The 144,179-nt window shown below is 32.2% G+C and overlaps 12 protein-coding genes across 14 annotated transcripts; 4 read left to right on the top strand and 8 right to left on the bottom strand.

Moving 5' to 3' along the window:
- Nucleotides 1–6,741: 6,741 nt before the first annotated feature.
- Nucleotides 6,742–8,244, bottom strand: LOC124937771 (1-aminocyclopropane-1-carboxylate synthase 7-like). Its single transcript, XM_047478090.1, has 3 exons — nt 8,065–8,244; nt 7,854–7,982; nt 6,742–7,773 (listed from the first exon to the last, which is right to left on the bottom strand). Exons 1-3 carry the CDS (start codon nt 8,242–8,244, stop codon nt 6,742–6,744), a joined length of 1,341 nt encoding a protein of 446 aa, XP_047334046.1.
- Nucleotides 8,245–25,061: 16,817 nt separating this feature from the next.
- Nucleotides 25,062–33,958, bottom strand: LOC124937418 (E3 ubiquitin-protein ligase RNF170-like). Of its 3 annotated transcripts, none has more exons than XM_047477682.1 (6): nt 33,695–33,958; nt 32,278–32,465; nt 30,935–31,033; nt 28,404–28,452; nt 25,671–25,712; nt 25,445–25,578 (listed from the first exon to the last, which is right to left on the bottom strand). In XM_047477682.1, exons 1-5 carry the CDS (start codon nt 33,894–33,896, stop codon nt 25,705–25,707), a joined length of 546 nt encoding a protein of 181 aa, XP_047333638.1. In that variant the 5' UTR covers nt 33,897–33,958; the 3' UTR covers nt 25,445–25,578; nt 25,671–25,704. The 3 variants fall into 3 exon arrangements, with proteins under 3 accessions (XP_047333637.1, XP_047333638.1, XP_047333639.1); XM_047477683.1 differs by having other exon boundaries at nt 25,450–25,578; nt 25,679–25,712; XM_047477681.1 differs by lacking the exon at nt 25,671–25,712 and having other exon boundaries at nt 25,062–25,578.
- Nucleotides 33,959–40,844: 6,886 nt separating this feature from the next.
- LOC124937493 (probable protein arginine N-methyltransferase 1.2) lies at nt 40,845–43,161 on the top strand. Its single transcript, XM_047477760.1, has 9 exons — nt 40,845–41,205; nt 41,463–41,473; nt 41,572–41,727; nt 41,819–41,882; nt 41,975–42,117; nt 42,205–42,292; nt 42,385–42,500; nt 42,581–42,731; nt 42,816–43,161. Exons 1-9 carry the CDS (start codon nt 40,947–40,949, stop codon nt 43,019–43,021), a joined length of 1,194 nt encoding a protein of 397 aa, XP_047333716.1. The 5' UTR covers nt 40,845–40,946; the 3' UTR covers nt 43,022–43,161.
- A 1,809-nt stretch (nt 43,162–44,970) lies between these two features.
- On the top strand, nt 44,971–46,966 carry LOC124937494 (mitochondrial carrier protein CoAc2). The gene is made up of 7 exons (XM_047477761.1): nt 44,971–45,290; nt 45,467–45,552; nt 45,645–45,852; nt 45,933–46,023; nt 46,106–46,290; nt 46,374–46,502; nt 46,585–46,966. Exons 1-7 carry the CDS (start codon nt 45,129–45,131, stop codon nt 46,723–46,725), a joined length of 1,002 nt encoding a protein of 333 aa, XP_047333717.1. The 5' UTR covers nt 44,971–45,128; the 3' UTR covers nt 46,726–46,966.
- LOC124937491 (pentatricopeptide repeat-containing protein At2g15690, mitochondrial-like) lies at nt 46,803–48,412 on the bottom strand. The gene has a single exon (XM_047477759.1). The coding sequence runs from the start codon at nt 48,366–48,368 to the stop codon at nt 47,016–47,018; it is 1,353 nt and encodes a 450-aa protein (XP_047333715.1). The 5' UTR covers nt 48,369–48,412; the 3' UTR covers nt 46,803–47,015.
- Nucleotides 48,413–51,972: 3,560 nt separating this feature from the next.
- Nucleotides 51,973–54,487, bottom strand: LOC124938455 (protein EFFECTOR OF TRANSCRIPTION 2-like). The gene is made up of 3 exons (XM_047478898.1): nt 54,357–54,487; nt 53,800–54,159; nt 51,973–52,866 (listed from the first exon to the last, which is right to left on the bottom strand). Exons 1-3 carry the CDS (start codon nt 54,459–54,461, stop codon nt 52,138–52,140), a joined length of 1,194 nt encoding a protein of 397 aa, XP_047334854.1. The 5' UTR covers nt 54,462–54,487; the 3' UTR covers nt 51,973–52,137.
- A 2,581-nt stretch (nt 54,488–57,068) lies between these two features.
- On the top strand, nt 57,069–58,397 carry LOC124940155 (transcription factor MYBS3-like). The gene is made up of 3 exons (XM_047480638.1): nt 57,069–57,491; nt 57,568–57,767; nt 57,865–58,397. The coding sequence occupies exons 1-3, from the start codon at nt 57,167–57,169 to the stop codon at nt 58,108–58,110; spliced, it is 771 nt and encodes a 256-aa protein (XP_047336594.1). The 5' UTR covers nt 57,069–57,166; the 3' UTR covers nt 58,111–58,397.
- Nucleotides 58,398–72,990: 14,593 nt separating this feature from the next.
- Nucleotides 72,991–74,792, bottom strand: LOC124938377. The gene is made up of 8 exons (XM_047478803.1): nt 74,433–74,792; nt 74,271–74,338; nt 74,040–74,187; nt 73,880–73,960; nt 73,711–73,797; nt 73,554–73,639; nt 73,360–73,480; nt 72,991–73,256 (listed from the first exon to the last, which is right to left on the bottom strand). Exons 1-8 carry the CDS (start codon nt 74,712–74,714, stop codon nt 73,179–73,181), a joined length of 951 nt encoding a protein of 316 aa, XP_047334759.1. The 5' UTR covers nt 74,715–74,792; the 3' UTR covers nt 72,991–73,178.
- Nucleotides 74,793–84,868: 10,076 nt separating this feature from the next.
- On the top strand, nt 84,869–88,804 carry LOC124937824 (beta-galactosidase-like). Its single transcript, XM_047478154.1, has 18 exons — nt 84,869–85,134; nt 85,194–85,289; nt 85,360–85,472; nt 85,555–85,621; nt 85,695–85,787; nt 85,864–86,007; nt 86,097–86,185; nt 86,261–86,366; nt 86,431–86,518; nt 86,590–86,708; nt 86,780–86,941; nt 87,017–87,195; nt 87,270–87,489; nt 87,559–87,669; nt 87,755–87,865; nt 87,948–88,153; nt 88,406–88,504; nt 88,600–88,804. The coding sequence occupies exons 1-18, from the start codon at nt 84,961–84,963 to the stop codon at nt 88,652–88,654; spliced, it is 2,232 nt and encodes a 743-aa protein (XP_047334110.1). The 5' UTR covers nt 84,869–84,960; the 3' UTR covers nt 88,655–88,804.
- Nucleotides 88,805–99,555: 10,751 nt separating this feature from the next.
- On the bottom strand, nt 99,556–101,349 carry LOC124939881 (probable polyamine oxidase 5). Its single transcript, XM_047480338.1, has one exon. The coding sequence runs from the start codon at nt 101,187–101,189 to the stop codon at nt 99,630–99,632; it is 1,560 nt and encodes a 519-aa protein (XP_047336294.1). The 5' UTR covers nt 101,190–101,349; the 3' UTR covers nt 99,556–99,629.
- Nucleotides 101,350–112,011: 10,662 nt separating this feature from the next.
- On the bottom strand, nt 112,012–115,115 carry LOC124938333 (transmembrane 9 superfamily member 7-like). Its single transcript, XM_047478755.1, has 7 exons — nt 114,718–115,115; nt 114,381–114,545; nt 114,113–114,222; nt 113,924–114,035; nt 113,721–113,839; nt 113,484–113,637; nt 112,012–113,292 (listed from the first exon to the last, which is right to left on the bottom strand). The coding sequence occupies exons 1-7, from the start codon at nt 114,820–114,822 to the stop codon at nt 112,132–112,134; spliced, it is 1,926 nt and encodes a 641-aa protein (XP_047334711.1). The 5' UTR covers nt 114,823–115,115; the 3' UTR covers nt 112,012–112,131.
- Nucleotides 115,116–142,254: 27,139 nt separating this feature from the next.
- Nucleotides 142,255–143,804, bottom strand: LOC124940142 (transmembrane protein 258-like). The gene is made up of 4 exons (XM_047480625.1): nt 143,635–143,804; nt 143,444–143,547; nt 142,629–142,707; nt 142,255–142,533 (listed from the first exon to the last, which is right to left on the bottom strand). Exons 1-4 carry the CDS (start codon nt 143,635–143,637, stop codon nt 142,486–142,488), a joined length of 234 nt encoding a protein of 77 aa, XP_047336581.1. The 5' UTR covers nt 143,638–143,804; the 3' UTR covers nt 142,255–142,485.
- Nucleotides 143,805–144,179: the final 375 nt, after the last annotated feature.

The raw sequence follows: 144,179 nt of genomic DNA, 5'->3' as shown, positions 1-144,179 counted from the left end.
AGGAACCTAACCACTAACCTATATGTATCTCAGTTTATGAATTTTTAACCAAGAGTATGCTATGCTGGATACGGTTCGATTTTGGGCACCTTAATTAATTACCTTGTTTCGATGAATTTGAAGGTTTTATTTCAAAATCAGGCTGAGAGGTATTATAGAGTACTCTCTTAGCTTTCCAAACATCTTGAATCATTCCAATCCATCAAGAATTGAGGTCTAGACAATTTTTCAAAGTACGTTGGTGGCATGAACCAATCTTCCTTCAACTTCTTTTACCCAAAATGAAGAACACAAAATGGGGTTTCTTCACATAGGTTTTGATTGAAGATGATGATAATGTGACTCCACCCCGATGGTTGGTACTGGCATGGTTGACCATAATTTGACTCGCGTTGACTAGACTTCGACTGATCTGAGTTGACTCGGGTTTGAATTTTTTCGAAAATATTTATACTAAAAATTCATGATTTTCCGAACCGGTCAATCTAAATGTATCAGTTCATCCAAATTTTGAGTATTTTCATAAATTGGCGTTTGGACAAAGTTTAAAAGGGCGAGTTGGCCCGATTTTAGAAATGGTTTTCATGTTTTCGGTCTTCCGATCTAGTAATCAATTGCGGTCATCATACTAGACCTGGATGTATATTTTTTTTTTAAGAGTGTAAAAATTGGGTGTATACACATGTTTGTATTATTATCAAATTATCTCTAAAAGATCTAAATTACATTATTATCCTTTGTAAGAGATACACATCAATCCATTAAGTACAACAACTCTAGACTATTGATCCATTTTAATATAAGTCCTGAGACATTATAATTGATTGTTTAAGTCCTTGTAAGTTATTCAAACATTAGAAATTAATAGTACTCCTCTTTTGCTAAGAAAAGTCATGATTCTAATAGTTTTTATTGAATAGACGGGATTCATTATTAAAATGGACTCGCCCACATACCCTCTCTCGTAATTAAAATTTAAGATATTTTAATGATGATAACTTATTTAAATAAAGGATACAAGTGATAACGTTTATTTAATTTAAGAAATGGCAAGTGAGATTTTAGATATTGTAGCAGAAAAGGGCTTAAAATAATAGTGTTAACAGTTGGGAAGTTGGTATATATGTTTGATTGGTCCAAAGAGCACTCCACATGGGGGTATATGCATGGTGTACTTCTAAATCTTTGACTTGTGATTTGTTAGAGATTGCAATTTGCATCCATCCATTTTATCTAATGCAAACTAATAAATAATGTACTTATTTTATAGTCTCAATTAATTTCATTTTATTTTCTTAAATAATGTACGCGTTCATTTGTTATGCCAACTATTTCATTTTAAAAAATCTACACGGCTCATAATCATCCAAATTTATTTTTGCGTTAACCATAAAAAAATAACTAAAGAGAATTAATGATGAGTGGTCTAACAAAATACATCCAAAAAAATATTTTTTTACATTTAAGTCTTTAAATTTATTTATTTTTAAATCACAATTTATTTGAAATCATTAATAAAAAAAACGTTTAGATTGATCTCTTACTTTAACATAAAACGATTTTAGTGAAAATCAAACTTGAGATATTAAACCATTTAGCTAGTGAAAAGGCAATCAACAATTTCTTTTCCCGCAAACTAATCTTTTGTCAAACTCCATTAATTGAGACTCTTATATATTTTTCTACCAAACAAACTAATAAGGTCTTTTAGAAGGATATAAAACAAAATAATTAATACACATGGCCAAGAAAACCTTGCAATAATGGAGACCAAATAAAGTTGCTCGTGCAGCATCAGAAGAACTAATAAAAGCAACCCTTTGTACATAATCAAGTTTGGGATCTTATTATATATATATAGTTGTTTATTTTACCAAGGCTTGGTTTGATTATGATTTAAGTGCTTCAACTTAAACGTTTTTTTTCATCATTTAGGGTTTGGCTCGATAGAGTTTAAACTCTACACCCTTTAAAAATTTAGGTTCGTTTTATATGTGTTATTGTTGAATGTTGATAGGATTCTACAAAATTGTATTGTTAGAAATCAAACAAAGCCCATAAAAAACTTTTTGAATTTCTTGCTTTTTGGGGGCCACATTGTTTTAAATTATTACACTTGTATCAACCATTGACCTATGTTTTGATCTCACATGGTCACGTCTCATTTTTGGTGATAATAATAATGAAGCTTTCATTTCAATTTTTTAATATTTTTTCTAAGCATTTATAGACTTAGAAGTTTTTATTCTGTCCACACATTGCAATCTTTTGTTAATCAATTTACAACCAAATTTATCTAAGAAATTTCAATAATTTGTTCTTGTCATGTGATTGATTGGTGTACTATTAGTTGTTGTTGAATATATATATATAGTAATATATATATATATATATATATAATATCTTAAAATTAATTTTTATTATTTGAATAAGTAATTTAATTAGCACATTTACATGTAACTATTTGTTCATTTTTATAATTTATTCATAAGTTTATCTAATGTAATTAAATTTAGGCTCTCAAATATAAGTTAATGCTATGAGTTTCTTATTTATAACAACATTTAGAGTTGGACATCATGCATAAACGGTCGTATTCGACTCGGAAAAGTCGTGATAGACTCTAAGTTGTGTCGTGTTGTGTCGTGTTTTAATCTTATGTGTGTAGTATCCTGTCTTAACCCACTCAAAATATTATGATACATGAACTCTTTCGTGTCGTGTTAATTCGTATACACGAGTTTATTTGTGTCGTGTTAAATCGTGTTTTGTGTTATTCTGATTAGAGTTTCGACCCAATAGTATCGTGTCGATGTCCTTTTTCATGTGTATCATGTCTTGTCTTGACACATTCATGTTAATTATTTATTTATATATTAAATTATATTGTTAATAAAAATTATAAAATATGATTATTAATTTATCTATTTATTTTAATTTATAAAATTTAAATTAATTTAATAGGTTAAATGTGTTATTTAAAAAACTAATTAATATGTTAAATATGTAAGACGTGTAGATATAAATTTTAACATATAGTTTCATTGAATGTCAATTATTGAAAATATGTTTTAAAATTTATAAATGATTATTCAAATAAAATTAGTAAATAATTTATTAATTGAATAAAATGTAATATATTTAGTTTGAGAATGTTAATGTAATATGAGTAGTTTATGGAAGGAAATGAGAAAAGTGTGTAGTTTGAGAAAAAAAATGAGAAAGAAAGATAGAAATTTAATAAATTTTAGTTGACATTTTTATAAATATATATTATTATATTTTAATTTAATGAAAATGTGTGTACAAATTATAAATATATATTGTTATATTATAAAAATTAAATTATTATAATATATTTATTATATATTTATTATATAATGTATTATTAATAATTGAAATTATAAATTAATTTTAAATTTTAAAAATTAATTAATTATTAATAAAAGTAATATAGATAAAATTATTTGGAGAAACACATTTTTATTCATATAATTTATTTGTTTTTTTAATTAATATTATTTAAGTTGATATTTTATTTTAATATTTTAATTTAGTATTTTAGTTTTAATTATATGTATTATATTTATAAAATTAAATAACTTATTAATTGAATGAGATTGTAAATAAGTTTAGAGAAAATGTTAATGTTAAGTTGAGTAGCTTAGTTATGTGACTAATTGTATTTATGTTATTTCGTGTGTATACTCATGCTCGTGTCGTGTCTATACTCGTGTTGTGTCTGTATCAACTCGTGATCATGTTACGATCGTATAAACTCATAATCATGTTGTGATCGTATCGTCTCGTACTTGTGCAGAGCCGACCCCGAGTTTTGGGCTGCCCTAGCCTAAAACTCGACATTCTCCTAGTAGTCGTCACTACTTTATCATTATACGAATAAATCTTATCGACTCTAAAACCGGGGAGGCCTAGATCCTTCGAAAGGCTATAAATAATATGAACCATTTCTTTCTCTTTATAATTCCTTTCCGATGAAAAAATAGAACTCGAATATATCTCGTTGGATATCAAGTGAATGTTAAGTTGAGTAGCTTAAGTTATGTGATTAATTGTTTTTATGTCGTTTCGTGTGTATAGTCGTGCTCATGTCGTGTTTATACTTGTGTTGTGTTTGTGTCGACTCGTGATCGTGTTACAATTATATAAACTCATAATTATGTTGTGATCGTGTCGTCTCGTGCTTGTACAGAGTCGACCCCGAGTTTTGGGTTGTTCCAGCCTAAAAAACGTGGATTTTGACAGCTAAAAAAATGATAAAAAAATAAGTTTTGGAAAGATTAAAACTCATTGCCAAATAATAAACTTATTTTTCATTATAAACTACTATACTAGATCTTTTTATGTTTAAAAAATATTAAAAATGTCTTCTTTATTTTATTAAATGGGTTACCTAAGAGAGTGTGTTGCCCTAGCCCGGAGCTTACCCTAGGGTCGGTTATGCTTGTGTCGTGTCCAACCCACGACCCGAATGAGATAATATTGTATCGTGTCGTTCTGTACTAATATGTTTTGTATTGTGTCGGTTCATGTTGATCCAACTCATTGCCCAACTCTAGGTTAGAAAATAAGTTTCCTAACCAGTTTCAATTTATATAAAAAAAAAAGTTAAAACTCTCCTCATAGTTTTCAATATATATCACCATTGATTTCTCAGGACATTCAGGTAATGCTTCAAGCGCCCTTGAGTTGTCGCACCTGAATAGTACCAGGAAAATTGTTAAGGCTTTTCTTGTCCAAATATCTATTTATCTAGTAATTGTGCTGATAAATTTAGGGTGGTTTGCATCAGCTTTTAGTGTCTAAAAAATGACATGAAGAAAAGACAAAGACAATGGTCGAAAGATGGTTGGGTCCAATTCGGATTCTAGTGACATTGTTTGTGGTGTTCGGGTTCTTAGTGTTAAATGGAATAACAATAAGATGTGTTAATGCATGTGAGCAGCGCAAAAGACAATATGCATTTGCACACGCAATATTACCTCCAATTGAGCTACAAGTTCAATAAGAGTGACTTATATCATTATGAGTTTCTATTTTATTAATTAAATGAGAATATAAATAGATTAGTTTAGGTCATGTGACTAATTGTGTTTATGTTGTTTCATGTGTATACTCGTGTTCATGTCTTGTCTATACTCGTACGTGTTGTGTTCGTGTCAACTCGTGATCGTGTTACGTTAGTTTAAACTCATAATCGTGTCGTCTCATACTTGTGTCTAACCCACGACCCGAGTGAGATAATATTGTATCGTATCGTTTCGTACTAATATTGTGTCGGTTCGTGTTAATCCAACCCATTGAGGGTAATAATAGGCCCTATATTAATTAAATCAAATAAGTGAGGGTAATAATAGGCCATATAGTAAAGTGAGCTTGAACTTATCTTCTTGGCAATACTTCTAGAAGAAGCTATTGCGGCATATTATGAGGAGTCTATTTGAACTTGGGTAATAGATTTATAAAAGTAGAATTGTTTATATTAAATAGAATAGTCTTGTATGTATGTTAGAAACAGTAACAAATTAAACAGAATTAATATAAATAGTCCAATAACTTAATTAATATTATTGCTGCAAGAGATTGTCTTTTATCTTAATTAAGACTTGTCTTAAAACATTTTATCACAACAAACATGTCCATTTTGGATCGAAATTTAACAATGAAAACAAAATGTTTCTTAATTATATTAAATTTTCAAAGGATGAACTTTGTAGAGGTGAATTCATTGCAAACCATCGACATGTTGTACCGTGAAATAAAAAGAAATGCTGAAAAACTGTCACAAACATTAGATAAATAAGCCGTCACAATATATTTGAAATAAATAAGTCAAATAGTTAGCAAATAGTGAAACAACGCCATCAAATACCGATGAAATTTTCGTGAGGATGGATTTAACAACAAAATATTTAGTCCAAGTCAGACTTGTCTGAATATAGCTAGGTTCGGTCATCGTGTGATAATTTTTCATTTTTTGTTTTGATACTCAAATAAACTTTTATAATTAATAATTAATCCAACTATTAATCCAACTGGTAAACCAAACCAAAAACCGAACATTAAACACCGTTCAAATTTAGTGTAGGATTATAACACGCATTAAATTGTGAGAAAATAGATCAATACAGCTCTGAAATTGTGTGCTCAGTTAGTATTAGATCAAGTAGGTAAAATAGCTTGTAACTAAAAAGAGAAAACTAATTATATATCTATTAATAAAAACACGCGTTGAATTAGTTGTTGGTGAGAAAATGAAAAAAGAAAGCAAGAGAAATAATAGAATAATATTTGGAAATATACTTAGATTAGTCATTACAAATTTCTTCAGTAATTTTCATTTTTGGTAACATATGAACGTACACAAAATCATAAGATTAATTAATAACAAAAATAATTTATTACATGTAATATAAATTTTCATAATCAATAATACAGTATTTATAAATATCTCTTATGGAAATATCCAAAGAAGAAAAAAAATGAAATCCATGCTCGGGAGAAAAAGACCGTTAATAGCTAAGACAAAATGAAATAACCGAAAACATCCCGAAGGTCATTCTAGTCATTCCATAAAAAAAACTGCTTCCTCGTCGTCGTGATCTCCCGCAACCGACAGCCTGGCAACCAAGTGGGTCCACTAACCCCATAAAAATATAGATATACATATATATATATACTTTATTTTCTTAATAAAAGTATGATTTTTTTATTGTTTTTTTAATAATGGTTGTTGTGCTTCTTTACCCTTTTAGCCATGAAATCACATATCCTCTTCAATGCAACTTCAAGGGTGTTTTCAGTCATATTAGCAAAACAAACCCTAAACCAGCCTGGTTCAGAACAATGGCATGAAGAACCTGGAGAAATATTCAACTTAACTTCACTTACAATCGATTTCCATATCTCCAATTCACATTCCTTAGTTGGTTCATTCAAATACGGACCCAAATTCATCCAACAAAACAAACCCGCGTTTCCTTCCAAACATTCGATCCCCGCTTTCCTCAAACCGTCGATAATCATATCATACCTTTTCCTTAACCTATCCCGATTCGTCTTTATATAATTCTCAGTAAATTCCTTGTCCGATAACATACAAGCCAAAAGATGCTGCGTTTGAGATGAAATCAACGTGAAACTCGACATTCTTCTAGCGGTCGTCACCACTTTATCATTGTACGAATAAATCGTACCGACTCGAAAACCGGGGAGGCCTAGATCTTTTGAAAGGCTATAAACGATATGAACCCTTTCCTTCTCTTTATAATTCCTTTCCTTCAGGATTTCAGCCACGCTAATGAACTCAGACGATGAAAAAACAGAACCGGAATATATCTCGTCGGATATCAAGTGAATGTTCTTTTTAGTGACGAAGTCGAGTATTTCGTTTAGAACTGTTTTTTCAATAGCGACGCCTAACGGGTTAGAAGGGTTCGTTATTAGAACTCCGCGGACTGTGAAGTTTGAGGCGGCGGCGGAATCATAGGCGGATTGTAGAGCTTCGGGTGTAATGGTAAAGTTGTTTGAACTGTCGGTTTTTATTGGTACGATGTTTATTCCCGTTCTCCACCTTAAATCTCTGTCGAAACCGGGATAATAAGGGGTTGGTACTAGTAAGGCGTCACCGGGGTTGGCTAATATGAAAGTGAGAAGCTCGTTGGCAGCGGTTGCTCCGGCGGTAAGGACGATTCTGGCCGGATCGAATTCGACTCTTCCACCTCTTATTTGTTGCATGAAAGTTGCCATTGCCTAAATAATGAATAAAAAATTAACCACTAAATTACTTAAATGGGTAAGAGAATCTATGTAAAAGAATAAAAAGTTGATACCTTTCTGAAAGAAAGGAGACCGTGGTAGTCTTGAAACAAGGCGTTTTCTCTAAATCCGGAAGCTTTATTTCCAAAGAGAGCTGTATCTGAGTTTTTCTCCAAGTAGTCTTCGACTAAGTCGAAGGAAACCTAGTGTAAATTGATAATGGTATCAGAAAATGTGCTCTTTTATAAAATATATATATATAAAATAATAATAGTTTATAATTACTTGATTTTCAGCCAATCCCATTTGTATGACTCCAGATGGGTTAAGAAATTGATCATATGGATTTTCATCATATGCTTTCCAACCAGCAAAATATGGAGAGTCTTCCCCATGTGAAGACGAAACTGCAATTCTTGACAGCTCAACTACAGGTTCAACTTGATCAAGCTCTAATATATCCATGGGGATCTTCTAGCTAGCTACAGAGATCTAGAGAGATCTACAGAAAGAGTATTCTCTTGATCTTGATTTTGATTGATCAGAGCAGAGCTAGCTAGAGAAGAAGAAGAAGAAGAAGGTGTTTGGTGTTTGGTGTTTGAATGAAAGTTTTGTGAAATGAAAGGGAGTATATATATATGCAAAAATATAGGGAGGTGGGGGCTCACAAGTTATTATATATATTTATATATATAACAATTAATGAAATATGAAATTCTTCTAGAAATATCAATGATTGAGCCAATGGGAGGAAGAGGATGGATGGGCTATAACTACAAATTAATATCAAATTTAATTTAATTTAATTAAAGATATTATACAAAAATTTAAAGTTTTTATTCACTGGTGACAACTGTAAGCTTTCATCATCTTCCCCAATTTGGCTGTAATTTTAAAAAGAGAAATGATAAAGCCAACGAATGGCTAGCGAAAGCAAGGCCACGAATCCTACGTGGCCTTGCCAGCTAGGAGAGAGAAAGAAAAAAAAAAAAAAAAAAAAAAATTAAAACGTTTCTGCTCCTCTTTCTTCTTTCTTCTTCCCTCTCTTTCTTCTTTTAATTTATCACATCCGGCATCCCGACTTATCTGGCGATTTATCACTCCGGCATCCCGACTTCTCTGGCGATTTATCACTCCGGCATCCCGACTTCTACTTTCTTCTTTCGCTCGTTCGAAAATGGTAAGACACTTCTCATTCTTTAATATTTCAGTTTCAGATTCGTCCGCCTTCGTGTTCATTTCGAAATATTTTCTTTTCAGGCTGGTGTTTCAGGTAAATCTCCATGCAAGGCCCCAAGATCTCCAAGGACAAGGTAAATAAGACATCTTCTATTTTAGAATCGTAGGGTTAGCGTTTTGCGGTTAGGGTCAGGGTTTTGCAGTTAGGGTTAGGGTTTCAGAGTTTAGGGTTAGGGTATTGCTGCATTATGGTTCTCGAAACAAAGTTTTCTTTACCCGAAAGTCTGATTTAATTGTGTATGGTTGTATTATGGTTAGCCAAAACTAAATTTTTTGGGTATTTGCTGAATTTAGGGACCCGAAATAGGCTGTTATGGGTCCCGAAAGTGGGATAACTTCATGTTTGGCTGAATTTAGGGTCCCGAAAGTGTGATTTCGGGACCCGAAATAGGCTGTTATGGGTCCCGAAATTGGGATAACTTCATGTTTGGCTGAATTTAGGGTCCCGAAAGTGTGGTTTCGGGACCCGAAATAGGCTGTTTCTGGACCTGAAAGTTGGATTACTTAAAGTTTGGCTGAATTTAGGGTCCCGAAAGTGTGTTTCGGGACCCGAAATGGATGGTTTCGGGACCCGAAAGTAGGATTACTTAATGTTTGGCTGAATTTAGGGTCCCGAAAGTGTGTTTCGGGACCCGAAATGGATGGTTTCGGGACCCGAAAGTAGGATTAATTAATGTTTGGCTGAATTTAGGGTCCCGAAAGTGTGTTTCGGGACCCGAAACGGATGGTTTCGGGACCCGAAAGTAGGATTAATTAATGTTTGGCTGAATTTAGGGTCCCGAAAGTGTGTTTCGGGACCCGAAACGGATGGTTTCGGGACCCGAAAGGTGGTTTCGGGACCCGAAACGGGTGGTTTCGGGACCCGAAACGGGTGGTTTCGGGACCCGAAAGGTGGTTTCGGGACCCGAAAGGTGGTTTCGGGACCCGAAACGGGTGGTTTCGGGACCCGAAACGGGTGGTTTCGGGACCCGAATTGCTTCATTTAAGTGATTATTTGCTTCATGGCTTTTAAATGTTTATCATTTGTTGTTGTAGGGCAAATAAACGTAAAAGTATTGTCCAAGAATCAGCTCCCAATCCAGCTCCCAAAGCAGCTTCCAAACCAGTTCCCAAATCCCCTAGAGCAACAGCTCCCAATGCAGCTCCCAAACCAGTTCCCAAATCCCCTAGAGCAACAGCTCCCAATGCAGCTCCCAAATCAGTTCCAAAATCCCGAAACGGGTGGTTTCGGGACCCGAAAGGTGGTTTCGGGACCCGAAACGGGTGGTTTCGGGACCCGAAACGGGTGGTTTCGGGACCCGAAACGGGAGGTTTCGGGACCCGAAAGGTGGTTTCGGGACCAGAAACGGGTGGTTTCGGGACCCGAAACGGGTGGTTTCGGGACCCAAATTGGTTTTTTTTTAACTTCATTTCTTCTTTATGTGGTTTCAGCAAGGAAGTAGTGTATGTATCCGAGAATACCAATATCAACATAGAGCAATTTCAATCGATGAAAAGTAGATGCCATGTTGAAAGTGGTATTATTGATGCTTGGGCAAACGTTATGACACTGCACTGCAAAATGGGCTCCGAAGCGAAAATCGTTTTTTCAACAGTCCTTACGGTAAGTCTCTATATCTTTCATTATTGTATAAACCAATTGTCTTATTGTCATGTTGACTTAATTTGCAGGACTTTTGGAGAACGAAAGAGCTTTTTATTGAAAGACTGATTGAAGAAATGAGAATTTTCCAAATAACACCCGAAGACATGAAAACTACTAATCTGGTAAGTTCAATATGCTTATATTAAATACTTATTCTTGCTCATATATGTCATCTGATTCATGGTCATAATTTTGCAGATATTTTTCCCAATTTTATACGAAAGTCATTATTATGTTGTTGTCATCAACATTGCGAAGAAAGTAATTGAAGTCCTCGACAATCTACCACTGGACCCAGATATAGAATGGGAACATAAATATGTTACAGTTCGGAAACTGGTATTGTTGAAGTGTTTTTTACACATAATGTATGTTAAAGTGTTTATGTTTATTAACTTCTTTTGTAAAACAGGTTGAAAACGTTGTGGAGTACTTCAATACTATCGACCAAGAGATCTCAACCCAAATTGCCCAATTCCCGGTCAATGTTTTAAATTTACATTGGCAAGACAGTTCAAATAAAACGGATTGCGGAATATACTGCATGAGACATATTCATACTTACATTGGCAATGCAGATTGGGAATGTGCTATAAGCCAAAAAAATGTAAGTTAAATATTTTCACATTTTATTTGTTTCACAAATCTTTAATAAATAACCGGTGAATTATCATTTTCTTAGGCAAAGGGAATCATTGAAGCTTTGCGAGCCAAATACACCGCAATGATCATCCGTTCAAGTTTGAACCGAAATCTGAGGAACCTCTTCATGAAGTATGTGGAAATTTTAAAAGAAGATTGTCCTGATACATATAGGTTGTTTCAACCAATTATAAGCCAAGTATAAATTTTTTGTCTTCAATTATTTTCTAGTCTTCAATTATTTTCTAGTCTTCAATTATAGTCTTCAATTATAGTCTTCAATTATAGTCTTCAATTATAGTATGAGTTAAAAAACAAGAAACAAGTATAATATGAGTTGAAAATGCCATTTCGGGACAAAAGTAGTATAATATGAGTTGAAAATGTCATTTCGTGACAATAAAACAAGTATAATATGAGTTGAAAATGCCATTTCGGGACAAAAGTAGTATAATATGAGTTGAAAATGTCATTTCGTGACAATAAAACAAGTATAATATGAGTTGAAAATGTCATTTCGTGACAATAAAACAAGTATAATATGAGTTGAAAATGCCATTTCGGGACAAAAATAGTATAAATGGATGGTTTCGGGACCCGAAATGGATGGTTTCGGGACCCGAAATGGATGGTTTCGGGACCCGAAAGGTGGTTTCGGGACCCGAAAGGTGGTTTCGGGACCAGAAAGGTGGTTTCGGGACCCGAAATGGATGGTTTCGGGACCCGAAATGGATGGTTTCGGGACCAGAAAGGTGGTTTCGGGACCCGAAAGGTGGTTTCGGGACCAGAAAGGTGGTTTCGGGACCCGAAATGGAAGGTTTCGGGACCAGAAAGGTGGTTTCGGGACCCGAAAGGTGGTTTCGGGACCCGAAATGGATGGTTTCGGGACCCGAAATGGATGGTTTCGGGACCCGAAAAGTTGTTTCGGGACCCGAAATGGAAGGTTTCGGGACCCGAAATGGATGATTTCGGGACCCGAAAAGTTGTTTCGGGACAAGAAACGTGTGGTTTCGGGATAAAAACATTATCAAATAAGTACTATCTTCGTTAAAGATATGATTAAAAAGTAAAAATATTCAAAGTGACAACAACATTATCAAATAAGTACTCTCTTCATTATCAAATAAATACTATCTTCGTTGAATGTTATCCCCACACGCATTATCTTCGACATATATTTGAGAGGACAAAAGTGATGTAAAGGATAATTGAGTTGAAAGTGGATCATTCCATTGCTGTTGTTGTTGTGTTGAATCCAAAACTGTAGATGTTGTGGCCGTATTTCTCTTCTTTTTTGATCTCGAAGTCTTGGGGATTTTTTCAATTAAGGATTGTTTCCTCTTTGTTGGTGGTCGTCCTCGACTTCTAACTTTGTTAGGAGAGTGTATCAAAATGGATGTAGCGGGAGATTGAAATGGAGATGGAGATGGAGATGCTTCTGTGCTTTGGTCTTTAGATGCTTCAGTATGGCTTCCATGATTAAGTGACAGAAACTGTTCCATCAAGCCTTTTATTCCGTTCATCCAAAAAGAACAGCTGACTTCAGATTTTACTCCAACTTGTTGAACCTCTTGCATCAATCGAGTTAGACTATTGTGACGTTTTTTTTCTTCAACAGACATATCTGAATCATAAATGTTGGTGATATTTTGATACCCACGCTTAATATCTTTACGCCACCGGTCCATTATATAATGCATTGGTACCTCATTCACCCTCATTTTTTTCAATACAGCCATGATATGCCTACACAAAACACCTCTGAACTCAAACAATCGACATTGACATTTCACATTGCAATCATTTTCTGTGTAATGTACTTTGTAAGAAACATCTCTTACATGTTCTCCATTAACCCCCAGAATGATTTCCTCAACTCTAAATATACTAACTGACCCTTCCTCTTCAATGACTGAGATGTCGCACAACATCAAACCTCTAACTTCTTCTTGAACCAATCTAAATATATCAGGAGTGTAGAAGGTTTGGTATTGTCTTTCAAAGGCAAATCCACTTACAGTTGGTATCAAAGAATTAAAAGATTTGAAATCCAATTTCTTTTCTCTCTCGATATTTCGCAACAGAGCCCTATCATATTGCTCGACGAATTGTTTGAGAGATGTTTTGGACTGCACGTAGTCATCAAAGAATGCGTTCATACTTTCACTCCGTTGAGATGTTGACATGCCGGCCCAAAATTGTCCTTTGACATAAACAGGTATCCATTTAGATCTTTCCAAATACAAAGATTTCAACCAAACATTATCTTCCAACTGATAATCTTCAATTAATCTATTCCAATCCTCTTCACATTGTTGAATATTTATGGAATTGTATACTATGTTTTTCAGCCTCTTCTTTATTAGATGATATTCAGTATGGCTTCCAAGTTTTATAGGAAGTTTCTTCATTATATGCCACAAACAAAATCGATGATGAGTTTTAGGAAATACCTTCTCAATTGCAATCGCCATGGATCGACATTGGTCTGTGATTATGGCATTTGGAGGTCTATCATGCATACATTCCAACCAAGTTCTAAACAACCAAGTGAAAGAATTTGAATCCTCACTTGACAATAATCCACATCCAAGCAAAATGGATTGACCATGATGATTAACACCAACAAACGGAGCGAAAGGCATGTCATAGCGATTTGTCAAATAGGTTGTATCGAAAGAGATAACGTCATGAAAATCTTCAAAGGCAGCCCTGCACCTACCATCTGCCCAAAACACGTTTTTAATTCGGGATTCCTCGTCCAAATCAATAAGGTAGAAGAAGTTTGAGTTCCTGGTTTGCATTCTTAAGAAATAATTAGTGAGTGCTTCAGCATCCCCAATCCCTAACCTCAACCGTCGTGCTTCTGTAACGTAATTTCTACATGTCCTCTCATCGAAAGACATGTTTTCATACCCTCCAGCTTCAACTACAAGTGATTGAAATGTTTTGGCCACAGTTATTCCAGCTTCATCGTTTGTATCCAATCTTCTTTTTACATTTCCGTCAATCACTTTGTAGGATCTAACATGACGTATTCTCTTTGGGCTTAATGTATGGTTGTGCTCAAGAGAAATACTTGTTATCACATATTCCCCTTCATTTCGAACAACAACATTAATCTTTGCTTTACAATCTGTCTTCGTTATTGGTCTAGGCTGATGAAACTTATTTTTTGCCTTCGATTCTTTCATAAAACTCTTGGCACAACCAACGCTGAAATATTTCCTCTTACCACCTACATTTTTGCTCCCTAATTTGGTAATGCCGAATCCCGTTAAGTGGGCATATGATGTGTAGAATTCAAGAAGTTGTTCTTCGGAGGAAAATGTCATTCCAACACTAGGAATGTGACTGCAAAAATTATGTGAAACCGTAAGAAAAAGTCCATAAAACACCCATTTCGGGTCCCGAAACAACTCGTTTCGGGTCCCGAAACCACCTTTCGGGTCCCGAAACCACCTTTCGGGTCCCGAAACAACCAGTTTCGGGTCCCGAAACCACCCGTTTAGGGTCCCGAAACCACCCGTTTAGGGTCCCGAAACCACCCGTTTCGGGTCCCGAAACCACCTTTCGGGTCCCGAAACCACCTTTCGGGTCCCGAAACCACCTTTCGGGTCCCGAAACGACCTATTTCGGGTCCCGAAACAAAACAATGTTTGTCCCGAAATGGTTGGTTTTGACCCTTTCTTGTCCCGAAACGACTCATTTCGGGTCCCGAAACACAAAATTTTTTTACCAAAAACACAGCATTTTCTTACAAGACACCACACATTTCGGGACAAGGAAGGACCCTTTCTTGTCCCGAAACCAACCATTTCGGGACAAGGGAGGACCCTTTCTTGTCCCGAAACCACTAGATCTGTTCAGGGTACCTTTGGGGTTCAACGGGGGTGGATCTGTTCAGGTTAAGTTCTTCATCTACTGGGTTGTGCAAGTTTGGTGCTTCTGTATCCTGAAAATTCAAACCGTTTAAATCCATATATACATCTGTAAAATGTAAAACCCTAGATCTGTAAAATCTAAACCCTAGATCTATAAAATCTAAACTCTGGATCTATTAAAAAAATAATAAAGATCCTTAAAAAGGATACCATTGAGAAGTAAATGCAGCCGTGGAAAAGAAATAAATGCAGCCGGAGAAGAGAAATAAATGCTGCCGGAGCTGGAGAAGAGAAATAAATGAAGCGTTTCAGAGAGAGAAAGAAATGCAGAAATATGAAACCCTATTGGGTGAAAGAGGATATGCAGAAACGTTTTAATTTTTTTTTTTTTTTTTTTTTTTTTTTCTTTCTCTCTCCTAGCTGGCAAGGCCACGTAGGATTCGTGGCCTTGCTTTCGCTAGCCATTCGTTGGCTTTATCATTTCTCTTTTAAAAAATTAAATTCACACAAAAACTATTTATCAACTACAAAGCTAAAAAAATTACAAGGTTACTTCCTAGAAAAATAATAAATAGCGGTTTACACTCGTATAACAGTTAATGTTTGATTGTTTGAAAATCCATTGATTTGTAGTTATATAATAATAGAATTTATTTTCAAATTAAAATAAATTATATTATTAAATTATCACACTATATTTAATTTCTTGTTTAGTTATGTTCTTGGATAAATTAAAATAAAATAGTTTACAATGTTGTTAATCTCTTTTAATAGAAAAATAGCTATGATTTTAGACAGATACATATATCATTTGTCATTTTTTTTTAAAAAAATTGTATAATTAAAAACTAACACAAAATCAAACTTCTATGTTGCTATTTTTTATTATTATTATTATTGTTATTATTATCATTATGTTTTCTAATATGTGTTTCCTGTTCGAGAGTTTATCGTCATGTTTAATGTTTAATGATAATTGTTATTGTTAATATCTTAGCTTTAATGGATTTTATTTTTTTTTCCTGATGTAATGCATATATAGTTTCATTAGGTTTAAACAACTTTTCTTTATATAATAATCAACCATTTTAAAAATATACTATATATATATTGTTAACTACAAAAGAACACTAATTGATAATCACTTATAAGTTATAACTCACTGCTACACGATTTAAATTCCCACAAAAATAACTAAGTCGAAGTTGGAGTAATGATTTTAGAGTTATGTTAATGTTTCAAAAAGAAATCTAGTATAGTTCAATAAAATAAAATATATTTAAAAGATTAAATGTCTCAACTTCTTTTAGTTGAGAATCTCAATTATTGTTTCACATGACTTTAAAATGAAAAAATATCTCATATATAGCAACTAGCCATCCATTCTTAATGATACCCTAGCTAACAATCGGAATGTTAAATATATATAATAATTAATGTTCAAATGAAAAAAGAAAATATAATGTTCACAAAGAAATCTTAACGATTACAATTCTGGATCGGTTCTAACATTTCAAAGAATGATGTTTAATTTAGTTAATATTTGATGATTAGAATAATTATGAATGTTTTTAAACGCATAATTCATATTGTTGATGATGATATCAAATGTGAACATATGGAGATAGCAATGAGAATTATTTAAGGAAATGTAAAGAGTGGTTAAGTTTCTTATGCTTAATAAAGATACCACTTTACAGAAAAAGATTAGGATTCTGATTTTGCCTAGAGAAAAATGACAAAACAATTAAAGATACGATGGACCCACATCTTTAGATGCCTTTTTTTTTTTCAATTGATTAGATTTCTAATCAAGTTTCTATAATCATGATAATTTGGACGTTGATCAGGTGCTAATTGCATCTCAATCAGTTTCCCAATCATATATCACATGTTAATTAATTTGTTCATTACTAAGACCAATTCTAATCATTTGCTAATCCATTATAGGATCATAATTAAGATGCATATATATCTCAAGTTTTGGTATTGAAACGATGATTAACATCATTTTGGACGCAATATTATCGTGATAAATTTTCAAATTGAATTATTCTGATTTAAGCGAGATTAATTAAGCACAAGGATATATAAATTAGGTGAAAATTAGGAGAATATGCTTTTTGAAATATAAAAAAAAGGCCCAAGATCATGAAGAATCATCAATAGATTTTGCATCAAGATTTGCCTGAAAATTTAATGATATTCTTGGTCCGATTAAACATTCATTGTTACCCTAAATGAAATGCATGAACATTGAACACAATCAATAATAATTATAGCTAATTTGGAGCTTGTTTGGATTGAGCAGGTATTGCAGATCTAATTTGTTACCTTATCTTCTCCATTTCTTTATTCCTTAAACCATTATACTGTGTCATGACCAAATTTTATATACATTTTTTTTTATCAATAACCATTCCAAGTATATGGTTGGGAAATAAACATTGATATTCTGATTAAATATTTAAAGCTACTTGTTCATGAAACACGTCGTCAAATCATTAAAAACAATCCAATATATATATATTGATTAGATCTAGAGACAAAGAGAATATATATATATATTAACTAGAAAAAAAAAACATTTAAGGTTGTCTAAGTAGAGAGAAATGGTGGATTACAACTCTAATAATGATTATGAGAAGCAATTACCAAGAAAGAAATATGATCAGTATTTTGAAAACGTCATAGGAATTTTGACCGAATAATTAATTGAAGTCCTAATTTAGGAACTTGATTAGAAGAGAGAGAAATAGGATGAAATGTTAATAAAACAGGATTAATTAGTAGCTAACAGCTCAGTAATGTCCCCTTCATTATCTATTGAAAGGGACAAAGTCTATAGCTTAATTAGTTCCAGCAATGTTTGATTAAGACTAGCTACTTAGTTACAACTGTTTATTTTTTACTTATGATGATGGTTCTTAAACAACAATTTTAGCAATTAATTAGTCAACACTTAAGTTGCGTTCACCGGCATAAAACCCAAACAAAAACAAATACAATACAAGCCGCACTAGGGCAGAGTTATTTGATTTGACTCAAACTCTTCACAATTAGAGATGGAGCATTCAAACGAGCTAAGATCCGATTTAAGCTTAGGTCTCGTTCAAATTGGAATTATTTAAGTCGTTTGATGAAATTTTTTATTGATAATTTGATTATTGTAATCTATGTTATTTAAATAACTCAAATCGTATACTACCTTAGTTTGATTCCAAGAAATATAGTGGTTTTAAGATGACAAGAGCATCACTAAATTTCAAAGTTTGAACCTTTAACAAGGTAGACTGCATTTTGTAAGATCATTTGGATTTGAAATCTTTTTTTTTTTTAAGTATTACTTATATAAATTGGGTTATGAGATTCTGTGTTGGGAAACGTGGATTGGACAACTTGCAGGAGTTAGACAATGAGACTATATCTTATTATTATTTAGTGGATAATTTGGTTTAAGAGTAATCTTACAATCTTCCGTTGCAAATATTTCACAATATTATCATCTTGACATTATATGATGTTTGATATGAGAAACGACAAATTCGATCGGATAGTGCCCTTTTGGAGGGTATTTTTTTTTATGTTTCTCTATCATTATTATTCTTTTTACGTTATACCATTGCATAAATCATTCAAAAGAAAACAAAAAACAAGTTTCTGATTAAACGGGGAGGTTAGGGACTCAGGAGTTATATGTGTTAAGTATTGTATTAAGATTAAGTCGATTTAAAAATATATTATTATCTTTGATGTATTCAAATATTTTTAAAAAAAAAATTAATAGATTAGTAGTTCAAACTTTCTTATTTTTTTTTTGGGTATAAGCTTATAACTCTAATTTTTTTTTTGTTCCGTACTTATTCTACAATACTATGGCCAATCTACATTTAAATTTAGATTGATCTTTAACATTAATTGAAACTTAAAGATAATTGGTTCTTTAAGTTATATCTACTTAATTGCCACACAATCATAAAATTATTTAAATATAAATTAGTTAATATATATATATATATATATATATATATATATATATATATATATATATATATATATTTATAACATGATTTTGTTAATAAAATATATTAAGCATATAATCTTTATTTGGTATATATATGATCTAACCAAGCTATAGAAGTTTGAATTCATGAATCGTGATTTGATTATCATGACTAGTTATTAAATCATTAGAGGAATTGATTCTAGTAATTAGGTTAGGAGGTGTATTAATTAGGGTGATTAAGACCTTAATTACTATGACATAATGGAGTAATTAATTAGAATATATATAATATAAACAAGGTATTGTTGTCTTCAGTGTAGGGGAATGAGATCTGAATACGTAAAGTTGCAGCACTTTGAGAGAGCACGAATCTTCACAGGAAGATACATGACCAACTAAAGTATGCCACATGGATTATTATTTTAATCAATAATTAAATATTTGAGTTGTTTGTTGGGATATTAATCTTAACTTTTCCATACATTAAAATATAAATATATACTTGCATATATATATAGTACAATTAATTAATGATTCCTAGAAGGATTTTGACCCATCTCTTCTACTTCACTAATTAAATTCATCTTTTTTATTATTATAACTAACTAAGCATACTTTTATATTTCTAATGACTTGTGATTAATGATATATAATCAATGTAGGAATACCAATAATTTTTTTTTAATGAAATATTAATGTACGTATTTTACTTCACTAATTTATTTTGTGCATACCACTTTATTTAGTTGAGCTTAATGTTCATTTATATCACTAATTAACAAAAATATCTAAATTCATTAAGTTTTTCGTTAAAAGATGACACATATCATTTTTTATAAATTAATATATATATATATATATATATTTTTTTTTTTTTATTCATAATTTTAAATAATAAAACTTTTACATTTTTAGAGACATTAACCAAACAACGTATACATTTTGAGAGGCATTAACAATAATTCATATATAATATATATTAATTTAAAATTATTGTTAAGTGAATCATTGTTAATGTCTCTCAAAATGTATACTAGATTGTTTGGGTAGTGACTCTTAAAATGTAAAGGTTTTGTTATTTAGAATTTTAAATAAAAATATAATATATATTAATTTTAAAATAAAATGACGTGTCAATCATAAATGTCATCATTTAACGGAAAATTTAACAGATTTGGATGTTTTTGTTAACTAGTGATATATATGAACATTAAACTCAACTACAGAACAAAAATTAGTTCAGTTATATACGTGAATATTCCGTTATAGTTCGATGATAAAATTGACATTCTTCCCCAATTTTTTTTTTACCCTACGTACTTTATTCATTACTCCAATAATTGCTTTAATATTTAATGACATTGTATTTTTTTTCTGAATATTTTTTTGAAAATTCTAAGCCTTTACTTTTTGTTGCACAATTTATGAGGGTGGATTTCCCTCAACTCAAGTTAAGGTCAAAGTTGCTAACAAGAGGTTTCCATCCGTTTTGGGGTTAGAGATTCCTTCTTATGTTTTCACAACTTTGGAGAAGGGGAAGTTTTTCTTTTGGAAAATGATTTAACATCATTTCATTAAAATGCCCAAAAGTGGAAGGGGTCAATAATCAAAACTAGACAAACCCTAGTTTTGATTGTAAGATAACAAACAAAAGACTTAAAAGTTTCTGAATGGTGACCGTCAAATTATATTACAAAACTAAGATTAAAATAAAAAAAATATACTACAATTTAGTTATCCCAACCTATGTTGTCTCCATATCCTCCTTTTAACCATATTGCCTTCTTCCACGTCACAATCTTCTCACGTTTTTTATGAAGGGAGATTGAATTGAAACAGATGATGATGTCTGTCTGCTCTTATTGTTTAACCTCCTCTATATGAACTCGTACTAACATAATAAAATGTATTATTTTTTAGGATTTCAGGGGTTTTGTCATTATTTTTCTCTACTTCAGTTTTCATGTTTGAGGATCAACAACCTTAGTTTCCTCTTTATTTTTCTCCTCTGTTGTATCTTTGCTTTCATCTTCTGCCTCTTCCTCTTCCTTGCCTTTAGGTTTATCTTCTTCAGAATCCACCATTTCATCAATTTCAATTATTTTTTCATTATCTGATTCTACCTTGCTTTCTTCCTCTACATCATTACTTTCTTCCTTCTCTAATATTTCCTTGACTTCTTTTTCTGTATTTTTTCTTTGTTGATTTTCTTTAACTTCCCCAATATGCTCTTTGATCCTTGATTCTTCCGTTTTATTTTTCTGTTTTCTTTATGTTGGCTTTTAAGATTTTATGCTCTCCCTCAATTGCTTTTGTACATTTAGTACTACTAACATGTTGAAAAGTATTACAGAAAACACACATGTCTGCCTCCATTCATATGAGATTTCCATTACTGTAGATTTTCTTTTCCTGTCAACTACTGTCATGTTCTTTGGCAGCGTACTTCGAGGATGCACTCCAATGTTTATTCTAGGAAAGGTAAGTTATTCTCCTCATTCTGTAATTGGGTCCATGTATAATGGTTTCCCCAATAAACTTGTAAAGTGACTTAGAGCTTCTGTATTGTACATGTGTGTTGAGATGTTCCAAAGCTTAAACTATATTTTGCTAGTCTTTTGGTTTGCTTAGCATGTTCAATTCTTCAGATTATCTCTTTAGCTTCATACAGTTGGATCCAATATAAGTATGTCAATGTTTCAGAATATCATCCAAGTTTGATTCCTTCTTGAAAGATATTAACTCTTTTAACTGCAGAAAATATAGAGAATAGAGATCATGTATATTTGCAGAAATTTTCTATAGTCCCTTCTGTTCTCATTGTGTTAGGAAATGAGTCAACAATAGCAGGGAGTTTACCAAGTATTGTTAACCGCGAAAACCTTTGTTTTATATTAACTCTTTTAGAAGTTAATATATGTTTCTAACAAGTCTTCACAAACTCTTGAACGAAGTCAAGTGCGGAACTGTTTATTTAGACTTGAATCGGCAGATAAAGAGTGGAAAGATTTGGAAAGTAAAGAACACAAGACACAAAGTTTGTTTATGGATGTTCGTAGAAAACTCTCTTACGTCACTCATTCTTCTCAATCTTGAGAAGGATATTCATTAGAAGATTTGGTTTGAGTACAACGCTTACACAAACTCAGTCGGACAACTAGGACTAAGGCTATGCCTATTTACGAATTCCTAGCAGACAATACTCTGTTGAAAAGAACAGATTCTGTCAACTTACAATACTGAAATCTCACACAGAATGAATAATATGTAATACAACTTAATGATCTAGCAAAATTGTAGATCTTTAGAACTTGAAAACTTGAGAACTTAATTACAGAAAAGCTCAAGATTCGTGAAAGCTATATTAAAAACGGGCAACTACAAATTGTCTTCCAACTTCCTCTTAAATAGATATATTCTCATCGGACAAATTTGCTTCAGAGGACACATGTCCTATTTCAGTTAGATGTGTGCTAAGATAGTACACTAGAGAATATGCTTTTGATCGTGGATGTACTGGATGAAGATAGTGCGACGAATATCCTTTAGGAGATAGTGGTGTACTTGAAACGTACATCACGTGAGATTTGAATTAGTTTGGCACGTGACAGTATTCTATAGGTTTATCTTCGTTGTTGTGTCAGACTGCCAATAACGAATGCTAGATCAAAAACCGAATTTGATTAAATACCGAATTTAATAAAATACCAGAAGACCTTGTATAAAACTGAACTGGTTAATTACCGGAAGGCCTTGTATAAAACCGAACTGGTTAATTACCGGAAGACCTTGTATAAAACCGAACTGGTTTTAATCTTCTTAAAATTAAATTAGTGACAAATCAGTTCTGAAATCGTCTATGACGAACAAAAAATTTAGCAAAACTAAAATAACACAAAATAATATACGTGGTTCGGTCAAAATCGACATACGTCCACGGGAGGGATAAATTTCACTAAATCAAATAAATGTTAATATTATAAACTTGCATACTCTTCTCTCAAATGAAAGAAGTGATTACCTTAAGATTGATTGAGATACTCCACAATTAAAAGCTCTCTTAACCCCTCTCTCTCTAGATCAGCCAAAGAATGAGAATAAACCCAAAAAATCCTAGATATGTTCACTCTTTCTCTTCACCTTACCGTGTCTTTCTGCAAAAGTTTGTTTCTAATAATTTTATAATAATTCTCTTATATGTTGATGACATGTTGATTGTAGGGAAAGACAAGTTCAAGATTGCCAAGTTGAAAAATGATTTAGCTAAGTCTTTTGAGATGAAAGATTTGGTCAAGTAAGACAAATTCTTGGAATGCAATTCATTCGTGATCGGGTGAAGAAAAGGCTATGGCTGTCTTAAGAGAGAAAGAGATTTGAGAGGATTCTAAAAAGATTTTGTATGGACAAGGAAAAGTCAGTTTTTTGTCCATTGGCTATACACTTGAAAATAAACAAGACAATGTCTCCCAAAGATGAAGAGGGAAAGATAATAAACGTGCAAGGTTCCATATGCTTCAGCAATAGACAATCTCAAATATGCAATGGTCTATACAAGACTGGATATATCTCATGCAAATTGAGTAATTAGTCGTTTCCTTTCAAATCTAGGTAAGGCACATAGGGAAGCGGTTAAGTGGCTAATGAGATGTCTTCGAGGGACATTCAAGTATGTTTTGTGTTATGGTACTAGAAAGTCGCATGTTGAAGGGTTTCTGATTCAGATATGAGTGGTGATATCGACACAATGAGATCAACTTCAGGATATCTATTTATCTTTGGAGGAGGAGTTGTATCATTGACAGTCTCGTCTATAGAAATGTGTTGTTTTGTCTACTACAAAAGTTGAATATATTGTCATTACGGAATGTTGTAAGGAAATGAGATGGATGAAAAAATTATTGAAAGAAACAGGTATAGCACAAGACAGGTTTGTGCTATTTAGTGACTCACAAAGTGCTATACATGTGAGCAAAAATTCAAATTTTCATTCACGTTCAAAACACATAAAAAAATGTACAATTGTATATGTGAAGTGCTCGAGAAGAAAGAGTTATATTTGGAGAAAGTGCATACGGATGAGAACGGGCCAGATATGATGACAAAGGCTTATCAAGGGGTAAGCATGAGATATGTTGTGTCAAAGCCGAAATGGTACTAGCAGGGGCGTCACGATGATGAATGTTTATAGCAATATTCTCCCATGGCTCAGAATGGAGAGAATTGTTGAGGTGTTATTTGCCATTGCGGTTGGGTTTTAACTTTCGGGTAAGTAAACGGGTCAAGATTTTCTATTATGAAAATGGGTTAGATGTATAAATACAATTTTTGATATTTTTCTTTTAAGACAGTAAGGTGGAGAGAGTGAACAAATCTCTTGTTCTTTGGTTGATCTAGAAAGAGAGAGAGGTTAGAGAGCTTTTAATTGTGGAGTATCTCGATCAATCCTAGGATAATCACTTTTTTCATTTGAGAACAGGATATGAAAATTTCTACTATTAACATTATTTGATTTAGTAAATGTTATCCCTCCCGTTGACATAAGTCAATTTTGATCCAACCACTTATATTATGTTGTTATTGTTCTGCACTATTTCGGTTTTGGTAAATTTGTTGTTCGTCGTTTATAATTTTAGAACTAATTTATCAACAATTTAATTGTAAGAAGATATGTTGTTTTGCTGGTCAACAATACTATATCCATTTGGAGCACTGAAAATGATCACCAAAATCTTTTTAACACTCCCCCTCTTCCTCGCATATTCCATGAACAAACTCCATAGCTTGCTTTTATCTTTGAATTATTGTGAAGACCACAAGAATTATTCAAATTATTAATGTATTTATAATAATATTATACAAGTACATGTATTGATAACTTATTAGCTGACAAAATAAAAAAGAATATACATGGATAGACAACAGACAGACATCCCTCAAGTTGAACCATATGAGTGGATAGAAAAATTAACAAAAGCAAGTTACTAGAAAAAGAAATATAACCCTGTACAAGATTTACATCTTTTAACAACCCGAGTTTCATTTTGCTAATAACTATACACAGTTATACAATAGGACAATACGCGACCTTTAAGGTGTACACTCAATCCCCCTAAAGGGGTTGTTGACAACAGATTTAAGAGTATCGTTATTACCTTAAACAGAGCTTGATTTAGGAGTTCAATGAAACACCCACTCGTGATATCATCAGGTCGTAGCTGCCTAAGGGTCTGAATCATCATCATCATCATCGCCTTGTGGTGGAGAAATAGTCAGTTGCCTCACGCGCCGAAGTTGTTGCCTTCTCCGAAAAAGGCCAAACAGGTATAGGATAAAGACCACAGCCATAGCTATGTTATCAAGCAGGTCTATGGCATGCACACGGCCTGCAAATGAAAATGTAGATGAAGCATACAAGGACATAACTTTAACCTAGAAGTTGATCCATCTTGTACATAGAAGAAGAATTTATTCCTACTTCTTTACCCATAAAGGCATCCTTCTTTTCTTTTTTATTTGCCTGAGAGAGAGAAGGAACGTCAAAACAGAAGTTGGACTGATTTAAATATAAACACAAGCTGCTAACATTCCATTCTCCTTGAAACTTTCTATTCCCATTTTCCAAAACCATCTTTCTTCATTTCCTAAAAACTATTATTCAAACAACTCTAACCCAAAAAAGGAACCAAAACCAAATAAACTGGACTGGACAACCATCTTTTTCTAACATCAAACTTAAATGGTCAAGATTGTACATGTGAAAGAATTTGACCTCCCTACAACGGTATCCACAAGTTGAACCCATTTTCCCAAAAGAGGACAGAGTTAGACATCGAATTTCATTGCTAATACAAAAGAAAAATATATATTATTCTCATTCTCGTGGAGGATGCATTACATATCATCTTGGATTTTTCTAAATGCTCATAGTGAACCCTACGGTTTTGAAAAAAAAAAGATATAAAGTTTTAGCTACACCCAATTTCACTACTTTAAGCTTTTAAGTGATCTAAAGATTTCAGTATTAACTAAAGAAAATAAACTTTGGGGAGAGAAAGGATTAAAGATTTTCTTATTTTTAATTCAAATAAATCTCATTAAATTTAATTATTTTAATTAGTGTTTTTCTCGGCATTTTGGCTCAAACTCCATGTGGAATTTGAGTTGGTAAAGAATGTGCATTATTGTTAGAGTCATACATTTATAGAAATGAATTACAGTGTAATATAATTATTGGATATTATAGGTAAAAATTCTATCCTAGAATTAAGGGATCTATTAGGATAATTATCTACTAATTTATAGACAATTATTAATTAGAAAATTATCCTTTTACAATCAAATATGAGGCCAAACTTATTACTTAATTATAGGCTAAAATAATGCATTAACGGAAACAGAAGTGTTTCCAAAACTCAGTGTGAAGAGAGACCTTAACGAATTGTATTAAACTATGTGGCCATATCAACAAAACGCAAGCTGGTAGTGTGTGACTCATCTTTTTGTTTGTAAGAAGGTGTTAAACACAACCACGTCAACATCACATCAATACCCCACCCAAAAATCAACCAATTCTACAAAACTTCTATCCCAGAAATCTCACCTTATGTGTGATCCCTCAGCTCTCGGTCTTCCCTAATTAAAGTCACCCAAGTAACATGTACCGTAGGTAATGTTTGTTGAAAATAAAAGATGAATGTGCATTTCTATATGCAAGCAAACATGAATGCAAAAATTCAAAAGAACTGCAAGATTGTGGATCTTGAGTAGTTCCATAGCCAAGAAACTTCAGATTTTAGAACCCACCTAATATTGGATAAGTTGAGAAACATAGTACCAACAAAGAAAATTGATCACACCCTCTGTAATAATCGAGGCACAAAAACTAAATGATCATTTATGCTCTCTTGTTTTGGAAAAGTTATTGGTTACTTATTAGTTAGTTTTCTATGTGTTTTGTTAAAACTAAAGTGTGGTGTCTTTTTTTTACAATTAATAGTAACAATGGGTTTCATTGAATTTCTCTAAGTAACCAAAGCAAATTGACCAACACATCAAGATTTTAGGTGAACTTTCTCAGCATTATGGTTTTTAGTTATATACATTATAGACCACTCAAGTAGATAAAACGTCCCTTATCCTCGAAATAAAGCTCTAACTCTTTAAATTACTCATCTAGTATCCTTAATGGAAGCAAACTAAAAAAGTGTTGCACATAGAGTGCTTATTTCCTTTCTACAAATATCATGCGCACCTCTACCCAAAACAACCAAAAGAAGCAGTATAGACACTCAGAGGAAATCACGACCTCACCTTACCAAATATCACAACGCATGAAAATTATTGAGATTTCTAGCAGTCATATTATATAAATGGTTTATACTAGTAAAAAAGATAGAAAGATGCATAGTTGCTTCCAATCGCTCAATGGGATTTGCATTAAGTGTAGAATTATCTCTATCTCGTCCTTGGTATTGGTGCAAATTATTTGCACTCAATATGATACTTTGTATATACTCAACACATTGTTTATTATCATTTCTTTATTTTTATGATACTTAATGTTTTTATATACCACACATCTCTTATGTAAATCATAAGTCATATCTGAATAATATTATCACTCTTTACTCTCAATCTTCACTCTCAAGAGCTCAATATTCTACATTAAGCATTGGATCTAAATCTCATTTATAAAGATGTGAACACCTCTTTTCGATGGTCATCACCAAACAAGTTAAAAATAACAGAGCCCAAAAACAAGAACAATCAGTTTCAATGCTAACTGTCTTAAATTCCCTACTTGCACGGAATCTTGAAGAGCCTAACAATAATATCAAGCTATTTCTCTCCCTCGCATTCAACCCCCACTTGCAGAAAGAAATGATAGAAAATTAAGTCTGTTAAGAACAATTGAGACTGAGAATACCACTACTGAGAATACTACTGCAAACCAGCTTGGCATGGACATGTGAAAGCTTTATGTCAAATTAGACAGTCATAGTTCAAAGTGACAATTGCAACTTTGAAAATAGGTTTGCATTACATCAAAATAAACGAAATGAGTGATCAACAGAATACTATCTCAAGAACTGAGCTCTTATACCATGTTATGTTGTCATTTCGACTAAATGATTCAGCTATTAAAAGAGAGTCTAACAATAATAATAAGCTAGTGTTCACAATTATGAGAAATGTTAGGAGAAAATACCTGGAAGAAAGTCCAATGGGCTTAAAGTGTATAGAGCACCAAGTAATGTCTGCAATAGGGCCAAAAAAAGAGGAGTCTGACTAAGAATCAAGGGTGATGATACTGTAAATAGTACTATATATCTGACAAATATAAGGAAGGGTTTAACAAAACTAAAGCTAAATCAAAAGCATTTACAAGCATTTTAATTAGTTACATTGAAATTATCCTTTTAATTGTGTTCAAATGTTAAGGAATATAATTATCTCTAATTAGTTAGATATATTGATATATATACATGTAGATCTACATGTAGATTTACGTATTAATATCTCTCTCATAATTATGACATGTCCTCTCTCCAAGATTATGTTTGGTATCTCAATGTACATCCACACGTTGTGCACCTCGGAACTCTTCACTTCCCTTTCCTCTCCTTGTATTTATGTAGCTCTCTTGTATTAAATAAATTAATCAACAGATTTGCTTCTTCACTTTTTCTCCTTGTATGCATGTAGCTCTTTTGTATCAAAACAATTGTATTTAACAGATCTGCTCTCTTGTATTTATGTACATTTGTATTTAATGACTACTGTCCCATTGAATAAAATACTCTATTATTCTTCAAATTCTGCACTTAAAAAAACTCTGAAATATATCCCTCTCAAAGGTGTCTTCTTTACACCCGAAAGCATCTCAAATACCTAAGGGTGGAGCAGTACTTGAAGGATCATCCTCAGAAGTTACATCATACATAGTTATCAACTTGTGTAATACTCCTACTTTTCTCCCATGTCGATCACATCCTACAAGATGAAAGGAAACAACTATCTACAATGGTCCCAATCGTCCACATGTTTGTGTCTACCAAAGGAAAAGATGATTTCATTGAGGAGTAACAATCTCACCTAAGGAAGATACATCCTACAAGGAATAGAGAATTAATAAATATACAATATGTCATGGTTGATCAACTCAATGACGCACGAATAGGGGAAAAGTTCCTTTTATATGGGACTACAAAAGAGATCTAGGGTGCATCCAAACAAGCTCACTACAAATCAGATAATACATCACAGTTCAGGTGGAAGCAGCTAGCTCTTCATATTCTGAGATAGGAAAATCCATGTGATTCAATAACTATTTTGAATAGGCATTGGTAGCAATTGAATTTGTTTAGATCCATAGAATGGAAAAACGTTGAAGATGCGGTTGCCTATAGGAAGAAAAATGAGTAAAAGGATCTTCAAGTTTTTGTTCGTCTTAAACAAAGAACTAGATGTGGTAAATGGAAAAGTTATGGCAATAAACCCCTTCCAAATATTATAGAGGTGTTCTAGTTGGTCAGAAAGAAACAAGAAGATGGTAGTTAGAAACCCAAGAACTATTCAGACTGAGGGATCTGTGTCTCAAGATTTTGCTCAACCATCTCAAGGTTCTAAGCATGATACCACTGGTTGTGGTGTGAACACTACCGCAAGACACGGCATGAGGTGACTAGTGCTCAATTTGAGAAACATTAACTTAAACCGGAAACAATACTGTTCACCAATAGCATCAAAAACATATTATATTGTAACCACCTATAGAATATATAAATGAAGTAGAGTCAAGAAACAAATGGTTATCGAAGCATATCAAACATTAAACACCTAGATCAATAAGGAAGGAACAAATAAATGCTGAAACTATAGCATGTGAGACAAGATTTTAAAGTTGTACATGCTACTAGTTTGGCCTGTACTCAGACTTTGAACTGGCCATATTTCACAAAACAAAACAAAAAACTTAGTAATATATATCCCAGCCTGAATATCTTATTGTCATTCTCAATGCACTGTGATCTTTTGTTGTCATCATGTAAAATCTATAAGATATCACTAGTAAGACCCAAAGCTAGAAGATGATGAAATCTTTATTTCTACCCACTCTCAATAATTTAAAATGCAATTATAATACAAGGAAGAAAAGTGGCTCTAAAGTTCTAGTAATTAAAACCTGGGGACACAAAATCTACTTTCAACTTTGTAATCATGTTAGGCACCATTCTAGAGCATGGGAGCATGTCCAATGAGGCAGAATAACTGATAGAGACACCGTCTCTTCTACTAACATGCTAAGTTTAGCATCTAAGGTTAACACATTGCCCCAAATGCCTCAACCAAACATTTTATAGTTCTTAGCTAACAACATTCATATGGTGTCATATTTGGACTTGTCATTCTCAATGCTATGTGATTTTGTCAACATGTGAAATCTGTAAGATATCACTACTAAGACCCAGAGCTAGAAGCTGTTGAACTCTTTATTTCTATCCACTCTCGATAATTTAAAATACAATTATACAAGGAAGAAAAGTGGATTTATTCTAGTAATCATGTTAGGCACCATTCTAGAGCATTGGAGCATGTTCAATGAGGCAGAGTAACTGATGGAGACACCGTCTCATCTACTAAAATGCTAAGCAAGTAGGATCAACTCCATTGCCCCAAATGCCTCATCCAAACATTTTAACAACATTCATATGGTGTCCTAATCGGATCAAACTTAACTGCAAAAATGCGTGCTTTAAGGAGATTGTTATCTGCTGCATCAGGATTCACCATCTCTCGGAAAAACCATTTGAGAAGTAATGGTGACTTGCGCACTTTCTGCAGGGAGAAAATAGAAAAGAAAAGGATAAGCGATCAAAATTCTTTCTTGATGTACTTTCAGAGTGATAGTAGGCAATGAAAGAAGAAACGCAAAGAATAAAAGATAAACATTTAAGTTGAAAGAATACTCTGTTAGCAAAGTTGTAAGCTACATAAATAAACCATTTTGCATGTATAATCTCTATCGAATTTGAAATTATACTGAACACTCAATTTTCTCTTAGAAACTCCTTTCCTAAATTAAGCCTATCCAACAAAAAGAAAATTATCTATCAACACAAATATCCAACCCCATTTTCCCAATTTTCTCTTAGAACCCTCCGTGCTTTGATGATGATAACAGTTGTTGATGTTAACCCGGTTGAACGATAGTTTATTACTTTGGAGTTCAGGACTACAAAATTTTAATTGTGGAAAACAAGTGTAACTAGTTTTAGTTTGGTTTAGGAGTTAAATGTTCCAAGTTCCAACCGGATTTATGTTTTGACACATAGTAGGAGAAAACTCATATATTTCCCTCAATACTTAGTCAAATATAATGAGACTTGGATCTTTAGGTTCTATAAATAGAGGATTAGGTGCTCCATAGGCTGCACTTAGCTAGAATTCACCAAAGTATTCGCACTCAGGAGAGAGAAAACAGAGAGATTGTTTCATGTCATCCCGAAGTTTTCATTTCTTGAGATTATGATTGTAAAACTTGTAAACATTTGATTCTAATAGACAAGTCAAAGCCCAGCCTTGGCAAGTACCAAGTGGATATAGGCACATTGCCAAACCACTATAAATCTTTTTGTTTTCATCTTTCATTTCTACACTTATTTCTTCAAAGTTGTTCTCGGGTGGAGTTCTTTAAATTTTATTCTCCACAAAAGAACTTTGGGCTTGGGGATTCCATTTCCACATCATATTTCTCCAACAATTAATGTAAGACTATGGCCCTTGCCAGCTCCTTTGGACTCTTGTGTAGTGTCCTATAATATTAAGGACTTGTACCATTTAATGAATTTATTTTTTTTATTTTCTGAAATGGATTATCTACCTCTTATCCCTAAATTCTGTTAACCATCATCTATCCTCTTCTATTTCTGACTTAGCCGCCATTGTTTTGCCTTAGCTGCAACACATTATCCGCCCATCCACATTGTGACAGGTAAGATATTCAAATTAATTTTCCAGAGTAACAACATATTAAAGCTAGTTATGAACAAAATTATGAACACATTGATGTGACTACATACCAGAATGAGACCATTAATGCCCCCAACAAAAAGACTATTATAATCTTGAACACTCGTTAGGACCTCAGAATACCGGGACCTATCTATTGTTGGCTCTGGCATGAGACAAGTAACTTTCTGAGAACACAAGGGACATTTGCAAGGCTTAAGCTCTGCACCATAGTTCCAATAACGCAGAATACAAGCACCTGAATGCAAGAACAACTTGATGAGCTCATAGGTGCGATCATGACAGATGTCAAGGAAATATTCATACAATAATTTATCAAAACTAATATTCCCATTCTGGTTATATGTTAAAAAAATCATTTTTCTTTTTCTTGAAAAGTTAAAATTAGTGTAAATAAAGTTGTCATGAATTGCGTGTTCCAAAAGTCACTTCTTGCAATACAAACATTGTGTTAACGTAAGGGGAAAAAAATCAAACAATAGGTGAAATGGACAAATGCCTCCACCTCGAGACATATAACCTTTCAAGGATGAAGATTATAATCACTAAAACTATTTCATGAAAATAACAGCCCAAACAAGATCTTTACATCTCCTCCACAGAAGTGGGGCACCTTTGATTAAACCATTGAAAATCCAAAAATCAAGAAAAACTCATTGCAGCATGGATCAATGTATCCATTGCTCATACAATACTTTACATATGTACAAATGACATAGAAGACTGGAAAAACTTAAACCAAAATCCTATAGTTTCACTGCCTAACTTTCTAAGCACCATTGAAATCCCTAAACATTGAATAGCAATTCACTCATCTATTTTATGTGCTTAAGAAAGAAACTGAGTTGCCTACGTTCTTCATACAAATTCTTTTTAATGTCAATAACAGTGACTTGATCCATCAACCATGGGAAGTTAAATGCAAGAAAAAGTTTTCCATCCATAGCTTTTTGGACCTCAAGATCATAATCAAACCTCAAACCTTATCAAAAAAATACATTCTGAGTAGGATTTGTCCTTTGAGGATATTATTCTTTATTCATTGCAGACACCAAACGTTATTAACAAAAAAATTAATATTCTACAATGTTTGACAAGTTCCAACAAAGAAAACTCATTATAAACACTCACAAACCAAAGAACATATAAATGTTGCTCTACTTCGCCATTTCCAGTCTAATTTTTTACAAAATAATATAAACGAGGAAGAACGTCAGAAATCTTGAAAAGAAGAAAGACAAACAAGAAACAACTACACCAGTCTTTGCAATTGTCGCTACGGGCGGACAAAAGAGCATCAATAATCCCAAACCTCGAGGGAAAGGGATGACGTAAAGACATTCAAAGATTTCAAAGGCATAAGCAAAATCCAAAATATTTATAAACCGACGCTTTAATTCTTTCCTTGTTAATGTATTCAGAGAAATTAGGAGAAGACAGGCGTATAAAAAGATAACAAAAACTCACCACAGTACCAATGACCACATGGCGCTCGGCAAGCTGCTGAATATTTGTCGAAGCATATAGGACAGCAGTCGTCGTTGGGAGGATGTTCCACCTCGGCTCTTCGCTCTGCAACGAGATCCGCCGTCTTTATACTCTCACCGTGGCCATTGACGTCGTTCCGATCAAGTCCTACTACAGAAAGAAGCAGCTTCCACCATTCCATTTTCCCTTTCTCTCTCTCTCTCTGCAAACGAAATGCGGATAATTGTGATCGTGATGAGAACTAGGGAGGAAAACTTAAATGTCGTATTTGTCCTCAAACTTGCCCAAAATATATAAAATATACCTCCAATTTACACAATTAATTCAAATATATTCTTTTTAAGCTAAAATAGTCAAAATCTTTTGGGCAAAATACTCCTCTCTAAATCTAAATCTTAATCCGTAATTGACTCCCTCTTCATAAACCTTAAACCGTAAGCGGGGATGGAGTCTTTGGTTGGAGAGATGGAGTCTTTTCCTAGATCCAGTGAGCGATGAAGTCTTTCGTTGCAGAGCTGGAGTCTTTTCCCAGATCCGGTGAGCGGAGTCTTTGGTGCCATAGGTGCCTCCATTGGAAGATAAATAGGCTTTGAGTCGCTTCTAGACTGAATTGCAGGCAAGGAAGTCATACTTTGAAACATAAATCACATAAAAATGCACGTTAAAAGGGTATCGCGTCATGCAAAAGTTGGTCGCGTCACGCGAAGCGTGAAAGGCGAAGAGGCCGCATGTGTTTCAGCATGCACCAAACTCTATTTATAAGTCCCTCTTCTCGTGACGCGTCCCTTCCTTAGGTTATTATACGTCATATTTTGTGGTCTCGTCTCTCTCTAGTTGTTCATCTTCACTACTGCCTCGACTCGACTCATCCGGCTCGTCTCGTCGTTCCTTCAAATCTCCTCTTTATTATTCAAGTGAGTTTAGGATTTTAGTTTTAGGTTTAGGATTTAGCGAAATTCGTCTCGTCACGCGAAGGTTTAGAGCCTTTCATTTATTCATTCTAACATACTTGTTGAGTTGTTGTTCTTTTTTAAGATGGCGTCCACCACCATTACTGAGTTTCCTGGTATGGTTTCTTGGAAATCCGCCCTCAGCCTCACCAAGATCTCTAACAAGTTTGATAATATCGATCTTATGGAGAGGGCTCTGAATACCCAATTTCAATATTTATTAGAGCCCTGAGTGTGTTGTTCTTAGGAACAATAGTCCATCAAATGCTACTCAAGAAATCAGCTTAAACTCGAAGCAGATGATGTTCATGGTGAACGGAGCCTTTGGCATGAAGGAGTATGCAATGGTGATAGGCTTCAACTTCGGTAGATTCCCTATGGTGAATGAAGATGAAGAATGTTGACCTTGTCCATCTTTATTAGTTAAGTATTTTGACATATTTTAATTAATATTTTGACTTTTAATGTATATAATAAACTGTTTTTGAATTTTTTGAGAGGATATTGTAGAAGCTAAAATAATTATGTACAAAAGAGAAAAAAATACAAACATATTTTTCTCAAATATTATTTTTGTCAATTTAAGATAGTGTGATAATTCATGTTAAAAAAAAGAAATAAATTAAATTAATAGAAGGAAAAAACTAAAATTCTGAATAAATGACCATATTTGTATTATATTATTTTAGTTGTATTTAAAAAAAATTTCTATAAAGAAAAATTATAATATATTTGAGATTAGATAACTTCACAAAATATTAATAAAAATGGAAATGTAAAATAATATATACACAATATTGAAATTTCTCATACTTATATATTTAATGGGAAATGCTAGAGAGTAGAAAAGTTTTGACAGGAATATGTGGGAAATGATGTATCATCCCTCTCCATTAGATTGAAATTTTAAAATTCTCTCTCCTATTATATTTTCAATCTAAAATGAGGGATGACACATCATTTCCCTACATATTTTTTTCAAAACTTTCATAATAAAATTTAAATGATTATTAATTTTTTATAATTCACATGTAAAGATGTAAATAAAAAAATGGAACTTAAATTTGTCAATTTTTATATAACAAAATTTAATTAAAATGAAAATTTATGTTTATTGTATTTGATTAAATATTTTTAAACTATTGAATATAGCAACGGTTAATATATTATACAGTGTGATTCAAATTTTTTATATAAATTTTTTAATTTTTTTATATATTTGTTTGTTTACATATTAGTATCTTTTATATATATATTGATGCTTAAAGTCAACAAATACCACACTAGGTATAATACACGTCATCATATATTTTTTCTCTCCTCTCTCATAATATCTCATTCTTAATTAAATTTTAGATTTTAAAGAATATAATATATTTTATCATATATATTTTTTTCTTTTCTAATTATTTTCTCCCTCATTAATTATATATATATATTCTCACTAATCATAAAATATATTTTTTTTATTAATAATTTATATATATATATCTATTAAATGTAATTACATTATATATATATATATATTATATTATTTTTCATTATTAATTTTATATAAATACATTTTATCTTTTATTATAATTTTTTCTCTCATATATATATATATATTATTTTCTTTATTAGCATAGATAATTTTTTTGGATTAATATAAAAATTAACTAATTAGTAATAAATATTAAATACAAAATATATATATACATACACAACAAAATAAAATTATTTCAACAAAACCCAAGTGGTCTAGTTGTTAATACTAGAGTTCGAATCCCAAAACATGCAAATTTAAATTTTCATGCATAAGTGGGATTCCAATGAAATAAAATATAATGATAATATTAAGGTTAAGATTAAACTTAATTTTTACAAATTGAAACAAATTTTAAATTAATTAAATTTAAATAATATTAATTTTGTTTAAAATATTTATAAATAAATAATATTTTAAATATATTCTTATCAATATATTTGCATGGGATTCATGCTAGTTTACTTAATTTTTAGTAATTTGTAATCACATATTTTAAACAAATAATTATTTTGTTATTTAAACATATGACTAGTGATGTTCCAAGCAAATTGAATTGTTATTTACTTACTTTTCTAAGAATTGGATTGTTATTTATGTGTAAAGTGTAAACAGTCTGATATGGATTCAGAATCATATGATATTTTTTTTGGAACACTGTTCTTTTTGCTGATAAAATGTCACATTTCTAAATAATTTGTATTAGTTTACCAACTTTAAATCTATAAAATTATAAGAGGATAACTCAAAATTATAAATATAAAAGACATTTTTAATTTTATTAAGGTTGTGTTTAAAAAAATGAATTAATAATAAGAAATATATAAATAAATTAGGACTGTGTTTGATAAAACTGAAAATTAAGTCCTCAATACGAACACTAAATTTTAAGTACTTGCTAACTTAAAAATCTAGAAATAAAAAATTGAATTAACAAACAAAAATATCTTAACTTTAAATATTCAATATTTCAATTAATTTAATAATATTTGAACAAGTATATCAAGACTATTATACCTTTATATACTAATTATATATAAACTCATATTGAAGTATAAATTTAACATATTAAATAAAAAATTATTAATATATTTTTAAATGTAATATTAAATTATAATAAGTTAACTTAATATATATATATATATATAAATTAGACTAATATATATATATATATATTATTTTATAATTAGTTTATATATATAATCGTATTTTTATTTTATGATGCTTGAAAATAAATTTTTAAATAATCAGATTAATTATGATAAAAAAAAAAATTATTTTATTTATAATGAGAAGAAAATGAAAAATAATATAATTTTATATATAGTAGTAATTTTATTAAAATTAAAAATAATGTAAATATTTAATAAAATTAATATTTTTTTAATTGGTATATTAAATTATAATTGATTAATATATATATATATATATATATATATATATATATATATATATATATATAAAAATGAGATATTGATTATATATAGATAAATGTGACTAACAAGATATAATACAATTATATACATACTTTTTTGTTTTTTGTTTTATAATTAGTTTATATATAATTATATTTTTATTTTAGGATATTTGAAAATAAAATTTTAAAAATAATTAGATTAATTGCGCGATAATGGAAAACAATACGACTTTATATATATTACTAATTTTTTCTGTTTTATATTTTATGATGTTTAAAAATAATATTTTAAAAATAATGAGATAAATTATGATAAAAGAAATAAGAAGAAGAAAAGTTAGAATTGTAATGAGAAAAAAATTGGAAAATAATATGACTATATATAATACTAATTTTCTCTATTTTATATTTTATAATGTTTGAAAATAATTTTAAAAAATAATAAGATGAATTATGATAAAATAAATAAGAAAAAAAAAAGTTATAATTGAAATGAGAAAAAAATAAAAAATAATAGAATTTTATATATACAGGAAGAATATCAATTTTACACGTTGACTTGTAAGAAAGTGTTAAATTTACTTATTAAGTATTAAAATTCTATTTATATATATTAATTTGTCAAAAAAGTGTCAATTTTGTTTAAAATAACGGAAATGTTAAACATTGTCAATTTCATCTCCATCTCTAATATGCATAGAGATTGTATAGACAAGTCACTTCCTAAAATGAAACTAATTAATGAAACTGAGGTCTTATCCTTGTAGGCAGTTCTTTCGACCTTTACCCCTCTCCACATAATATTGTATCTAATTTTATCCTTACTTTTAATTCAAATGAAAATAAAGAAACACAATATCTTTATATTATAAACCAAAAATAAATTATATTAAATTGAGTTTTTATAACTAATTAAACAGATTAACTTCAAAACAACCCAAAAAAATTATAAAATTAAGAATTGATTACAACAGGTTCAATTAATAGATTATATTAAATTGACAGTAAATTTTTGTCACACATAATTTATTTTGAATTATTTATGTCATTTTAGTTGAACTTGTTGTAGTTCAATTCTTAATTTTACAGTTTTTTTTTAAATAGTTATAAAGACTCGATTTAATATAATATATTTTTGATTTATAATATAAAGATTGTGTTTATCTTTTTCCATTTAAATTAAAAATAGGGATATAGGTTGAATGAACTGGTTACAAGGACAAGACTTCAATTTCATTTTAGGAAGGAATTTGTCTACACAATCCCTATACAATCCCTATGCATGTTAGAGAGGGAAAAGAAGAAAAATGGATAATTGTGGAATAAAGAGAGAAAGATTGAATAAGGACAATTTTTAATATTTTGTTTAAATGAAAAAATAATCAAAGTAATGACCATATAACAACAAATATAAAATATGTGGATATTACATGTGGACAATATTTTGACGGTGTTTAACATTTCCGTTATTTCAAATAAATTTGACAATTTTTTACAAGTTAATAGGTATAAATAGAAATTTAATACTTAATAAGTAATTTGATACCTTCTTATAACTTGGTGCGTAAAATTAACATTCTTCCTATATATATATAAAATTTAAAAGAATAAAGTGGTCTTTTGGTGATATTTTATTAAAGTAGCTAAGCTTCATATTTGAGCTTATTATTTTTAACGTGTTTTCACTTAAGTCTATAAAAATAAATGATTATAAATATGTGCTATCAAATCTACTTATTTTAAATAAATTCTTAATATATTAAATTAAGTGATAAGTCAAGTTTATCAAACACTGCCTAATTGAATTATCGTGCAATGCACAAGGACAAAGATAAAAAAATTTTAAAAAAATTTACAATCATCTTCAATATTATAAAAACTTTTTTTACTTCACTTTGGTCCACCATTCCCCAATCGAACTCTTATCTCGTGACTTTATTTTTATTTTGAAAAACTAACAATCTTATTAACTCTCGACTCGACAATCGAGTAAGAGATTCATAGGCATGGTACGAGAGCCCTTACAGGAAGAGACGAAGGGAGAGAGAGAGACAAATTGAGCTAGCAACAGAGAGCTAATATGATCCTCTTTAAAAAAAATTTGGAGTTTATTTGATATTTTTAAAAATGGAAGGTCCGATCTCCGAACATTTTAAAATTAATTATCATTTATATATATATATATATATATATAAGTCAGTTAAAAAAGTTTAACTTATATAAGATTTTACTTCTCATATATATATATCCAAATTAACTATATAGCTCTTGACCCGACAATCTGAACACTTTGAAATTAAAAATCATTATATATATATATGAGATACTAATTATATATATTTCTCTATATTTTTTATTTTTTATTAGTTTAAATATAATCATATTTTTATTTTATGAAGTTTAAAATTAATCTAATAAAAATAAATATGATAATTAAAAAAAATAAATTTGTTATACTTATTGTGAAAAAATATAAAAACATAATACAATTTTATATGTTAACGATAGACAGAGGAAAGTTGAGAGGAATCAACGGCGGAAATGAGATAAAGATTTGAAGAGATAAAAATAGAGAAAATTGGTTAAAGATTGCGGGGCCACGTAATTTTCTCTTAAATTTTAATAATTTTTAACATTTTTCACTTAGTTTATAAAAATAAGGGATTATGAAAAATACTTAATCATAATTTATCATAATTTTGTTAAAAAATATATAAATTGATTAAAGAATGATTACATTGGTTCTATAATATATGTTAAATTATTTTTAATCTATGTTTTTAATCTCAATTAATATATTTGAACAATGATCTTTTATCTTTTGTATAAAAAGATTTTGTATAGATCATTGTTATTCTTTTAAAAAGAAATATAGTTTTTCAAAACTATTATGTGAATAACATTACAAATTATATATATATATATATATATTAATTATTGCATTTTTTTTGAATGTGTAATTGTGAAAAGAATAATATAATTACAATTTTAAAACTACACTTTATAAATACTAATATAATTTAATTTTTATATTGTTGATATTTTACATCTGGAATGTTTTATGTTTTTATTATTAATATTAAAATAAATATATATTTTTTTATTATTAATTAGCTTATTTAGATAATTAATTTTATTTAGAAGATTAAAATATAATAAATAAATAAAATTGTCAAAAGTTAGGGTTTAAGGACGAGCATAACCATATATATATATATCTGTCTTAGCCTCTCTTTACAGTAAAACCCTAATATTTTCGAGTCTTCACTTCCTCTCTCTATCTCTCTCACTAAGAATCCCTAGCTGCTTTTTGCAAGGCGCCAACATCTTACAGAAGAAATGAGTAACAATGGCAGTCTTGGAAACCCTACGAGCAGCACGAATGATGCCATGATGAGGAGTGAAGACTCCGAGTCTCAGATGCCGAGGAAAATCAAGTTTCAGTACGATGATGAGGAGCAAGAAGCTGCGCTGGACCAAGCTGTTAGCGGAAGCTTGCACCTTGAGGACGATTCAGTCATGGCCGACCCCAACGACTCTATCATTGGCAGCGATAAAACCAGTGCTGATTATTACTTCGACTCCTACTCCCACTTTGGTACGGATTCATAACTTTGTTCCTTTCCTCTATTCTTGACTTTCACTGTCGAACGATTTTTTTGCCTCTATTCTTAAACTAATGATTACTTCATTTCATGTAACACAATCATTTGTTATCCATCCCAACTCCAGATTTACTCTATCTGTATACATATGATTCAGAAAAAAGGGGGTTTCATTTCATTCATTGTTCTTCTTGCTTAGTCATTACTCTATCTGTTCATTCATTGATCTTCTTGTTGTTGATGTTTGCAGGTATTCATGAAGTAAGTTTGCTGCATCTTCAGGCTTTTCAACTTTTTCTGCGGGTAGTCTACTGGCTTTTTGAAACAAAATGAATATTGAATTCTCTGATGATGTGCAGGAAATGTTGAAGGATGTTGTAAGGACAAAGACATATCAGAGTGTTATATATAAGAATGATTTCCTATTCAAGGACAAAATAGTCCTTGATGTGGGTGCAGGGACAGGGATTTTGTCACTTTTCTGCGCAAAAGGAGGAGCAAAACATGTTTATGCTGTAAGCATACTTAGTTTATTTGTTTGAATTCCCTGTAAAATAATCTTGTAATTTGTTGAAGTAAAACAGAGAATAAACTATCCTCGTGTAGGTTGAATGCTCCCAAATGGCTGATATGGCAAAAGAAATTGTCAAGACAAATGGCCTTTCAGATGGTGATGACATTAACTTGTGAATTCTTATACTTTGTTTGTTATCATTTTACATTGTATCTTATCTTGTCACTCTTATATTACGACTTCTGCAGTCATTACTGTATTAAAAGGCAAGATTGAGGAGATTGAACTTCCAGTTGACAAAGTAGACATTATTATCTCGGAGTGGATGGGGTATTTTTTGTTGTTTGAAAACATGCTTGATACTGTTCTCTATGCTCGTGATAAGTGGTTGGTAAGTTGCCTTTTCAAGTTCTGGATTGTAAAACTTCATTGATCTTGCTGAATTCTTTATTCATTGGTGAAATCATTTGCTTTGCAGGTTAATGATGGTGTTGTCCTTCCAGACAAAGCTTCACTGTTTTTAACTGCAATTGAGGATGCTGAGTATAAAGAGGATAAGATTGAATGTGAGTGTATTTGTTTATTTATTTTCTGCAATTGAGGATGCTGAGGATAAGAAAAGTATATATTGATAATTGAAATTGAAATTGAATTGCAGTTTGGAATAATGTGTATGGCTTTAACATGGGCTGTATCAAGAATCAAGCCATGATGGAACCCCTTGTCGACACTGTTGACCAGAAACAAATAGTTACAAACTGCCAGTTGCTTAAGGTAATTAAGCTCATCACTTTACAAAACAAAAATTTTAAATGTAAATTTATGAACAAGAATTGATATATTTTAATTTGTAGACAATGGACATCTCTAAGATGGCTTCAGGGGATGCTTCCTTCACAGCTCCATTTAAGCTTGTGGCTGAGCGCGATGACTATATTCATGCTTTTGTAGCTTATTTTGATGTCTCCTTCACTAAGTGCCATAAACTAATGGGCTTCTCTACTGGTTAGTTTTTTCTTTTCATTTTAACTTGTTTAATCTTATTAAGTTGTTCTAATTACAACATATATTTTTCTACATTGCTTTCAGGTCCGAAATCGCGATCAACCCATTGGAAACAAACTGTGTTGTATTTGGAAGATGTAATTACAATATGTGAAGGAGAGTCAATAGTTGGAAGCATGTCAGTTGCGCAGAACAAGAAGAATCCTAGAGATGTGGATATAACGGTAAATTACTCGCTGAATGGGCGTCGTACTACCGTCTCGAAAACCCAAAGTTATCGGATGCGTTAGAATTGGCCATGATGCAGCAGGAGAGGCTATGTTTTTATGGGTGATTTGATACATTTTGAAATTCTTACTAAACTGTCTTGTGTCTTATTTAATTTTTTACATTTTGTACTCTATTAAATGGGTGAGTAGTTTTACCACAATTTTGTTTCATTTCTTTTGGTTTTTTTAAACATCTTACTTTAAAAATTATAAAAAAAATATAAAAAAATCTTAATTTAATTCAACTCCCCTTATTTACTTGGTTCTTAATATCTAGGAAAGATTATTTTTAATCAATTTTCAATACAAAGATATTTATAGGAATAAAGTAATGTTATTATATATTAAATTAAAAATTATGTAAGGTTTTCTTTTCTATATTTTGCTAATCATTTGTTGGCAGAATAACAATGTAGCATATTTACAAAAAGAAATCATTTAAAAATCAACCCGCCTAAACTTTTTGTGCTTTAGGCATTTCTATAATATTAATATATAGTAAATTTATTTTTTCTTGTCAATGGCCTTATTATGATTTGGGTTTTCGACAATTGATTAAATAAGGTTTGAACTCTTCAGCAATTTGAGGCTCGAGTTACGATAATTCGACACAAAAACACGTTTAGACTTATAAATGAGGCATCAATACATTATTTTTATTTAATTCCACTTAGCGTATTACTTGGATTCAAACAAAATCCTTCTCTTCTCCACAATCTTAATCGATTTCTCCTCTTACAGACCCATATTCTTCTTCTTCTTCCGTCTCCTTCAAAGAACCACACTCCATATATATAGTTGTATCAACATTAATCAATGCAAACATTTTTAATGTTAGGAGATATTACAGCTAGCCATGCTTATCGGTTCACTCAATGGTTAGAAACAGTTAGTAAATGCTCCCCAAAGATGATACTATGCCATTAGGTTAATTCTTACTCACTGAAGAATTCATACATGATAAAGCAATCCAAGAAATTATTCATGTAGAAATGTGCTAGTTAATGCTAGTTTTTTTATACCAAGATTCATGCTAGATTGTAATACCGTTTATCCTTTATATTATAATGCATTTTTGTGTTATTTGGAATCAAAATTCAATTTTATAAGTGTATGTTGTGTAGTGTAGTATACCTAAATAATGATATAAAAGATTTTCCGCCTTCCAACTTTCAAGCAAGCTACGGAAATCAGCTTGTGGGTTAGACTAGGTAAAACTTCTATGTTGATGGTTGAGCCAAATTCGTTTTCTTGGAACAGTATATCATCCCTTCACCATAACGCAGTAGTAACAGAAGATTAAATGATTAAAGCATTAGAGAAAAGTAGATCTATATAAGTTTCTTCTGAAAAAATTATATCAATTCTTAAACTGTCGTTTTGGCATCATTGGGTTGGTTTATTGACAATCGTCTATGTTTTTCTTGAACTTCTATTTGAGGTTTTGGATTAAAGACTAAATTGTGATCAAATTTGTACTCATTGTCCTCGATGCTAGTTTTCATGTTGGGTTACATTTTATTTATTAGAGATTAAATACATTAACTTAGAAGCATGAACCATTTTTTTAATTTTCAAGAGTTAAAACTTTTAGAAAAAAGTTGAATATAATCCTATTTCTGACTAATTTGTTTATGAGTGCAATTCTTTAAAGATATTAAATTCTTTATAGGGTCAAATTATATACCATGTTTAAATTATTTATTTACATAATCTTTGCATTACTTTATATAGTTATTTTTTCTCTCTTAATAAATTAATTTTTATTTAAAAAAACAATTTTAATTCATGTGCAACCCATTAAAAAGTAAAAACAATAAAATTGAAGCTATTGATTAAATTGAATTATTTTGAAAATGTTGAGAAATGAAAATATATTTTGAATAGAAAATGAAATTTGTATATAAAGTGAGGTTAGTTTACTGATTATGAGTTTTTAAGCTTTCTTAAATCAAAGTCCGCAGGAGGAAGAACAATCAATTCTAATTCCACAACTGATCGCTATACCTTTTCCGATTTTGCTTTCCGATTCCACTAGAACAAATCAACGATTCACGCAATCAGACAACGTCAGTCAGTCAGTCGTAACAGGAAGAAGAAGACGTCCGATCCCCGTTTCCCTCTTTCAATGGCGAAGAGGGTGAGAGAAGACGGGGAGGTAGGTTTGCGTTTGGACGGGGTCATTGACGCTATGCCTTTGTACGCCAAGGAACTAATTGCAGGAGGTGTGGCTGGTGGCTTCGCAAAGACTGTCGTCGCTCCGCTTGAGCGTGTCAAGATCTTGTTTCAGGTACGATTACTTTCTTCATGGATATAGGAGAGACTGCACTTGAGGTTTTCTAGGGTTTTCAATTCTGTCAATTGCGTGTCATTTTAGGAATCTCGATCAAAATCCCCTAATTTCTTGAGAATCAAGCTAGAAAGTAAAAGTGAATTTGTCTTCTCTTTTTCACTTTTTTTCATCAGACAAGAAGATCAGAGTTTCATAGTGTTGGTTTATTGGGATCATTCAACAAAATCGCTAAAACAGAAGGAATTTTAGGTTTCTACAGGTGGAATTTCATTCATTGTGTTTTCTCTGCAATATCAGTCTTCCCCTGTTGTTCTTGTTGAAAATTGGGTTATTCATTTCATTCTATTACAGAGGGAATGGAGCAAGTGTGGCTCGAATTGTTCCGTATGCAGCTCTTCACTTTATGACATACGAGCAATATCGTCGATGGATAATTGAAAGCTTTCCGAATGTTAGAAGAGGACCGGTCCTCGATCTTGTTGCTGGATCCTTTGCAGGAGGAACTGCAGTCCTCTTCACTTACCCTCTTGACTTAGTTCGCACCAAGTTGGCTTATCAGGTAAGAACCAAAATCGATACAGAAAGACTAGTCTCAAATTGATCAATAAGTTTAGTTTAAGAAGAATCTAACTGCCACAGGTTGTGAAACCTTTAGTTTACAAAGGAATAGTGGATTGTTTTTCCAAGACATATAAAGAAGCTGGGATAAGAGGCCTATACCGAGGAGTAGGTAAATATCTTTTAATTCTTTGTTTGAAATTTTCGGAAAAATTGTTTTAGGGATGATCCTAAATTGTTTAGACTGAATTCAGCTCCTTCGCTTTATGGGATTTTCCCTTATGCTGGTTTGAAGTTTTATTTCTACGAAGTAATGAAAAGTCATGTACCTGATGACCAGAAGAAAGATTTGAAGGTGAAACTCGTATGTGGTTCGATTGCTGGTTTATTGGGGCAGACATTTACGTATCCTCTTGATGTTGTTAGACGGCAAATGCAGGTTTATTTATTTTCTGAACTGAGACATCTCTTGCTTAAATATTTCGAATAGAAATTTATGAAATGAAATGTTTTTTTTAACAGGTTGAACAGCTCTCTGCCTCCTCCTCTAACAGTGAACATTTGAAAGGGACAATGGATGGTCTTATTAAGATTGTTCAAAGACAAGGATGGAAACAGTTATTCTCTGGTCTCAGCCTCAATTATCTAAAGGTAAAACAATTCCTCTTGTTATGTCTGGTACTCAAAGATTTAGAGATAAAAATAATGTGTTTTTCTTGTTCTGAAATATTAGGTTGTGCCATCTGTGGCAATTGGGTTTACGACGTACGATGTGATGAAAGCCTACTTGCGAGTTCCATCTCGAGATGATGATGCTACGGTTATTGAAGAATCGACCAACCGAAGAAATACCCAACCATCTTCTTTGCACTAGTGAACCCCGATTCATTGGAAACCAGATAAATCTAAATAATTTTTTAGTTCAGTTAATCCTATTGACGAGCTTTAGGCGATATACCAACATTTTCCATTGATTATTATTCTCAATGAATATTCTTGTGGAAAAAAGATATAGGTGTTCCTGAGCTTCTTAAACATGATTCTTGTGTATATCTAATTGCAAACATATGATTGAATTTTGAAGCAGCAAATAAGAGATTACAGGATTTCTCATATTTTAACATATATATATATATATTATAGATTTAACATTTTCAATTCAGCTCACCAATAATCTCTGCACGAGCATTCACCATCTCTGAAGTGATGAAAACGCTTGTTATCGCGAACGATAAGCTCCCTCCCGACAATCTTCGACATGATCTTGATCGCATTATGGCAGTCTCCACAAATTCTAAGGTTCTTGATGATCCTAAGAGGTGTTCTAGCCGGAGTACTGATCAAACCATAAGCAATAGCCAGACGCTCGCTATGATACATTAGGGCCTGCTCTTTCGCCTCCTGATCAATATCGTGAAGCACATATCTCGTATCGGGTATGTATCCAGCTTCCTTCATCTGACCGTTTAATCCCTTTAGTTTATCGTTTGAATCTTTGTTGTATGGAATTGTATGCCTAAACTCGCTAACTCGGTTCTTACCTTCAAGCATGTTGGTTTCTTTCGATATGTCTCCTCCGTGGATTCTTGAGAAATAAGTTAGAGTTTCGCGAATCTGAGATGTGGGTTCAATCGGCATATTATCTGTGAACTCGATTGCTTCTGTTATGTGTCCGGCTTTGCTCAAAAGATTGACGATTTCCGAATAATGTTCAATTTCGGGTTCAATTTTGTTTACCTCTTTCATTAGTTTGAAATAGATTAATCCTTCTTCAATAGCTTCTTCAGCTGTACAAGCTGATAGAACAGCTGAAAATGTCTCTGGATTGGGTTGGATGTTTGTGGCTCTCATTCGCTCAAACAAGAGTAGCCCGTTATCTCCTTCTTCGTTATCTGCATACCCTTTTATCATTACGTTCCATGATCTTGTATCCCTCTCGCGCATTTTATCGAACACTGTTCGTGCGTCGATCATGGCTCTGCAATCAGCGTACATCTGCATCAGCTTGTTGTTCAGTTCGATGTTTTCTATGTATGGGGATTGTGTGATGCTTTCATGGATTGTTTTCCCTAGATGAAGAGAATTTGGAGATTTGCATAGACCTATGAGAAGCTCGAATTCGCGATAGTTAGGTTGAACGCCTTTTGAGATTATTGAGTCCACGGCTTCTTTGAGTTTACCTTGTTGGCACAAATCTATGAGATTGATGTCTGGCGGAGATGTATTATATTTCTCCGGGATATGACGGCGGCTGTTGGGGGTCCTACGATAAGTGACGTCACCTTGGCCATGGCGACGGTTGATGGTGGTGGGTGGTTTAGGGGTTTTGCTGCAGAGAAGACGGAAAAGGTGGTTTCTTAAAGAGATGGGATTTCTTGTGGTCGTGATTATATGAAGACTGGTGGAGTGACGGGAAGAAGAAGACGAAGGGGAGATGAGTTTAACCCTGAAATGGGAAGGTACGAGAATGGAACTTCCTGCTTGATGAACTGATGAGAGAGACAACAACGCCATCATCGGATTCGAAAGTTTAGAGATTATAATAGTTCAGCAGATAGATTTATATGAATTTCCAAGAACCAAACGGCACATTTTTAGGGTACAATAGTTTAACTAACCAACTTATCCATTTTTCAAAATAATCTACCTTAGAGATTAAACTCATTTTTTTTTTTTATCTTTTTAAACAAAAAAAAAATTGATTAATTAATTTACATTGAAACTAATTATTCAATATATATAATTAAAATGTAAATATAAATAATTAAATTTATAAAAATAATAATTTAAAAGGTCATTTCATGTCATCGACCGATATTGATGGAATGCCGAAAAATGGAGGGAACATGTTGATCATTTAGATTAAAAAATAATTGGTGAATCAATAAAGACTTTATACAGCGCGTGCAATCATGGTAGGTGAATCAGACATCGGTTGGTTCTCCGTCGAGTAACCTCTTTGTGAACTTAAGGAATCTATGTAACTTCTCAAAAATTGTTTTGTGAAAGATCGTGCTTTATTTTGTGCTAAAATCAATGACTCGTGTAATGAAATTAATGTAATTGACGGGAATGAGAAGATTCGTGAACGCTTCTCTAAGGAGGTTAGTAATCGGTTTCCCATTGTTAGCAAATTACTCAATATGTATAAGGAGGAAGAAATTGGTGCACGTCAGTGAAGTAGAGCTACATGGTTAAAAGTCGAAGATAGTAATACCATATTTTTTCCATGAGATCTCTAACGCGCAAACAAAAAATAACGTGATTAATTTGATCTCGATCTAGTGAGAAGTTCATGATAATGAGCTTGAAATCTCTACGGGTATTGTTAGTTTAGGGAGTCATTTAAGGCCAGACCTAAATTGAATGATATAACTTTGTAATCAATTAGTACAACGTAAAAAGATATGTTGTAGGCTTGTTTTACGTTGGAAGAGGTTGAGAAGGCCATTAAAGGATGTGGAAGTGACAAAGTGTCGAGATGCGACGGGTTTACTTTGACTTTTTTTAAGAAGGCGTGACATTTCCTTAAGACTGGAATTATGGAAGCAATTGATCATTTTTATCGATTTTCATCACTTGATAATATTTGGAACTCTACTTTGATATATTACGTTCGTAAAGTTCTAAAAACTATTGATGTGAAGAACTTTATGCCCATTAGTCTCGTTTTGTCATTCTATAAGATTGTCACAAAATGTTTGGCAACAAGTTACGAAGGGTGTTAATGACGGTCATATCCAGTAATCAAATAGCGTTCATCAAAGGTTGTCAAATCTATAATGTCATATTAATAGTCAATGAGTGCATTGTCAAGTACGATATCGAAAAAGTTTATAATCATATTAATTGAGAATTTTTTTATGCAATGGACAAAATGAGAATGGGTGAAATGGATTGGTTGTATTAGATTTTGACTCTCGACGATTACTTTTTTTTTTGTCATTGTTAATGATTGTTCTCAAGGAATTTTCGAGAGCTCTAGGGGATTAGATAGGGTGATCCGTTTTCTCATTTTTTGTTCATCATTGTTATGAAAACTCTATAAAAAATGATGGATTTCGCAGAAAACTTAGTACTCATATCTGAAGTGAGTTGTGAGTCAAAAATATATCATTTTGTCATATCACATTTGCTTTTCGTTGATGATACTCTATGTATGGTAATACTACCGATATGAATTTTAAACTCCTTCGAGATATTTTATGGTTAATCGGTGCATATTTCCGGTCTTCGAGTTAATCTTAATAAGTTAGACATCTTTTTTTCAAATTATGTTTTGAATAGAAGAATAATGATGATGGGAAACGTGTTGAGGTTTAGAATTGGTGGTCTTCCGTCAACATATATTGATATTCCATTAGATATTAAATTACGATCCAAGGTCTCTTGGAACTCGATTATCACTAAAATGAAATGTAAACTGTCTAGATGGAAAAATAAAATAATCTTGAAATGGTCGGTGAATCCTCATTAATAGTGTGTTGTCAACTATGCCCACATATATGATGTCGTTATTCATTCCCTCAAGAGTGTGGCGGTGAAAATGGAGAGAATAATATGTAAATTTTATGATAATCTTTTAACTAATCGTTTTGTCATATAGTTATGTGATAAGGTTACATGTTTTAAAGATTAAGGAGGTTTAAATATTCGATATCTTATTTATTTTAATAAGACTCTTCTCTCAAAATGGTGTAGTAGATTTGCAATGGAGCCGAATAGTTTTTGAGCATCGATAATCAGATATAAGTATAATCATGATTGGTCTCGTTGGTTCACCAAAATATCTAATTATCCAGTGGAGTGTAGTATTTGAAGGATAATTTATTTTATGTGGAAAAGTCTTTTTGTGAGCATTCTAGATTCATCGCGGGGATGGTTCTTCGATTAGTTTTTGGGACGATATTTGATGTAATGTCAAAAGTCTAGCTACGACGTATCTTGAGTTTACTTTCATTGCTTTATGTAGAAATGTCACAGTTAAGGACATGTTTGATCCTCAGTCTAGTGGTTTTGCTAGCCGAATTAGATATAGAAGGAGATTAAACATTATGGAGACTTCGTCCCATAATATAATTTACTTTTGGTAGGACGCAAACAAGTGTCCCCATCTGAACAAGAAGTTATACATTGGTAAGATATTGATAGTTTCCATGTGGGACATTGCTACAAGTTGTTTTCTAAGATGATTCCATACAATTTTGTTGGGAAAACTTTGGGAGTCAAAGATTCTATCCAAAATCTCGTTCTTTGGATGGAGAGTTCACGGTGGAATTTTAACGAATGATATGTGCATGAGAAAATGTTGTATTATGGTTAGTCGTATTGTCACAAAGATGTTGAATCACCAACTCACTTATTTTTGTATTGTCGAAGAGTGACTAATATTTGAAGTCTTTTGTGAAGTATTACTGAGATTTATTGGGTGATGTTAAAGTCTTTGGGTAGTTGTTGAAAAATTTGGATTGATGCGTCTGATATGATAGACCTACATATTTGGGTTACCATATCAATTATTTTTTAGTAAACTATCTAGTTGGAGATAAATCGTCAAATTTTCTATTATCGTAGTCGTTCGATGCGAATGCTAGTATTATACGATTTCTGAGATTCGTTCAAGAAAGTCAATAGACTCTGTCGGGGAGTTAATCGTTCTTCTCGGAGATTTACGAGCTCAATAATTTATTGAGTACCATTTGTTTTCTTTCATGTTATGCTTTGTTGTTATATTTAAACAATTTTTTATTATTTTTAATATATATGAACCTTTAAAATATATATATATAAATAAATAAAATAATAATAATAATTTAAAATATATATCAAATATAAATAATCAAATTTATAAAAATAATAATTTAAATATATATATATATATATCAAAATATAAATAAACAAATTTACAAAAATAATAATTTAAATATATATATCAAAATATAAATAATAAAATTTATAAAAACAATCATTTAAATATATATATCAAAATATAAATAATAAAATTTATAAAAGTAATAATTTAAATATATATATATATATATTTAATAATAATTTAAATGTAAATAAATTAAAAAATTAAAATACAAGTAGTTTGAGAAAAGTCTAACATAGAGAAATTGAATGAATGGTAAACCTGGTTACTTTATGAATTGTTTCATAATTTGACATTAAGTTTCACTTTCATTGTATATAAAATGAATATAAATGTGGTCCAAAACCTGATAGAAGATACAAACAATCTTAAAGAACAACAACAATAAAACTTAAAGGTTAATCTACTAATCAATCATTTGCAATATGCTGCTGCCTTCATCCCTTTATGTTGCTCGCATCTCTTCCTTCCATGAACCGGCACTCTGCTGCAAACTGATCCGTTCTTCATCGCAGCCGAACATGTATTAGAATCGATGTTAGATTTCTGAGCCTGAGCTCTCATTCCTTTGTGTTGATTACACCTCTTTCGACCCTTTACAGAAGGCATCATGCAGAAATTCCCATTTTCTAAGTTGAGACCACATATACTCTCTGAAGTGGGCGGTTCATTATTATTAGCTTTCTCGGGACTGGTTTCGATGCCTATCTCTTCTTCGTCTTTGATCATTTTAGAGGTGGAACCATTGATTTTCATTCCTTTGTGCTCCAAACAGCGTTTCCTTCCCTCGACTGGTTTTTGTTTACAAATGGTTCCTTCACCCAAGGCAACTCCACATATGACGGTATCAATCTCATTCGTTACAGGCAGTGACCTACCCATTCTGAGAATTCGAGAAAAGAGATCATTCTTTTCGTTGTTTGTATTCTCAAAGGGTTTGCAGGCTTCAATCTTGATACCAACTTTTTTCGGTTTGAAAAAAAATGGAAACCGGATGAAACCTGAAGTTGTAGAACTACCTTGATGAAGCTTTTGGAAGATATCAGATGGTCGACGCATAACATTTTTCTCTTTATTCCATGCGTAATCGAAATTTTCAAGCATCTGACTCTCTGTCTTTTCAGCATCCCTTTTGCTTTTCATCTGTTCATATGTAAATTCCATTAGTATGGAATGATTTTCCTAAAATGATGAACAATTTGCAATTTCTAATAAGTGTGACTGATCGAGAATCAAGTTATTTGACTAAATATCAGTCCATACCTAATAGACCGGTTTATACTATATGAAATACCCATTTATCCCTCGGATAAGATGTATATTTAGGACACATTCCACATATTTGCAAACTAACTTCAAAAATATTTAAATGAAATCAATTAAAAAGACACCAAAAAAATACCAATTTCAAATAATTTCTTCAATGGAACATGTAACTTTGTTTGTTACAAATGATACTAACTAAGTACTAGCAACTATTAACTGTTTAAAAATTAAAAGATTTTTGATTGAATAAATATGGCAATAGATGAAGAAAAACTGAAAGGAGGATAAAATCTTCAATTAAACAGCAACCACAATCTAAGGCAAATATCAATCAAGCCTAAATTTCCTTATTCATGGGTATGCTTAAAACAAACAAAAATTCAAAATATTAAACAAGCTGGTTTATATATTAACTAAAAATAGAAATGAACAAATATTATTTAATTTAATAGTTTCAAGTTGGTTTCCATCCCAGCATTAACATATATACTTGGAACACAACCAATTTTGAGTACAAATTATGGGTGATTGAAGGATGAGTTTGGTTATTTGGCTAAACCCTATATTCTATATTCAACCCTAAAAGATCAATTTATACTCTATCAAAATCCTAAAATCGGAGGAATTGATGTTTTTGGTTCGAATAGATTGGGGTGGGCTGCTCATTCCTAAGTGTGATCAATTGATTCTTTAAGAGAAACTATAGAAAAATCCATATTTGGGAACAAACCAATCTATCTGAAACATACCATGATAATAGTAAACTCAAGCAAAATTAAGAAAAGGAAATGAAATGTTGAAATCACTTACAGGAGCCCATCTGTATAGAATAGCATAGCCTCTTGCAAAAACTTCTTTGAACAAACCAAGTTTCTCTTTGGCTGGATCAATAACTGAATTCCCTTTCTCCAAATGAGATCCTTCACGTCCATAATTCTGTAGTCTGGTTCTAACGTTATCAGCTTGTCCAAGATAAACAACAATTGTATCCTCCTGCTGTTTATTCTTCTTGCTAGGAGTCTCACGCCCTGCTTTTGTGTTTGGTATAGCTATTCCCAATTCATAAACTCCTGGACATGAAGCAGAATTAGGGAGATTATGAACCCTATATCTCTCTGCTCCTTCTTTACCAACCGAATGATCATCCCAATCAGAAGGTCCAATTAAGACCTAAACATGAAAGACACAAAATCTATGCTTAATTTGATAAAGAAAAAGCATGGATTTTGATTTACCCTGTTTTCATTTGCATAATTCGCGAGTAAGATCAAACAAAATGGAAGAAATTACGAAACCCATATCAAGATATCAGTTTGCAACAAGTTACAAGATCGAATGCACGCACACAAGAGGAGAAAGAAATTAACCTTCCAATCAGAGAAAACAGAGTCATGCTTAGTGCGTTTACAGTCCTCCCTTTTCAGTCTCGTCGCCGGAAGGACGGCGATACGCTCCTTACCGGCGGCAGCCATGCATTCTAGACGGAACGAAGACTGGAGAATTGGGTTTCTTAATTATTTCCACCCCTTTCAATGTTTGAAAATAGATCCAACTTATTGTTAAAAAAAACCCCATAACTTATACATTAGAACACTTTAGCCCTTGAACTTTCAAATCTATAATTACAAAAATATTCATACAATCATGTTACACCTTTTTTTGGACCAGTTTTAAAAAAGGTTAGTATGCATAATAGATAATAATTTGAAATTAATTATTTTTTTGGAATATAATTTATATAATTACCATAATTTCCTACTAGCTGTATCCATCTCATCAGATTGTAAATATGAAAAAAGAATAGTATTAATTTTGTATATATAGAAAAAAATCTTCATTACTTTTTTAATTATTATATAAATCTTAAGAATTAAATATGCAAAAAGTGGTAGGTCAATTGTAGTAATAAAATTATTCAGATTATAAATTAATGTTAGAATTATTTGGTAAAAAATAAAAAATATTAATGTTTATTATAAAATTTAAATAGAAAATAGAGTGTATTTTAATATTTTTATTGATAAATAAATTAATTAATTTAATTGATTAATAAATAAATTAAAAATGGTGTGTTATTCAAAAATTATTTCAAACAAGGCCTAAAGGTTCATGAGTATTCTATCTGATTTCCGGTATATATAATTTATTGTTAATTAAGTTTTGTGCTAAAATATTTATGCAATGAATTAAATATTAGGGGAATTTTCATTTTTTATTAATAAATTAATTAAGTTTAATATATAAATTGACTAAAAATTAAAGGCTTTTGGGAATATCGTGTTTTGTGGGTTCGATCCGGTTATAGTCATACAGATTGTAAGAAATTGGTGAGTGCCGGTTAATTTTGTTTTGACCTCATTTGATTCAACCGAAGTTTTCCGGATTGACTAAAAATAAAGTTTGAAGTATTCAAATAAATATAATAGTCTGCAGGTGATGTTTAATATGTTCCCATTCAAGAATATTAATTTAACACTAAAATAATTCTTCCTATTCAGGGTTACAATTATTTCTCTCTTAAAAAAAAATATTTTTTTTTTTAAAAAGGTTGAAAAGTCGTCTTAATCATTATTCTTTTATAGTTTTTTTTTTTAATATCGGAGTGTCTTTGGTACGACAATCTATTTAATCGGAATAAATTTATCATCTCGAATTTTTGTAATTTGAATAATACTCAAAATCTTTGGTGGGTTGTCTACCTATCAAACAATTTTTCGAGTCCATATGCATTTTCTTCTTTGTAGCAAAGGAGATATTGTTATCGGGTATAAAGTTCTCTTTTATTTTTTTATAATGAGTTTTTGGAAGCTCATTTACATGCACTTCTAATGATTTATATGTGTTCCTCGTTATTTTGGCCATATTTATAGATTATCAATTATTATTTGACTGAATTTTTTTCGACGTTAGTTACTAACCATCGGACAAAATATAAATTTTACTGATATTCAGAATTTTTGATAAAAAAATTTCGGACACTATACTTAATTGGGTTGTTCAACTTGATCGTCTTCGTCACTCATTGTTATTTAATTCAAATAAGTTCGTTTATGGAGTTACCCAGAAGAAATTGCGTGATTGGTGAATGAGTTCCATTAAAATATTAATCTCTGCAAATCTATATTATGTAACGTCTAGATTTGATTTTTTAAATGTTATTTTTTATTATTTGTTAATTAATTATTTTTGTGTAACTTCTTATTTGATTTAATGAGAAGTAATTCTTTATAAAACCGTTATTTGATAAGTAATTCTTTATTAAAAAAAAACATGAATGAAAAAAACCCAATACATGAAAATTTGTATGTAGCATTTAACAAGGAGACAATCTCTATCTAAGATGGATGAATTACATATTTGATCTCCCATAGAATAAAAAAACTCAGATTATGCAACAACAACAAAAATAACAAAAATAAAATCCACCAAGGTAGTTTAGTGGTAAGAGTCGGTTTAAGAGACCAAAATGCCACAAGTTCGATTCCATCTGGAAATACACAAGTTCGATTCCATCTGGAAATACACAAGTTCGATTCCATCTGGAAATACTTTGAGTTTAATCGGGGTTATGACCGTAGAGGTATCATGCTAGTTTTTCTTTATTCAAAAAAAATAAAAATTGATAAGCTTCTAAGGATTTCTTTTGAGATCAGATGATTAATCGTCCTCTTTTCAAAGTTGATTTTGAAACTTCCTTTCATTATACCATAATTATTAATTGTTATTTTGATCCTTCCAATTTCAAACTAAATGAACCATCAACAAATCATAGGGGATCGTTTCCCAATGTTTTCTCAAACCCAACTCCTTCACATAACCGAGGTAGAGCAAAAAAGACTAACTAAATGACCAAAAAGTTGGGCAATTAACCAAGTAAAGTTTTAATATCTTATTGGCTATAGAAAAAAAAGCATACATTTATTTAATTAATGCATGTTGTCACTACATAGGTCTCTTTCTTTCTTTATATTTTTATTTTATATGGAGGAATCCAATATGTAATAAGTGCTTGGAAAATATTCATCCATCCATTCAAAAGGTTTGTTGTCAATATATAGCCCCCACCTCCACCCACAAACACTTTCATAAATAGCACCAAACACAACATGTAATAGAGGAATAATCATCACTCTCTTTAATTTTCTCTCTTCTAGCCAACAACAAATTATTATCCACAATGGGAAGAAAGTGTTCATATTGTGGAAAGATAGGCCATAACTCAAGGACCTGCACCACAAATCGAGTCACTAATACCCTAAGGCTCTTCGGTGTGCAACTCGACTTATCTTCTTCTTATTCCTCTAATTCCTTTAATGTCAACGTGATCAAGAAAAGCCTCAGCACGGATTGTTTTCCTTCTTCTTCCTCATCATCTTCTTTATCATCCTCGTCAAGACTTTCCATTCAAGGAAAACTAGACAAGATCACTTCTTCATGCATCGGTTACCTCTCTGCAGATAACGACAACCTTATAATAAGGCCAAACCAAGAGAGAAAGAAGGGTATATATATTTATATTCATAATCTTGATTTATGATGTATAATTAGTTATTTAATGAGAATTGATCGATGTTATAGGAGTGCCATGGAATGAGGAAGAACATCGAATGTTTCTAGCAGGGTTGGAGAAGTTGGGAAAAGGCGATTGGAGAGGAATTTCTAGGAACTTTGTGACGACAAGAACTCCCACTCAAGTTGCTAGCCATGCTCAAAAATACTTTATACGGAAAGCTGCCCACAACAAGATCAATAAGAAGCGTTCAAGCCTCTTCGATATGGTAATTACTTATTTATTACTCACATATTTACAAACGTTTTAAGTTGAAAAATAAATAAATCTCTTACCCATCAAATAACTTTTATTCTTATCGTCAGGGAGCAAACCGGACAATGACCAACAATTTGGGAATAACAATGTCACAAACTAAATGGAGCAACAAAGAAAATGGTTGTCGTCGATTAAACCATTATTCCGAACCAAAATCAATTCAACACACTTTTTCTTCTTCTACTAAATATGTTGTTGACTTAGAGCTCACACTAGCGGTTCCAATATTGACGATTGATCCAACAAACCCGTCTTCCAATCATCGCGTAATGGGACCTATCAGCGTTATCTGACCACATTCTGGTTGTGAAGCTAATTAATGATTATCACTTACTATTTATATTACTTGAGGTTTAGACTATTAATGTATTGTTCAAGAAACTAATGAAGCACTAATATGTATCCTACATATGTTTGTTTTCTAGATCCATTTTAGTAAATGATAATTATACTCTATATGTTTAATTATAAGCCATATTTTAATTCTTTACTAACCACGAAAACTGTAAAAATTATGTCATATGTGATAAAATTGAAGGGGTATAAGTTACCATTTGAATGAGTTTCATTGTCATGTTAATATCAATGGGTTTGTTTTAAAACCAAATTAAAGAACCTTTATTAAAATAAAATAAAAAGCACTATGATTAAGTGATTAACATACAATTCTTTTAGAAGTCTACTAATCAAAGCACACAAAAAAGGGAAAATAAAGTAAGAAAAGTAAAATGTAAGTCCAAATAAAAAATGAAATCTTTTTCATGATCAAACTCCTCTAATGGTGAACAAACACCCTTTTGTGTTAATAAGAATTGGACTTAATAATCACTAAATTTTTTTGAAAGATATTTACACGATACTACACTCAAAATAAAATTGTATTTTTTTAAAAGGATACTTAGAAATCATAGGTTGCAACAAGATGAATATTTTCTTAATTCATATATGCTAATATTTGTGCAAAGAAGAAAAATAACTATTTATTTTTTGTTGTGAATGTGTCAATAATCTCCTCTCCTATAATGAAACCACTTTATCTTGAAATGATACAATTTTAAAGATACATAAATAAAATAATTATATTATGAAGGTCAAAATCAAAGTTTAAATAATCCAAAACTTTTTATTGTAAGTTGTAACATCTCGAATCCGTATATTTAGATATGCGTGTGAGATTATAAACCATAAATAACTTGTGAACAAGAAAATTATATCTACTTGATAAATAATATTATTTAAAAAAAAAAAAATTAAAAGTAAAAAACAAAGTTATATATATATATATATATTTTTTTTTTATTTATTTATGAAAAGGCTCTAAAAATAGGTGCAAATAATTAAATGCATATATAATATGGACAAATATTGACACACAGAGTGGGTCCCACAATTATTTGTAAATGATAGGACCACACGTACGTACTAGATTGGAATCTCTCTCCTTTAAGTTGAAACTTAAGAAAGAACCCCTGAATTTATTAAAATAGTTAATTTGGACCCTTTAGTAATTTTATGTTCTTGTTACATGTGTTAAACTTTAGGTGTCAATCTATCACTATAATATATCTTTATAACCTATTTTGGAAAAAAAAAACTCAATTGAACACGTGTCATAATTATAACTCCAAGACCTTACACCCAACTACCTCCACTAGAATCTTACCCAATTTCAAAATTTTATTCTAAACCTTAAACTTTCAATATTAATTAAAAAAAACTTGGATTATTTATACTAAATCAAACCATATAATAGTGTCATAATATTCAGAACCACAATCATGTATGACTAAAAAAAACTGTTAAATTATACATTTATTATGTATATATCTAACTCTAGAAAATCTTAGTTTTAGGTAATTTTAAATATTTAACCCAAGTTATATTTTAAAAAATTACTTGATTAAGATTTTGATAGTTCAGAAGTATATTTAAAAAAAATATAACTAAAACTTATATGAAAACTTTTAAACAAGTTATATTCTTTATTTTGTGGAGCAATTTGGAGTCCAACGTTAAAGTTTAAGGAATTTTCTAAGTTTGTGGCTAATATTGATTAGTTTCCCTTTTCTCCTATGGACTAAGCGAAGAATTTTTTTAAAAAAGTGTAAGAATATCATCATTAGTGGTGGTGGTAATTACTAGACCGAAACGAGTCGCATCAGTTTGTTTTGTTCTTTTGTTGGGGGATATGAGGTTTCTTTTTAGCATTAATCAATCTATCTCGATTAGGCGATACCAAAGTCATTTTGTGAATTTTGAACTAATTACAAGTAAAATTGTTTTTATATTTTTGGATAAGATTTTGCATGCATGTGAGTGAAAAACATGATCCAAATTTATAAGTCTATCCATTTTTATAATTTTTGGGGCCAACCAATGCAACAATCCAAACAAATCAATATAATAATCTCCCTAAAGGTGCAATCTTTATCACATGGGAATTTTACAAGACAAAACCAACAAGATGACATTATATATATATGTATATTACCAAAACTATAATAGCCGTGTAATATAGGAGTGAAAAGTGATTATGTCTGTTTGTTTGTTGGCTTATTATTATTGATTATTAATAAAGACAAGTCAAGGCAAGCAGAAAGGACCAGTGAAGCTACTAGTAATTAGTAATATGTAGTACTCGAGCTACTTACAAATGAGTGAACGACAGTCTCACACATCTAACACTAACCTTTATTTCCAACATAAATGCGACCTAAGAAAACTGTCATTTTCAAATGATCAGAACGTTTTAGCTGTGTAGAGATAAAACGTTTATACTTACTCTACCAAGCCATACCATACCATTACCATACAAAATGAATGGTAGAGCAATCAAAGCTAAGCCTATGAATCTATTTATCTCATCTACACTCAATTGCATTTTGCATATTAGTAATAACTAATAATTAGTGATGTAAAAGTGATTATAAATTTAAATTGGAAAACGTCTCGTCTCATTATAGATATATAATTAGATATAGAGTTTTGATATAATAAAAAAATCGTTATATTGTGAAATCATGACGAGGGGGTGTGATGCTATTTCTCCTTGAATTTAAAAAATCATTATATTGTACTCAGATATAGAGTTTATTCTAATCCGCATTCGAAATATATATATATATTAAAGTTTGATGATGTATTAAAATTATTATATGTCTTTGTTTAGTAGAAGAAAATTGGTCGAAATTGGGAGGCTCGGTCCCAAGGTATGACTTCTCAGTCCTAAGACCTAGGAGTCTCGGGCCTTGGTCAGACTTCTCGTTCCTAGGTGAAAATCCTTGGTCGGATTTCTTGATCCTAACTAAAGAACACCAGTCCTAGGGCTTAGTCCTAACTCAAGAACATCGGTCCTTGGTTTCGATCCTATGTCAATTTTCTTGGTCCTTGGTCTCGGTCAAGACCGAGAATTCTCGGTCTTATCTCTTGGTCCTCAGTCCTACATGACTCAATCTAAGAACCTCAAATGTTCTTCATTTGGTCCCAAAATTGCAGGTTTGTATCTTTTGATACAGATCATGAAAACATGATCTGTAAGTTGCTATCAACTCCATTGGATATGGGGATCATAACCCATAATCCTAAACCCGATCAATCGAACCCTAAGACGATTGATTTTTCAAAATGATTTCATTGGCAAAATTTGGAAACTTTCGAATTAGGCTGAAAATCAAAATTCAAGCTTAAAAGCTCAAGAACACGAATTTTAAAATTTTCAGATTTTCAAATCAAATTTGGGTTTTTTTATTGGGATTGAATTGATGAAATCTTTTTCAACAAAAAGCTTGGATATTATCTAGGGATTTATTTCAACTATAGAAAGCACGAAATTGAACCTATAAGATCAATCTGATCGAACTTGAAAAATTCAATTTTGAATCATAACTTGAATTATAGATAGTCTGAAAGCTTACTTGTGATTGGAACACTCATATGATCATAAGAAAGCTTTCCAAAGCTCTAGATCGAAGCTTAGATCACCATAATAGTTTCTTCAAAATCAGTCGTCGGAGCTTCATTGGAAATCTTCAAGCAGGCCATGAATATTGGATTTTGTTCAATGGCTTGAAAGAATAGCACATATGAAGTATTTATACTCAAGCTAGGACGGTTTCGATGTCGAATTCATATAATTTTTCTTATGAAATTCTTCTTCTTTGTTTCTGTTTTGTCTTCGCCAGCCTACTTCTAGGATAGATTTTGACTTCAATCCTTAGGGGTAATGATGGCGAGAAAGAGACGTGCACGTTGGTGAAGTTTGGAGGAATAAGAATGAGAAATGGAGAAGATGGAGTTTCTAGAAGGTCGTCAGCGTCGAACGCGAGCCTCCAGCGTTCGTGATTTTTCAACGGAGAAGGAGAACAAAACGATGTCCTTTAGTTTAAATAAACGCGTCGTTGCAATTCGTTGGCGGTCCGTTAAGCGTTCGAGCGTTTTGACCCGAGCGCGCTTTTACTCGGCTACAACCAGCTGGGTGGCAGCCTGTGAGCGTTATGGGACCTATCAGCGTTATCTGACCACATTCTGGTTGTGAAGCTAATTAATGATTATCACTTACTATTTACTTGAGGTTTAGACTATTGTATTGTTCAAGAAACTAATGAAGCACTAATATGTATCCTACATATGTTTGTTTTCTAGATCCATTTTAGTAAATGATAATTATACTCTATGTGTTTAATTATAAGCCATATTTTAATTCTTTAGGGAGAAACTTCTGCATGAACCACAAAAACTAGAAAAATTATGTCACATGTCAATAAAATCGAAGGGGGTATAAGTTACTATTTGAATGAGTTTCATTGTCATGTTAATCAATGGGTTTGTTTTAAAACCAAATTAAAGAACCTTTATTAAAATAAAATAAAAAGCACTATGATTAAGTGATTAACATACAGCTCTTTTAGAAGTCTACTAATCAAAGCACACAAAAAAGGGAAAATAAAGTAAGAAAAGTAAAATGTAAGTCCAAATAAAAAATGAAATCTTTTTCATGATCAAACTCCTCTAATAGTAAACAAACACCCTTTTGTCCTAATAAGAATTGGAGTTAATTAATAATCACTAATTTTTTTGAAAGATATTTACACGATACTACACTCAAAATAAAATTGTATTTTTTTAAAAGGATACTTAGAAATCATAGGTTGCAACAAGATGAAAATTTTCTTAATTCATATATGCTAATATTTGTGCAAAGAAGAAAAATAACTATTTATTTTTTGTTGTGAATGTGTCAATAATCTCCTCTCCTATAATGAAACCACATTATCTTGAAATGATACAATTTTAAAGATACATAAACTCATTACTATAATTAAAATAATTATATTGTGAATGTCAAAATCAAAGTTTAAATAATCCAAAATTTTTATGGTAAGTTGTAACATCTCGAATCCGTATATTTAGATATGCATGTGAGATTATAAACCATAAATAACTTGTGAACAGAAAATTATATCTACTTGATAAATATTATTTTAAAATAAAAAAAAATTAAAAGTAAAAAACAAAGTTATATATACTTTTTTCTTTTTTTATTTATTTATGGAAAGGCTCTAAAAATAGGTGCAAATAATTAAATGCATAGATAATATAGACAAATATTGACACACAGAGTTAGAGCTGGGCAATGGGTTGGATAAATACGAACCGACACGATCCAACACGACATTTGTACGAAACGACACAACACGATATTATCTCACTCGGGTCTTGGGTTGACACGATACAAGCACGAGACGACACGATCACGATACGATTATGAGTTTATACGATCGAAACACGGTTACGAGTCGATACGGACACAACACGAGTATAAACACGACACAAGTATAGACACGACACGAATACAAGTATACACACGAAACGAATGACCTAAGCTACCCATGCACTTTAACATTCTCTAAACCTATTACATTTTTATTTAATTAAGAAATTATTTAATTTCATAAATATAATATTTATAATTAAAATTAAACACACTAAAATATAATATTAAAATAAAATATTAACTTAAATAATATAAATTAAAATAAAATATAAATAAAAAATAAATTATATGAATAAAAATGTGAGTCTATTAATAATTCTATTTGATATTATTTTATTAATTACATATTAATTTTTTAATTATTTATAATTTCAATTATTATTAATACATTAAATAATAAATATATGATAATAATTTTAATTTTAATTTTAATAATATAATAATATATATTTATAAATTTTACCCACCTTTCCCACTTTTTCTCCCATTTCTTTCTCAAAGTACCCATTTTTACATTAACATTATTAATGCCACGTCTCTCTAAATATATTTAGATTTTCATTAAATTTATAAATTATTTAATTTTATAAATATAATATATATAATTAAAATTAAATATACTAAAATATTAAAATAAAGTATTAAAATAAAATATGAATATTAAATAAATTATATGAATAGAAATTTGAGTCTTATAATAATTATCTCACATATTACTTTTATTAATTTACATATTATTTTTAAAATTTAAAATTATTTTAAAATTTTAATTATTATTAAAACATTCAAACAAAATATATGATAATAATTTAACTTTGATAATATAATAATATTTTATAAGTTTTACTAACAATATAATTTAATATATATATAAATAAATAAATAATTAATTAATATGAGTGTCAAGACACATGATTGTGTTGACACAATAACAAAATCTAGTCAGAATAACACGAAACATGTATTTAAACACGAGTTAGTACGACACGAATAAACTCGTGGACACGAATAACACAACACGAAAGAGTCTGTGAATCATAATATTTTGAGTGGGTCAAAACACGATACGACACACATAAGATTTAGACACGATACGACACAACACAATTGAGAGTCTAACACGACTTACTTGAGTCGAATACGAACGTTTATGTACGATGCTCAGCTTTCCACATAGTTGATCCCACAATTATTTGTAAATGATAGTACCACACGTACGTACTAGATTGGAATCTCTCTCCTTTAAGTTGAAACTTAAGAAAGAACCCCTAAATTTATTTAAATTGTTAATTTGGACCCTTTAGTAATTTGTATGTTCTTGTTACATGTGTTAAACTTTAGGTGTCAATCTATCACTATAATATATCTTTATAACCTATTTTGGATAAAAAAACTCAATTGAACACGTGTCATAATTGGAACTGGACAATGGGTTGGATAAATACGAACTGACACGATCCAACACGACATTTGTACGAAACGACACAACACGATATTATCTCACTCGGGTCTTGGATTGACACGATACAAGCACGAGACGACACGGTCACAATACGATTATGAGTTTATACGATCGAAACACGGTTACGAGTCGATACGAACACAACAAGAGTATAAACACGACACAAGTATAGACACGACACGAATACGAGTATACACACGACACAAAACGAATGACCTAAGCTACCCATGCACTTTAACATTCTCTAAAACATATTACATTTTTATTCAATTAAGAAATTATTTAATTTCATAAATGTAATATTTATAATTAAAATTAAACACACTAAAATATAATATTAAAATAAAATATTAACTTAAATAATATAAATTAAAATAAAATATAAATAAAAAATAAGTTATATGAATAAAAATGTGAGTCTATTAATAATTCTATTCTATATTATTTTATTAATTACATATTAATTTTTTAATTATTTATAATTTTAATATTATTAATACATTAAATAATAAATATATGATAATAATTTTAATTTTAATTTTAATAATATAATAATATATATTTATAAATTTTACCCACCTTTTCCACTTTCTCTTCCATTTCTTTCTCAAACTACCCACTTTTACATTAACATTATCAAATGCCTCGTCTCTCTAAATATATTTAGATTTTCATTAAATTTATAAATTATTTAATTTTATAAATATAATATATATAATTAAAATTAAATATACTAAAATATTAAAATAAAGTATTAAAATAAAATATAAATATTAAATAAATTATATGAATAGAAATTTGAGTCTTATAATAATTATCTCATATATTACTTTTATTAATTTACATATTATTTTTAAAATTTTAATTATTATTAAAACATTTAAACAAAATATATGGTAATAATTTAACTTTGATAATATAATAATATTTTATAAATTTTACTAACAATATAATTTAATATATATAAATAAATAATTAATTAATATGAGTGTCAAGACACATGATTGTATTGACACGATAACAAAATCTAGTCGGAATAACACGAAACATGTATTTAAACACGAGTTAGTACGACACGAATAAATTCGTGGACACGAATAACACGACACGAAAGAGTCTGTGAATCATAATATTTTGAGTGGGTCAAGACACGATACGACACACATAAGATTTAGACACGATACGACACGACACGATTGAGAGTCTAACACAACTTACCCGAGTCGAATACGAACGTTTATGTACGATGCCCAGCTCTAGTCATAATTATAACTCGAAGACCTTACACTCAACTACCTCCACTGGAATCTGACCCAATTTCAAAATTTTATTCTAAACCTTAAACTTTCAATATTAATTAAAAAAAACTTGGATTATTTATTCTAAATCAAACCATATATATTAGTGTCATAATATTCAGAACCACAATCATGTATGAATAAAAAAACTGTTAAATTATACTTTTATTATGTATATATCTAACTCTAGAAAATCTTAGTTTTATGTAATTTTAAATATTTAACCCAAGTTATGTTTTAAAAAATTACTTGATTAAGATTTTGATAATTCAGAAGCCTATTTAAAAAAATATAACTAAAATTTATATGAAAACTTTTAAACAAGTAATATTCTTTATTTTATGGAGCATTTGAAGTCCAACGTTAAAGTTTAAGGAATTTTCTAAGTTTGTGGCTAATACTGATTAGTTTCCGTTTTCTCCTAGGACTAAGCGAAGAATTTTTTAAAAAAGTGTAAGAATATCATCATTGGTGGTGGTAGCTAGACCGAAACGAGTCGCATCAGTTTGTTTTGTTCTTTTGTTGGGAGATATGAGGTTTCTTTTTAGCATTAATCAATCTATCTCGATTAGGCGATACCAAAGTCATTTTGTGAATTTTGAACTAATTACAAGTAAAATTGTTTTTATATTTTTGGATAAGATTTTGCATGCATGTGAGTGAAAAACATGATCCAAATTTATAAGTCTATCCATTTTTATAATTTTTGGGGCCAACCAATGCAACAATCCAAACAAATCAATATAATAATCTCCCTAAAGGTGCAATCTTTATCACATGGGAATTTTACAAGACAAAACCAACAAGATGACATTATATATATATGTATATTACCAAAACTATAATAGCCGTGTAATATAGGAGTGAAAAGTGATTATGTCTGTTTGTTTGTTGGCTTATTATTATTGATTATTAATAAAGACAAGTCAAGGCAAGCAGAAAGGACCAGTGAAGCTACTAGTAATTAGTAATATGTAGTACTCGAGCTACTTACAAATGAGTGAACGACAGTCTCACACATCTAACACTAACCTTTATTTCCAACATAAATGCGACCTAAGAAAACTGTCATTTTCAAATGATCAGAACGTTTTAGCTGTGTAGAGATAAAACGTTTATACTTACTCTACCAAGCCATACCATACCATTACCATACAAAATGAATGGTAGAGCAATCAAAGCTAAGCCTATGAATCTATTTATCTCATCTACACTCAATTGCATTTTGCATTGTAGTAATAACTAATAATTAGTGATGTAAAAGTGATTATAAATTTAAATTGAAAAACGTCTCGTCTCATTATAGATATATAATTAGATATAGAGTTTTGATATAATAAAAAAATCGTTATATTGTGAAATCATGACTGTGGGGGTGTGATGCTATTTCTCCTTTAATTTAAAAAATTATTATATTGTACTCAGATATAGAGTTTATTCTAATCCGCATTCGAAATATATATATATATATATTAAAGTTTGATGATGTATTAAAATTATTACATGTGTTTGTTTAGTAGAAGAAAATTGTTTGAGATTCGTAGTTGATTATTTTCTAATGAACTATGGGATGTAAAGAAATCGTTGAATCTTTAATGATCGCAGTTGTTTAATACATTTAATTCATAATGCTATTATTATGATATTTTTTAGATTTTTTTGAGAAAGTCGGTGAATTATGTCTGAAAGTTAATCGTCTTTCGTAAGGATTTACGAGTTCGACAATCTGTTGGGCGACATGAGATTAATATAGTTTTCATCAATTTGAAAGATAATGAAAATCCCTTTAGCTATTTTACGTAACAGGTCTTCAAAATATAATAGTGTGAAATTGAAATTGAAATTGAAATTGAAATTGAAATTGAAATTGAAATTAAAATTAAAATTAAAATTAAAATTAAAATTAAAGGATATAATTCAATTATTATGTTTGGTATTGTAATCCCGACAAATCTCTAGTCCGTAGCTTAGCATGTGTCAGATGACACATGGAAATACAAGAGGATCCGGAGTAACTCAAGGTTCGATGGTTTTAATCTTGGTTTGCGCGTCAGGTATTTTTTAAAAATAAAACATTATTTTTAAAGATTTTGACAGTACCTTGCAACTTTTAAAATAAATTATGTAAAAATAATTATTTTTTTTTTCAAATTTTAATAATCTGGGAATTTATTGTAACCAAATGACAATTTGATTTGAAATCCAGTTTAAATTAATCAAATATAATTAATTTAAGAAAAAAATATTTATTTGAAAACAGAGTCGCTAATTAATTTTATAAAAATCAGTAAAATGTACGTATATAAACGCACTTTATACCGGAGTTTCCATAAGGAGTTTGTTATTTGGTTACTCTCGGGAAAATGGCTTTCGATCTATGTCTTCAGTGTCCGTTGAAAACGGTTTTATTTTTTAAAAGTTTGACTATCAAAAGATTTATTTATAACATTTATTATTTTCTTTAATTAATAGTGTAGGGTAAACAAGGATAAGTTTTGATTACGTAAATATCTGTTCAAAATTATTTAAAAGTGCATACCCGCGATCGTGTTTATAACAGATTGGGTAAAAACTTGGAAAAAAATATTTGAAAAAGGAGTTAGGGTTTAGAAATAAATACCAAACGGGACCTAAATATTTGTTTGGGAAATATCCCGAAAATATTTTGTAATCATTTTCCTACCTTTCGGGATTATTTAAAAATGGATTGGGGTTCCAAAATTACAAAAATAATTTTAGATTTTAAAAAGTGGATCCAAATAGACCTTAGGACTGGAGTCCTAAGGCTTGAGTCTGTTTTTGTCGGTCGGAGACCGGAGAGACTCGATCTAGACCGATGGAGCTCTTGATCGGGGTTCGAGACACTCAGGTAGAGGACCGGAGTTCCTAGGTCAGGGTGCCAAGAACTCCCAGTCCTTTGCTAAAATTACTAGTCTAAGTGTAAAAGCCTATCGGTCCTGGACTAGCCCGAGGCTAGGTTTCTTGGTCGAGATTTGGGAGGCTCGGTCCCAAGGTATGACTTCTCGGTCTTAAGACCTAGGAGTCTCGGGCCTTGGTCAGACTTCTCGGTCCTAGGTGAAAATCCTCGGTCGGATTTCTTGATCCCAACTCAAGAACACCAGTCCCAAAGCTTAGTCCTAACTCAAGAACATCGGTCCTTAGTTTCGATCCTATGTCAATTTTCTTGGTCCTTGGTCTCGGTCAGGACCGAGAATTCTCGGTCTTATCTCTTGGTCCTCAGTCCTACATGACTTAGTCTAAGAACCTCAAATGTTCTTCATTTGGTCCGAAAATTGCAGGTTTGTATCTTTTGATACAAATCATGAAAACATGATCTGTAAGTTGCTATCAACTCCATTGGATATGGGGATCATAACCCATAATCCTAAACCCGATCAATCGAACCCTAAGACGATTGATTTTTCAAAATGATTTCAATGACAAAATTTGGAAACTTTCGAATTAGGCTATATCATGGCCTAATTCTTGTTCCAACAGTTTCGAAATGATGTTTTTAATCGAACACGACCAAAACAAGAACATCAAACAAGCTTTATAACAAACTTTGAAACTGAAATTTAAACTTTTATTTTTAAAAATTTTTGTTCGATCAAACATGATCGAGATGTATGTAATATCATTTGAAAATCAAAATTCAATCTTAAAAGCTCAAGAACACGAATTTTAAAATTTTCAGATTTTCAAATCAAATTTGGGTTTTTTTTTATTGGGATTGAATTGATGAAATCTTTTTCAACAGAAAGCTTGGATATTATCTAGGGATTTATTTCAATTATAGAAAACACGAAATTGAACCTATAAGATCAATCTGATCGAACTTGAAAAATTCAATTTTGAATCATAACTTGAATTATAGATAGTCTGAAAGCTTACTTGTGATTGGAACACTCGTATGATCATAAGAAAGCTTTCCAAAGCTCTAGATCGAAGCTTAGATCACCATAATGGTTTCTTCAAAAATCAGTCGTCGGAGCTCCATTGGAAATCTTCAAGCAGGCCATGAATATTGGATTTTGTTCAATGGCTTGAAAGAATAACACATAGGAAGTATTTATATACTCAAGCTAGGACGGTTTCACAGTCGAATTCATATAATTTTTCTTATGAAATTCTTCTTCTTTGTTTCTGTTTTGTCTTCGCCAGCCTACTTCTAGGATAGGTTTTGACTTCAATCCTTAGGGGTAATGATGGCGAGAAAGAGACGTGCACGTTGGTGAAGTTTAGAGGAATAAGAATGAGAAATGGAGAAGATAGAGTTTCTAGAAGGTCGTCAGCGTCGAACGCGAGCCTCCAGCGTTCGTGATTTTTCAACGGAGAAGGAGAACAAAACGATGTCCTTTAGTTTAAATAAACGCGTCGTTGCAATTCGTTGGCGGTCCGTTAAGCGTTCGAGCGTTTTGACCCGAGCGCGCTTTTACTCGGCCACAACCAGCTGGGTGGAAGCCTGTGAGGCGTTGGATGACAATTTAATCCTGATCCGATGGATGCGATTCCTGCTGCAATAAAGCTATTGGATTTCGGCCACACTAGATCATCACTTTTTATTCTTAATAAAAAAGTTATTTACAATCGAATTTTTAACCCTTTCTTCCATTTTTCTTCACCAAATTAATACACAAAAATATTTTTGATAATATAATAAAAATTATGTTTATTTATTTTATTTTTGGGTATTTTGGAGGTATTTATTTAATTATTTTAATCTATAAATTACACATAACTTATGTTTGAAATCATAAATAATTATTTTAACCTTTTTGAGTTTAGTTTGAATAAAATAAATACAATATTTAAATTCAAATTATTTTAATTTATTTTTGTAATTAGAGTTTAATTATCATAATAATTAATCATAATTTAGTTTTAATATTTTCTTTTAATTATTTTGAATTAAAAATTCAAAATATTATTTTAAAATTATAAATATTTTTATAAATTGGAGTAGGTGAAATTTCTATGTTTATAGATTATTTAATATTAAGAATTAAAATTTAAATAGAATTCAAATCAATTTATTTTTATAATTCTCATCTTACTTTTGTTGAAGTTCAAAATTTAATTTTAAAATTTATTTATTTTATGTTTTTAAACAAAATATTTTAATATTTTACCATTTATAACACGACTAATATGTTGAATTGATAATCATTTTTATAAATTTATGAAGTTAAAATGTACCGATATTATTATTATTTTATTAAATTAACACTTTTATATAGATATTTATTTTATTAATAAGAATAGAACCCTGACAAAAAAAATGACATTTGAACTATTAAAATAAGTTAAATTTTTTTTTTAATAAAATCAAAATATTCAAAAATAATATTTGAACAATTTGAATATATATTTTCTAAATATTTAAATTATTTTTATTATATTCTTTTAAATATTTTTTTTCTCTGGAATTGTATTTGAATACCAATTATTGCGAAATTAAAATTGAACAAACAAATTGGTGAGTTGGATAGAAATGTTTTTTTAACATTTGAGGCTGACTTTTAAATTTGAACATTTTCATTATAAAAAGTTTAAAACATTTATATTCAACTTTCCTTCTCCTTAACTTATAAAAAAAAAAAAAAAAAAAAAAATTAAGACCCAACACATTACTAGGTAGAACAGGGACGGACCTAAGATTTCGGACTGGAGTGGGCTTGAAAAAAATTTAGGGTGTACTTAAAATAATAACTAAAAATTTTTGAAAAAACAAATATATAAAAGTAAAGTTTTACCATTTTTTTAATAATTAAATAAAAAAACAATGAATTATATTAAATTTTTTTAAGAAATTAAAGATAATGTCATATTTTTACCGTAAAATTTTTTTTTTCGGGGTGGACTTCAGCCCACCCGAACCCCTGCATAGATTCGTCCCTAGCTAGGAAGCCACCTACCTCTGAATTTGTGTGAGCGAGTGAGCGAGCAAAATTAATTAAGACCAATCATAGCACAAAAGTTCTTTTAAATCGTATTATTATTATTACAATGAAGTATATTAAGTCTTTAGCTATTTAATAAAAAAAAATAGTTACCCTCTTAAACTATATATATTATTCAATTTATTATTATGTAATTTATTATAATTAAACATCATTTTATTCAATCTTTTACCATTCACATTATTTAATTTATTAACTAAAATGTCTTATATTTTTTTTTATAATTATATATTTATATTCTTTAAATTATTTAATAAAACAAAATCTCTTTCTCAAAGTCAACGTAAACCAATATTCTTTTTCAATAATTCGAGATTTATTCAAATAAACTCCAATTCAACCAGCCCTATAATGATTTGTGGACAAATTTTATCTGGTCACACACAAATTTTATTCAACACAGATTTATTTGAAGTGCTTTAATTAGCACATTATTTGTGAAGAAAATTATCCTAAACTAAACTTGGTTAATTCAAATAAAAATACTTTATATTTCCTAAAAAAGTTTCATGTATAATGTCTTGAGATGAAATGTGGTATAACTAATTTTTTTTATAAACTATTTGATTCTATATTCTTTATTTGGGGAAAATGGTTATATATTCTTGATTGACCTAAGATAAGACAAACTAATATAAGTTTTTTTTTTTTTTTTCAATTTGGAAACCAAATAATCTTCTTTTACAGAATTTAACTAGTTATTTCTTCATCATAATATCATGAGCTTTGTGGTTAAGGATTCATATATATAATCACAATTGGGTTGGTTTTCTCATAATAATAGTAGTAATCTACAACATTTAGCACTTGTGCCTGAAAAAGTCCAAAGAAACGGGAAAATATATCTTATACTCATATATTTCGTTTAGGCTGCAGCTACCTTTCGAGAGTATACAATATACATTGGATCGGAACGTCCTGGATTAGGAGATATATCAACAGCCTGCATTTAATAGTTGAAGTGTATCGGTCTTAGACAATTCATCAATCGATATGAATTATGAAATAATTATTCAAAATCTCAAGATCAGCCTATATTAGCTTACCTGGGGAGGTTCAAATCCTCCAGCATAATGGAAATACGAGCCCACAATCAAAATATGATCAGAATCGCCAGTCGATGTCCAAATAGAGATCGCCTTTGTCCAGAAACAACGATTGGAGAAGCTGTTTGTTTCATATGATTTGATTTAGAAACATTCCAGACTTGAAAAGTAAATGAAATTGCTCAGTTTCTCACCTCATTACAGCAAGACCACCTGGTTTAAGGATTCTATTCATCTCCTTGAAGATATCAAGAGGCTTTGTCAAATAATCCACGCTAACCTGCAACAGTCTTCAGATGAAAATCCAAAAAAAAAAAACAATATCAAACTAGTTCTTGATTATTCACATACCACATTGGTAATAACATCGAACGAATTGTCTTCAAATGGAAGCTTCGGGCTAACATTCAAGTCTTGGACAACATACTCAGTTAGAACCTTTCAGAAAATGCATACAATTCCCTATTAGCAAGTAATTAAAAGCTTATATAAACAGCAGAACAATTCATGATGATCTTACAGGATTTCGCTTAAGCTCTTCTTCGTTCATACCCATTCCCACAATCCGATCTTGTTTATATCTTGATGGATAATGACTAACCTAATAAAATTATGAGAATGGTGTTACATTTTTTTTTTGTACAGAATCACAAAACTCAAAATTATGATATCTTTCTTACCCAACTGCTACACATATCAAGAATAGCTATTCCAGGAGTATTTGCCGGTGGAAGAACCTCCTTATAATATCGAGTAAGAGATGCTATAGCAGCATCATCAATGTGAGTCACAAACCTTGGTGCATCATAAAACGACAAGTCTGGAGATCTGAAACACACAACTGTTTGAACTTTAAAATAGTAATGCTTGAAATGAAATGCAACATTTGTTCAGGAAAGGATCTTCCTTACTCATCAAACCGCTGAAAATCCTCGTCCTTGAATGGAAATTGGTCTGGCCATTCGAAATTCTTCAACACCTATTATAAGAATAGATGAATACCCATAATGAATTGCGGCATATAAACACTAGGGTCAAACCCAGAATTGATATTAGAGAGAAACATATATTACCTTATCAATTTCTCCCTTTTGTGCGGCGGAGGCAAGGAAAGACTTGCGGCCAAAATTGGTAGTCATACTGATGAACTGTGACCAGAATGAAGCCCCTACTACTGTGAGAACCCACCGCCGACCCGTTCGGTTGGCGCTAGAGGATTGGACGCGAGCAACTGAAGCGGATGAAAACAAAGAATGATAAACCCTAACTCTCCTCAGAATGGGTATTCCCTTCGTTAAGGAGATGTTCAAATTCAATCCTATATTGTTTGACATCTTGGGGAAGGCGACATACATATTGTTGCTCTTTGGAATAATCACCAATATTCAATCAATTCTTTATTTTTGGTTCTTTCTTTATTGTATGAATTTGGATTTTGGAGTAGAGACTAGAGAAGAGGACGAATGTGTGGTTTAAATGGATTTACCAAGTGATATTTACAAAGTATAATATCATCAATGTTAAAGAATCACATCATTCATCTCTTATAAAACTTGAGTTTCATTATCATAAATCAAAAGTCTTGATTAAATTTTATTTATTATTTTTTTATATAAATATTAATACATGTATTAATCACAAATCAATATCAATGTAGTTTAAAGAAGGAACTAATTTGTTTGACTATTTTTTTTAATTCATTTATTTGTTTTGTGTTTGGGAAATTTTCAAAAAAATAACATGAGAAGTTAATTTTTTTAAAATTGACATTTTTTCCTTGACAAAAGACCAATTTACCTCAATTAAAAATCATCTTTCCTCTCTTCTTTCCCTTCATTCGTTTTCGACCACTCTACTTTCTCTCCTACACTCCCTCAGCGCAACGAGACAACGAGGCCCCCGGTAACGAGTTGTACAAGCAAACGCCGAACTTAGCCCCGACGAGACGTCTACTTCTTTTGCTTCCCCTCCTGATGTCTGTTATCCCCCATCTACGCCGAACTATAGCCCCCGACGACTCCATCAAGCTAGATCTTCAACAAACGCCGTTGGGTAAGTTTGATATTGAAGTTATAGCTGAAAACAATTGTTATTGATTGTTATAGCTTAAAACAATTGATATTGATCGCATAGTGAATCTTGCGTCTGCGCAAATGCATTTTACGTCGGCACAATTGCGCATTTGCGTTTGCGCAGATGCGCAATTGTGCCGACGCAAAATGCATTTGCGCAAATGCAAAATGTCTTATTTGCTTTCTTATTTTCTTTCTTAAGTGTTTTCATTAGTCTAACATAATGTTTATTTGCAGATGGCACTAATCAAAACCAAAACCTTTTCATGTGAATTTCTCTCCGTCTGGCGAAACAGTTAATAATGATAAAGAGAAGCCATATTTGAATCATGAGAATTCTTTGGGAAGTTCAAGTATAGTTTCAGATTCTTCGAGTCCACATCTATATAATGATGTCTGAAGTAGAGCAACTAATCCAAGTTGCTTTGCTTTGCACACAAGGGTCGCCAATGGATAGACCAAAGATGTCTGAAGTAGTAAGAATGCTAAAGAGACGGTCTTGCAGAGAAATGGGATGAGTGGCAAAAGGTGAAAGTTCTTAGACAAGAGGTTGAAATTTCACCTCATCCTGGTTCTAACTGGATAGTAGACTCAACGAAGAATCTGCATGCCGTCGAATTATCTGGACCGCGATGACAGATGTCAAAAGAGGAATTACATGGGAACAGTCTATTTTTTTGTTGGTAATATAAGTTTTTATCAATTTGTCATTTCTCTCCATCTTTTGTTCTGTCATATGGCGCTTGCTGGTTATGGTTATTGATATTTTTACCAAAGGCTTTGTTCAAGCATTGTTGTAATGGTATTTATTTAGATTTATGTATATGAGTTTGTAAGACAACCTATTGTTACGGATCACAGGGTGAGATCAGTTGATTGTGCCGGTTTAAGCCATATGTATGCAAGAAAACTTCTATGAGGTAGCTTTGGTTGAAAACTAACATTCTAACATATGTGGCTTAGTTTGGTTCATTGGTTGTTTTCATATGCTCAAGTAATGTTATGGTTGATTGACATAATGACTTATTCATAGATATCCAATATATGTATAAGTGAAGACTGCTCAAAACTTTTAACACAAGTTGTTCAATTGCATTATTATGAGTTAATTGACCACCTCAAATGAACAAGTTTCATGATTATATAATAAGGTTCATGTATGTGTTCTTACTTACCTGCACAAAAGGGCATAAGTATTTTTCAAGCATATCTTAACTAAAATAAAATCTAGCAGTAGATTCTTTTCCTTGTACCAAATTACAAACACACAAAGTCGAGATAACATGAACGACTCTCAATGTTAATGATTGTTTGACGAGTTGTGGTGAGATGCGACATTAGGACCCGGCGACACAAACAAGTTTGGGTAAGAGAATTGTTCTCCATCAATGGAATTCACCATCTGAGGTTGCTGATGATGATGAAAAGGAGCAATATTATCAAGGCTGGAATCATTGCGTCCCAACAGCTTGTTATTCTCGTTATATAGACGTGGGATCGAAGAATTTGAAATTATACTTGAACTTCCCAAAGAATTCGCATGATCCAAATATGGCTTCTCTTTATCATTATTAATTGTTTCGCCAGACAGAGAGTTTTGTTGGGTTGAAGAGAAAAAATAAGGAAGGAAGAGGAAATGAAAATATTATTATTGTTGTGATTCTCCCATCATCCCATTACAAGGTAAATATATGATAAAAAATAAAATCTTTTCGCTATCTTAGAATTAAATATTGTAACTTATAATCTCCCAATATTATCCTAATCAATACCATAATTAATTAAAAATATTAATTTTAATTAAAAACATTAATTTCAATACTCCCCCTTAATGTTTTTGTTGGTCATGCCTAACAAATCTCGTAAGTAGACGAATTTGTTTAAAGAAAGTGCTTTAGTGAAGATATCTGCAAGTTGATCTCCAGTCTTTACGTGCATTATCATCACTTCTTCATCATCCACTGCTTCACGAATGTAGTGATGTTTAAGGTTGATGTGTTTTGTTCGACTATTAAATACCGCATTTTTCGACATAGCAATTGCCGATTTGCTATCGCAAAAGAGAACTGTAGCCATATCTTGTTTCTCCCCTATGTCTTCTAAAATCTTCCTTAGCCAAACCACTTGTTTGGTTGTTTCGTTTGCCGATACGTATTCGGCTTCGGCGGAGGAATGTGCAACTCTCTCTTGTTTTTTCGACGCCCATGAAAAAATACCTGAACCTAGTGAATAACAATACCCGGATGTACTCTTCATGTCATCCATGCTTTCAGCCCAATCGCTATCACAGAACCCAAACAACTCAATATCTTCACTATCATTTTTTTCAAACATGAGACCATACTCCATAGTCCCTTTAATGTAACGCAACACTCTCTTTGCAACTCCAAGATGAATTTTGCTTGGTCGGTGCATAAACCGAGATAATAATCATGTAGCATACATGATATCGGGTCTTGTAATCGTAAGGTACACCAAACTCCCAACCAGACTTCTATATTGTACCGCATCAGCATCACCACTACCATCATCTTTCACCAACTTCTCATTTACTACCAATGGAGTCATCACGGGATTACAATTCTCCATTTTAAATTTTGAATGAATGCTTTGGGCATACTTATTTTGACAAATAAATACACCTCCATCATTTTGATCAATCTCAATACCCAAGAAATAATGTAACAAACCTAAATCATTCATCTCATATTTCTTCATCATATCAGTTTTGAACTCATTAATCATGTTTTCATCATTTCCAGTAAAAATCAAGTCATCAACATAAAGAGAGACTATGAGCATACCGGATTCACCATGCTTATGTAGAGTGTCGTCTCGCTAGGACTCCTAAAAAATCCTCTCTTAGAGAAATACTCATCGATATTACCAAGCACGAGGTGCTTGCTTCAATCCGTACAACGCTTTCTTCAACTTGTATACTTTTTCTTCTTCTCCTTCAACATTGAAGCCTTGTGGTTGTACCACATACACCTCTTCTTTCAACACTCCATTCAAGAATGCATATTTCACATCAAGTTGGTAAAGCTTCCATCCTTTGTGAGCGGCTAATGCAATCAACATCCTTATCGTTTCGTGTCTCGCAACCGGTACAAATGTCTCATGATAGTCGACTCCAGGTTGTTGAGAATACCTTTTGCCACCAATCTTGCCTTGCATTTTTTAACCGAACCATCAGGATTCATTTTCGTCTTGTAAATCCACTTCAACCCAATCACATCTTTTTCTTTCGGCTTCTCTACTAACTCCCAAGTTTCATTTTTTTCGATCATGTTGATTTCTTCTTCCATTGCTTTCACCCAAATATCCTCTTGAATAGCTTGTTCAAAGCTTTCGGGTTCTACAACACAGAAATTACATCGAGCATATATGTCGTTAAAATTTCTCATTTTTACTGGAATAAGGATCGGAATGGATGAACTCGCCCCGGGTTGTGTTGTCGGAGATTGTTGATGCTCACTTTCTTCATAACCACTTTCATTGACTTGTCTAGATGACTCCCTCCGATCTTCTTCAAAAACCGGCATATGTACATCCTCAACACCTTTCTTTTTCCAATCCCATTGTTCTTTTTCATTAAAGATCATATCCCGACTTTCAATCACCTTATTTTTCTTCAAGCTAAAAAGTCGATATCCCTTCGACTTGGTGCTATAGCCAACGAATATACATTTTTTACCTTTTTCTTCAAGTTTATTTCTCATTTGCTTCGGGATATGAGCATAGCAAATGGATTCGAACACTTTCAAGTGATTGACTGACGGCTTTCTACCCCCGGACCATGCCTCGAATGGTGTCTTGTTTTCAACCGCCTTCGTTGGACAACGATTCAACAAATAAACTGCTGTATAGGTTGCTTCGGCCCAAAAAGTCAATGGTAACCCCTTTGCACTCATCATGGTTCTCGCCATCTCGACAATTGTTCGATTCTTCCTCTCAGCAACGCCATTTTGTTCTGGCATATAACTCGTCGTCAATTGTCTTTCAAGACCAATATCTTCAAAATATTTCTCGAACTCCTTCGAGTTGTATTCTCCTCCTCTATCACTTCTTAATCTTTTAATCACCTTACCACTTTGTCTCTTAGCCATTCTTTGAAACTTCTTGAAAACAGAAAGTGCTTCTGATTTTTTCCTCAAAAAATAAACCCAACACATTCTTGTAAAATCGTCGATAAAAGTGATAAAATATTTGTTACCTCCGTGAGAGTTTTTGGACATCGGACCACAGATATCAATGTGAACGAGCTCCAACAATGATTTTGCTCTCCAGGCTTTCTCTTTCGGAAACGTCTCTCGATGGATTTTACCAAGAGTACATGCCTCGCAAACATCATGCTTGTCATCAATATTTGGCAACCCATACACCATAGTTTTTCTGCTTAGCAATTTCAAGCTCTCAAAGTTCACATGCCCAAGCCGTTTATGCCACAATCATGACATATCTTCAACATTGGTCTTCATCGATGCACAACTTGCAGGTTTAAGATTAAGAGGAAAATTTCGATTCCTCTCCATCTTAACAACCGCAAACAACTCTCTATTATTTTTCTTGTCAAAAATTTTACAATAATCTTCATCGAAGTACAATGCATGATTATTTTGCATAAGTTGCCCAACACTCAGCAAATTTTGAGCTAAATCCGGAACAAACAACACATCATGGATTAGCAATTTACCTTTCTTTGAATCTACTGCGATCGTACCTCTTCCATTTGATTTCACCACAGCACCATTACCCATTGTGATCCGAGTTGTGTCACTCTTGTCAATTTTGCAAAAAATTGACTCATCTCCGGTCATGTGATTGCTGCACCCACTATCAACATACCACTCGTTATCATTTTTTCCAATAGCCGCTTGACATGCAAAAAATGTGCTTCCATCACTTTCACAATTCCTTTTCTCCTCGGTATAATTGGCCTGCTCTCTTCTTTGATCTCGACAATCCTTTTGCATATGACCAAACCTCTTGCAATTAAAACATTGAGGTTTACCTTTATGATAACAGTCTTCTTCAACGTGACCCGATCTTTTACAATGATAGCAAAATTTGTTATCATGGAAGTTTCTACCTCCCCTCGGCCACGCCCTCGACCTCTTCCATAACTTCCACCGCCACGAGAATATTGACGTTTACTCGAGCTTTCAGTAGAATCTTCTTTTACACTCACTTTTGATTGAAAGACACTTTCGATGGAAGCTTCGGTATGTCGCTTCATCCGTTGTTCATGCATCTCAAGAGAACCCATCAAATCGTGAATATTGAGTGACGAGAGGTCTTTCATTTCTTCAATAATGGCCACCATATTGTCATACTTTGGAGAAAGACTTATCAAGATCTTCTCGCAAACCGTTTTGTCGGTCAAGTCATCGCCAAGACACTTGATTTGATTTACAACTTCGATCACCCTTGAGAAGTACTCTTGTAGAGTTTCTTTCTCCTTCATCCTTAAATTTTGAAACTCTCGTTTGAGAGTCAGGAGCTTCACTGTCTTCATTTTGTCGCTCCCTTCAAATTCCTTTTGCAATATATCCCACGCTTCCTTCGATGTATTAACCCCTATTATTCTCGGAAAAAGCTTACGAGAAATACTTTGTTAAATAATAAATAAGGCCTTCGCACTTTCTTTTTGTTCTCCTTTAACTTTTTATCGGATGAACGATCTGATGATCCTGCGGCATCTTGATCTTCAGTGTGTCCGTTCTCCACCAAATCCCACAGATCTTGTGAGACTAGGAGTGTCTTCATCATAACACTCTAATAATCATAATCTTCTCCGTCGAAAATGAGTTGAGCTCCTCGTATCGGCCATGAATCTCCTAGCATCGCCATGGATCGATCTTGAAGCTCTGATACCACTTTGTTAGGTTGAAGAGAAAAAATAAGGAAGGAAGGTTACAAAAGGAAATGAAAATATTATTATTTTTGTTGTGATTCTCCAATCATCCCATTACAAGGTAAATATATAATAAAAAATAAAATCTTTTCGCTATCTTAGAATTAAATATTGTAACTTATAACCTCCCAATATTATCCTAATCAATACCATAATTAATTAAAAATATTAATTTTAATTAAAAACATTAATTTCAACAGAATTCACATGAAAAGGTTTTGGTTTTGATTTTGGTGTCATCTGCAAATAAACATTATGTTAGACTAATGAAAACACTTAAGAAAAAAATAAGAAAACAAATACCACTTAAGAAAGCAAATAAGACATTTTGCTCTACGCAAATGCGCATGCGCAATTGAGTAGACGCAAAATACGTTTGCGCATGCGCAAGATTCACTATGCGATCAATATAAACTATTTTAAACTATAGCAATCGATAACAACTGTTTTTAGCTACAAAAATCAATATCAAACTTATCTATCGGCGTTTGTTGAAGATCTAGTTTGATGGAGTCGCCAGGGCTACAGTTCGGCGTAGATGGGGATAGCAGATGTCGGGAGGAGAAGCAGAAGAAGTAGACGTCTCGTCGGGGGCTAAATTCGGTATTTACTTGGACGACTCGTTGTCGGGGGCCTCGTTGCCTCGTTACGCTGAGGGAGAGTAAGAGAGAAAGTAGAGTGGCCGAAGGGGAATAAAGAGAAAGAAGAGAAGGAAGATGATTTTTAATTGGGGGTAAATTGGTCTTTTGCCCTGGTCAATTTTACAAGAATTAACTTCCCCTTGTTATATTTGGGAATAACCTTGTTATAGGGTTATTTCGTCAAATTTCCCTTGTGTTTTTATTTTTTATTTTTGCACCTATCATATTTATAATTTTGTGTACTTACACCATTTTTTTTATATATTTTTTTTTATAATTTACAAAATTTAATTTTGAGTTAAAAAATAATAATTAAATTCTTAAATACTGATCATGTCTATTCATGACTTTTACAAATTTCTTATTATACCCACATTTTCATTCATTTTTCAAATTACCCACTTTTTCTCTATAAATTATTAATTAACTTCCTTTATGTCTAAACTATTAATTAAACCATTAATTAACCCCTCTCAACCAACTAATTAAAATATATTATATAAATATTAAAATAAGATAATGCATATATTTTATTTTTACTTAAGTTTATAAATATAATATATATAATTAAAACTAAACATACAAAATTAAATAATTCAAATAAATATTATAAACTAAATAAAATATTATACACCAAAATATAATACATTACATAAACGTTAAAATAAAATGTATATTTTATCTTTGTAATTCAATTTTATTTCTACAACTTTAGTTTTATCTTTATAAATACTTGTCACTCTCACTTTTGAGTTAGATAAATCATATCAATTTTTGTAGTGATTTATCAATTTGAAGAAACAATGACGCAAATTAATGAGATTAATCCTGATGCCAAAATATGGTTGAATTTTTTTTACTAGAAATGTGGACTATATGTCTCATGATAGAGGTAATCGTTATGGTCAAACGATAACAAATATGGTTGAAAGTTTCAACGGACTCTTACGATCGGCTAGATTTCTACCAGTCACATCAATGATAAAGTATACATATTATCGATATGTGAAATTAGTCGCACAAAGACGAGCGGAGACATTTAATGACCTTCAAAATGGTCAAATTTATTGTCAAATTTCAAGAGAATTATTTGAAATTCTTGAGAAGAAAACATCATCACACAAGATTATTTCATACAATAAACAAAGAGGAATTTTTCAAATCATTATTGCACAATACAGAACCCATTTAAGGGTGATAACAAACATACTTTGGATTTATATAGAGGTTTTTGCTCTTGTAAGAAATGGAGTTGATATCATTTTTCATGTTACATATTGTGGTAGGTTGTTTGACATGCAACTTAGATTGGAAACGATATATTGAATAATGTCACAATTTATCAACACTTTTTGAAATTTGGAAATACAAGTTTAACCCAATTCTTAATCAAACATATATATTGGACGTTTTTACTCGCAAATAATTGGGAAAGATATGATGTTCTCATTGTTGATGAAGACATGAAGAAGTAAAAAAAGCCTGGTAAGAGGGGTCAAAGTTCACGTATTCGATCTAAAATGGACAACCCTCGAAAAATAAGAGTTTGTGGGCGATGCAGACGAAGTTCGCGATGTACTAAACGTGATTAATATTTATTATGTATTTTATTTTATTGTAATATAATGTTTATGTTATGTATTTCATTGTGATGTAATGTATTTTATTTAATGTTTATATAATTTATTTTATTTGAGTGTATGATATTTTATTTTAGTTTAGTATATTTAATTTTAATTTTAATTATATATATATATATATTATATTTATAAATTTAAGTAAAAATAAAATATATGTGTTATTTATTTTAGTATATATAATATATTTTAATTAATTGATTGAGAATAACGAATTAACTAATGAGTTAATTAATAATTTAGAGAGAGTTAACTAATAGTTTAAAAAATAGAGAACAAATGTGAGTAATTTATGAAAAAGAATGAAAAAGTAGGTATAATGAAAAAATTTGTTAAAAACATGGTAGACATAGAAATTGTTCATTTTGTTTTTGATAATTTTTCAGATATAGAAAATTTTTATGTACAAGTCTCACCTTTAATGCTGGTTGATCTCCACTAAAAAAAATTAAATATAAATAATAATAATCTATGTAGGGTCCAATAATTAAAAAAAATGAAGACAATTGAGTTTCTCTAACCAAATTATTATTAACAAAAAGGGAAAAAGGTTTATTTTAGGTAGATTTCTCATATCCATACTTTAAAAGGAAAATGTATATAAGAATTGAAAAAAGATGTAATGACAGCCTAACAAGGTAGTTGAACCAAAAATAATATTTTTTTTTTTATATTTCTTTTAAGGTTATGGTAATTGGTAAAGCAAATAATATTAATTTAAAGTACCCAGTGTTACAGTTGGAAGTTGAGTGCATCTATCACATAAATAAATAAATCAGTTTCCAATAAAATGTATGCATATATTCTATTTGTGATTATTATATATATATATATATATATATATGATATTCTTAATTTAAATAATAAGTTGAGCTATTCATATTCTAAAAAAATGAATAAAAAATAAAAAATAGAGGGACATACAACTAAAACTATTTTTCATACTTATACTAATTTTTACAATAAAAAAAAGAAAAGAGTCAGCAATTGGCTGCAGTCTGTATGTATCGAAAGCTACAAACAAAAGAAAAAGGCACTCCAACACCTCAAAAATTTGAAATTTTATAGAATATAAAATAATATTTCATCCAATTTAAATTTCTAAAGTACATATTAATAATTTTATAATAGTAAAGAGGAATATAATAACTTTATTATTACTCCATTTTGGCCCCATCTATTTAAAATTTAGACCTTTGTTATCTCCCTCTCTGTTACCACCACTACAGAACAACTTTCGATCAAACTAAGAAACTTCCTGTATAAAGTGGAAAACAGAAGTAAAGGCTTTATCTTTCCTTCATTTCGATCGAAATCAACACAAAAAGAAAGAGATGTGGAGAATCAATAATAATGTGTTTCTGTTGATGGGATTATGGGCCTTCATTTCTTCATCTTCTTCTACAGTCTTTGCCTCTGTGACCTACGATGGAAAATCTCTCATTATCAATGGCCAAAGAAGGATTCTCATTTCTGGCTCCATTCACTATCCCAGAAGCACCCCTCAGGTTTAATATAATCATATTCTTGTTTGCTTTTAGAAAATTAAAATAGACTGGTTCTGCAGATGTGGCCGGATCTCATACAGAAGGCCAAAAATGGCGGATTGGATGTTATACAGACTTATGTATTCTGGAACGCACATGAACCCACCCCTGGAAATGTAATCTCCTACTATCTGTTTTAAACCCTGATAAAATTTATTAACAATTTAATATTATTTTGTATTTCAGTACTATTTTGAAGGGAGATATGATCTTGTGGGTTTCCTTAAACTGATTCAACAAGCTGGTCTTTATGCCCATCTCAGAATCGGGCCCTACGTTTGTGCAGAATGGAATTTTGGGTATTAATTGTCTCTTTCTATCTGTCTGTCTTTGTTACTGAAACATGAGACTGATCCTGTGTTTTGTTGAGGTTCAAAACAGAGGATTCCCTGTTTGGTTGAAGTACATTCCTGGGATAGAATTTAGAACAGATAATCAACCATTCAAGGTTTCCTTATTTTCAATTTTTAATTAATTTACCATCTTTTGAATCTCACCATTGATTCTATCCAAACCCAAAGGCTGCGATGCAGAAATTCACCCGAAAAATCGTCCATTTGATGAAGTCTGAAAATTTGTTTGCATCTCAAGGTGGACCAATAATCTTGTCCCAGGTTTCTGACCATTCTGATATTCTCACAAAAGGGTTTGTTTTGAATTTCACTGGTTATGGTTTTCCTGTGATGACAGATAGAGAATGAGTATGGACCGATAGAATGGGAGATTGGTGCACCGGGTAAGGCCTACACAAAATGGTTCTCACGAATGGCAGTTGGTCTTAACACTGGCATACCGTGGGTAATGTGCAAGCAAGAAACTGCCCCTGATCCTTTTGTAAGAACCCTTATAAAATTGACCTTAATTTATCCCCCTATCCCAAATTGTTTTTTTATTAACTTTTGTAATCTTATCTTATTTAATAGATAGACACTTGTAACGGTTTCTACTGCGAAAAGTTTAAGCCCAACAACAATAACAAACCAAAGATGTTCACTGAAAATTGGACCGGGTGGTGAGTTGAGTTCATTCGACATCACATGCACTCATACAACAAAAAAAAACCATGAAAAATTAATGTTGTTTATAGGTACACTGCTTTTGGTGGTCCGGTTCCTTATAGACCAGTGGAGGACCTGGCTTATTCAGTGGCTAGATTTATTCAAAACAATGGCTCTTTTGTCAATTACTATATGGTGAGTTATAAAAATCTAAACATCGAGTTAATCATATAATAAATAATATTTGTCTTCTTATCAGTATCACGGGGGAACGAATTTTGGCCGAACAGCAGCTGGCTTGTTCGTAACAACTAGCTATGACTATGATGCTCCCATCGATGAGTATGGTATGTCTATGTGATCTCGAGTTTAATTTTTGTGTAATTTTATTTTGTTAATTATAATTTAATACTTTTAGGATTGATAAGGGAACCAAAATGGAGTCATTTGAGAAGTATGCATAAAGCTATCAAACAAGCTGAACCTGCTTTACTTTCAGCCTATCCAACCGTCACTTGGCCTGGGAATAATTTGGAGGTAACTAAACTGGTCGCCAACCACCAACCACCGAAGACAGTTGTTTTATTTGAAATGTTTGTAATTTGAAGGTTCATGTCTTCGAATCAAAAACCGCTTGTGCTGCATTTCTGGCTAACTATGACCCGAAATCCTCAGCAGCTATGAAATTCAGGAATAGAAAATATAACTTGCCTGCATGGTCTGTCAGCATTCTTCCAGACTGCAAAACCGAGGTTTTCAACACTGCGAAGGTGAAACTGAAACCGGGGTATTCAAGAAATGAAAATAATTTCAAATACCCATTAATCCAAATGTTTCTATTTTAGGTTCTCAATAAAGGCGGTCTAGCAAAGATGATTCCAGTTAACGATTTATCGTTCTCGTGGCAATCTTACATTGAGCAGACGGTTACTACAGACGATGCAGATACCCTACAAATGCAGGGGATGTGGGAACAACTAAACGTCACTAGAGACTCGTCTGATTATTTGTGGTATTTGACAGAGTAAGTATTTCTCATCATCTTCTTCAATTTCATCCAAAATGAACAAAACATAAATGTTAATATTTGTTTCCTAGTGTGAATATACATTCCAATGAAGGTTTTCTAAAGAACGGACAAGATCCCATTCTTAAAGTCATGTCAGCTGGCCATGTTTTGCATGTATTCGTCAATGGAAAGCTTTTAGGCACGGTTTATGGAACATCAAACGACACAAGACTGACGTTTAGTGACGGTTTAAAGTTAGCCGCTGGTGTAAACAAGATTTCGCTACTAAGTGTTACCGTTGGTCTTCCTGTAAGTCTTCTTCTTCTAATAATAACTGATTCGATTAGATTAATAATGTTTGTAACCGTTCATTTTCAGAACACTGGCTTGCATTTCGAACGATACAGTAGTGGAGTTCTTGGACCAGTCACGATAGAGGGTCTTGATGAGGGGACAAGAGACTTGACGGAACATCAATGGTCTTACAAGGTACTCATTTGAATTTAATCTCAAAATATTAAATACCCTCGTTTCTGTTTTAAAAATTTACATTTTTGTTATATATTTGATTAAGGTTGGATTAAAAGGCGAATCTTTAAGCCTCCATACCGATAGTGGATCATCTTCTGTAGAATGGATTGGAGGATCATTGCTAGTGCAGAAACAACCCTTGACATGGTACAAGGTACATAGGAACAACCCTCTTTATGTTTTTTTTGTAAATATGATGAATTCTTTTGGATCACATTGTTTTGCGATATTTTTAGGCCATTTTCGACGCGCCAACAGGGGATGATCCTTTGGCTTTCGACATGAAAACGATGGGAAAAGGCGAAATATGGGTAAACGGGCAAAGCATTGGCCGGCATTGGCCTGCATATATAGCAAGTGGAAACTGTAATGATTGTAACTATGGTGGGATATTTAGTGACAGTAAATGTGTGACCAATTGTGGAGAGCCATCACAGAGATGGTTAGACGAAATAAAGTATTTTTTTTTTCAAAATTGAGCTCATTTGGAAACACTTTCAGAATATGGGTTAATTTTTTGAACGTGAACATGTCTAACTAAGTGATTTTACAAATTTAAATTCACATTCAAATAAGATATTTGACACAGAAAAATAGTTATTGAACCCCATTCAGAAAGTTTTCCAAATGGGCCATTATATTTAATTTTACAACATTAACCAAATTTGACAAATTTCATTGGGGTGCGATTAAGGTACCACGTTCCTCGGGCATGGCTGAAACCGACAGGGAACTTGGCGGTGGTGTTTGAGGAATTGGGTGGTGACCCGACTGGGATATCTTTAGCGAGAAGGCAAGTATAAGATCGAGATGGGTTTCTCCATTAATAAAAAATAATTGTATATTTTTTGGATTTTCTTATGATTTTGATTGTATTTGCCTGATCAGATCATCTGGTGAGGTTGGTATCAACGGGTCTTTGGAGATGGTCTCCACTGTTTGAAGGAAATTGAAATTTTAGTTATTTTAATATTGTGCCTGATGGGCTGAATGTATGAGGAAACAGTTTATTATTATGTACAAAGAATTACAATTATTTAATAAAACAGTTTACACAATTATCTCTAAACTAATGAAAGTAGTTGGTTGTAAATGAATTATTTATTGAAAAAAAATAATGAAGGGTACAATACAAGGAAGCAGGTATATTTAATAATGAGGGGACACATAATATATATGTCTCCATCTGACAAAATATTGAATTTTAAGAATTAAATTGTGGTCTAAAATCCAATATAATGACACCATAATAATCAAATCTAGATGCAATTAAACAGTGGGTCCCATGTTTCTTAGCTATGTTTAATCCAAGCACTTGTATTTATATGTTTAAGGTGCATGCATGTGTGTAAAATAAGTTGGAAATATATTACTACTGCCTTTCAATTTAATTCAAATCAAGTCTTATATTATATATGTATCAAAAATTTTATATGAATTTATAAGTTTAAAATAATGAAAATTTTAGTTGAGTTTGAACAATGTCTCCAGTAAATTGAATTGAAAATAATATTTTCCAGCCTAAACAAAAAGGATATGGGTATATTTTTGTTTTTCTTAGAAGGAAAATTAAGGTCATATTTTAATTTGAGATTTAAAAAGGTTAGGTAGATAGTATGTTCCATGTAGATTTACTTCAATTATTTGTGACAATATATTTTAGCATTGTCTAATTGTAGGTCCATTTGGAATTAGAAATGGGTGGAGGGGGTACTCTCTAGAATCTAGATCTGTTTCCTGATCAAACATCACCAAAATATATATTAAGCCAAGTTAGCTCAATAAATTGAAATAAATATATTTTTTTCATGCTAATGATTCCTTTTTAGATATGAGACTTTTTCAATAAACCCATTAGGACTAATTATTGAACCAACAAATAAATATTAGTGCTAGTTTAGTTCACTTATTCAGCTTGTTGAGAAATGATTTATCAATCAATATACAAAATTCTTGACAATTAATTAATCTCTGGCATATTGTTATGCATAACAATGCGATTTCCAAGCAATTTTTTTACACTGGATTTGAAACAAAAGAGAGGAGAAAATATTAATCTCTATAGCTAGTATTAATACCCGTACCCTAATAAGATCACTAAACTCTCTTGTTTTTTAAAAATTAAAAAAAAAGTCTAGAAACATCACCCCACTAGTAGCAAGTATGGCATCAAATCACAAATTTTATGTTTTTTGGTTGTTGATCATATGAGATTTTGCCTTAAGATGCATTGCTGGACCATCTAACATAATTAATTATTTATCTAATTATATACATTCATATATAGTAATAGTTATGCATATTTTGTTATTAAAAGAATGCCCTCAAAATGTAAAATATTTTTCTTAATAGGGAAGTTAATAAAAGATTTTTTTTATTATTATATGTAAATCATAAATAATGATAATCTAGCTAGCTAGAGATTATATTGTTATTATAATTTTTTTATTAGTAATTCATTCTCATTAGATTGAAAGTTACTTATACAAAATTAATTAGTAAATAATATAAAATAATATTTATAAAATTAAAATAAACAATTAATTTTGTAGGTAAAAAAATCCAATAATGAAACCCCGGAAAAATCCTTTATTTCAGTTTCCGTGTTAAGAATTTCCTTTTAAAATAAAAAATTATTTTAAAAATATTTTTAATAATCACGAAAGTTTTTAAAATTAATTAAAAATAATTATTTAGAGTTTAATTTAAAATAATACGGAGATTTACGATAATCAAACTATAATTTGATTCTTTAGAACTTTTTTTAGTTTAAATTAATTAAACATAGATTATTTATTTTGAAAGAGAATCACCAATTAATTTTTGAAAATCAATAAAAATGACATACGTATACAAATGTATTAACCATAATTTCTTTTAGTTCTTAGTTTGGTGATATTCGGGAAAGATCTTTCGCGCTTCATCCTCCGTACCCGTTTTAAAAACGGTCTCTACTTATAAAGTTGGCTTTTGAAAAACGGTTTTATAATGTTTGAGTTTTAACCAATAATTCTACCGATCCCAACCATGCTTTTAAGTTTTAGCGTTATTTAAAATATTGAAACAACAATATTTAAATGCTGGTACATGTTGCTGATGATAACTATGGAGGAGTATACCTGAAGAACATCAGTAATTTTAAAAGTGTTAGGGTTTAAAAATAAATACCAAACAATCCTTAGTCAAAATTATTTTTGTGGAAATATCCCAAAAGTATTTTGAAATTGTTTTCCAATCACTTGTGATTTTTAGAAAATATTTTGGGGTCTCAAAATTACAAAAATAATTTTGGGTTTTAAAAAGTGGAACCAAATAGGCGTTAGGAGCGGAGTCCTATGCATTTGGTATGTTTTTATCGTCCGGGGTCTAAAGACCCCCGATTTAGGTCAAGGAGCCACTTGGTCGAGGGTCGGGATTTTGGGTTTTAAAAAGTGGAACCAAATAGACCTTAAGAGCAAAGTCCTATGCATTGGGTCTGTTTTTATCGTTCGGGGTCTAAAGACCCCCCTGTCTAGGTCAAGGAGCCACTTGTTCAAGGGTTGGGATCTTCGGTCGGAGTATCGAAGTCCATCGGTCTAGGTGCTAAGGACTCTCGATCCTTGGCTGAGATCATTGGTTTAGGTGTATAAACCCATCATCCTTGGGTTAGCCTTGAGCTAACTTCATCGGTCATAGGTTTGAGAATACTCAGTTAGGGTCAAGATTCCCGGTCCTAGGTTTAGACCTATCGGTCCTAGGTTAGAACTCTTGCTCCTAGATGTAAAAATTCCTCGATCGGACCTCTTTTTTCTAGCTCAAGAACATTGGTCGGACCTGTCGGTCTTATCGAATTTCTCGGTCGGACCTCTCGGTCCTGGGTTCGAATTTCTTGGTCCAGACTAATGATTGTCGGTCGGACCTGTTGGTCCTAGGTCTAGACCTGTCGGTCCTCAAGAACACCAAAGTGCATGTTTTTTAATTTTTTTTAAGCTTGGATTATTCGATCCAAGAGTTTGGGTAGCTTCACAAAGCTCCCAGAAATATGTTGATCATCATCTTAAGATATCAATCGACCTGGATGTTGATTAAATCGTTCAAAACAAATTGTGACCAAAATTCTAATTTTTGGTTTTAAGGTTGTTTTGAGGATAAATGAACTATCCAATAGCTTCCTTATATCTAATATACTTGATTGGTACAAAAAAAAGAACACTAGAAGTTCGATTTTACCAAATCAAGAACTAAAAATTTTCAATTATTTTTAAAATTTTGATTTTGATCAAACATGATCGGGATGGAATGAAACATGATCCAAAGAGTTTCCCAATATGATTACAATCATGATGGGATGATTTCTAGGCTGTGATTCAAGAGAATTAGTCCATGAATAGTAAATCTGTTATTTTATTTTAAAATTTTATTTTAGGTTTTTTCTTGTAAGACCAATTGATCGATTCTAGCTTTCACAGAAAGCTCATAAATGATCGTAAGATAGATTTCCAATCATAAAATTCAAGAACAAGACAATATAAAACTTATGAAAACTAAAATATAAAAATTTCAATTTCAAATTGGATGTATGAATTAAAGGATGATTGAAAGCTTACCAAGGATTAAAGAACACTCCTTAGACCTTAGGAAAGCTTTTGGGATGACTGGATCCGAGTTTTAGAGCTTTAAATAGAAAATTCAAAAAATCCGAAGCTTTGAGCTTCAATGACGGATTTTCGTATTTCATTGATTCAGGGTTTGAGATATTATATCTTGTCTTCGAAATGATTTAGGGGGGAGCTATTTATAGCATTCCCGAGTCGGTAGAGACTTCAAGTGGATTGAATCAGCCAAAATCTATTTATGCTATTTAGGTTTTTCTTCATCCACTTGGCCGGAATAAGGATGAACCATCCATATTTATATAAGAGAAATGATCACTGAAGTAGGGTGTTCGTTTAAACTTTTGAATCAACTGAAAATGTGGACTTTCGACTGAGTTATAAATTTGGAAAATTAAAAGATTGGACTTCATCCTTATCTTCCCGACATCACGATGAGGAAGACGATCAAAGGCCAACCCGGCGTCGTTTTGCACACATGTGGCGTTCCGTCAGCGTTCTGTCAAGCGTTGTTGCATTTTGGCGCTCCGTTAGCGTTTTAGTTAACGAGGCATTAACTGATCCGGTGCGATGCAGCGTGCGCTTCCTAGGTTACAAACGGCTGCGCGGACGCATTTGGAGCATTGAATAATAATCCATCACTCATCCATCGTTTGTGTCTTTGGCTGTAGTTTATTTTTCGAGTTTTAGCTACACCAAATTACTGATTTTATTTTTATTTTAAAACCTTAAGGGTTTGTTTGAAATTTATTTTTCTTTCACCCTTTTAGCTTTAATTTTGATCTTTTTAAATACACAAAATATTAAAATAAATATGATAAATATTTTACCATTTTTTTTATTTTTTATTTTGTTTTGCATATATTAAGGTTAAATAAATAATTTTGGGGGATGAAATGGGTAACTCATTTCATCCTTAATTATTTATTTTAATCCCTTAAATTTTTCTAAAATTATTTTAAGATAGAATGAGTACAACATTTATCCCAAATAATTTTATTTTTATTTTGGACAATTTTTTTAATTAGTTAGGCTTTAAATATCATAATAATTAATCTCATTATTAGTTTTAATTGGGTTTTAACCATGGAGTTAATTATTTTGATTTTATTTATTCAAAAATAAATCAAAATAATTATTTTAATTTTATAAATTGGTGGGTATATTTTTAGTGCTTACATGCCCCTCTCGAATCGATTTTGAATATAACAAACTGTTTTTTGAAAACACTAATTCGAGTATGACATTTAACAGTAAGTTATCTTGTCCAGTTTATAATAAGGGGTTTATAAAGATAGAACTTGTAGTGTGCTGATGTTGGAGTGACCTAGTGATGCTGTGTATAACAGTTCATCGAGGTGTTTCCAAGCGTTTCTTTAGGTATATCTTTCTTTGATGAGGATAATTCTTGGGAATCCTATTTGTATAGAACTTATCAAAGCACCCGTAAAATCCATGGAATAAAGATAATCATAGATATTGAAACATCAATTCATATCTGGCACGAATATCAACAGATTATTCAAAATAGTAATGTACCAATGGCTAATGGTTAATGTCATGAGATATGCTAGGGAACATGAAAATTTTAGCAATTTTCGAGTAAGTTACCAATAAGTAACACTCATGGTGATCATATATGTATGATCGCGAGAATATCCACAAATAAGTTTTGGTGAGAGCTAATAAGCTTACTTATGTGACTTACTAACAAGTAAAGCGTTGAACAATTATATACAAACGACCAGGGTACTATCTATAGATATGTTTGTAGCGGGAGCTGACGAACTTGTCACAAAGGTCACCCATAGGTGAGGCTGAAGAAGATCATGTATAAATGACTGTGGTATTATCAACAAATATGTTTGTCTTGTTATAATTTATAAGGACAATACATATTGTTAAATTGGATTTTGATTGGATACCTATAAAGAGATAGGGTTTGTCTTACCTATCAAGCGATATGGTTTTGTTTGAGGACCTATCAAGGGATAGGGTTTTCAATACATATTCGGGTGATAGAGTTTGGTTTAAAGATCTATCGAGGGATAGCGTTTGGATACCTATTCGGGCGATAATGTTAAGATAACTATTCGGGCGATAATGTTTAGATACCTATTCGGGTGATAGCGTTTGGATACTTATTCAGGCGATAGGGTTTGGATACCTATTCGAACGATAGAGTTTGAATACTTATTAGGGCAATAGAGTTTGGATAGGACCATGTACGAATGATCAATGTGCTTGTTAAAGAATAAGGCTTAGATACCTATCCAAACTAGGATTTTTGTTTTGGGATATTTAGTCGCAATGATGTTGCAAAAGGGGGTACCTATCGAGATATAGGGTTTTAGCGGAATTGTATATAAATGATGTCTTGACCTATCGACAAATAGGGTTTTCAAACAAAATCAAGTACGAACGATTAGTGCACCTATCAAAAGATTGGGTTCCCAACAGAATTGTATGCAAACAATGTCTCGACCTATTGACATATAGGGTTTTAGTAGAATCGTATGTAAACGATTAGCGCACTTATCGAAAGATAGGGTTTTTAACGAAATTATATGCAAACAATGTCTCGACCTATCGATAAATATGGGTTTAGAAGAATCGTATATAAACGATCTATTGACAAATATGGTTTTAGGAGAATCATACATAAACGATGTCTCAACCTATCGACAAATATGTTTTTAACGGAATCATATACAAATGATGTATTGACCTATCGATAAATAGGGTTTTCAGACAGAATCGTGTACGAACGATTAGTGCACATATCAATATATATGATTTCTAATAGAATCATATACAAATGATGTCTCGACCTATCAACATATATAGTTTTAACGGAATCATATAAAAATGATGTCTCGACATATCGATAGATAGGGTTTTTAGACGGAATCGTGTACGAACGATTAACGCACCTACCAACAAATATAGTTTATAACAGAATCATATACAAATGATGTATCGACCTATCAACATATAGGTTTTTACTAAATCATGTACGTATGATCTCAGGTCCTTGTCGTCAAACAAGATTGTTAACGGATCATCTTAGAAATGATCTCTATGCTTGTTAACAAACATGGTTTGTAACAGAATTGTGTATGAACAATTTCTCGTACCTATCAATATATAGGATTTGGGGTACCCAACTACAATTAGGGTTTAAAACGGGACCGTGTACGAATGATCTCTCGCACCTATCAATATATAGGGTTTAAATACCTAATAAATCCTAGGGTTTTTAGCAGAATTGTATACAAATAATCTATCGCACCTATCGATAAATAGAGTTTGAATACCTAACTACAATTAGAATTTTAGCGGAATCGTATACAATGATCTATCGCACCTATCAATAGATAGAGTTTGGATATCTAACTACAATTAGCATTTTTAGCGGAATCGTATACAAACGATTTATCACACCTAACAATAAATAGGGTTTGAATACCTAATTACAATGAGGGTTTAAAAACGGGATTGTGTATGAATGATCTCACCTGCCTATCAATAGATAGGGTTTATGATACCTCATAATAACTAGAGTTTTAACAGAATTGTATACAAACGATCTATTACATCTATTAACAGATAAAGTTTAGATACCTAACTAGAATTAAGGTTTAAAACGGGATAATATACGAATGATCTCATATACTTATCCACAAATAGGGTTTAGATACCTAATAACAATTAGGGTTTTAAAACGGGATCGTGTACGAACGATCTCACGTACCCATCTACATATATGTTTGGATACCTAACTACAATTAGGGTTTGTAACGGGATCGTGTACGAACGATCTCTCTTTCTTATCAATAGATAGGGTTTGGGATACCTAACTATAATTAGAGTTTTTAACGGGATCGTGTATGAATGATCTCTCGTACCTATCAACATATAGGGTTTGAGATATCTAACTACAATTAGGATTTTTAATAGTACAATTGGGTTTGCTTCTTTTCTTTTGCAGTATCGGTCATGGCTCTATGCCTCTTAAGGGAATATTTCAATAAAATCTGTGTTTCCCTTTCTTTTTCAAAGTGTCCTTCGCAATTAGTTGAAACTCGTCGGTCGACAATTTCAAACTTTATTTATGGACAAATAACTCATGTTTTTGAGATAAAAGAATTTTTTTTGTTCCTTAGTTCCAATCCTTGTTTATCTCTTATTTTTATCCTTCGAGATTGGAATGAACTTTGATCCTTCTAAATGAATCATGATGTTTTCAGATTTAAAACGTATTCGGGACTAGGCAATGAATATCTTTTTCGTTCTTTGTGATGATTTTACTTTAATCAAGGAATTAGATTTCTTTTTTTCCCAACTTTCAAGATATTAGCTATAAATTCGATTTCGTGTACAAACAATTATCCAAAATTATAACCCTCGAGGAAGATAGTCAAAACTCCAACGTTTCGACAAAAGACTGCAACTTATTTTTGGTTGATCGGCCCTGAACCACATTTTTTGAAAGTCCAACTCAAAGTAAAAATATTTATGGAGAGGTTTTATCAACTTTATGCTTTGGGTTTTCATTTGCCATTTTTCTCTTTTTTTTTTCTCTTTTGTTGGCTCCCTGGTATATATATATATATATATATATATATATATATATATATATATATATATATATATATATATATATATATATATATATATATATATATATATATATATGATAAAATCGAATTTGTTTTAAGCATGTGAGGTAATTTGTTTTAAGCAGGTGTGTTGTGATTTTTGTTATTTTGTGAGGTGAATTATTTTTCTAGAATGGAATTAGTTGTGTTTGGTTTGTTCTTCTGCACTATTTTTTAGTTTTTATTTCCAAAATTTACCTATTTGGACGTGATCTTCACGACTGAATTGTGCTAAATAAAAAGCCACACTAAACAAAAGATGAACTCCATAAGAAAGATCAGTTTCCGTAAATTTATTTTTTAAAAAATAAAAAATAATTTTATATTCAATTTTATTTTCTCTTTTGTTATTAAATAGTGTACCGACACAAACTCGAAAATGAATCATAATATATATATATAGTCTATTTATAATTTAAAATAATTTAGAAAATAAAATAATAAAATATAGTTGCTTATTTAAACTAAATACATTTTTACCCATCAACCAACAATTGTGTAGATTTTTTATTTGCCAATTAAGCACGAATCAATCTGTATTTAATTAGTTTTAATTTACAGACTACTGCCTGTTTATAAATAGATTGTCCAACAATGATGTTTATTAATTATAAGCTAATTAAATAGAGGGGCAAATTAATTAATCGGTATATATATAAATTAAAGTAATTACATGTACCAAATTAAATTGAATTTGGATTCTTATATATATATATATTCTTATATATATATATATATATATATATATATATATATATATATATATATATAAGAAACAAAGAAAATGACATTTTCTAAACATGTTCAATATGTGTCAGCCGATCTAACTCACAAATATATTATTATTTGAGATTTGGTCAGATTTTTGGGGTCATATAATTAATGGCCCCTATATATATATATGAATGTTTCTGTTTTCCTATTAATTTGTTTATAATATAGAAGAAATCCACATAATATTATTTGTACATTAATAATAACATTTATTTGTACTATTAATATTCTTTTGTTATTAATTAATTAACTAAGATGGATTTCGAGATTACATGACCGACAAAAGATGATTTTTGTTTTTGAAGGAAACTAGCTTGTACTACTACTTCATAAGGAGGCGTTGTAAAAGTCCTTCACATTACTTTTTGTCCATTCATGGCTGCCTCTAATGAGTTTTCAGATTTTTAATATAAAATTGTGTTGACATGAATAATAATTATTTTTGTTTTGTTTTGTTATTAATTGTTAACCGCTAGATCCCATTTTTTTTGGATCTTCTATTACTAAATTGACTATGTACTATTGGAAGGTAATGATTAAAAAAATAAAATAAAAAATAAATTTTTTTATCCTTCGTATGAGAGAACACAGAAAATACATGGATATTTTTTTAAAAAAAAATTCCCATCTATATTCTTACCCTTCTTTAGTGTTCTTTCTAGAATTCTTACCTGGGCATAATTAAATATTATATGGGACCATTTTTTCCCTCATTTTATATATATAGCTATTGGTGTATGTTTGAGCCATACAAATGAAATATCTCAATAATAGAGTTTTCTTTATGAATGATTCTTATCTCTATGTTCGGTTAAAACGTAAAATAATGTGAAGATATTTTCTTTTTCACTATGATATGAATAATTCACATTCTTATCTTAGTTTGCCTCCATCTCACCCATCATCTCAATCAATTCAAAAATACATTGAAAGGATACAAAGAAAAGTAGTTTATTTAAATTGTCTTCTAATATTATCAATATTAATTTAAGATGTTTTTAGTATAAATTAACTTAAAACTTTTGATAAAGATTTCTTAGACATTACTATGCCGCCGCCTATCAAAGTGGATGTAACGAACATTATGATGGTTATTAACAAACCTTTGTACATTTGAGAAACACCTTAATGAACATATAAAAATAAAGGTACTCAGAATTTGAGATAAATGATGGAAACAAAGCTGTTTTTTTTAGGGTAATTTGTGATAAATGACTGGAAAGCCCATGCTGTATTCCCATATTACACTTATTATATGGTGATAATTGTTGGGGGTTATGGACAGACAGTCATTTATGTAATGTGTCATGGATTGAGACTGATTTGGTTCTATTTGGAGCCGAAACTTTTTTTTTTATTTTTATTTATTGATAATATATATGTTTGTGTAGTGTACAGTTCAGTGGTAGCATCAACCAACAGCTACACTGTCTCAGTTTGTGTCTCCATTTGCATGGAATGGGACCAAACCCTAGCTCCTAGGGTCCACCCTGCACAAGGCCATCATCTTCCTTCACCTTCTCTTCTCTGAAAACTCTTATAGGCCATTTGGAGTTCTTCAATCTGATCATGTATGTACTCTGACTGTTCATCAATGGGGGGTCCTATTTGTAATTTGGGACAGCTCATATATTGGCCCAATGATGATGATGATAAGCTCATAATTTGGAGTTGTTCGATCTGATCATGAGGATATTCAATAATGTTTTAAAAGAAAAAATGAAAAAAAAAAGGTTTTGTATTTGATCTACCTTTTTCTTTTCTTATGGCTCAAACAAACACAATCTATTATTAACAGAAAAAGATGGGAGAAATGATTAGGAGGGAAAGCTGTTTTTAAGGAAAAATATATAGAAAAATGACAATAATAATAATAATAATAATAAATAATTCAAACAACATATAAGTGATAATGTTGAAGAAGCCTATTAGCTTCTCTAAGTCCACTAAAGTAAGCTCCGTGAGTGGTTGAGTAATGGGTTCTGTGTGTTGCTTCCCCTGCAAATAGAATTTGAAGTGCAGGAGGAGAAGAAGAAGAAGAAGAAGAATTTTCATTTTCAGGTGGCAATGGAGTCGCCATTGTGTCCAAATCGTCTCCACTCGAACCCACTTCAACGTAGCTATAAGAACCCAAGAAGAGTGGATCTCTTCCCCATTTGCTTTTCAACACTTTACTGAACTTTATATCCATTTTTTCGCAAGTGAAACTAGAAATCATGGTCTCGAATCCATTTATGATTTCCTCGTCTTCTAGAGTTTCAAGCTCAAGTGCCTCTTTCCCTGCAAACCAAGATAGCACAACGTTTGATTTCCCGTAGATTGGACATAGGGAAGCTGTCTTTCTTATCCACCAAGGGATTTTCTGGTTTCCAAATTTGGAATCCTTTTGTGGGTGGAAAGCCATTTGCAAGAACGGGAACTTGTTCGAATTGGGTAGTTGTTGGATTTGTAAGAATAACTTGTTAACGACGCCAAATCCGAGCCTTGAAATTGCCTGAGCCTTGAAATTTGGAAGTGGAGGATCAAACAGAGTTGAAGAATTTGCCTTTAAGACACCCAATGAGACTGTCACAATTACATGATCAGCCATCATGACGGATCCGTCCAAGAATTGCAGCCTTATTGGCTTATCCTTTTTTGCATACTCATCATTCCTCCATTCAATCTTGGTCACTCTCTTCCCCAATTGGATTGAATCAGTTGGCAAAACAGAGGCTAAAGATTCAATTATGCTTGAATATCCCTTAGCGATGGTTATCTCTTCCCCTTGAAACATTATGTATTCGCTCTCCGCATTAAAATCTAGCCTGTCTAAATCATCAGCAGAAGTATACGTCCTCTGGATGCACTCATGCATTGCGAACACCGCTTCTTCAAGTGACCTTCTAGTCCAATTCCCATAACACCCTTTAAGATCATCATCATCATCATTGTGATTATTGTTTATATCCCAATAGGATTGAAGTCCGTTTCTAAGAAAAGAGCCAACGCTAGCAGACTTGGCGTAAGGTTGGTGGTGGTGGTGGTGGGTAGAATCTTGATTTTGTTGAAAAGCTTTTCCTTGGGCGAAATCCATGAGGGAATTGAAGAGAGAAGTAATGGGCATTACAAGGGATTGATTGAGGACATACCCATGTTCGGCGACGGTCAAGGGTTCGTTGGTTGTGCCGTCCATGCATTCCCATGGGTTATGGGAATGGAGGGAATCGATTTCTTGGGCAATCTTGTGAATTGGGCTGCCTTTAATGCCATGGATCCATGTAGCGCCCATCTCGATCCGGTCGCCGGAGAACTCGGAAGTGTTGATTCTTCCTCCGATTCTGTTGCCTCCTTCGACTACAATGACCTCAAGAAGGTCATTTGAGCCAGGGGATGTGTAGAGTTTGTTGGCTGCTGTTAGACCGGCCATTCCTGCCCCAATTATCACAATTCGAGGCTTCTTGCTCACCATTATCGACCTTTTGTTTTGCTTACACAAACAAGAATTAGAGAGAGAATGGACAAAAATAAAGCAAGTGTGAGAGGTGAGAATTGGAGTTACTCAAGTGCAGGAAATATATAAGGAGAGAGTGTAGTTTGGCTCTTTGCTCGTGCTGGTGGGGAAAGATCATCGTCTCATTGCTCTTTTACCCATTTTTTTTATAATAATATTATAATTATTTACAACTATTTATAGGTGAAAATCAAATTTACATCATATTTAAAGTTGTTTTTATTTTACTTTAACACTCTCAATCTCAAGCATGATTCTAGTTAAGAAGTCTCATTAAAAAAACTAATATTATAAAATGAATAATTGTTTAAGAATATTTAGAAAAGATAAAGGTCTTGTTTGATCCATATTAGCTTAATAATCAGTTAAAATAATTTTAACTAATAAATTAATACAAAAATTATAATTAAACACATTTCGCCTTGATAACTTATTATGATTCAGATTATGTCGGATGTCTAGATAACCATATATTTACAATTGGTTATTACATTTTTCTTAGAGATAATCTTATTTTTGAAATTCAAATAAACAATAAATTGGGGCACGATTCATTACATTCGGAATATCGTGCACTTGTCCATTCAATGACATAACTATGTTGGCTTCAATAATTATTTAGTGAATTAAGAGTCAATTTTTACCAACTCTTACTCATTGGTGTGGTAATATCGATGTTTCATTTTTATCTATTAACTAAATATTTCATGTACATAATTGATTTTCATTTTGTTCGTGAATATCGTGCACTTGTCCATTCATTGACATAACTATGTTGGTTTCAATAATTATTTAGTGAATTAAGAATCAATTTTTACCAACTCTTACTCATTGGTGTGGCAATATCGATGTTTTATTTTATCAATTAACTCAATGTTTCAGGTACATAATTGATTTTCATTTTGTTTCGTGAACGATTTGCAAAAAAAAATTGCTTCAAATAAAATATATTCTTATTGAAGAACAATTTATAGACTAAAAATATGTCTTCATGACATAGTCTTTTAATTCTTTAAATTTATCAATAAGAATAAAGAAATTAACAATAATTTATACTTATCTGGTTTTATAATTGTTAAATTTAAATTTTCATTATTACTCTCAAAGTTTCTACTTTCATTTAAAAATGAAAGCATTTTAAATGAGAATCGAATAGGTAACATTTGGTATCTTAGGAATCACTATTATCACTTGAACTACTTGCTAGGTTAATTATTAAAAATAATTGGCCGAATTGTCAAAATGGGACTCTTTATTGGGGCCAATTGAGATTTTAGATATCTTTTTTCAAATCTCATAATTTGGGGCTCTTTATTATTAAAATGATACAAAACAAGATTTTGTCTTAACGGTTTCAAACGTCGTTAACTTATTATCCATGTATCATTTATAAATAAATAAAATTTCTATATCATTAATTTAACTACCGAATTACAACGAATTAAAGATTTTGACTATCAATTTTCTAAAATTCGATAGTCAAAACTCTCAATTTACTAAAATTCGGTAATTAAATTAGTGACATAAGTCTTTTATTTATTTATTTAAAAATGTCATGTAGATAATAAATTAACGGCGTTTGAAATCGTTAAGACAAAACCTCGTTTGGTATAATTTTAACAATAAAAAAACTCCAAATTATGAGGTTTAAAAGAAGAAGTATGAAATCTTAATTGACCAAAATAAAGAGCCACAATTTAACAATTCGACAAACATAATTAATAAATTGAATTTTAAAACATTTATAATGAATCAATAAAATAATAGTATAAACACCAACATTTTACACTCTTTTTATAATTAAAATTTGAATTTATTTTAACAAAATAAATGTTGTAAATAAATTAATTGGGTTAAAATAAATTTTATCTATAAAATGAATTAGTGTTCAAACAAGCCTGTTTTTCTCTTCTTTTTTGTGCATCACTACTAGAAACCAAAAGGAGGTTTTTTGGAAAAAAACTCAAACGACCGGTTTCATTTAAAAGGGAAATTATCACAAAGGGAAATTATCACAAAGGGACTTTGATCATTTCCCCCAAACCTTTGCACGAAACCAGGGACCGGGATCAGATGTTATAACGAAATGCGGGAGATGACGATTGATTGTATTTTTATCAGTCAACTCTCTTGTCTTCTTTTCACAATGTTCCCAAAATATACTCATGTCCTATTTAGGAGTTACATAAAGTTTTTGTTTCGAAGTTGTTCTTACTCTCTTTCGAGTTGTGGGCTCTTGTGTTTTAAATTTCCTTGTGTTTTTATTTAAGATGAATTTGACAACATATTAGACTCCATTAGATCTATTCTGAAAAAAATAGTAAAATAAAACTAGTTTCATATGTGTCTATGAATTACATATATTGAATAATATTAAAGTATAATTATTTTTTTTTATTTAATTTTCAAAAATTATTTTTCTAAAATTAGATTAAAATCAAATCTACTAAAATATGTTCGGAAAAGAAAATAAATTTACTAAAATTGATCGATTCGTTAATAACCGTTTGATCTTGCTGAGAATTTCATAATGTTTGCGTGAATATAATTTCTAAAATAAAAATAAAAACATAATTATTTATAATATTTTTAGTCATTATTTAGTATTATATATTTATTTAATTTATAAATATTATTTCGGTGTTTTGGTATATTGAGATATATCATACATTTACCTTACTAATAATTTCGGTATTGATACTATACATTACATTTTTGTTATTCCTCGCACCAGATACTTTCTTCGTTCTCTCACTTAGATTTAGAATATATATATATATAATTTTATTTTTGAATTAAATATAACTAGCATGACACCCCACAATCATGCCCCTATTTCATTTCAAAACATTTTCAGATGGAATTGAACCTGTGATATTTTGGTCTCTTCACAATTATGATATAACATAGAAGCATATCCTATGACAAAATGATATAAGTCTAGTCATATGTTTATGTTTTGACTTATCCTTAGACCCATGTATTATGGCATACTAAATAAGGTGTAATAATATTCTTTTAAATTGTTAAGAGTATAAAGATGGGTACGTGAGACATAACACCGAGACCCTTTTCTCGTACGTAATCAATAATCGAACTAATAATAAAATTTCTAAAATGTGTTCGAACACATAAAATATTTTTGTTTCTTAATTTCTCACGAAGTAATTAAGTGATGACTTTAAAAAAAAGTCAAAACTAATATATATCGACAATTTTAAATGCACTATAGTCGTGTTTATCTTTAGTTCAACATCTTATTCGTGACTCAAGAGAAATGTAAGTTATGAGACACTACATCAAGTTCAAAAACTCCTTTTCATAAAAGAGTCGCTTTTTTGAGTTACAAATAAATAAAAATTAGACCACCAAAAATAATTCATAAAAAAATAATATATGAAAGTAAAAATTTGATTTTTTTATTTAATTAAATTTTAAAATTATTTATTAATAAACTTATAAAAACTAATATATTTAAAATAATTTGTTTTGTAATTTAAGTAATTTATTAATATTTAAAATAATTGAATATTATGAATTTACTTGAAAATAAGTTAAAGCTTAATAAACTAAGAAAACAATTAATCCAAAATAGTGGTAAATATTTATTTATTGTTAATATGTATAGGAAAGAAAGGTAAATGTATGTAATAATATATGTACCTTTGATTGGAAACCCTATTTAATGATGGTGTTCTTTGTTCGTCTGTCCGTCCTCCCTGATTAACTGTTGACAGTTGACACGGCCATGGATGTAGTTATTGATCATTATAGGTACGATTACACAGAACACAGTGCAACTTATAACTGAGGAAGGTTGAAAAAAAAAGGGAAATAATAATTCTAGCTAGGGTTGATATATGCCCTTGAACAACCTCACATGAAAAAACCAGTTAAAGTGAGGCCTACCAACTGAAAGTTAGGTCTACTCAAGGCTTGTTTGAGGAAATAGTTTTTTGAGTTTTATTTGGTTTTATCTTAAAAACCTTTGTTTGGTAAAAATTAGGAAAAAATTAGTTTTAAAAATTTGAAAACTAATTTATTATTTGACTTTAAAGGATATAGTGTAGGTGAGAGAATGATGATTTAGAGAGAAGATAAAATTAAAGAATAATTTTAGTGTTTAAATGATAAAATTATTTGATTTAATAATTGATAAGATGTTTGAATTTTGGAATAAAAACTGAATTTTATCCCAAAATCTCTTTCATTAAACAAGCTCTTAGTATTATTTTTTTTTTTAACTTAGACTTTAACCATGAATTCCACCTTCATGTAATATGGTCTAACCGAGAATCAAACTTTGAAATAGATAATAATTTTTAATACGGTTTTTTTTATGTAACAATTGCTTAATTCTATCCCTCAATTCCCACATTTTCATGATCTCCCAAAACCTTTACAAAGAGCTGAAGCCACAAAATAATAACAAATTTGTCGGCTGAGTAAGCCTAGGTAAGTTTTTAAGGGCATGTCTATATGAGAAACATGAACACCCGTTTAAAAGTTCAAATTACATGTGTTATATGTTTTCTACAAATTATAGGATTCCATATGTTTTATGAATCTTGAAGTACTTGTATGGTATATTATTGAGAGAAACATAATAAAATTTATAGCCCGAGAAGACTATGCATCCATTACACATAATTTTTTTTTCCAGAAAACAAAAAATACGGGCTAGTTTCATTGAGTTTATGCATTTGTTCAAATACTATGGATAATATTCAACTTATTTAAAATATTAACGCTAACAAAGTGTGTTTCATACGCTTAATCACTCTAGTTTGGATTTCTTATATAGTTCAAATTATTAATCATATTTGCTAAATGTTCAAATATTTCAATTTGTAAGAACTTATTCATTGACTTTATTGTCAGAGACGACAGATCTATGTTAGAACGTGGTAGGCACAAGCCAACTAAAAAATATATTTTATTTTTAATAAAAATAAGTTTAAATTATTCTCTAATTTCCTATTTTTTTAATCTAATTCATTATTTGATAAATATATTTATTTACTTTTTTCCCTTTTATTTTTCAAACCCTTGAAACAAAAATTTAAGCCCACCATAATTTTAAATTCTGAATATGTCCCTAGTTATTGTAACAAGTTATTACTGTTGAAAAAAATGTAATCTAAACACACGATAAAAAAAGACATAAAGATAAAATGATAAATAATAATAAAGAACACAAAATATAACGAGGTTCGGTCAACAATACATACATCATCGGGGAGTCATCCATTCTATTGATTTTCCATGGAATAAGAGTCCAAGTAACCCTGGGTTACAATGCCTCTATTTATAAGAGTACATTAAAATAAAAATAAAAAGATTAAATTAATACTCCTAAACTCAATAAAGGATTAAATTCCATTACAATATATAAACTATAATAAAATATGAGCCCAAAACCCAACATTTACGCAATAACAACTTATTTCAGCTTATTCAGTTTGAGGTTATTTAAATAAATTCTCTAGTTTATTTAAAAAATATTGATGATGAGTGATTTTGATGAGGGGTGTGATTTTTGTATTAAAATAAAATTTATTTTAATATTTTGGTTAATAAATTAAGCGATGAGATTGATGGAAGCAGAAGTGAATTTATGTATGAGTTCGAGTGGGCTGAAGCTATTCTAAAAAATAATTATGGTAAAAATATGATATTACCTTTAATTTCTTAAAAAAATTAAATTATTTAAATATTTATTTATTTAATTATTAAAAAAGTTGCAAAACTTATATTTATTTACTCGTTTTATCTAAAATTTTATCGTTTTTTTAAGTATGTTTTAAATTATTCTTAAATCCAGCCCAACTTAGATTCTTAGATCCGTTTCGGGAGTGGAGAAGATTGAACAAAATTATGTTTAATTATAAAAATAAATAACAATATATATGACATAAGTTTATAAGTGAATCAAAATTAACCCTCTGCATTTCAAAATTAACTAAATCAAAATCATGATGCATGCATATTTTTATGATTGGAGTATTTTCAACCTTTGATATCTCTTTATCACCCTCTCTCATAATTATATGTTGAATTTCATGGTACATAATCAAATGCACATGATCTATAATGGAATTGCTTTTGGGTGATGCAAACCACACATTACTCTTTAATCAATGCCCTTGGAGCTATACGGCATTTTTTTTTAAAGAAAAAGAGATGCAACTTCATTAGCCAACAAATTGAGTCAAGCTAGCTTCTCTTTAAGACCAAACATGGTTGATTAATTGCTTAAAAAATCATTATTCTTCTCCATACCTAATTTATGTATATCCCTTTGACAGTTAATTAAACACCTAATATAAAGTTAACCCTATTTTATATATATTATATAACCATGAGAAGTCTTGAGTTCCTGCCCGTCAAACAACAATTTCTATGTCTAGTTAATTAAGTGTTTTTGCGGGATATATGCGTAACCCATTGTAACCACATTTTTTTTTATATATTTATAACCCACCCACCCTTTAACTATAGCTTTTGTAACCTTTTTAATATTACATTCTTTGTACCTTTTCTTTTACTGCGTTTATACATTCGAATAAACATCCATGTACACAATTTAGGTATCTAAGAAATTAATAATTTTATTGCGTTTTTATTACTTCTTTTAAGTGGGGTTGAAATTTGGCTATCCACGTTATCATAAAGCCTGGTCTATATCGAGCTTGCTATATATATATATGTACGTACGGCCCTCAAAACCCTTAGGGATCCCACAATATTAGAGCAATGATGAAAAACCCATGATAATGTTTTCAATAATTTACATGTAACAAAGTCCCACTAAGGAGCATATATAATAAATAATTCCTATGCATATAATTTATATTTGTTAAGATATAATGAAATATTAAAGACGTCATATATGCCTTGCCTTTTCAAAAATAAAATAAAAATTAAATTATATATGATATATTCTCAAGTCCTTCAAAGATTTACCCTAGCCAAATCTTCTTTAAAGGAAGTGAGGATATGTAAGCATTATGGGTTTATATTAAAAAAATGAAATAAACAACAAACCAGATTAGACATGTCTAAGTGTGATTAATTAGGAATAATTAATTAAGGGCTCTTAGCTTTATGGTAGGGATTATGATTTCACTTCATCAACACTCATCACTTTTTACTTAACACAAGTTTTTTTTATTCCTTTTTAATTTATTTTAATAAATAAATTATAAAGTTTTATAGTATATTAAAGTTGTTTCTTTATTAGATATTTTTTTTATATGGATGAAAACAATGTTTTTTTATAAAGAAAGCTTGTTGATGAAGATAATGACACCTTTTAATAAATTCTTTGTTTTTAGGATAAGTCTAATGTTAATTTATCTCGAATCTTATCAAATCAATAAGTTTAAAAGCTTGCTTATCCCTAATCTAATCAAATCAACACATGATCGTAATAAGTCAATCCTCGAAAAGGACATCGTAGAGACACTTTGCACTTGGTCATTAATTGTTCATATATAGCTATCTAGCTACTTAACTTTTTGCAAAATGTTAAGGGTTGCAAATGAGAGTTTAAATTCAAACATGAGAGATTAAATATTAATGTAATCCAAACCCTTTACCAAATAGTTTGTTGATTTTTTTTTTTTTTTTTGTCTTTCTTCATATCCTACATGATAATTATAATAATAAAGTGACTAATTAAGTAATTGATCATATCATAGCTTATCTCAAAACAAAGTAACATTGATTACCCTTAATTTGAAGCATTAATTAGTTTCTGGTTATTTTGGATTGAGAGTGTAACCCCCGAGGTTCCTCAAAGCTTAGCACGTGTTTTTCCAAAAAAAAAAAGAAGTAGGGAATCGCCCATCGAATGACCGTTTTATTCATAAAGTAAAATTCTGGCCATCAAACGTTTTATTCATGCATAACATTTATTTTCATTACTTAGTAGTCCGGGGGTTCCTAAATAATGATAGATTTAGATTGCGTAAATAATTGTACAAAATTATTTAGAAGTGCGTACATGCGATTGTATTGATATAAAAAATGAGTAAAAACCTTGAAAATATCACAAAAGTATTAGAATTTAAAAAAAAATCCAAACTGAGCCTTAGCCAAAATATTTATTTGAGAAATATCCAAAAAAAATTAAAATTCATTTTCTAACCTTTCGGGATTATTTGAAGGATTGGGTTCTAAAATTACAAAAATAATTTTGGATTTTGAAAACTGGAACCAAACAAGACTTAGGACCAAAGTCCTAGGGCTTGGGGCCATTTTTACTGATTTATGCTTGGACGGGCCCGGTCTAGATCAGAGGTGGTCTAGATTGGGGCTCGAGACACTTGGTCAAGGGAATAGAGGGTTCAGACTTAGGGTTCAGGAGGCTTGGTCCTGAACTTGGGTTGTTCGGTCCTAGGTCTAAGAGGCTCGATCTTAGATCTAGCTTCATCGGTCGTGGACTTGGAAGTCTCGGTCACATGTTAGACTTCTCGGTCCTAGGTTAGGATCCTCGGTTGGATTCTTCGGTCCTTGTTCAAAAACACTGGTTATAGGTCTCGTTCCTAGCTCAAAAACACTGGTCCTTAGTCTCGGTCCTAGGTCGATTTTCTCAGTCCTTGTTCTAGGTCAAGACCGAGAATTCTCGGTCCTATTTCTTAGTCTCGGTCCTACAAGACTTGGTCGTCGGGGACCGAGTATTCTTCATTTAGTATGAAGAATTATAGATTTGTATCTTTTGATACAGATCATGAAAACATGATATGTAAGTTGCAAACATCTCATATGAATGTAGGGATCATAACCCTTAATCCTAAACACGATCAATCAAACTTTATAACAATTGATTTTTCAAAATCGTTTTAAGATAAAAGTTGGGAACTTTTGATTTAGGTCATCTTATGGCCTAATTCTTGTTTCAACAGCTTTGAAATGATGATTATAGTCAAACACAACCAAAACAAGAAAATCAATCAAGCTTTATAACAACTTTTGAAACTGAAATTCAAATTTTTTTTTTATTTCAGTTCGATCAAACATGATCATGATGTTGATTTTATGATTTGGAAATTATCCTAGCATGTTTACAAACATGTTAGACAACTATTTGAATTAAAATTCAAGCCTAAAAGCTCAAGAACACGAAATTCAAAATTTCCAAATCAAATTTGGGTTTTTTCGATATAGGTTGAATTGGTCAAATCTCTTTTGACGAAAAACTTATAAATCATCTAGGAATTGGTTTCAAACAAAGAAAACACAAAATTGAACCCTAAATATAATCAACTTAATCAAAATTGGGAAAATACAATTTTAAATCATAAATTTAATTACAGTAGGTCTGGAAGCTTACTAATGATGTGTAGGAAGCTTTCCCAAGCCCCGGATCGAATCTTAGCTCATCGGAGAGGTTTTTTACAAATATCTAGTTCGCCAGAGTTATTTAATTCTTCGAATTAGGCTTTAATGTTTGTTGATTATTTGATGGATTGGAAGAAGATCGCCTATAGGCTATTTATACCAAGCTAGGTCGGTTATTATGGACGAATTCAACTTCGATTTGTCCTTCAAAATCTTATCCTTTGAAATCTTTTTCGTCTTCGGTAACCTAGCTAGAGCATAGGATTTCACTATTGATCCTATGGTATTGAAGGCGAGGTAGAGACGTGCACGGTGGTGAAAGAATGGAGGAATAAGGTTGAGTAATGGCGGAGATACCCCTTTTGGAAGATCGTCGGCGTCGAGCGTGGCTTTCGGAGTTCGTGAAGGAGACGAACAAAACGAAGTCGTTTTTGTTTAAACAATACGCGTTGTTGCTTTCCGTTGACGCTGAAGCGTTTGGGCTAACGGGGTTAACGTCCCCGTTAGTTAATTTTGTGTGGATCGGGCGCGCGTGTGCTTCCGCTACAACGGGGTGCGTGGCTCCTTCCTGGATGCTAGATGAAAATTCAGCGTTGTTTCGATTGTCCTGAATTTTGCTGCAAAATTTAAATATAATTTCTGACACATGATTATCAGTTTATATTTTTAATAAGATAGTTATTTAAAATCGAATTTTTAATCATTTCTTGCGTTTTTCTTTACCAATTTAATACACAAATATATTTTTGACAACATAATAAAAAATTATGTTCATTTATTTTATTATAATAAATAAATGAACATAATTATTTTGTCATAAATTACACATAATTTATGTTAAAATTATAATTAAATAATTTTAACCATTTTGGATTTAATTTAGGTAAAATAAATATAATGTTTTAATCTTAAATTAATTTTGAATTTTTATTTAATTTTTCTAATTAAAATTTAATTATCATAATAATTAACCCTAATTTAATTTTTAATCTCTAAATTAGAACCCAATAAATTTTCATTCTTATACGGTGAAAAATAAATTATTAAAGAATATGGTACAATTTGATTAGATTAATAAATGAAAAGTATTTTTATATCATATACAAAAGTATTTTTAAATCATATATACAATAAGGCATGACTTATCTCAATAACCTCAACAAAAGAAAAGAATAATTTTGAGATAATGATTTTAAATATGTAATATTTTTTTTAAAAAAAAGACTTACAAAGATATTATATTTATAAATAAAACAAAAAATAACATTTATAATAGAGAATATTTTAATATTTTTATTAATAAATTTAAATATTTTGATTAATAATTAAAAAAATGTACAAATCAGTGGAGGAATCAAACCTTGTTTTTTTAGGATGCCAAGCAAATAAGGTTAATTCTTGCCCTATGATATTGACTTTTTAAAAAAGAAAAAAATAACAAACCATTTCATTTCAAAACTACCAAGTAATTATAAAAAGAGGAAATTACAACAGATCAACAAGATGAAAGTAACTTCGTGGTAAATCTTGAAGTTGAATTGAAGAGAAAAAGAAACTACTCAATCTTTACCGAAGAGTAAATCTTCCAAACAAACCAAAAGCAAGCATAGAACCCAACTGTGCCCGTCAAAATGAAAAACGTGAACGCCCCTATCAACATATACCCAAAGTACAAAATACCCGAAACCATCTTCGTAATCTGCAGCTTACTGAAGAAGTAAAAAATCGAGTAAACAAAAAGGTAAAATGCCGAAGAGCCAGCAGTCAAGTAAGATCTCCACCACCAATAGTAATCTTCACTACACAACTGAAAATAACACAAAACGATAGCCATCTCCGCACAAGTCACCATAAGAATCATAAACACGACGAAAAGAAACCCGAAGAAGTAGTAGAATTGGTTCAGCCAAATGGACGTGAGTATGAAGAAAAGCTCGATAAAAACCGCACCAAACGGGAGAATTCCTCCTAGAAGAATGGGGAAAGGAGGGTTTAGATACCACGGCTGATGAGGAATCGGTCTTGGGATTTTGTTTGTTTTAACGGGAGGGTCTATACCCGTCATCCTATAACCCAAATATCCGCCAACAAAAACCAACGGAACCGAGATACCGAACCATAAGAGGACTAATGCAGACATTGTCCCAAATGGAACAGCTCCTGAAGACTTCTCTCCCCAAATTAAACCGTTCAAGATGAAGAAACTCGAGAAAAGAATCGAAGGGTATAAAATAGCAGTCTTCAACGAGATTCTCTTCCAATTACCATCTCCTTTAAAGATTTTGAACAATCTCAAAGCGGAGAAGCCTGCAAACAAGCCCATTAATACCCACAATATAACCATGGCCGTCATTAGTCCACCTCGGTTGGAAGGTGAAAGGAAGCCAAGCATAGCGAATAGGAGTGTGACAAGTGTTACTCCCAAGAGCTGGGTCCCGGTTCCGACATAAACACACAACAAACTCGGGTTATCAGGTGGGCGAAAAACATCTCCATGTATGAGTTTCCAACCGGATTCTTCCTGGGCTTCTTCTTGGGAGTCTAGTTCGTTGTAATAGGCAATGTCTTTATACACGGTCCTGAGCATTATCATAGCCACCATTCCCGATAGGAAAAGGACAATCATCAAAGAGTTGATTATCGAGAACCAGTGGATTCTATCGTCGTTCATGAGAAGATATGTATCCCATCGTGAAGCCCATTTTATGTCACTAGGCTGCATGAGTAGATCAAGAGATGTATAAGAATCCTAGCAGTTGGAAGCTAGCTAAATCAAGGCATTCTTAGTGAGGTCTCTTAGGCAACTCTTTACTTGATTTGTTTATTTGTTGCTAAAACCACTTATTATGCAATGACACTTTTCAAAACTAAAGGAAACAAACAATTAAAGAAAATATAGTAGGATACCTCAAACAAAACGTCGTATGTGAAGATGATCTCGTTTCCTTCTTCAATCTCTTGAGGGACTGTGCTTGGTTGAATGTTGGTTTTGGTGTTGGTGTTACAAGTTACAAGCTGAGGATTCTTTTCATCATCCCAATTACTTGGATCATGATGAATGCTGCCCAAAAAAGTTGATAACCCATACAATAAGATTGCTAAGCTAAAGAAAAATGAAGTACTCGTGTAAAAACCGATTGTTACCTATTTGGAATGACCTCAAAACCAACAATACGAGCAGATTCAAACTCGGGATCATTGTGGTACTTCACTTTAAAACTTAGGTGATTGTTGATGAAATACTTTTCAACCATGCTTGGAGCCTAGAAAGTCAGGGAAGTTTTCAACATAAGTAAGAAAAAAAACACAAGAAAATGGAAAGAAATCAGTTGGCAAAATCTTTTTACCCCAACATACTGCCCTTTCAACCCAACCCTAAATCCATGTTCATAAAACACCTTATTCAGATTACCATCTTCTCTTTGCCAGCGAACTGCAACCGGAAGATTGTCCAAAATCCTAACAAATGCTCAATTGTTACATAAAAACAGTTTTAAATATCAAAGAGTAAAGAGCTGAATTGTCTCAACTCTCACATGTTGACGCGATAATCGTTCTCAATTTTCTCTCGGAATTTGAATGCCGATCCAGCATCCAGTTTAGCTCGACAAGCAACAACACAAAACTTCTCTTCCATCATTTTGAACTGTTAAATGTTAGATGATCAATCACAACTTTTAATGTTTTTGGAATAGAACAATATGTATATAGAAGAAGAAGAAGAAGAAGAAGAAGAAGAAGAAGAAGAAGAAGAAGAAGAAGAAGAAGAAGAAGAAGAAGAAGAAAGGGTTTGATAAAACTCACAGTATAAACAGAGTTCTCAATACGGTCACCTCTTAGAACTTCCCCCAAATTCTCTGCACTGTTAATGATTTTAGAGGGCTTGCAATAAGGTAAGGAGTAATAGTCATACGGGAGTTGTGTTTTTGTTGAGGAAAGCTTATTCACTTTCACCTCAAGAGTCTCCCCCTGTAAACGACGAACATGTATCCACTTAATAATCATTCACAAACAAAAGTGATTTTCAAATAAGAATGACTGACTGCTTCAAATGTATATATTTCAATCTATACACAATCATGAACTAACAGAATAAGAAGAATACGCATATATATATATGTATATGGAAGAGAGAGTTCACCGGCTGAAAATCGCGAGGGGCAACTCCTGGAAGATAGAATGAGTAGGCCGGAGAAGCTAGTAGAAACAGAACAAACGAGAGAACGGGCGGTATCATCATCATCATCGAAGCTCGTGGACGTGATTCGTTAAGTTTTCAGACCTGATGAGAGAAATCCATGTCCAGTTTAGGTTACTCTGTTTTCAACTGTAATGGAAGAGATCAAGCAAGCAAGCAAGCATGCAAAGGAAGTAAGGAAGGAAGGAAGAATATAAAAATAGTTTTGATTGTCCAAAAGGGTGGACTTGGCGTAATGGGGAATCGAGTCTTCTCGTTCTCTCCGTCTTGGGATTCGGCATGAAAAAACCCCAACGTTGCTTTTCCCGCCGATCACCGGCGACGGACTTTTCTTCTCCAATCCCCATACACATCTCTTCTCTCTATATATTTTTTCTTTGTCCTGACTTGACCCAGATTCATCCAGAATTTAATACTACTATCAAATACCTGTCAAAGAATTGTTTCAAATTAAAAATTGAAAATAGAGAAAAGGGGTAAGTTGACTTATTTTAAATTATTTAAAGATGTTTATTCTTTAATTTTGCTCAATTTATGATTTAAGAGGCTTTTTATAAAATATATTATCACTTAATCTATCATATATTATGAATCTATTTAATAACATTAAATTTATAATACCATTTTTTTTTTGGTATGAAAATGTGTTAAAAATAATTTTTTTACAAAAAATAACTTATTTAAAAAAAGAAAAATAACATTCTAACAAAATTTAACTAAAAGATTATTATATATATTTTTAAACTTAATAAAAAAAATTTGTATTTTACCAGATAAAAAACGCTAATCTGATAGTGGTATGAGTTGTGTCGCTTACATAATTATGTTTTTAAAGTAAAAAAATCTTAAAAATAAATCAGTTACACTTTATAGATAAACCTCCATTCAAATCTCAACCGAGATCAAGAATTATTGATAAGTTTAACATATATTTTCTTAATTTTTTTCGAATTTTAGAATAAACCTTATTAATTCTATTTTTTCTCGCAAAATTAGGGAAAATTAATTTTGATGTATGAAGACAAAATGAGAGATTCTATTTTTTTCGGGTTCGGTAGTTAGTTACGTTATAAAAGTACATCATCGCTAATTAAGGTCTCTACTATTATATTTTTTGCCTTTTAGAAAATATTATTTTATATTATACTTTTTAGACATTTTTAACACTACTTAAATTAATCTACCGTGATGATCCTAGTGCTAAGTTTGATTTTCATGTATACTATTCGATGCTTATGAAAAAAATACGAACTATTTTGTAGTCTTGTAATAAAAAGATTTATCAAATCTAGAATTTTTTTTATATATATTTATGAATATGTAAATAAATACAATAAGCAAGAATAGTACATGCTTATATATAAAAAAAATCATGGATGAAGTCCTACAAAAGAAAAGATGTAAAAAAAAATATAATATACATGAGCGTGCATATACAAACATTCAAACATTTCAAAAAAAAATTTGAAAAGATATTTCAAAAAAAAATGTGAAAAATCAATTTCTGGATTAAAAATATTTTTGTAAAACAAATATATCTATTTCATATTTTTTAGACAAACAGTTTGAAAGTTATAACTCTGGAATGTTAAGAAAATATTAAGGTTTTAGCCAAACTGGCACTAACTGAAATTAATTTTGTGTTTCGTTTCAAGTATCTTATATATTTTTTTAGAAAATAAATAGAGCAGTTAAATAATTAAAATTCACAAAATAAATAAAACAATACAAAAACTGAAAACAAAAAAGTCCTAGGGTCTAGGAAGCCGGGTCACGGGTCAGATCGGGTAGGGAAGATTGGCAGTTCAGATCTTCTGCTACCGATTGCCGTGTTCCCCTGTGGCGGACCAATCAGATTGCAGCATTATTAATTTAATAATAAATCAATCTGGGCAGGAGACGGAGGGAGGGAGAATCCGGAATCCGGGTTTAGGCCCGGGTTCACACCAGACGCCGTTAACGGAAGCGCCCGTTAACGCCCGGAAATAATATAATATTCAGATAATACCCAGATAAGATATCTTCGCTCTGATCTACACGCCCGTTGCCATGACCCTCATGTAAACCCCCTATACCCACCCATGAGAAGACCGTCTGCCGTTCATGAAAATACACTTACACGTCCATGTAATGACCGAATTGACATGCATATTATATTTACGTTTATTAAATATTAATTTAATTTATTAAATAACACAGGCAGCGACATAATATTCGCTTCAAGTAATTCAATCTTTTATTTTCTTGGATTTTTTATTTACTTTTTTTATTTAATTTTTTTTTGCCTCGAGACTCTATGGAGCGAAGATATATTTGCTTCAATTAATTTTAATAAAAACCCCATGTAAATCCCCCCTCCCCACACATGTAAAGACCGCTTGACTACCATGTAAAGACACTTACCCGTTTATGTGAAGACCAAAATTACAGGGATTTTATATTTCCGTTTATTAAATATGAATTCAATTAATTTAGGATGACATGCAGCAACCGAACAAATCTTCGCCTCAATTACCGGAATTTTTTTTTTTTGTATTTAATTTTTTTTTGCTGGAGACATTCATGAGCGAAGATATGTTTGCTTGAATTAATTCTAATAAAGACATCATGTAAAACCCCCATACCCACCCGTGAGAAGACCGCTTGCCTACCATGTAAACACATTTACCCGTCTATGTAAAGACCAAACTGACATGGAATTTATATTTCCCTGTATTAAATATTAATTCAATTAATTGAAGATGACATGCAGCAACCGAACAAATCTTCGCCTCAATTATCTGGCTATTTTTTTTTTTTTTCCGTTTATTAATAAATGTTAATGTAATTAAATTAAATTGACAATCAGTAAACGACCAAATATTCGCTTGAATTTTGTTTTTCGAGTAGATGATTGAAAGCGAAGATTTCTTATTTTCAAATAATTTTATCCTCACGTTCATGTAAAACCACCTCCCCTCCAATGAGAAGCCAACTTGCCTGTAATGTAAATTCACTTACCCGTGCATTAACATTCCGCGAATAAATCTTCGCTTCGATGAATAGTTTTTACTTTGCATTTATTTTTATTATTTTTTTAAGAAGTTACGATATCGAACGAATATTTATTCGCTTCCATGACTAGTTGATATAATTTCAATTTCCCGCTACAAGCCGACTCTCCCTCAATTTCATTTTCATAAGCAACTGTTCATATTCTTCTCTCTCTATCTCCCGGCGATAATCCAAACACTGAACGTCGAACCCTAGATATTTCGTTTATAATACAAGGATATCTTCTGAACATGTCGGGTAACCAAGGCAAGAACATGGAAGTGGATCATCCCATCGACTCCCGAGAGGTCGTCTTGCAAGTTTGTAGGAGCATAAACGAAAACGAAACTGCACCCACTCCGGCATCCAACGTCAATCCCAGCACTAAACCAGAGAGGTATGTTGATCTTATTGTGTTTATACTAATTTTACACATGTTTATTCAATTTATTTCGTATAATACTGATTTATGCTATCCCACCAAAATTAATGACTTGTAGGACCTATGAAAGGAAGAGGAAGAGAAATCCGAAGACGAATACTAAGTCTTCATCGACTGCTGAATCAGTTTCCACAGTTGCTGTCGAAGGTACTGATGTTGCTGCAGGTACTGATGATATTTTACCACCACCTTTTCCCCCTAAAAAAAAACCAAATGTTATTCCTACCTCCAATCCAACAGTCGATGAAGAGTTACCAGAACCACCCCCAGAAACCACTAATATTTCTCCGTCTACTACCCCATTCGATGAAGAGTTTCCCCCCTCTCCCCAAAAAACCAAAACCCGCCAGAAACGTAAAGTGACATTTCTAACCAGATCATCACCTCATGGCCTCGCTCAACTCATTCCTCAATTGAGCGTAGAACAGAGGGAAGCCGTTAAGGAAATCGGGTTTGGTTCTCTTCTTACAATGGGCGTCTCCAAGTGCCTTGCTCATTTTTCCAAACATGTAATCCAATCTTTTGACCCGGATAAGAGTTCTCTGGTATTGGCCAACGGTGATGAGATCCGTATCGATGAAGATCTCGTACAGCTCGTGATGAACCTCCCTAGAGGCTCAATGAACGTAGTCGAGTCCGTTGGGTTGGACAAGACTAAGGACCCTGCTTATTTTAATTTCTTGAGGGATTGGAAGACCAGATGGACCGGGGAAGACTCCAAAGCTCCCGAAACACTTTCTATGATCCCCAAGATATTAAGTAACACAAGTGCAGACAACGATTTCAAAATAGACTTCGTTGTCTTTGTTGTCTCTAGTTTTTTATGTCCTGTTCAAAATTCACGAGCCAGGTAAACATGTATTCAAACCTCTTATATATCTAATTGTATTTTTGAATACTGACAAATGTATTTTTTTCATTTCAGGTTCAAAATTCTCAAATCCTTAATGGAGGTTGATAACATAAAGGAACTGAACTGGTGCCACTTTACACTACAACGATTGGTTGACAGTGTAAGAAGTTGGAAAGAAAAAGCAAGTAAAAATAAAAATCCATATTTCGATGGACCTATAACCCTTTTATCGGTAAGTATTGTTGCCTCTCTTATATATGATTTATAGATATGTAATATTTTCTAACATGTCTCCCACTCCTTTACTCCAGATTTGCTACCTAGATGGTGTTTTTGTGGAAGGTGAACGTATCCCCTACGAAAGAAAATTTCCAATCATCTCCTGTTGGGATGACGTCAGCGTGTTGGAGTTTACCAACTTAGAAGGTCGTGCCGGTGGTTTTGGGCTGGGCAGGGCAAGGGCGCGCCTAGCAGTTAGACAACCCGAGAATCCAGTTGACTCGGTTGAAGTAAAAGAAGACGATAATGAGGTATGTGGAAACAATAAATTGACTCCCATTGTTCTTTATTATCCTGTTTTCAAGATTAATGAAGTATGTTTTTCATAATGTACAGTTGTTGACATCCAAAATCCTGCAAACTTTTAAAGATACAGCCCAACAGCTGAATTACCTATCAGGGGAGTTGGAGAAACGCAACATCGATCCGAAGCCCTTTTTTGAGGCCGGTTTCCTGAACCTCAGAGAGTCTGAAGGCTTCATGAAACACTTGAAGGTGGTGATCGATGGTCCGGTTCATGTAGGTGTGGAAGATCCTACAAGGGATGCACTTGGGGACACTTTACAGTGTGCGGGCTTGAAAGTCAATAGTCCCCGGGTTGATTACACATGTCGGACTGCAGTGGATGACCATGCAGTGGATGACCATGCAGACCATCAACCAGCACTGGCTGAACTGAATGATTTTGAGGATTCAGTGATGTCAAATCAAGAAAATCCATCCGATCACGAAGATCAGAATGATCTCGATGTTGCCGTTGTGCACAATGATGCCCCGTCACCACCTCTTCAACCGCAATCTGTTGAGGATGTACGTGAGGACATTTTAGATGAATCAGTCCTTGTTGAACCGGAAGATGTAGAGGCTGTATTTCATCACAGTCAAGCCAAGTCACCCCCTCCTCAGCAGGACGAACATGAGGATTCATTTCTGCCCAACAAAGATGACTCACCCATTGTTGAACCAACTGATCATGAGGGTGAATGCAAGGAACCGGATGGGGCACACAAAGTGCAAACAACCACTGTTGAAGACGATGATCAGGTTGAAGTGAAGGAACAGGTTGATGAACTAAAATCTCCGCCTGAAAATCCAAATGATCAGGGGGCAGGGAAGGAAAATGTTGAGGAACCCCTAGCTCAGTCTGTTGCACCAAGTGATCATGGTGAAGGCAAGCAACAGGTTGAGGTACCCAAATCTCATCATTTTGAACAAAATGATCATGGTGCAGGGAAGGAAAATGTTGAGGAACCCCAAGGTCAGTCTGTTGCACCAACTGATCAGGGTGAAGGCCAGCAACAGGTTGAGGCTTCTAAGGCCGTTGAATCTTCTGAAGATGAAGATGAAGATGAAGGTGATGGGGGGGGGACGCATCAACATTAAAGAATATCCTAAGAGGAAGATCTCAAAAATTCCTGTGCACCTTCGATCCCCCTACATGCAACAGGTTGCGGATATGTTGGACCACAAAATAACCAACAAGGAGCAGAGATTAGCCGATTTTGTGTTTGATGAAGACCTGCCTCCAACGTAAGTTAGTTCTCATTTTTTTAGAATTTTTAAAAATGAAATTATTTAGTTATGGTCTTCTAAATGAATGTATTTTTCAGTGACGTTCTGTACGAAGGTGCACCTGGTAATATTACCCGTCAATTACTTCGTTCAATGCAAATGGGTCGCGAAATTTCGAGCGAAGTGATTGACGCTTGGTCCATAATTGTGCACTTCAAATGCCGTAGGTTGCCAAGGCATGAACCAAGAATAATTTGTTTCTCATCATGTTCACATGTAAGTGCATGAACTGCTTTTTTTTGGCTATGTATCCTTCAATGTTCATGACTTTGATGCTCTGCCCTTATTTTGCAGGTTAATATGGAGCATGATGCCACCTTATTTTCCCAATCCATTGAAGAAGACATGAGGAACTACCAAATCACAAAAGAAGACCTCATCTTCGCTGACGTGGTCTGTACATATCCCTCAATTCCAAGTAAAGAATATGCAATAAAGTAATAAATGTTTGTGTTCTTTTTGCAGATATTCCTATCCGTTGTCTTTTCCAGACATTTCTTCCTTGTTTGTTTGAATATTAAGGACTCCAAAATCGTTGTACTTGACAACTCCGGCCGTCCTCATGGAATGAAAATTTTGGACAAGTATGTCACTTTGAGTAAACAACTCGATTGTTTTGTGAAATTCTTGTTAAGTCAAGGCATGGAACGAATGGCTGCCAAGGTTAAAAAATACAGGATAACGGCCCCAAAGCTGGACTGGCAAGACAGAACAAACAAGACAGACTGCGGTGTATACTTAATGAGACATATGGAAACATATAGAGGAACGGCGAAGAATTGGTCTATTGACATCAACGAAAATAATGTAAGTGTTATACCATATCTAATTTTTAGTAGATGACATTGAACAATTTTAGATGTTCTTATACTTTCTCTTGTTCTTTTGAAGGCCGAAGAAGCTTTGAGTACGTTGAGGATTAAATATTTATACAGAATTCTTATGTCTGAGCACAATGTCAATAGGTTCAAGATAAAGACTGCAATTAGATCAAGATATTAGGGATTTTTATGTCTTACACGGAATTATACTTGTACAGTAATTCTTATGTTTACACAGGTCAATTCACATTTTTTAATGTATGGATGTTTGATATTGATTTATAACTTATAATGCAATTCAGATCTTAATGTATGGAAGGCAGTTCAGATCTTAATGTATGGAGTTATAATGTATTGATGTTTGATGTGTCTTCTTGTACCGATTTTTTAAAAATCATAAACGAGGATGTTTTCTTAACCGTGTGTTTAAATATTCTTAAACGAAGATATCTTCTTATGTTCATTTTTGGTGCAATCCATATTTTGGAAATCCGAGACGAAGATATCTTCTTCACTATATGTTTTTAAATTCATAAACGAAGATATCCTCGCCACTCTACATTTTCAAAATCATAAACGAAGATATCTTCTTATTTTATTTTTTGGTTCAATCCATATTTTTAATATCCGAGACGAAGATATCTTCTTCACTGTAAATTTTGAAATTCATAAACGAAGATATCTTCTTATGTTCATTTTTTGGTTCAATCCATATTTTTAATATCCGACACGAAGATATCTTCTTATGTTATTTTTTGGTGCAATCCATATTTTTAATATCCGAGACGAAGATATCTTCTTCACTATATGTTTGCCAATTCATAAACGAAGATATCCTCGCAACATGTAATGCACCTACCTGTGGTATGTATTGATGTCAATTCCAGAATGAAAACTCATTTATTAACTTCAACTACTGCTGTATCAAGATCATCACTCTCATACCCTCACTCTCACTCTCACTCTCACATTACACTCTCACTCCTTCCCGAATCTCTATCTACCGTTGTCTTTCCTTCATTCATTAAGCGTAAAACTCATAAGATGGATGTAGAGATGGACCCAGACATGCTGGTTTTATCGCAGCAACAACTGGAGCGATACTTAAGTCTGATCAACGATGACCCTGTCCCTTTTAGTGTCTATCATGTAGATGAGATTCTTCCTCTAATACGAATAAACGTTAACGACGGACTGATGGCCCACATGCAAAGCAGATGGGATACGGACTCTCGTTCTTTTGTTATTGGGGAAATGCACATATGCCCGACGCTAGAGGACTTTGCTTCAATCCTTAGGTGTGGTACAAATGCACTCATGATCTTGCCTGTCCATCAAGATCCTCATATGGCCGTCCACATTTGCGACAGCTTCTATGGATGTACAATGTTTGATGCTCTCTTGTTTACCCTCCAACATGGATTTCTGAATATGACAAACATAGACGAGTACATTTGGCGTGTCCAGGGAGCTGAGAGGACCATCAACCACACACAAAGCAAACTGATCATGCTTGTGGTTCTGGCTCATTTTTTTTATGTCCGCTGCAGGACGCCGGCCTTCGGAAAGGCTCCTGCGGGTAGTTCCTGCACTGATGGGAAACGCCCCAAACCTGGCTAGCCTGGTACTTGCTGAGACATTACTTGGTCTTAACGAATTTGTTCCCGAGGAAAACAACTATTCTCGCCGTGGATCACCTTTGGTTCTATACCTCTGGTTGTTAGACAAGTTGCATTGGTTGCCCCGTCCTTCAATTCCCTACACTTCCTTTGCCAATCTACAAGTGCAAAGGGTCAATGGACTCGTGCCTCCGAATTTTATTTCGGATATTCACCCAATTAGGTTCATTGTTCCGTGGTATCTGTTTGCTGAAATGATGTACGAGATGAGGGGTTCTCCATTCATCATTTTGTTGGGCCTTCAGGGAACTACCTCCTACTGCACAAGTGTCATATACAGACAATTTGGCCTACGGAATCCCCTACCTTCAAATGGAGACAATCCTCCGGAGGACTTCATGTTTACTCCTCAACATCTTTACTTAGAGTACGCATCAATAATTGAAAATTCTTTGACGGTTTTCATCCCCAACCGATGGATCAATGCTGTGAACGAAGCCATTCAGCTATACATTCCACCCGTCATCGAACATGAGGTCGTGTCGCTGACAGGACCGATAGACGAGTCATCATCTCATGAATCAGACTAGAGCTTCATTTGTATTGTTGAACATCTATATTTTTGGTTAATCTGTGCAGTACTTATGTAAACGGATTATGGAATGTTTTTGTGTATTCATCAATATTATGAAGTTATGTTTGATTATAGTCTGAAGTTATATTTTACATTATGTATTTCGTTTATTCTGTAGTGATATAAATCGACTCATTGTCGTTAGCTTTGATTCATTCTTTGATTGCAATTTGGATGTCATGATCAATTCGAAGTATAATGTAAAACGACTGATCCGTTCATGTAAACCCCTTCGATTGATCAATCGATTGGTTCTTCGCCTGTAAAACCCTTAAAAACGAAGATGATGTCGCATCCAATCTTTGAAGTTACATATTATTGTTGACACTTTCATGTCATACTGTACTGAATTGGAAAACGAAGAATCATTCGCCTGTAAGTTTCTATATGAAACAAAACATTGTTACGAAACGACATAATATTCGCTTGATCTTCATATTTCAGGTCGACCACATTCAACGGAAATGTATTGAAAATATCTTTCATCATTCAAAAAAGAAAAGAAGTGTGTTTTCGTATAAAACCCTATAAAGAAATCATTTCATATCTATGGATTACTGTATGTAGCCTGTAATGACATATCAAATCGGAACACTGTGCAGTATTGTTGTCACATCAAAAAAATTAATAAATATTGTATTTTAATGAAGTTGCAAATTATGTTTTTTTTTCAATTTTTAAGCACATGACTTCATCTAATTATATTTGAAAAGAAGCGAACATATATTCGTGTGCAGAACTAATTTGAAGCGAATAAATATTCGCTTGAATGAATTCTAGGTTGACTTACATGTGAAACGCACAACCCTTACATGAGAATACCCTTTACACCTGATGTAAGTACACCAACGCTTGTATGTGAAGACCAAAATGATGAACGAATGTGGGAGGAAATTACACGCCGCGAATAAATCTTCGCTACAAACCATTTTCCAATTTCTATCCCCTGGATCACATTTCATTTTTATTTATAATCATTACACATCGAATCGGACCAAAACTTACATTTAAAATTATGGCAATGATATGATAATACTTTATTATTTTTAACAATTTCGTTATTTTATTAATGTTTAATGACATTTGCATGAAAATATAAATAACCAATAAATATTATCATTCGACGTACAAATTTTCATTACAAGTTTCATAAACATTTCCCCGTTTCATAAACATTTGTACATTTTAACAATATTCATCTGCATCTCCAGCTTCAAGGCATCTCCATTGAAGCAACCACAGCGGATCTCTCACGCATAACTGGGGTCCTACACCTGTTGAGTTATCTCTTGAGATGTTTTCCATCCCAGGGAATCTCCCAAATGATACATCCCAGGGAAGCAACCACAGCAGTGTACACGAATGATCTTCATTTGATCGGTAGTTTCTACTTGAGTTACCAAGCATTCGTGTACACTGAAGATGTTTTCCACCACTTGATCTTGATTGTACAAGTTTTCCATCACAAAGAATCTCCCAAATGATACATCCCAACAAACTATATGAAAAAAACACACACTCTCAACAAAAACGCTCAATAGATATTTCATGCTGCCGACGAAGATTGTTCATGTCATCCCTACATTTATAGCAAAAAGAAAATCTGTTTTCTTCATAAATTATTTAGATCTATTGATTCAGAAAAAGTAAATTTCCCGTGATGAAATATCAAATCCGAACAGTGTGTAGTCACTTTGTCACATCATGAAAAAGTAATTTCATTCACGAAAATGTAATAACACTTAATAATATTAAAAATAATACATTATTCAATATTGTCATTCACATTATATTAGATAATAAATTATTTCAACATGAATAAACACATTTTCATTAATAATTATAAAATTATATTCAATATAATACGTAGGATGTGTTTGGTAGACAGTAGTACACTGTTATAATTATTTCAATATAATTATAAAAGTATATTTATCCCAATAGTAAAATTATAAGGGTGTTTGGTTAAACTGGTTTTATATGTATAGTAATTATTTAAATTTATTTGTAATATTTTTTAATCTTATTCTTTTAATATTAACATTAATCCTTTGTTTTGTCACATCATGCAGAAATTAGATGTCATCATTGAAAAAGAGGTGTGTTTTTGTATAAAACCCTATAAAGAAATCATTTCATATCTATGGATTCAGTAAAAGTATTATGCATGTCATGACATGTCAAATCGGAACAGTGTGCAGTATTGTTGTCACATCACAAAAAGTAAGACATAGTATATTTTAATACAGTTTCCAATTGCACAACATTTTTCTATTTTTAAACACATGCAATCATCTAATTATAGAAGAAAAGAAGCGAACATATATCCGTGTTCAGTGAAACTTGCAAATTATGAGAAACTAATATGAAGCGAATAAATATTCGCCTGAATGAATTCTAGGTTGACTTACATGTGAAACGCACAACCCCTACATGAGAATACCCTTTACACCTGATGTAAGTACACCAACGCTTGTATGTGAAGACCAAAATGATGAACGAATGTGGGAGGAAATTACACGCCGCGAATAAATCTTCGCTACAAACAATTTCTCAATTTCTATCCCCTGGATCACATTTCATTTTTATTTATAATTCATTGCCGACATATTTTTGTACGTTACATCATATCTTAAACTAATCATTATACATCGAATCGGACCAGTCTTCATTATTTTAGATAGGGAACATCAATCATAATTTATATATTGTTAATTAAAAAGTTTAGGTGATGTTTGATCTTATCTTGTTACACTCATTATAGGAATAAAAAATTTATGTTAAAAAATGCTGAAGACTACGGTCATAAATTAAAATATTACATTTACTATAATTAACATTATATGAAATATTAAATTATTCATACATAACAAACCTTATATTTATTACATGAGCGTCAAAGTAAAATATATACAATGTCATTTATATTCCAAAAAAAATTTAAAAAAAATTTAATTGACAGGTCAATTAAAAAGGAAATTAGTACAATGAAGCGCCAAAAAAATTACCACATGTCAAGTCAACTGTCACAAAGTCTCAGACTTTGTGACGCCGGTCAGTGAATCGCTACCATCGAATCAAACGTCATTCCTTTAGATTGGATACGATCTGTTAGATTGGCAGATCGAAGATTTGTTCGCTTATTCAGCATTGAGAATCAAATAGTTGTTTATTTTGTGGGAATTTTTTGGGTAAATAATGTGAAACATGAAAGACATGTACTAAGCGAAGATATATTCGTACAGTGCGGAGTTCTGCACGAATACATCCTCGTCTATTGTCGTATGTTACTTTTCATAATGCATAATTACCTTTCACACTACAAAAGCGAATATCGCTTCGACTCGTACGAAGTTCATGAGAAACTCCTTATTCATGTTTGTGAAAACCGATACGGCCTCATGAAAATACATTCACACTAAGAGTGCACTTTGCAAAGTAAAACTGTAAAACATCTGAAGCCCGAATTCGGCCGTAAGACACCCAGGTTATTCTACCATCTGACCTAGCGCTCTCGTCTCCGGCATTTCGACTACGAACCCATTTGTCTTCCGGTTAGTATCTTCGGCTCCAGCGAAAATGGTAAGAAGTGTTTACGGTTGCATGCTTGTGTCTATTTCGTTTTCTTAGTTTAGGTCGTTAGAATCTAAATGTGACTTTAACATCTCAGAATCAGGATTCCGATATGCAAATAGTTCCATATACTGAATCCACGACTGAAGTGAACACACTAAGGTAATTACGCGAATGTTACAATTGTTAAAATTTGACTCTATTTGGATTAGGTAAGTAATCCAATTTGCTAATGATAATGTAGTGTTCAACAAAGGAAACGAAAACCCGATGCATCAGGCACGCCCACGACACCACTGGATATTCTGGCCAACGCGGCGAATGAAGCACTTAGTGAGAACCAGGTTCTGAAGAAAAGAAGAAGGACTCGTGACCCTGATGTCGATTTCAAGAGCAGAACCTCTCCATCGGGCCTTCATCACCTGATTAACAGGTTATCTGAAGAACAGAAGCAGGCTGTGAGGGACATCGGATTTGGTTCCCTTCTGTCACTTGGCATATCAAAATGCCCACTTCAATTCTCACGGTGCATTGTGAGTCTATTCAATCCCAGAAGGAGGAGCATCGTCCTACACAGTGGAGAGGAGATGCAGATTGATGAAGAGGATGTTCAATGTGTATTGAACATACCCAGAGGTGAATTAGTTGTGGCAGAGTGTTTAGGAAATCACACGGACGACAAGGTGTACAAGGAACATCTCACGGCGTGGAGAAGGAGATGGGGATTCGAGAACAGTGGAGGTCCTTCAACCTACCAAATGCCTGACAAAATTCTACAGAACACAGAAGGAGACAGTAACTTCAAGATGGACTTCGTGGTGTTTGTTGTATCCAGTTTTTTGTGGACATCCCAAAATCCACAGTGCAGGTAAACCCAAAGAACCTAGCATTAATTCTGTGATCTCATTTAGAACTTCAATATCATTTTACATGGCTTGAGTCACTACTTTTTTATTTTCAGATTCAAAGTACTGAAATCCCTCCAGGATGTATCTAAAATCAAAGACTACAACTGGTGCAAGTTCACGTTAGACGGGCTAGTCGACAGTGTTTATAAGTGGAAAGCAAAGAAGACATCCTATTTCCATGGACCATTAACCTTTCTTTTGGTGAGTGTAGAAATCTATTTGCTGGAGGTTGTCCATTCATAATTTTTTGATGACTTTGAACGTAACATATATTTGTTCATGCTAATGTATCAGTTGTGCTACTTGGACCGTGTGGTTGAGTTCAAGGTAAACAGTAAGATTTCAAGGAGTTTTCCTATTCTAGGATGCTGGGACGAGAAGAAGATGTACGAAAGGGTTGAGTATGAGGCTGCACAGGGGGGGTTTGGACATGGTAGGGTGGTTGCTCGCATAGCCATGCCGAATGAGCAACCACCGATGCAACAAAATGTGCAGCCAACACCACCACAAACTGGAGATGACCATCCAACTGAGCATGCTCCAATTACACAAAACCTGGCGTCATGTTTGAGGAAGGTTGCTGCCGCTGCCGAAGAATTGGCACAAGGGGCTAAATATCTGAATGAGATGCACCAGATAAACGCCATGGAACTTGTACAGTCTGCGTTTGAGCCCTTGGCCACGGTGCTAAACTCCAATGCAATCCTGAGGGAAGGCTTACAGCGGAGTCTGGACCAAAACAAAAAGCAGCAGCCCAGAGGAAGTGGCATTAACCCCCACACGGAAGCCACCACCCAAGCGAAAGGCAACACCCTTCCTACCAACAACCCTGCCAACACCAATCCAACGGCCCCATCGGACAAGAACACATTCACCCCCTCCACCGAAACGAAGACAAAAGCCAACCACCCACCAACGGCCCCATCCAACAAGAGCACACTTTCTCCCAACATCCAAAAAAATATCAACGCAGACAACCAAGCCAAATCCAACACCCATCCTCTAAACACCCTAGACCACACACAACCCACCCTCACACCAACACCCCAATCCCACAAGAACCCCCTTCCACTCAAAACAGTTACCCAAACCCCAGCCCCACCCCCTCCAATGGCACAAGCCAACGCCAACCCCCTTCCTCCAATCATAACCACACCCCCTCCAGTGGCACAAGCCAAAGCCAACCCCATTCCTCCACTCAAAACCACACCCCCTCCAATGGCACAAGCCAACCCCAAAACAAACCCCATTCCTCCACTCAAAACCACACCCCCTCCAATGGCACAAGCCAACCCCAAAACAAACCCCATTCCTCCACTCAAAACCACACCCCCTCCAGTGGCACAAGCCAAAGCCAACCCCATTCCTCCACTCAAAACCACACCCCCTCCAATGGCACAAGCCAACCCCAAAACAAACCCCATTCCTCCACTCAAAACCACACCCCCTCCAATGGCACAAGCCAACCCCAAAACAAACCCCATTCCTCCACTCAAAACCACACCCCCTCCAATGGCACAAGCCAAAGCCAACCCCATTCCTCCAATCATAAACAAACCCCCTCCAATGGCACAAGCCAAGCCCAAAACAAACCCCATTCCTCCACTCAAAACCACACCCCCTCCATTGGCACAAGACAAGCCTAAAGCAAACCCCATTCCTCCACTCAAAACCACACCCCCTCCATTGGCACAAGACAAGCCCAAAGCAAACCCCATTCCTCCACTCAAAACCACACCCCCTCCAATGGCACAAGACAAGCCCAAAGCAAACCCCATTCCTCCACTCAAAACCACACCCCCTCCAATGGCACAAGCCAAACCCAAAGCCAACCCAATTACTCCCAAAACAGAAACCAACACGAACCCCAGCACTACAACCACCCCAGCCTTGCCTCCTACCCTAATTATCCAAAAAAAAGATGAAGCAGGACCTTCAAAGGCCTTAAATGTCCAAAGAAAAGCCCCACGAAATTTGAAAACTGATTGGTTAACCGATGTCATCAAAACCGAAACCAACAAAAACTCCCCTTCTTTGGCGATAGTTAAAAAGGAACCTGAAGAATGCATCTCCAGTCTACCACAGCCACTTCAAACCGCCTCGTCATTGGAGACAGTAAAGAATGAACCTGAAGAAGGCATCTCCTGTCTACTAACGCCATTTCACACCGCCTATTCTTTGGAGATAGTAAAGAATGAACCGGAAGAAGGCATCTCCAGTGTACTACCGCCACTTCAAACTGGCTCTTCTCGTCCAAACATGCGAACGACAGAATGGGTTAAAGCATTGGAATTGCCTACAGCTTTGAAAACACCACAATTCAATAAAATGTTTAGGGATGACAAGAAACTAACAAACTTTCAGAAGATTTTTGTGGGTTTCGTATTTGCTGGAGGACTTGATCCAAGGTAATGTTTGCTGCAAATGCTTTTTTCCATCATAAAAAATAGGAATTGCACACCATCTTGAAAAATGTTTTGTTGTTTTCATGCAGTGAAATGTTATTTATTGCGGAACACCTATGTCTACACGTGACGCGCGGGGACATGCTCACAATGGCTAATGAAACCTGGGTAGACAGTATGATTATTGATGTTTGGTCATACATTTTGCACAACCTTTGTAGGAAAAATGTCAAATCTCGTTACAAGAAGATTTTCTACACAACCGTGCTCACCGTAAGTTGTACTAGCACTGTTATTTATCAATTATGTAATTCTTGTGAGACTAAAGACTGCTGTAAACAGATTTTTCGTGAAGGTGGGATAACTACGCGAGAAAAATTCAATGACAGGTTCTGTCTAGAAGGTCGTGCTTTCCAAATTTCAAAAATGGACCTCTGGGAAGTGGACCTCGTAAGTACATCTCTGGCTGTCATACCTTATAATATCATTTACCACTCAGTTCAAATCTAATCTTTTCTAATTCTATCCACAGTTGTTTTTCCCAATCATTGATGACAGACATTTCTACCTTGTTTGCTATAACTTCATACAAAGGCAATTTCAAGTAATTGATAACCGGGAGTCTCCTATGCAATCGCCCTTCGAAAGAAGATATAAGAATGCACAAATCTTGGTATGACACTACAATTAAAATTTAAAACAGTTCAATTTTGGAATTCTAGTAGCACTAAAATACATTACATAATGTTTTTGTAATGATGTATCAGGATGACTACATTCAACAATATATGAACGACGTAGACCCCGTTCTTGCTAAAAAGTATGGCGGTTTGGAAAAGACATGTCTGAAATTGCCATGGCAGGATTCAAAGAATTACACTGACTGCGGCATTTTTTGCATGAGACACATGGAGACGTATGAAGGTGAGGTGAAGGGGTGGAAAACTGGCTTTGGAGTTAAAAGAAATGTAAGGAACCAAATAAGGACATTGAGGATGGAATACTGTTGGCGTGTCATTGGCTCGGAGCTCAACAAGGCCAGGAGCGAGGTCTACAATTCCTGCCGTAAATGGATAAGTCAATGAATTAGGAACTGTATACATAATGTGTAATTAAATTTTACAAAGAATTTTAGTTCACATGAGTACAATAATGTACTCATAGACAGATGGGGTAATTAAACTATTCCTATAATTGTAATGATTTATTGTTACAATAAAGAATATGTTGTGTAATTTCAATTCTAAAAAATTGTTACTTCACATCCTCACACTTATGAACGTGTATACATGAAGTGTGTTTTTTATGAAATTTGATTTTCAAATACTTGTTCAATTTGTGTTAAATGAATAAATTAAGTGAAGTAAACATGAGCCGCATAAATATTCGCTTCAAACACCTTCTCTTCATAAAATATGTATGTGAAGCCTCTAATTTCATGAAAGAAATATGAAGAGAATAAATATTCGCCTCTAATACATATTTTCGATGAAGCGAATACATATTCGCCTCACGTTACTGATAATGTAAAGCCACCATCTCATCCATGAGAAGCGGGATGACTTGTCATGTCACTGCACTTACCACGACATGTAAATACCAGTTTCAACATAAAGATCAATTTCATCAGACAAAGATGGTTAGGTTCAAGCGAAAACATCTTCGCCTCAGTATTATGTTTCATTTTCTCAATTTGCAACTAAAAGGATACTTAATATTAGTTGACTTGGGGCGAATAAATATTCGTTTCATATAGGTGCTTGTAATTTTTTAGAAATGAATTAGTGTGGTCATTCATTTGGTATTTCATAAAACTTCGCATGCATACATTCGACCTTATTGTTTTTTTCAAATCCAACGTACATACAATACTATATACATATAAGATTTCACATGAAACTGGAATTCGATAGTTGAGATGACAAAAGAACAGTGAACGGAGTATTGGCGTCCATGCTGAAACTTCCGTCCCATTGTTGAGGAGTTGAGAACTGAGGAGTTGTCGTTGGCATTGCACTTGATGGCTGGAAAGGAAGATCAAATTTATTTAAAAGTATGTTATTATATGAATATTAATAACACAATTATTAGTAAAGAAGGGTAAGTCAGCAATTTCATACCGGAATATGTGATTCACTAGTTATTCTTGTTGATTTTCGTTTTCTTGAGTTCTTCTCCAGTCCACCTTTCCTTCTCTTACCCGACTTTGTTGGCTTCTTAGTTTTCATTCCTTTTGCTTGCACAGGGGCACCCTCGGCCGAACGTGATAAACCGGTTGGTGGAGTTTGCATATTTAAACTCTCCTGCAATTTTTTATCCACAAACGTGCACTGGCTCAGCATGATTTCTTTGACATGATTGTAAGTGTCATCTCTTTCGGCTGCCTTGTTAAATAAATGCATGGACAACCCACACAAATCTCTGTATCTTATGTTATGAAGCTCACTCGGATCAACATTAGTACTGTCCACGATTGGATCAGTTCCAAATATTCCATCTTTGGCTGTTCTTGTCCACCTCTTCAATATCAACGCCGGAGGAATCTTCAACACGTCAATCGTTGTGAAAATCTTTAGGATGTGAGCACACAAAATCCCTCCAAATTCAAATTTACAGCAGCTACACTCGATATTCTTATCGTCATTCTTATGAACTGTAACTGTATGAGAGCATCTCCTAGTGTGGGGTGTTACCTTGTATTTTCTGTGTGTGTCAACATCCTCTAACATTTCAACACCACAATCATGCGACATAAACCATTGTTGTTCAAAGCACTTAAAGACCTCTGGGGTGTAAACTTTGCAGGCATCCTTTAAGATCAAAACTGGATAGTTAAGACTTGGTTGGCTGGTAATTGATTTGAAATCAGCCTTCAACACATCATATCTTCTTTCATCAAGTAGTCTTTCAAAGTGTTTGAAAAATTCTAAAAACTTGTGTTTGTAGGAGCAGTACCTTTTCAACATACTGTTCATACTCTCACTTCTCTGTGTTGTCGTCATATCAGCACAAAACATTTGTCGTCCATACACTAATGCCCACTTTCGCCTGATGCTAAACATGCGTTTCAACCAATCGTTGTTTTCAAGCCCGTAGTTTGTCAACATTTGATTCCAAGCTTCAACAAACTCTATCTCTTCTTCAAAATCATATATACACGAAGAAAAATCCTTAGAAAAATCTCTGAAATTATGGAACACCGAGCTAAGATGTATGGCTGCATTTTGAAATATGTGCCAAATACAGAGACGATGATTTGTTTCGGGCCATTGAGACGCCAAGGCCTTAGCCATGGCCGCGTCTTGATCTGTAAGAATGGTTTTTGGTTTTTTCCCATGCATAGCTTTGGTGAAAGTCTCAAACAACCAATCAAAAGTCATCGCAGTTTCATCGTATAATAGAGCTGCTCCAAAAAGAATTGATTGTTTGTGATGATTGACACCTACAAAAAGCGCAACTGGACGACCTTCATTATTCTTCTTGTATGTGGTGTCAAAACTGACCACGTCTCCGAAGTATGAATAATCGGACCGCATGTTGGAATCACACCAAAAAATATTCGTTATCAAATCGTCCGCATCAAGTTGAAAAGCATTATAAAAACCAGGATCATTGGATTGTTTGTTCTGCAAATACTCTAATACACCCCCTGTTTCCCCAAAAGTACACTCTCTGGTTCTTTTCGTGCGCAGGTAATTTTTGTAATCCTCAGGAAGAAAACCTAGATTCTCCCTTCCACCGATTTGTTTTGACATTAGAGCATGTGATGACTTAGGAGGAATTCCCACGTTAGTGGCCATCTCGATATGTAAGCCTGCAACTGCAGAAATATTCCTATGGCATCTATATAGGTGAGTTTTCTTTGGACTTGCAAGAGGATGACTATGATCACTAATAAAATTTACCACTTGGAACTTTCCATTGTCTGCACGCTTTATCCTCAATTTCGCTTCACAACAGAACCGAGTCACAGAACGTCTACGTTTCACATAGACATCACGTTTGTCCTTTCCCCGTTCACCCTGTGCACTACAACAAAAACTCTATCCAGTATTTTACCCTCCTTGTCTACATGTTTTGAACTGCGCCTTATACCAAATCCTATTAGTTTAGCGTATGCTAAGTAGAATACGTAGCCTTCTTCTTCACTCTCAAATTCTCTACCTAAAAGTGGAATTAAGTTGGATTCGATGTCCTCCAAAGGTTGGCCGTTTCCATCGAAATTCAATTGACGACGACAAGTAGCAGATTCGCTGTTCAGTTTGAACAAGTGGAAAATAAAGGTTTGTAGATTATTGGAAAATGAAAACAATATAAGCGAAGAATGCTTCACTTCAACAGTATGAAGATTGTAATATTAGGCGAATATAGTTTCGCTTCATAAGATATTATCTCATAATATAGTAGTGAAGAGATCTTCGCTTACATGTGCACTACAAAAATTGGAGAAGTTAAAAAATGTTACCTTAAATCAATAATATCATTCTCGTCCATATCATTCTCGCTGATACGTATTCCTTCCTGATAATCAAAAAGAACATGACCTTTTCATGTCGATGATTCAAAAAACATAGAAAAGGTTGGGAAGAAAAGTAAAGGAGGTATAGATGACATTCAAAAACAAACCATTTTATAATTTAGGAAGAAGGATTGATATTATAATGAAGTCTCCGGCGAAGGAGAGGTCGATGGTAGACAATGTAGTATAACTCCGGCGAAGAAATGGTCGTACAGTAGAGAGAGAGAAGAGTACAAAGTTGTCTAGCTTAGCAGCATGGCTTGCTGCATGCAGCATTTAATGAAAAGGTGGCAGGTGTTAGGTGGCGGTGAGGTGACTTGTTAAAAAAATTATTTCATTTTAATAATTAAATGACAAAAATTATTATGAAATTAAATTAATAAATCAATCAATCAATCAGTAAGCGAAGATTTCTTCACATTATTGTTTTGACAATTGTTTTACAAATATTATTTTGACAGTAGTTTTAAAAAATATTAATTATTTATCAAATTTATACTTCAATTTATACAGTATTTGTTAAGTTTTCAAGATTTAGTTAAATATAAGGCTGATGTTTAAAAAAAAAACAATTCGAAGAACAAAAAACATAATTCTGAAATCAAATATGACATTGAATTTTCAAGAATGCAAAATATTCAAATATTAAGTAACAAATTAAACCAACACATGTCTATTACAAAAACAAAGGCTGCAAATCACAAGCAGCAATGGATTCTAGCAAGCTTGTGTGAGGAACACCAAACACATCCAAATATGTCTTCAGAGGATTCTCTGCCTCAAATACCCAAACAAGTTCATTAACATCGTGCCTAGACTTGTCGTATACAACTATAGTTTTGTCGTCCTCGGGCTCGACAAAAGGATTCTCCATTTCTTTAGTTGTACCTCCTCCAGCAATTACAAACCCCATAAGATCAAGTTTGTAAGCCGGGATGAATTCCCCTGCAAAAATGAAGGTGTAACTGTCGAAGAGTTTGGGCAGCTGAAAGAAAATACAATACATTATTAGTAATGATGGACAATTGAATATCATATGGAGGAGGGAATAAGACAAAACTTACATTGTTCAAATAACGCATTCTGCCAGCTCTTGGACCGCCCACAGTCCCATGATTATCTCGCTGCACCTCGTATGGTTCCTCGTCCACGTAACAGTTAAATCTGATTGATGATTTTATCCCTGTATAAAAGCAATAGGTGTTTTTAGTTTCATATATGTGAAAATGAATATTGAGTTAACAGTAAAGGGTTAAGAATAACAGAGTCTCACAATCAATGGTAAGGACCCAACTCCCGTTCAATATGCCCTTCAATACTTTGATAGTGCGACCGCATCCACCATTAGAATCGGTGGATGCTATGACGTGGGTAACATCGTCTCGCCACCTCATTGACACCGTGGCACCACATGTGTTAGCATATTGTTGCATCAAGTGCTGTTTAAGAACAATCATAAATATTTCAGTTAAACAGGATGAAAACTTAAACAATATGGAAAAAAAAGGGAGAAATGTAACGAAGAGTACTATCTCTTCACTTCTTAGTTGATTCGGGCATAAAATCCAATCTTTGCCAAAGATTTGGACGGATGCTGAGGCAGCCTGCACGTGCATGAAAAAAACATTGATTTACAGTCAAGGTAACATTTTGAGAGTAGGGTTTCCAAAAGATTAAAGAGACAACAACATCACATAACAGAATCTAGTGTAGTAGTTCCATAATCCTAAATATTAAAAGCTACTAGTCAGGAATACGTACCATTGAGGAGTCGTGAAGATGTGGATTCAGGTTCGGTCGACGGGGAGCCGGTTACGAATCGCCGTGAAAAGGAGGCAGGAAGAGAGAGAGATGAATCGGGCGGAAATGATAATAAAATAATCATATTAGGGGGTATATATATTCATGTAACCGGGGCGAACATGTCTTCTTTCGAAAAGCGACTATTCATTCCATGTAACATGACACAGGGACCAGGGGCGAATAAGTGTTCTCTCGAGAAGCGACTATTCAATCCATTTTACATGGAACATGGTCTAGGCGAACAAATGTTCTTTTCCAGCGAAAAAATTGAAATAAAGAAAAAAAAGTAATGAATTAATTGAAGCAAATATATCTTCGCTCCAGAGAGTCTCGAGGCAAAAAAAATGAAATAAAAAAGAAATAGGAAAAAAAAACTAGCCGGTAATTGAGGCGAAGATTTGTTCGGTTGCTGCATGTCATCTTCAATTAATTGAATTAATATTTAAAAAACGGAAATATAAAATCCATGTAATTTTGGTCTTCACATAAACGGGTAAGTGTCTTTACATGGTATTCAAGCGGTCTTTACATGTGTGGGTAGGGGGGATTTACATGGGGTTTTTATTAAAATTAATTGAAGCAAAGAGATCTTCGCTCCAGAGAGTCTCGAGGCAAAAAAAATGAAATAAAAAAAAAATAGGAAAAAAAAACTAGCCGGTAATTGAGGCGAAGATTTGTTCGGTTGCTGCATGTCATCTTCAATTAATTGTATTTATATTTAATAAACGGAAATATAAAATCCATGTCATTTTGGTCTTCACATAAACGGGTAAGTGTCTTTACATGGTAGTCAGGCGGTCTTTACATGTGTGGGTAGGGGGGTTTTACATGGGGTTTTTATTAAAATTAATTGAAGCAAAGAGATCTTCGCTCCAGAGAGTCTCGAGGCAAAAAAAATAAAATATAAAAAAAATAGGAAAAAAAAACTAGCCGGTAATTGAGGCGAAGATTTGTTCGGTTGCTGCATGTCATCTTCAATTAATTGTATTTATATTTAATAAACGGAAATATAAAATCCATGTCATTTTGGTCTTCACATAAACGGGTAAGTGTCTTTACATGGTAGTCAGGCGGTCTTTACATGTGTGGGTAGGGGGGTTTTACATGGGGTTTTTATTAAAATTAATTGAAGCAAATATATCTTCGCTCCATAGAGTCTCGAGGCAAAAAAAAATTAAATAAAAAAAGTAAATAAAAAATCCAAGAAAATAAAAGATTGAATTACTTGAAGCGAATATTATATCGCCGCCTGTGTTATTTAATAAATTAAATTAATATTTAATAAACGTAAATATAATATGCATGTCAATTCGGTCATTACATGGACGTGTAAGTGTATTTTCATGAACGGCAGGCGTTCTTCTCATGGGTGGGTATGCGGGGTTTACATGAGGGTCATGGCAACGGGCGTGTAGATCAGAGCGAAGATATCTTATCTGGGTATTATCTGAATATTATATTATTTCCGGGCGTTAACGGGCGCTTCCGTTAACGGCGTCTTGTGTGAACCCGGGCCTAAACCCGGATTCCGGATTCTCCCTCCCTCCGTCTCCTGCCCAGATTGATTTATTATTAAATTAATAATGCTGCAATCTGATTGGTGCGCCACAGGGGAACACGGCAATCGGTAGCAGAAGATCTGAACTGGAAGATTGGCGGGCTGGCATTAGTTTCTCCGTCGTAAAGTTGGAGGAGAGGCTGGCTGAAAAATTATCGGTCGGAAGCATGTGCGTGGCTAAAAAAAAATACGGTCAGATGGCTGAAAATTTAAACCATGACCTTATTTTTTCGGTTGGATGATCAACTAACTGAAAATCTGGGTCACTGCTAAAAAAATACAGTAAAAAGAACATCAAGAACCAACTAAAATCGAAATAAACATAAATTTATATTATATAAACAATAATCTAAAATCATTAATTAAAATCAAAGATCCGCGTGAATATCCTTTAAATAAATTTGTAAAGTTTTTAAAATTGATTTTAATGGCGTTTTAGAGGAGCAATCATCCCATTTGGGTAATATACAACAACATACATATTCTTGAGTCATTGTCCTCGACCAAGTACCCAAGAATATAATTTTATCAAATTAAACATTTTTTTTATCAAATTGGGAGTTTCCTATTGAGATTGATGTCACAAAGTTCATAATTTACTTCAATATTTAATATATCAAGTCAATTTTATATAAAAAAAAACTACCACATGCATATATAAATTGAAAATGTCAATATATTAATCAAATGAAAAATGGGTTTACAAAATAATTGAAACTTGAAAAATGATTCCTTAAAGTGATTATGGATATCCTTAGGAGCAATACTACATTTCAAAATAAAAACTTATGTTTGAATACTAAAAAGAATTTTTTTTTTCTTAAGATATCGAAATTTGGAGTTCTAGTAGGTTTGGGCGTGTTTTCTTTTTAAGGTAACTAGTCTAGGGTATAAATAAGCTAGCATAAATATTTCGGTTAAAAATTGCAAACCTTGCGCTAAAATTGCCAAAAATAGCTCTAGATGACCATAAGTGCTTATGATTTAACTGATGACTTTCTGGTTATTCTTTTGTTTAAATTGAATTCCACATATCCGTGTGGTGATGCAACATTTTTCAGAACTAAAATCGGACAAGTATGAAAGGAGAAAACGCGTTTTACAAAATTGTCGAAGTTTTTACGCGACTTGAACAGGTTTTTTTAGGAGTGGTTGAAGACCCAAGAACACACTAAAATACAATTGGGTCGCTTGAAGATTGCCTACAGACGCATGTTAGTGTTCTACACAGGGGCGGAGCCACACATGGGTTAGGGTGGGCTCCAGCTCCACCTAAATTAAAATATTAAAACAAAACATTTTATATATGTATTTGACAAATGGCTCTTAGCCCAGTTGGCTATATGACTAAATTGTGAAGATGATGTGAGGTGATCAAATATTCGCCTCGCCTTTAATTTTAAAATATTATTTTTATCTAAAAATTAATTCATAATTATTTTATTTTATACTAACAATATTTTCTAATATACAAATATTTATAATAATTCATAAATTTTAATTAATATATAAATAAGATTTATTTATATAAATAAAGTATAAAAAGTTATTTTTATTTATTTTAATATAATTAATAATACAAATTATTTATAAGGGTAAAATATAAAAATTAAAATAATAATAGTGTTTTATATTTCTTAATTTTAAACTATTTCAAAAATTTATAAGAAAATATAAATTAATATTAATAAACAAGTTAAAATAGTTACATTGGTTTGATTCGGTATTTAAATAAATAATTTGATATCCCTGCTCAAAAACTTAACAAATCTCCTAGAATTGATGTTGATGTAAGTTCTCTTAAACTTGATCCAGCATTACGTATTCCGATATGGAAATATCCTTTTAATAAAATGGATGAAATTAGACGAGCTTATATAAGATTAGGTCATATCAACCTATTAAGGATGAGTACCCGCCGATCAAATTTGGAAATCAAAATCGACGGTTTCAAAGTCATTGGTTTAAGAAATTTACTTGGTTAGAATACTCTCCTTTGAAAGATGCTACTTTTTGTTTCTCATGTTTCTTGTTTGAACATAAGCAACCCCAAAAACCTACATTTACAATAGATGAATTCAAATATTGAAAGCGAGTTAATGATGGGGATATATGCTCTTTTGTTATGCATATAGGATGTAATATTTCACCACATAATAGGTCAGTTGAATATCTTGATAATCTAATGAATATCCTTGTCATATTGATAAAGTACTGAATGCATAGTATTCAGATGAAAACAAAATAACAGATTACGACTTACAGCAACTATTGAAAGCACTCGGTGACTTACTTTGCAAGCGTGTGCATTGAGAGGGCATGACGAGTCTCCATCTTTGAATAATCGTGAAAATTTTATTGAAAAAAAAAACGAAGTATAGAAAGTTAAATCTAAGATGCAAGTTGGAGTCAGACCCAAGTAATTTTTTATCCTGGCTCCGCCCCTGGTTCTACAAGGCACAACGCGATGCATGGTTAAGACTCTGTCGCATCTGAAGAAAACGACATGTAGCCGCGCTGCATCTGAGGAGAATCGCTTGTAGCCACGCCGATAATATCTTCCTTGCAATCTGCTAAAGAGAAGAAGAAACGAAAAAGAAGAAGAGAAAAAGGGAAATTTTACTGCCACTAAAGGTTATTTTTGCAAAAAAAAAATATTGGTCCTAGGTTATTTGTGAAAGAGTACTCTTTTTGAAATAAGGAGTATTTTTAGAGTTATTCCTCAAATTTCTCAAACTAAATTATATTTTATATATTTTTTTTCTTTTACAACCTACTTTATTATTATTAATTTTTTATTAAGAAAGCATCAATTTTCTATTTTACAATATTAATTATAAATACATCTAAATGTGATGAGATTAAATAAAAAATGAGTCTTATTCTCCATTTTATATATATATATATATATATATATATATATATATATATATATATATATATATATATATATATATATATATATATATATATATATATATATATACTTCTCTCATATATATTAACTAATATAATTAATTTAATCTTCATATTCTTTTTAAATATCGAATGTGCTAGTTTGAACAAATTAAAAAATAAATTATTTTTAATAAATTAAAACAATATATCCAGATTTTTACTAGGTTAGATACTATATCTAATACTGATTTAGTTCAAACCTCTCAAATTGCAAAAAAAAATTATATTTAGACGAAACTGCTAAATGTGTAATTGAGTTTATAACTTGAAACAATGTTTGGGCGTTGTTTGATTTAGTTAGGAGGTTAAACACTCAAACCATCTTAAATTAAGGGTCATTTTAGCTACTAATATCATTGTTCACTAACTTTCTATCAATTGTTTTTGGGATATAATTCATAAGCTTGTTGAAGAAATAAATGACCTTATTTTGTATTGAAAACAAATAAATAAAATGTATGCATGTAATTTGTAAAATGGTGATTGAGATGTCTGATGTGGGCAATCTCACACAAGCATTACATATATATGAACCACCCATACTATCAATTCATAACCAATAATAGTAGACATTTGAAACTAATTCTTCCTAACCCTTGTTCAAATCGCTAGAAAAGTTCCGAGAAAATAAAAAGAAACCGCGAGACAACTCATTGTACAAAGTTTAGACCATTGCAGCCTTTGTTACACATCTCATCTTGGTTCTTCTATAAATAAATTCTAGGGTTTAAGAATCAAACATAAACACCTGAGGCCAGAAGCAAGAACAATGATCCAAAACCCTGTGAACCCAAAGAAACAAAGTTCAGCATGTAATAGTTTCAGCAGAGAAGAATACATATGAATGAAAGACTAATAACTAAGAAAAAAACAATACCAAGAAGACAGATGCAACTGCACCCAATGTCACCTCCTTCCCAAGGCTGCGGTTTTTTCTTGATACAGTGGCCTCGTAGCTGGAACGACAAACAAACAAATTTATTCTTCTTGTCAACAAGGCTCCAATTCCATAGTTGTAGATTTATGTTTAGATAGTATGAAGAAAACTACTTGAACTGCTTACACCCGGTAACTTAAAAAACTTAAAATCCTAACCCCACTTAGCAAAGACAAGAAAGATGAAATTTGATGCTGTTGATGATATTGAAGATTATTATACAACTGATTAGCGAGACCAAATTGTCACTTTCTGTTGTCACTTTTCAGAAAAATGGCATCTAGGTGTGAAGAATACCCAAATGCAGTAAGCCAAGTGAACTACAATGTAGTTGCTCACAATCAACCAATTATCACACTACTGAATGGATATAACATGAGAACCCCAAGAACATTTTAGCATAATTCATCAAACTTGTATATTAAACAATGCAGGATAGATCTCCAACTTTTGGAGTTCTGTTCCAATCATTCTAAACAACAGCAATATACAATGACAGGAAGGACCTACAATCAGGACTACCCATAAATGACAGGATCCAAACTCCTAATCTCTCATACTTGTGGCAGGTATTTTCCAAACAAAGTTATAAATATTCACAAGATCTAGGATCCTAACACATAACTTAATGAATTGATATGCAGAAACAATTAGCCAATTCACTAGTCTCTATTGAATTCAACAGGAGAACTAATCAATGAAGATTTAAAAGATCTGTAGATAATGAATGCATTAGTTAGGATTAGATCGCCTACATGAAGAAAGAAGCGGTGATTGCGAGGCCGATCGCGAGCATGAAAAATGAAAGCGTAGGGTACCAAACATTGGGTACGGGGCTCGAAATAGGTTTCGTTGTTGACTGCGATTGTGATTAGAGAAACGGAAATCAGTATGAAAACACACAAAAATATAAAATAAAAAAGAGATTGTTACAAGTCTGACGAACCATTTTCTTGCGACGGGATAGATCTATGCTTCGTCTTCTTCAAGATCGACCAAAATCTTCTGGACGACGGCCTGTAAGTGCGAAATGAGCAAGAATTTAATCTCCCTAAAACCTCCACTGGTAAATTTGGGTAAAAGAAGTCTTCAACTGGATTCAGGGATCCAGTGCGCAGATGCCTATGTTAACATCCCTATCCCTGCACTATATTATTAGAAATTGATTTAATATAAATATATTTAATATCATTTATTTATAATTATTTAATTTTATAAATTTGAATAAAATTTTGTTAGACACAAAAATTTAAAAATATCTAACTAAACAAAAGAGAAAAAATTATAATTATAAAGAATTTATAAAAAAAAATTATATAATAAAATTTAATAAAATTTAAAAAAATATTCGTATAATCCACACGAATAAAAATATAAAAAGAATAATAATAATAATATATATTTAATATTTAAATTTTTTTAATAAATCACGAATAATATATTAAAATAAAAAATATAACATTCGTTTCACATTTTATTCACTTCGGTAAC

This window comes from Impatiens glandulifera, chromosome 5 (genome assembly GCF_907164915.1).
Source record: "Impatiens glandulifera chromosome 5, dImpGla2.1, whole genome shotgun sequence".
Taxonomy (NCBI): Eukaryota; Viridiplantae; Streptophyta; class Magnoliopsida; order Ericales; family Balsaminaceae; genus Impatiens; species Impatiens glandulifera.
Note: the sequence above shows the minus strand (reverse complement) of the source record. Positions and strands in the feature narration are given on the sequence as shown.

Coding starts and splice junctions, on each gene's coding strand:
- LOC124937771 (XM_047478090.1), bottom strand. CDS start 8,244: ATGGATATATTAGAGCTTGATCAAGTTGAACCTGTAGTTGAGCTGTCA. Junction 7,983..8,064: donor TGGGATTGGCTGAAAATCAA/GTAATTATAAAC, acceptor AATTTACACTAG/GTTTCCTTCGACTTAGTCGA. Junction 7,774..7,853: donor GTCTCCTTTCTTTCAGAAAG/GTATCAACTTTT, acceptor TTCATTATTTAG/GCAATGGCAACTTTCATGCA.
- LOC124937418 (XM_047477681.1), bottom strand. CDS start 33,896: ATGGAATGGTGGAAGCTGCTTCTTTCTGTAGTAGGACTTGATCGGAAC. Junction 32,466..33,694: donor ATGTGGTCATTGGTACTGTG/GTGAGTTTTTGT, acceptor TCTTGCATTCAG/GTGCTTGTATTCTGCGTTAT. Junction 28,453..30,934: donor TTAAAGCACGCATTTTTGCA/GTTAAGTTTGAT, acceptor GCCCTATTGCAG/ACATTACTTGGTGCTCTATA.
- LOC124937493 (XM_047477760.1), top strand. CDS start 40,947: ATGAGTAACAATGGCAGTCTTGGAAACCCTACGAGCAGCACGAATGAT. Junction 42,501..42,580: donor CAAACTGCCAGTTGCTTAAG/GTAATTAAGCTC, acceptor TTTAATTTGTAG/ACAATGGACATCTCTAAGAT. Junction 42,732..42,815: donor ACTAATGGGCTTCTCTACTG/GTTAGTTTTTTC, acceptor CATTGCTTTCAG/GTCCGAAATCGCGATCAACC.
- LOC124937494 (XM_047477761.1), top strand. CDS start 45,129: ATGGCGAAGAGGGTGAGAGAAGACGGGGAGGTAGGTTTGCGTTTGGAC. Junction 45,853..45,932: donor GCACCAAGTTGGCTTATCAG/GTAAGAACCAAA, acceptor TAACTGCCACAG/GTTGTGAAACCTTTAGTTTA. Junction 46,024..46,105: donor AGGCCTATACCGAGGAGTAG/GTAAATATCTTT, acceptor GACTGAATTCAG/CTCCTTCGCTTTATGGGATT.
- LOC124937491 (XM_047477759.1), bottom strand. CDS start 48,368: ATGATGGCGTTGTTGTCTCTCTCATCAGTTCATCAAGCAGGAAGTTCC.
- LOC124938455 (XM_047478898.1), bottom strand. CDS start 54,461: ATGGCTGCCGCCGGTAAGGAGCGTATCGCCGTCCTTCCGGCGACGAGA. Junction 54,160..54,356: donor CTGTTTTCTCTGATTGGAAG/GTTAATTTCTTT, acceptor TTTCATGTTTAG/GTCTTAATTGGACCTTCTGA. Junction 52,867..53,799: donor TTCTATACAGATGGGCTCCT/GTAAGTGATTTC, acceptor ACATATGAACAG/ATGAAAAGCAAAAGGGATGC.
- LOC124940155 (XM_047480638.1), top strand. CDS start 57,167: ATGGGAAGAAAGTGTTCATATTGTGGAAAGATAGGCCATAACTCAAGG. Junction 57,492..57,567: donor AAACCAAGAGAGAAAGAAGG/GTATATATATTT, acceptor TCGATGTTATAG/GAGTGCCATGGAATGAGGAA. Junction 57,768..57,864: donor GTTCAAGCCTCTTCGATATG/GTAATTACTTAT, acceptor TCTTATCGTCAG/GGAGCAAACCGGACAATGAC.
- LOC124938377 (XM_047478803.1), bottom strand. CDS start 74,714: ATGTATGTCGCCTTCCCCAAGATGTCAAACAATATAGGATTGAATTTG. Junction 73,961..74,039: donor TTGATATGTGTAGCAGTTGG/GTAAGAAAGATA, acceptor TAATTTTATTAG/GTTAGTCATTATCCATCAAG. Junction 73,640..73,710: donor TCGATGTTATTACCAATGTG/GTATGTGAATAA, acceptor AGACTGTTGCAG/GTTAGCGTGGATTATTTGAC.
- LOC124937824 (XM_047478154.1), top strand. CDS start 84,961: ATGTGGAGAATCAATAATAATGTGTTTCTGTTGATGGGATTATGGGCC. Junction 86,186..86,260: donor ACTGAAAATTGGACCGGGTG/GTGAGTTGAGTT, acceptor TGTTGTTTATAG/GTACACTGCTTTTGGTGGTC. Junction 87,866..87,947: donor AACCCTTGACATGGTACAAG/GTACATAGGAAC, acceptor CGATATTTTTAG/GCCATTTTCGACGCGCCAAC.
- LOC124939881 (XM_047480338.1), bottom strand. CDS start 101,189: ATGGTGAGCAAGAAGCCTCGAATTGTGATAATTGGGGCAGGAATGGCC.
- LOC124938333 (XM_047478755.1), bottom strand. CDS start 114,822: ATGATGATGATGATACCGCCCGTTCTCTCGTTTGTTCTGTTTCTACTA. Junction 114,546..114,717: donor CCCCTCGCGATTTTCAGCCG/GTGAACTCTCTC, acceptor CGTCGTTTACAG/GGGGAGACTCTTGAGGTGAA. Junction 113,840..113,923: donor TGAAAGGGCAGTATGTTGGG/GTAAAAAGATTT, acceptor CTGACTTTCTAG/GCTCCAAGCATGGTTGAAAA.
- LOC124940142 (XM_047480625.1), bottom strand. Junction 142,708..143,443: donor ATCACCGCTTCTTTCTTCAT/GTAGGCGATCTA, acceptor TTGTCGTTCCAG/CTACGAGGCCACTGTATCAA. Junction 142,534..142,628: donor CAGTTGCATCTGTCTTCTTG/GTATTGTTTTTT, acceptor TTGGGTTCACAG/GGTTTTGGATCATTGTTCTT.